This window comes from Culex quinquefasciatus, chromosome 2 (genome assembly GCF_015732765.1).
Source record: "Culex quinquefasciatus strain JHB chromosome 2, VPISU_Cqui_1.0_pri_paternal, whole genome shotgun sequence".
Lineage (NCBI taxonomy): Eukaryota > Metazoa > Arthropoda > Insecta > Diptera > Culicidae > Culex > Culex quinquefasciatus.
Genome location: NC_051862.1, coordinates 98,439,532 through 98,571,356, shown reverse-complemented (window position 1 = coordinate 98,571,356; position 131,825 = coordinate 98,439,532). Strand labels below are relative to the sequence as shown.

The window sequence follows — 131,825 nt, the reverse complement described above, 5'->3', positions numbered from 1 at the left end:
CGGCAGCGGCAAGTGAATAAATTCGCCGTCGTCGTCAATCCTCTCATCCTTCTCTGTGGGAAAACGAAGATTTTTCACGATACTGTTGACTTAGGAAAATCACGGTTTACCATGCGGTGCTGCTGAATAGCGAAAAAAAAGTCACTCAACGCCTAATTTATGGCGCATAAATTCCGCTGTCGGTTGGATTAGCGAAGGAACATCAACGGTTTTGGGTTTTGGGGTGAAATGGGGCAGGTGTTCCGGGAGGAAAATGGATTTCTATTAGGAATCTGGGAGTTTAAACTGCCAGAGGGTTGAGACCCTAGTTTTTTTCTCTGTATCCCAGAATATTTGAAATAACGAAAATAAAAAAAAATAATTTGAATAAATGTTCAAAGATACTAAAAAAAGTCATTTAATCCATAATAAGGTAGTTCAAACCCTATGAATAAAACCTATGAAGGTATTTTAACACCTAGCCAATGACAGGTTACATATATGTGGGACATAAAGTGCAACTTTGGAGTTTTTTTTTGAAAAAGTCCAATAAACCAATTTTCCAGTTTTTGCTTTTTGGGTGTTTTTAGAACCGCCTTGAGTCAGGGGTATTAAAAAACACCCAAAAAGCAAAAATTGAAAATTTGGTTTATTGGTCCTTTTTTTTTAAAAAAAAAACTCCAAAACTGTAGAAGAATGCCCTAAGTTTTGTTTTTAAATTATAACCTTTGAATAATCGGAAAATACAAAAATATTTTACCATTTTCAAAAACAAGTCTTGAGGCTAAAATTTTGATACTGTGAAATGTTTTCTAGCTATAACAACTAAAGTTTAAATTTACTTGAACACCCCTGAATCGATTCCTTTGGAAAAATAAGTAACTGTGAAAATTTTGAGCGAATTCGGTATTGATCGTTAAAGCTGGTGAAAAAAAAACTTTTCTTACAAATACGTCTTCTTTAAATCGCTGATGACTCGTCAGGGTTAAATTGAATTTTTTAACGGTATTCGACGAAGTTGTTTGTCATGCAGTGATTCGAAACATTCAACGCCATCTTTTGGTGGAATTTAGATTTTTTTCTTTTCCCCATGACACATTCTCCGGGCTAGTATACAAGTGGGAAACTTTTAAAACTTGATTTAATGGCGTAATGGATGTTTTGATTGGATTCTGTACAGTTAAAGGCGTGTAAAACCAATTTTTACTAACAATCAAACATTTATGACCTTGACTTTTGAAGCAAGTGATGTATGAACTGCAATAAACCGAAACATCGAAACACCTCAAAACTACATTCGGAATCCTGAAATCAGGTTATTTGTGATCAGGTGATCATTTTTTCAAAGCTGATTGTATCCTGAAAATAGGATAAATTTCTCATCGAATCCAACTGGGTGGATCGAAATTGGTCAATTATTCGCAAAGATACAGCATTGAGAATTTTCGTGACGTTACAACAGAAGCTTCTTGTGGAAGTCACAAAATGTAACGTCACAGCGGCCGCAAAAAAATAGCGTAACTTTTTTTTCAAAACCCAAAGATGGCATTCGATTCAGCAGCCTATTTTAGGTTTAAAACATGAAAAAGTCCAGTTTATGTAATTATTAGAGCAGAATTACAGCTTTTTTAATATTGAAGGAGCAAAATTCTCCACTGTTGTAACGTCACGCCATATATTCGCTTGTAGAACAGCAACCGAAACGTTAAATCTTATGGCAAATTTAACGTACTTTCAGAATCCGTAAAAATATTGAGGTGTTTTCTTTGAAAGTTACAGCGAGAAAAACTGAAAAAAGAAACGTCAAACCGTTGTAACGTTACGGCAGAATGTGTCCCATAGCGTGTCCCAAAAAACACGAAGTCGAGGAATTCAATGTGCTCAGTTCTCAAATGATAGAAAATCATGTTAGAAACAACTCTCTCATACATGAAAACTTTCGGAAAAATCGTTTACCACGTTCCCTGGGCATTTTTTTGAAAAAAGTCAGTTTTTTCGACCAATTTAACAAAATCTGCTTGGAAAAAATGGAAAATTTAAAAATTTCAAATAGCCTATACCATTAAATGATGGTCTGTGGTCCAATAAACAAGTTAATGTATCGATTTGGCCTTTTAAAACCTTGTTTTTACTTTCCCGGTAGCTTTTATGTCGAAAAATACGAGTTTTTGCTTTACTTTTTTTCAATCTTTTCCCTCGGTATTGAACACTAAAATTTCCTCATATGTGAGAATACATGCATCTTGTAGGAAATTTTCCGCCGAAGATTTTCGTCTAAGCAACTTTGAAGTTTCATCAACTCTGAGCTGAGATATTCCAGTTTTTGTGAAGAAAGAATATTGAATATTTGAAAATGTTGATATTAATCATAATTGGCATACAATATTAAGGATAATTTAAGCCTAATTTGAAGTGCGGCTGTATCGCATCTGTTTTTAAACATGATTGGTTCATCCTTCAATACTAAGGGCCACCTGGTTTTGTTTTCTCATGGCACACTACGTGCTAAATCAATGAATTACTTTTAGCAAATAACTCATATTTAGAGCATTTTGCATTTAAACCAATCGATGCACGTTTGCTGTGTTTCCATGGATACAAATAAACAAATAACAAATATAAGGTTCAATTGTACGCATTTCCGTGATCTGAACCACAACGTAACGTTTACACTCCCTTCTTATAACTCCTGTTGATAATTCCGATGTTCAGGTAAATTAAAAATATCACTAATATTTGGAATTTATTCTATAGGGATCCATCCATTAATCACGTAGACATTTTTTTAAATCTCAGCTCCCTCCCCTTCTCATGGTCAATTGTCCATAAAAAAAAAAACCTTTTTGGATAGAGCGTGGACAATTGCCAACCCCGTACAATCGAACCATATATTTCGATGCCTCTGTGCTCTTGTACTAAGCTTACTGGTTTTCCTATCTAGATAGCATAAGAGGGCACAGATGCATCGATTTGTTATTTGTTTATTTGTATACATGGAAACACAGCTAACGTGCATCGATTGGTTTAAATGCAAAATGCTCTAAATATGAGTTATTTGCTAAAAGTAATTCATTGATTTAGCACGTAGTGTGCCAGGAGAAAACAACACCAGGTGGCACTTAGTATTGAAGGATGAACCAATCATGTTTAAAAACAGATGCGATATAGCCGCACTTCAAATTAGGCTTAAATTATCCTTAATATTGTATGCCAATGATGATTAATATCAACATTTTCAAATATTCAATATTCTTTCTTCACAAAAACTGGAATATCTCAGCTCAGAGTTGATGAAACTTCAAAGTTGCTTAGACGAAAATCTTCGGCGGAAAATTTCCTACAAGATGCATGTATTTTCACATATGAGGAAATTTTTGTGTTCAATACCGAGGGAAAAGATTGAAAAAAAGTAAAGCAAAAACTCGTATTTTTCTACATAAAAGCTACCGGGAAAGTGAAAACAAGGTTTTAAAAGGCCAAATCGAAACATTAACTTGTTTATTGGACCACAGACCATCATTTAATGGTATAGGCTATTTGAAATTTTAAAATTTTCCATTTTTTCTAAGCAGATTTTGTGAAATTGTCGAAAAAACTGACTTTTTTCAAAAAAAATGCCCAGGGAACGTGGTAAACAATTTTTCCGAAAGTTTTTATGTATGAGAGAGTTGTTTCTAACATGATTTTCTATCATTTGAGAACTGAGCACATTGAATTCCTCGACTTCGTGTTTTTTTGGGACACGCTAGTGTCCCATTAGGGTGTAATATGGTTGTATGGAAAAAAATAAAGTTGTCCAAATTTAGTGAGCACAGCACTTTTTCAGTTTCTATTGGGGTACTCAACAACTCCTCAAAGTTTGGGACCGATTGGTTTAGTCCTCACTTTGCGCAAAGCGATTCAATTTTCCATATAAATTTGTATGGAGAAATCCATTTTTTTTGGATTTTGATATTTATTAAATCCACGTTTCATGCTGTATCAAAACCGGACTCATATTCGGATGCTCTGGAATCTTCTTACACCCTCAAGTATGTGCTTGCTCCCCTAAAAAAAGATACGGCGTGATCAAAACTCGTCTAAAACTTGTTTTTTGCTCGAAAATCACGTTTTAGACGAGTTTTGATCACGCCGTATCTTTTTTTAGGGGCAAGCTAGCACCATACTCTCTTCTGGAAAGTTGTAGAGCAGATTCCAGAGCATCCGAATATGAGTCCGGTTTTGATACAGCATGAAACGTGGATTTAATAAATATCAAAATCCAAAAAAATGGATTTCTCCATACAAATTTATATGGAAAATTGAATCGCTTTGCGCAAAGTGAGGACTAAACCAATCGGTCCCAAACTTTGGGGAGTTGTTTTGGACCCCAAAAGGAACTGAAAAAGTGTTGTGCTGGAAAATCGATTTTGATATTACACCCTAGTGTCCCATACATTTTTGAGGGTTTTACCATACAAACCACAACGATAAAAACCGACCCTTATACCTTAACCAATTTGGCCCAAAAGTTGCACAGTTACTAATTTTTGCCTAAATTATCAATCCAGGGGGTATCTCTTACGATTTTCCAAAACTTTCATTATTTTCCTTGTCACCCTAATGTATATGAAAAGAAAATCGGAAAAGAAAATATTATCATTTCTTCGCCGTCGTGCTTACTTGTCGTACGTGCTTTGGGCCAAATTGAGTTAGGACGCCATTTTGTGCAGCTCACAATGCCTCACCTTTTGACCTTCACAGATTTCAATCCTGAGATATTCAACGAAATCCGAAAAAACTGAGTGCATTTTTGTCACTTTACATATGAAAGTAGCTTTAATCTTGTCGTGCTATCTTGTCACTCCCTGAAAATTGATGTAAGTGCGACAACTGGCCAAAGGGATTTCAGGTCAGAACGCGTTTGACGCATGTACAACTTAGACTACCGTAAACATTTGTAATTATAACAATGTGCATAATGGTCAGCAAAAAAAATGTGTTTGTTATTGTTTACATTGCGTGCTTTCGTTTTTGTTTATTTAAGGTTAAACATTAAAACGCGTTTTTCTCGGAACGTGGAAATGGCGGGTCCGGCAAGATATCACGACGGCGTCGTTTTTCAAGTTCGTTCTAAACAGTAGTTTCATCCGTGCACGTTTTTTTATATCAGAAAATAGTATCTGAGTAGAGCTGGCTGAGTGTTTGAATTCTTAAAGCATTGAATCAAATTTTAATTCTCCTAAAGCTGGACTGACCTTAGGACCTCTATATTAGGCCAGAATCAACTTCCCCATCCGACAGATCAGACAAATCTCGTCTCGAAAAATGCAACCGGGGCCTACTGTGATCGAACCCAGCCCAACTGGAGTGAGAGTCAACCACGCTTACCACTACACCATCGGACTCAGTTTAATGAAACGGAAACCAAAAATATCTTCAGTTTTTTTTATAGATTTACAAGATTCTCGGAATATTTCACTCGTCATCCCCTAGCCACTTTATCTTAGATTTTAGTACTAAAAAAACTCTAACAAGTTCATAAGTATGGAAGATGTCCAAACTGGATTAATAGAACTATCTATCACACCTGACTACTTATTTTAATAATTATATTGTTTCACTTTTTACGGTCACACCCCCTAAAAAAATGTTATAAAAATTGAGAATTTGCGAGATTTCTACGCAGTGGTGACCAAGACAGGGCGATCGAACGTGTCGATAACTCTCTGAAAGCCTGACAATAATCGCCGACCGTCGCCGGCCGGGGAGAGGTCGGTCTTGTCAGCGGATTTTTGAATATTTGAAGGATGCAAATGGCGCACATTTAATTTAGTTGACAGTTTAATTTAATGATGTTTATGTTTTGGTGAAAACATCAATAGCATGGAATTAAAAATACTCTCCTCGGGTGGCCCAAGGCAGTCAACCCGAGGCGGTCTCGGCCAGTGACAAACGATCGCCGCGGTGATGAGTTTGACCGTAAGGAAATATTTCCGAGCGATTCTGAACTACTGTCGCAAATGTTGTCATATAAATTTTGCCACAATTTACAGTTAGTCTGGGCGCAAAGTTATGTAGTGATCATGATGTCATAAATTCGCAAGCCTCTTGGTGGACTGCAAAACGTCTGCCATGGAAATAAATGTAAGAAGACAGCGTTAGATATGACAGGTCACGTTAATCTTAATTGACACATAAATGCGAAAATGTTTATCACATAATAAATATAAGTAAAGGAGGCGACTTACAGACTGTAAACAAAATTAAATGAGATATCGATATTAAAAGAAATTATTTAAACCATGATATATTACTTGTATTTATGCCTTTTAAGAAAACCCCTTAAAATTTTTATACAAGCTGTCTCTTGTAGACCATGATAATATTAGAATAAATATCCAAGAAACTTCAATAAAACCATAAAGTATGTTCATGCTAACCCACAGGATTTCCAACTTGCTAAAACATGAGGCCTAATCCGCAACAGGTGAAATGATTGCGACATTTCAATGTCACTGGTCCGAGCGCCGGGAAGGCCAATAACCTCCCACCGGAAATTTGTCTAAAGTGAATGCGAAATTTGATCTGTCCACGACATCCAAATCAGCAGATGGTAAAAGCCTGGCTGATCGTAAATTCCACTGTGTGGAAATATGACAGTTTTTTACGATCTCTCGAAGGAAACAAACCCGTTACTTTTCATTTTATGATCTGATTTGGAATTGTTGTGACTGTGATTTTTTTTAAGTATTAATCTCAACAAGTATTAACATCCATCCAGTCATATGTTTAATACAAGACAGCGCTGGCGGGATTTTCTTTAACAAAAAATCGTTGATCAGTGCTTTCGTTAAAATGTATTCTATGTTGGTCTCACTTGCTATTTTGTTAGGTCGATAGTGTGGAAAAGAGACATTTCGTGCGTTCAATTTCATTAGGGCACAAAACTTTTGTAAACAAAAGTGTATCCTTCTTACACCTTATCTGGAGCAATCTTTTTAAACGATATACGACATTGCTCTTACTGTCATTACACGCGTCTAAATGGGAGGAAAGGCCTTAAGAGCAATGTCGTACCGCCCCATTCAAATGTTGCTCCAGCTATGTAAACGTTAATTTGAGTTAAAGGGATGCACTCAAATTTACGAAAGTTATGTGCCCTTGTGCAATGTTAGGATCCATTTAACGTTAAGACTTTCATCATTACCACGATTTTTCGTTCAAAGATATAAATTTTGCGTACCGTCAGTGGGGGTGACATTGGGTCTGGGGGGTGAGATTGGGTCAAAGTGATTTTTTACGGATTTAACCATTTTTCAAGTTATTCTCAATGAAACTGAATTCTGTTAAAGAGGTTGTGTAGGGGACATCTTAAGATGACTTCGCTGAAAAAATCTCGTTCCTAGAAAAAATCCTGTTATTTTGGCAGATGTCTAAAGTTGGGGTACGTTTTTGGTCAAAAACGACTCCACTTCAAACATTGTAGCGTGTCAATACGATTCCCTCGAACAAGAAACGCTGTTGGATGACTTGTTTTTATCATATCGTTGTATTTGAGCATCATTTTAGTTTGACCAAATGTCACCCCCCCTAAGGGGTGAGATTGGGTCAATTTTCAAACTATTGGCATTTAAGGTAGTGTTCATCAAAATCCACCATTTTTTTTGAAAATGTTAGTAAACTATCTAAGAACAAATCGACGTTGAAAGATTTTCGATGTTATTTAAATTGTTTTTGTTATTAAGAAATTTCGAGAGGTGTATCGTTTTTTGACTCATAGTCACCCCCACAGACGGTAGCTATCAGTATTTTGAAAAAAAATCCTTCGACATGTTGTTCAGAATAGTACCCAACACATGCTTTTTGTTAACGATTATTCCATTCCTTTTAAATAATGTTATGGAAATCGTAATTAATCAATGATTGCAAACTATTTAGGACGTCAATGATTGTACCACAAAATGAGTGATGATTGGGTCGTCCCAAAAAAAAAAAAATAAAAGTTGTCAAATCGTTGGTGCTTACCCCTAGAATGAGAGATTAGGATGTCAGGAACAATGTTTTTAAACAACAAAAAATTCCCAAAAATGGTTTACAACTCGCGCGCGGAGCATAAATGAAAAAAAGTGCATTTTTCGAGTATTTTTCTGAAATGCGCGTAACAATCATACTAAAGTCATTTAAATTTGGTCAAGGCTTCAAGTTATAGTTTAATATCTCCTGAACAAATTCCTGTACAGACATTCCAGAAAAGCGTTTGTTTGGGCATGGCAGGGCGATTAAGGGAGACAAATTTGTATTTTTTAGCTAAAAAAATCAAAAATCACTCAAAGTGAGCCAAAAAATTGTGCAGCTTATTAATTCATTCAACTTATAGGATGCATGTACGTACATGCGAATGAAACAAATTGATTTATATTTTTTTTGAGCGAGCAAAACAAAAATATTCAAAATATATAGGGGAAAGTGGGGCAAGTGTAACAAACTAAGGAAATGCTCGTTTAACAGTACACATCAACCAGAGTTTTTGCACCAAGTTTTTTGTTACAGACATTATAGTAATTTCAAAATTACGAGAACTATCGATATTATTTTTAAGTAATATCTTCAAAGTTGTTTACAACAAAGTTTGACAATTTTTACTATCAGATTGTTTTAGGATTGGGTCCGTAAGTTTGTCAATTTTGGAATAAGAAGACAACAACTTCCTTGGTTGCTGTGGACCCTTAATCCATTAAAAACGTTAAAAAATCTGTCGGATTTTTTTATAGTCATTTTATTTCAAGTCTTGACTGATATCAGATTAGAATGTATTTGAAACGTTTCTTTCATGTTTAGATTAAATAATAATATTTTACTAATAATTTGGACATTTTTACGAAAAAAATATTACTTACAGTATGTAAAAAAAGTATTTACACCCCTTGGGCACTATGCACATTTTGTGATGAAACATGTAAACAATTTAAAGTTTGACAGAAACATAGTACTACGTTTTGTTAAAAAACTCATGCCGAACATTTCGCTATAAAAAGCTCATCAAAAGATGATTTCTCTAAAAAGTGATATAACAAATACTATTACAGAAATCAAAAAAGGTGCAAAAAAAGTTTGTACACCTTTTGAAAAATTAACATAAATAATGTTATTTGTTGACAAATCACCATAAATCCAGTCTCACAACTCCAAATAGGCATCCTTGACTGATTTAAAAAATAATTTGGATTGAATATAAAGTTTACAAAATACTAAGTATAAAAGTTTATATAACTCTGGAAATTTTGTATGAAACTTATTTAAATTTTATTTTCCATACTTTCAATTTATCTAAATGTCAATATATGACAATAGAATTGCTAAATAAACATTCTGGAGTGGAAATAACACCGTTTTGGAGGTCTTTGTATCGATAGAATAGATTTTTCGTTGGATTTTTGTACCAACCCGGAATCACGTCGTCGGAAAATCCGCCGGCATCCGAGCCGGTCCACGATTCACAAGTCAACCTAAGTGGCATCGGAAAGGGCATAAAATTTCCGATCTTTTGATACCCAAACATCTACGTTTTCTGTAAAATCTATTCTATCTATACAAAGACCCTCAAAACGGTATTATACCCACTCCAGAATGATTATTAAGCAATACTATGGTAATATATTGACATTTAGTTGAATTAAAAGTTTGCAAATTAAGTTTAGACAAGTTTTAGATAGAATTTCTAGAGTTATACAAACTTTTATACTAAGTATTTAGTAAACTTTATATTCAATCCAAATTATTTTTTAAACAGTCGAGGATGCCTATTTGGAGTTGGGAGACTGGATTTATGGTGATTTGTCAACAAATAATTTTATTTATGTTAATTTTTCGAAAGGTGTACAAACTTTTTTTGCACCTTTTTTGATTTCTGTAATAGTATTTGTTATATAATTTTTTATAGAAATCATCTTTTCATGAGCTTTTTATAGCAAAATGTTCGGCATGAGTTTCTGAACAAAACGTATTACTAGGTTTCTGTCAAACTTTAAATTGTTTACATGTTTCATCACAAAATATGCATAGTGCCCAAGGGGTGTAAATACTTTTTTTTGCAATTCCGTCGTGAAACTACTCACTTTTCCTGTCATTCTTCAACGACGAAATAGCCTACTTTTCTGTACCAAAAATAACAGAATCGAATAGCAACACTTTTCAAAATAAATGCTGAAAACTTCTACTTTTCAGCACTCAAATGGGTGCTGAAAAGTTAAACTTTTCAGCACTTGTTTCGAAAAGTAACACTTTTCAACATTTTTTGATTTAAACGATTTATTGACAAAATACTTGAAAATTTGACTTAAAATTTCACTCAGTGTGCGTTTTTTGGAATTGCAAAAAATGTTGTATGGAACTCGTTGCAAAACTTGATTTTTTCAGCACTCTTCGTATTTATCCAACTCGGTGAACCTCGTTGGATAAATGTACGACTTGTGCTGAAAAAATCCTCTTTTTGCAACTTGTTGCATAAACTACTATTTACATACTGTAGATGATAAATAAAATTTCATAATGCCACTATATTTTGTATGGACAATTTTTTTAACAAATGATCATCAGTTTTTAAGTACATTTATGTATTTATTTCCCAATAAAATATGTTGTTGCAGGCATTCGTATTTTTTTCCATACTTAAAATTCATAAGGTATACTTGCTCCATCTGGACAAGATTTTTGTAAAGCTCTCTACAAAAATAACCAAAACATAAATCATACTTTATAATACGTGCAAGTCATTGGTAGGGACACTACTGATCTAGGGGAAAAAAAATTGATAAAATGAACCTTAAAACGAACCCTCAGCCTTATTTTTTACTTTCCAGATATTATAAGGAAACAAAGGTTTTGGAAAAAACTTCATTCAATCTTATGCCCCGTGGCGTTTACGTCGTTTTTGACGGTTATGTGGTAGTAGAATCAGCTAATTGCATTGTTAGCAACAATTCCTCATACTGGAAATAATCAAAATTGTAAAAATTACGACCGTACGAGCGATTGTTCCTCTTACCCCATATGGTCGTCTTGCCCCACCTTCCCCTACCTTCTCGTTTGTAGGGTAGAGTAGTCATCAATGAGACACGGGGAACAATGATAAAATGGCTCTCACAAGTCGTAGTTTCAACCAATCAGGCTCATATTTTGGGGAAAGGTGTGTCTACTGGATACACGTCTGCCATTATAGTGGCTTTGGTTATGGACGCTCCCTTGCAAATTTATTCATAAATGTTTGATTTTGGGGTGTAAAAGTAAATTATGCCTGAAAATTACATTTTCGCTCATAGGCTGCCATTAATACAAAAAATATTATTTCTCCAAATTTCTTTCGTCATTTCATAGGGCATGAGTTGGGCCACAATTGCCTTTCATTAGATTTGACCAGCATTAAGAATATACCCAGAATCCAGGGCTGTCTCATTGTTCCCCACTCTTTTCAGCCCATGGGTAACAATGAGACACTTTGATTTTTCTTCATTAAACTTTTCAAAATCTAGGGAAATCCTTCAAAACATGAATTGGAAGTGATTTTTTGCCTATTTATTGAGTTTAAACTTCATTTAACCAAAAATATAAAGTTATTTGGTATAATAAATGGATTTTACTAAATTCAAATACTTTTTAGTATAACTTTTGTTAATTAAAGTTTCAAGTTGGCAAAATTGCTTTAAAATGTTCAAGGCAAGTCACCTGCAATGGAACAATACAAAAATATGATGTTTTACTAGAAAAGTATTGATTTTCGTAGAGTGTCTCATTGTTCCCCAGCTGTCTCATTGTTCCTGCCAAGTGCGTCTACAATGAGACAGTTGAATAACTCTGACTGTAGACGTCAGATCGATCTCATATTTTGGTCAATATTAGAACACATTAAAAGAAAGAAAATGCAACAAAAAGCTAATTAAAACATGCTGATGAAAAAAATACAAAAATCATTGAAAGTTTAAAACCAAAAGTGTCTCATTGATGACTACCCTACCCTAATCATAGTAGCCCATGTTTTATGCTAAAAAACGCTTATATACTAGGAATTTTGAAAATTCGTTGCTTTATGTTTACTAAAATGTAATTATCTTGGCTTTGCGTGAATTTTTGGCTCGTTTTGGGGAGTGATTTTTTGAAACTCTTAGCTAAAAAATACAAATTTTTCTCCCTAAAACGCCCTGCCATGCCCAAACACAAGCTTTTCTGTACTATGTCTGTACATGAATTTGTTCAGGGAACATTAAAATAGAACTTGAAGACGAAGGCGACCAAATTTGAATTACTTCAGTATGTTTGTTACGCGCATTTCTGAAAAATACTCGAAAAATGCACTTGTTTCATTCAAGCTCCGCGCGCGAGTTGTAAACCTTTTTTGGGATTTTTTGGTTGTATGAAAACATTGTTCCTGACAAAGTCAAGCAATTTTAAGCATCAAATTTAGAATCCAGTATACTCATTGGGTTCATCTGTATCTGTTGTTACAAAAATCAATCAAAACATTCAAATTCTTCGCTTCGCTAGGAGACGGTGATTTTAGCGGATTGCAGACTGGATTTCGCCATTTTATGCGATGATTGTCTAAGCCCAGGTTGTCTAGGAATTGATAATTAAGAATAAAACCAACTCCATCTGAACCAGATTCTCACCACCATTGCCATTTCAGGCCGCTCCCATCATTACCGCGCACCAGGGACAAGGAAAGGGATTTGGAAGACGGGGTAGAAATTCTATGCAAAAACATGACTCTAACTTTTGTCCATATTCGTCCCATGATTCGCTCGAGATGACGATAAGTTGTTAAAGTTGAACAAAAAAAAAATATAGCTGTCCTATACGTTCAAAATTCAGTAAACTTTAATACGTCGATGCCTTGGTATTGAAAAAAGAACAAACCTTTAAAAGCGTAAATACACTCATTAAATCAAAATATTTAGCATATTTTACTCTCAGCAAATTCACTTTGATCCCACACCGGAATCGCTGCTCTATGACACAGCAAATATTTGTCCCAAGAGTGTTATAGTGTTTGGCACGGTATAAATCACATCAGATAGACCATAAAATTGCATTCCACGCAAACGATGCGGAATAGAACGTGCTCCAATTTGTTTTATGAGAAGGGAAAATCAAGTTCGCCACCCTGTAGATCGCGCTAATGCGTCACGAGAGTGCACTCATTATTATACTTAGAACTTTTGCAAGCATACGCGCAGGTTGATTAACGACCGAAGCACCCAATGAGTGGTGACACGATCTTTAACATGTGGGGCTGGTGCCCGCGTAATGATGTAAACATTGTCAACCCTGGCACGGTGCCCACCCGCTTGCGTTTTACATTTTAAACAAACCTTGTCCAATGGGTTCTTCCTTTAGCGAGTGTGTGATCAACCAATCAATCAAAGGAAGAGCACTGATGTTTATTGAATCAAATCCGTTAAATTGAACGACTAAGATGTCATAAGATTAAACCATGAATCGATGGGAAATAATGATTTGTTTTAAGAAAATCTAGATATTTTTTTCTTTGCATAGATAAAAAATGTAAAGTACAATTTTAGATTTTAAAACTAAAACTGATAATTTCATTTTTTTTGTATCCTTCCTTTGTGAAATTTACAAAACGTTAAAAACACTAAATTAAAATTACATGCAGTGAACTCTTTAACAATATATTTATTTTTTTAAAATTTAGGTAACTAATTGCTATTTCAAACATAACATTTTGAAAACATTATTGAACCGGTGAAACAAACGCACTAATACTACACTTATTGTAATTTTTTTAGCAAACTAAATGTTAAATTTCTAATTTGTATCTATTCAAACCCAAGTGCAGTTAATCTTTCGAAGGGTTCCTGGAAAAAGCCTTAGGTTAGATTACGCCTAGCTTTCTTCTTGTCAATTTTCAGCATTTTGAGTGCGCCATAGCATTAGCATGCATTAAAACATCACAGACGTTAAAGCGGCCAGGCCTACTGCTTAATGTTTTCCACAGAGATGATTCGATGAAGTGGGTTGAGTTTCTGGATCTTCAGCGTCGGTTTAAGCATAAATGGTTGTAAAAAGATATTTTTAACCGCTTTGCTATAAAATATTGTTAATAAAACATTAACTCATTAAATGAACATACACAAATTTACGATCATACAGAACCTACCACAAGCAGAACATTCCTGCTGTCAGTTCGAAAATGTCTTCCTTACATAAGCCATGACCCCCAGCGGACGTCTCATTTCCCGATGAGTAAATTACGGCATGTTAAAATCCGACGCCGCCGTCAGCCTGTCGTGTATTTATTCACCGCAATCCTTTCGTGTGTGATTCCCACGAAAACAATCCGCCCTGCCCCAGAGCCCCGGTGGAGGGGCCATTCGGGCGTCCACTTTCAAAGGGAAAAACTGTAAGCACTTAATAAAATGTATATTTTCATATAAACTGCGCGAATCACGGGCGCATCACAAGTCAACACGAATGGCCAAATAAACTTTGAGCCGGGGTAGTCTTTTTGAGAGCAATAACTGCCAACCACTAACTGCCCAATCCCGCCCGCGGAACAACGCAATGTGGCCAAGTCAAGTCAGATGCAGGGTGTTTAAAATGGCCACTTTGGCGGGGCGGGCACTCTCTTTACCGCCAGATTTACGGGATGTTTCATTGAAAACTGTTTTGCACGCTTTCATCGATAAATTACCTGCGATGCAAAAGTGCCAACATCTCTTCGGCGGTAGCGAACGAACGCTTGTTGTGAAGGTCATGTTTACGGGTTGAGAGTGAAATCGAAGACGGCGGAATTCGGAAGTGATGTTACGTCCTGAGGTACCGTAACTAGGAGTGACTTTGTCATCACCCAAAGTTAAAGAACGAGGGAATAGTCCTCACGAAAAGAAACGTGAGGAAAGTGCTTTTTTGAGAGAGTATAGTCCTCTTGCGTGTTCATTCGTTCATTGGAACAGTTCATCCTATTGAGTGGCTTATATGGACAAATGACCGCCACTTAGTCACCGAATCATGGTGGTCCATACGGCAAAGGCACGGTTCAATATCCCGAAGGTCCTGGGTTCGAGTCTCGGTACCGATACTTTTTTTTTGATAGATGAACTTTTTTTGAAGATGAACCCATGAGTAAAGTACTCTCGGTAGTTTCGGGATTTATCCTCTCAGTCCGCACACAGTACCATTTTACTACCGAATCGTGCTCTTTATCCTCTCGTATGCCGATGTTCAGTTCTGGGTGTATTGTTAAAAAATGTGGTATTAGTTCGTAGGGAAAGGTAGTCATCAATGAGACACTTTTGGTTTTTAACTTTCAGCGATTTTTGTAGTTTTTTACCAGCATGTTTTAATGATTTTTTTGAGGGGAGCGGTCGTGGCTGAATGGTTACGATGTTCGCTTTATAAGCGAATGGTTCTGGGTTCGATACCCATCTGCTCCCAATGAGAAAGTTCTGGACTCATTGAATTTGGAATTAATGAAAAAAAACTTCAGCTCTCGGCGGGGTTCGATCCCCTGTCCTTAGTATTGGCAAGCAAAAATGCTTTCCACTTAACCGTGGAGCATTGGTAGCTTGAGGAGGAATTAGACTGGTATAGTTGAATCCAAGAATCGGACAAAGAGTCAAATTGAATGCAAGTTGAACATCAGAACTCAAACAAGATTGCATGCAAGATTGCAAGCGCAGTTGAAATGGAATCTAAAAATACCTCGCTATAAATAGCCTGGGCGACTGATAGAATTCATCCAATAAGAGATGAGAAGAATTGAAAGCATTCCCATTAGAAATGAGGACACACGAAGAATTCGAACAAAAATGCCAACGGTTGTTACCACACGCCTAGGGTGGCTCCTCAGACCATTCACCTTCCCAAAAACCGTCCAACTCCAAGCGAAACTTACTTGAGGATACTGTGGAGATTTTCCCTTAATACTCTGAAAAAAGTGGAGCATCAAAACTTCCCGTCTTCCAAATCCCTTTCCTTGTCCCTGGTGCGCGGTGGAGATGGGAGCGGCCGGCAATGGACGGCTGCCATGGTGGTGAGAATCTGGTTCAGGTGGAATTGGTTCTATTCCCAATTATCGATTCCTAGGCAACTTGGGCTTAGACAATCATCACATCACATGGCGAAAATCCAGTCTGCAATCCGCTAAAATCACCGTCTCCTAGCGAAGCGAAGCGAAGCATGTTTTAATGATCTTTTTGTTGCATTTTATATATTTTTTTGTGTTCAAACATTGACCAAAATATGAGATCGATCCAACTCCTACAGCCAGAGTTATTCAACTGTCTCATTGTAGACGTACTTGGCAGGAACAATGAGACAGCTGGGGAACAATGAGACACTCTACGAAAATCAATACTTTTCTAGCAAAACATCATACTTTGTGTTGTACCATTATAGGTGACTTGCCTTGAACATATTAAAGCAATTTTGCCAACTTGAAACATTAATTAACAAAAGTTAGACTTAAAAGTATTTAAATTTTGAGGATCCTTAAAATTATGCCAAATAACATAATATTTTTGGTAAAATAGAGTTAAAACTCAATAAATATGTAAAAAATCACTTTCAATTAATGTTTTGAAAGTTTTACAAAGATTTTGAAAAGTTTAATGAAGAAAAAAAAAGTGTGATACCCATGGGCTGAAAGAAGTGGGGAACAATGAGACAGCCCTGGATTCTGGGTATATTCTCAATTTTCGTCGAACCTAATGACAGGACATTAGAGCCCAACTCAATCCCTATGGAACGTCGAAGAAATCTGAAGAAATATTAGTTTTAGTGTCAATGGCATTCTACGAGCGAAAAAGTAATTTTTGTCCATAATTTACTTTTACACCCCACAATCAAACATTTATGAATAAAAAATGTCCTCTCTGCCTCGAATTTTTCCTTGATTGGATGGTCAATTGTTTTCTTCTTAAAATTCCTTTTTTGGTCAATATAGGAGCGATTCCTTCAAATTCGCATAAAATATATATGTAGTTTTGATTTTTTTTTTTTATTTCGTTGAAACCATCGATTCTTTCCAAGTCTGCAAACAAATTTTTGGGCAAAAGCCGAAAACCTGTTTCTTAAGAAGGGCTTTTCTGAGTAATTGTGTGTCTTCGGCAAAGTTGAAGATTTAAAAAAAGTTAATTGTTGACAATTTGGAAGAGAATTTGTTTTGATGGAGACTTGAACCTACGTCCGATTTAAAAATGCACTCAAAATTTAAAAAAATACATAATTGAAAAATGCATAGCAGGATTATTAATGATTCAAAAAGTCCGTTGAATTCTTATTCTGTAGCTATAGTAGCAAAATAAAAAATTGTGTGAATTTGGCAGGTGTAAAATTGGAGGGTTTAATATTTCCTTTTCTATGATGACCTCAATTTAGACTCAAAAAGTGTTTCAACGGAAAATTCGTAATTTTACACATTTTAACGGTAAAATTTCATTTCATTCCCAGATGTAATATTACCATGATTTTTTCTACTGTATGGCAAATGTTAATGATACAGCGCTGTTAGAAAAATGAGCTTTTCATTTAAAATGTTGAGTATGTTTCCAAATCAGTTTTTTAAAGTGCTTTTAGCACCAAATTTATATCTTTTTGTTACGAGCCAGCAGCTAATAGTAAACAATGTTATACCACTGTTATTCCATTAAATACCATAGTTTAATCAGAGAGAAGTACATTACTCTTTGGTTTTATCGTGAAACATCTCCACAAAAGTCTGAACGGGAACTATTCTCGTCGCAAATGTTGTTTTTTGCCATAAGGTTCTTTTTGTAATTTCATTGGAAACGTATTAAACAATAACTTTTGGTTTGTCTGTGATAAACAAAAAGTAGAAATTTATTAAAATTATTATTGATAAAAACGTTTTGTATTTGAAGTCAAAAATTAAGAATTATCATATAATAACAATTTGAAATTAAAAAAATCATTTAACATATAGAAAAAAGAAATGAAATTATACAATAGCTTTAACTATGTTTAATTCATTTTTTTTTTTTGAATTTCGTCCTTTTAACGGTATGAAGGTTTCACGATCTTTTCCCGCCCACAAAGTGTTTTAGGATGTCTAGGTAAAAAGATTTATTTAATTTCAATACTATGTCTTGACTATCGAGGGCAAACTCACGTAAAAATCGCCCATCAACCAACTCGACCAATCCGTATCCTCTCTCTCACGATGGTGACGACGTCCAAACTCTCATCCTTTTTCCACACCACTGTTTACTCTCTCTCATCTTGTGGTAAGCTAACCGCAGCATCCCATTGGGGCGTAATCAACGGTCGGCGCGGCACCCGCCAGCAAAAAATTACGCGCGCCAGAAGCAGCAGGAGCGGATCATCACCCAGGATTGAGCGTGAGAACACTTTTGCCGAAATTATTCTTGTATAAATAGGACCCGGCCGAGCCTATCAGGACCATTTCGTTGCAGTCGGTCGGTCTCGATCACGGGTTTTCGCGGTTCGTCGGTTAGTCGGATTAGCTAGTCTCGGATACTTAGATATCCAAATCGATTTGGCTGGTGGTTCGTTGCTGCATTTGTGCGTAATAAATTATCCGGATCAACGGTGTGAGTTTCTTGAAGTGACGTGAAGGGAAAATTTTATAATAGAAATTTTATGTGAGCGATGAAATTAGTTTCAACTTTAATGGGCAATGTGTCGTGATTTACATCCAAACGTGTTAGAAGCTGTTGGAATAAAGAAGAGAGTTTGTGCATTTGGACTAATTAAAGTGAAAAGTGGCGACAAAGAAAGACCAGAAGGGCAAAAGTGATCATAAGAAAATATAAATCTGGAGTTTTTTTTTAAAGGCCCAATAAAACAAATTTTCAGTTGTTACTTTTTGTTTGTTTCTTAAAACTTCTGACTCAAGGCAGTTTCAAAAACACCCAAAAAGCAAAATCTGGAAATTTGCTCCCGAAAAATGAACAATTTGACTGACTTTGATGAATTGCAGAGGAGAGAGAAATTTGTTGAATATTTATTTGCAACGACCCATCTGCATTATGACAACAATTTTCTTCAAAATTCACCAGTCAATCGTTTTTTTAAGATTTCAGAAAAATCATCAAACACCGTTTTTACGGTCAAAACTTTGGTCAGACAGCATGAAAATTGATATTCATTAACTTATAAAAAATAAAATTTATGAAAAAAAAATCTTGCAAATATCAAACTTTTTGCGGTTATGGACATTGAAATTTCACTTAAATACAAAAAAATATTTGGATTAACTTTACCTTTACTTTTTTAACATGCTATAAATGATTCTAGACGGAGGGAATTCGTTTTACATTGATTTCAGTTGATTGCACCTAAATTTTTATATTTCTATTTCTATATATAAAAAATTCCCTCTGATTTTCGGACCGATGTTGAAACGGAGGATGAGGAGACAAAAACCTTTAAAAAAAATTGTACCAGCCTTATTACCGAAAACTAAATAAGAAATACAAATTCACCCAATCCAACCCTTCATGGGTCGAATGCAACTAAAATGATGCTTAAATACAAAAAATGGGTCAATACAAAGACCGTGTTACTTGTTCAAATTAATCGTATTGACACGCTAAACTTTTGGAAATGATGTTTTGCAGACATTCAAAAACTTTCGATCAATTGCAAAACATATTTTTAAGATCGATTTTTCGAGTGGCCAAAGCATACCACAATTTTCAAAGGCTGGATTTGTCCCCGACACAATCCTTAAATGATTTAGTTAGATTTAGGCTGAATTTAGTTTCATTGAGAAGAATATGAGAAGTTTAAAAAAAAACTATAAAAGGTCAATTTGACCAAATGTCATCAATTCAGGATAAACTTTTGGAGCAATAAACATTTTCTTTTTTTTTGGTTTTAGATTTATTGGTCAAAAGGAATAGTCATTTCAATGTAAAAAAGATGCAATTCGAAACTCAAATATATATAAAAAAAAGTGCCCGATAAATTAAATGCATCAGATTGCATTCGGAAAAGAGTACTACCTACGCTGGAAAAATCAGTCTATAACTAACTTAGATACCGTCAGTGGGGGTGACATTGGGTAAAAGTGATTTTTTACGGATTTTACCATTTCTCAGATTCTTCTCAATGAAACTGAATTCTTTTAAGAGGGTTGTGTAGGGGACATCTTAAGATGACTTCGCTGAAAAAATCTCGTTTCTAGAGCAAATCCTGTTATTTTGGCAGCTGTCTAAAGTTGGGGTACGTTTTTGGCCAAAATGACCTCTCAAAAATCATTTTTCTAATATTTTTGTTGAGATTGCTCGAACACTACCCAAATGTTTGAAAATGAAATACGATTCCCTCGGACAAGAAATCCTGTTGGATGACTTGTTTTTACCATATCGTTGTATTTGAGCATCATTTTAGTTTCTAAGGGGTGAGATTGGGTCAATTTTCAAACTATTGGCATTTAAGGTAGTGTTCATTAAAATCCACCATATTTTGGGAAAATGTTAGAAAACTATCTAAGAACAAATTTACGTTGAAAAATTTGCGACACTATTCAAATTGTTTTTGTTATTAAGAAATTACGAGAGGTGTATCGTTTTTTGACCCACAATCACCCCCACTGACGGTAATTTTTCTATTGTAGTTTACCCTGAATTGCTAAGCCCAAAAAAATTTTTTGAGCGTTTTTTCTGATGTTTCAGAAAAAAATAGTCATAGAAGCTATTCCTAACAGTAAACTTGTCGATAATTTTAAACGAAGCCACAAGTTACCTCTCTTATTTACAACAACTCTTCTGAAGACACTAAAGCGGCAAAATTGCTCCATTTCAGGGCATGAGCCCCAAGGTGTACTAGGCCCGAGTCCCAAATATGAGCTTGATTGGCTGCGACCGGACCTGGCGCTGTGACTTTAAAGTTTAAATAAGATTTAACCCGTAAAATCGGTGCCAGTTTGCCGGTTGCCATCAGTCCATGTTCCAGAGAACAACTTTGCCGAAGAGTGCGAAATGTTTCGAATGTTACAGAATTTATAACCTGTCATGCTTTTGAACGTGTTCTCCGTTCGTTCAAGTTCACACAGCAACACGAAAAATAACAGGTCTGAGAACGAACGCTCGTCTCTACGAAACGTTCGGTCAGTAGGCCTTTTTGAAACGAACGATGAATCCAGTTCAGAACTTCAACATTTTCCGTTGATAAGGCTTCAGTAGACTAGCTTAACGTCATTGACTTTTAACAATCCATGTCAGTTACTGCTAGCTTAGCGGTAACAATTAGGTTTAGTAATCAGAGGTAGTGAGTTCGAATATCTTTTTTTTTTCTTAACTTGAAAAGCTTGGAAAAGTTTTTAAATTACAATGACAATAAGATTTCGTCTCCATTTTAGTTGGAGGTGCGTTCAGAAGCATTTTTTTTCCTTTGAACCGTTTCATTTTTCCGTCAACCGTTTCAAATCGTGAACAAGCGTTCATGAAAATGGGAACCACGAACATTTTTTTTTACAGTAGCGGCAAGTACTGCCAGAAGAGAGTGAAAGAAATGAAGTTTTCAAAGGCGGTTTTAGAGATTCTATTAAACCCCATTCGCACCCCGAGCAGGGGTAAATAACACGAGAATACCAAATTTTGGTATTACTTGGGCAAATAACAGCGACCAAAATGTGCCCTTCGTTGCCCAGTAATAGATGGTAAAATACCATGAAATCATACCAAAATCTTGTATGTGGAAGGGCACAACAATACCAAACCATGTTATTCCAAGGGTAAAATAATACCTCAAAATAAAACCATTTCAATACCAAGTTGAGGTCTTCTGGATTTTTGAACATTGCTTGAATACCAAAACTTGGTTTTGCCATGGTTTAATTTTTAGGTATTCCCGCGCCCTTGGAAAATTTGATTTTGGTATTCCTGTGGTCTTCCACATACATGATTTTGGTATGATTTCATGGTATTTTACCATCCATTACTGGGCAACCAAGAGCACATTATGGTCGCTGGTATTTGAACAAGTAATACCAAAATTTGGTATTTTCATACCATTTTTAGTGCAGCTGTTGCAGTTAGTAAAAAAACGGAAACGATCCATATACAACAGCCAAATCTACTCACCTGATGATTCCATGTTGTTCTTAGTAATATTCTTCACCACATTGAATGCATTTGTCATTGATGAACGGCCTGTGCTTGAAGTTCTTGAAGCTTCTGAAAAATAACAAGATTGAAAAATAAGTATTATTAAAATGAAACTGAATTGAAATTCACCAAAATTCATTAATCTGTCGATTGACTCGTTTTTCAAAGTATTTGGTTATCCCGACTTAGAGATATTTCAACGTTTTTGAAAAAAATATAATCACACTAATTTTTTAAAATCATCTTTAACATTTTTGGGTTTCAAGTCATTTTAGCGCAAAATTAATTAACTCGTAAAAATTTTTTAACAAATTTCCCATAGTTTCAGAGAAAATTGATGAAACCTTTCAATATTCAAATAATACCAAAATGTGCCATCCTGACTTAGAAAATTTTCCACAATTTCAAGTCATTTCTATAGGGGGTATATCAAAAATGTTTAAAATCAAGTTTGAAATTTCCGGTTTTGAATGAAAGCATTCGCCTTGAGACATGATTTTAGCACAAAATTAATTATTTTGTCAAAATTGGTCAAAATTTTTCCATAATTCAGAGGAATTTGATAAAACACTTAAATACCAAAATAATACCAAAATGTGCCATCCTGACTTAGAAAATTTTCACAATTTCAAGTCATTTCTATAGGGGGTATATCAAAAATGTTTAAAATCAAGTTTGAAATTTCCGGTTTTGAATGAAAGCATTCGCCTTGAGACATGATTTTAGCACAAAATTAATTATTTTGTCAAAACTGGTCAAAATTTTCCCATAGTTTCAGAGGAATTTGATAAAACACTTAAATACCAAAATAATACCAAAATGTGCCATCCTGACTTAGAAAATTTTCCACAATTTCAAGTCATTTCTATAGGGGGTATATCAAAAATGTTTAAAATCAAGTTTGAAATTTCCGGTTTTGAATGAAAGCATTCGCCTTGAGACATGATTTTAGCACAAAATTAATTATTTTGTCAAAATTGGTCAAAATTTTTCCATAATTCAGAGGAATTTGATAAAACACTTAAATACCAAAATTATACCAAAATGTGCCATCCTGACTTAGAAAATTTTCCACAATTTCAAGTCATTTCTATAGGGGGTATATCAAAAATGTTTAAAATCAAGTTTGAAATTTCCGGTTTTGAATGAAAGCATTCGCCTTGAGACATCATTTTAGCGCTAAATTAATTATTTTGTCAAAATTGGTCAAAATTTTCCCATAGTTTCAGAGGAATTTGATAAAACACTTAAATACCAAAATAATACCAAAATGTGCCATCCTGACTTAGAAAATTTTCCACAATTTCAAGTCATTTCTATAGGGGGTATATCAAAAATGTTTAAAATCAAGTTTGAAATTTCCGGTTTTGAATGAAAGCATTCGCCTTGAGACATGATTTTAGCACAAAATTAATTATTTTGTCAAAACTGGTCAAAATTTTCCCATAGTTTCAGAGGAATTTGATAAAACACTTAAATACCAAAATAATACCAAAATGTGCCATCCTGACTTAGAAAATTTTCACAATTTCAAGTCATTTCTATAGGGGGTATATCAAAAATGTTTAAAATCAAGTTTGAAATTTCCGGTTTTGAATGAAAGCATTCGCTTTGAGACATGATTTTAGCACAAAATTAATTATTTTGTCAAAATTGGTCAAAATTTTCCCATAGTTGCAGAGGAATTTGATAAAATACTGTAATACCAAAAGAATACCAAAATGTGGTGTTCGATCATTGACAAATTCTGAAATTTTGCAATATCAAAACAATACCTTAAATTGGTATGATACCACATTTTGCTCTTGCATAATCCTTAAGACAAATTTTAAAGGGTCCAGGAATACCAAAATTTGGTATTAATACCAGAGAAAGGTATTATTACGCATTTCCCTTGTTATTTACCCATGCTCGGGACGGGCTACTTATAGCCGGTTTTAAGTTGCAAACATGGTTTTAACTCATACAACTTTGACAGATAAAGTTTTGAAAATGGCTATAACTCGCCCGTGCGAATGGGTTTAACACCCTTAATACGTCAGCTGTGTGCTATCATGTGACCATTTAGTACTATTCGAGAAAATCGATTTTTAAAGTTTGATGATAAATATTTTCAAAATTTTGAATGGTAGAGCCAAACTTTTTGAAGTAATCGGTTCGTATACTATCGCTTAACAAACGCTCCGAGTTTCAACTAATTTGGTTACACCAGTTAAAAGATACAGTAAATTATGTAAACAAAAATCTGAAAAGCACGTGTCACAAGTGTGTCTTGAAAGTAAATTTGTACTACGTGTCACAAGTGTGCACAGAATTCCCACACAAACTAAAATAAGCTCAAATCAATGGTTTCATCAACTTAATCAGTATATTTTTATAAACAAAAGGTTGCATTTTCTTTAGAAAGTATGTGTGTACATAAATTTGTGAAAAACAATAAATTTTTTCCACATTTTCCAACAACATGTATGACGTGTCACAAGTGTGCACAAACATTTTGAAGATAAATTGGTCTATGTCACAAGTGTGTATTGCGATATCCGGGAAACGGAAGCGAGTTTCCAAAATCGGGTTAAAGCAACTTGTAGTGTTTGTTAAGTATAGCAAAACGTCATCATCAGCTCATTTTCGACCAAAATGGTCTATGTCACAAGATAGCACACAGCTGACGAATAGTTGACGAAAATTTTCGCACTCTTGGACAAAGTTGTTCCCTAGAACACAAACTATGAGCTCGTGAGATTTTTGAAAAATGCAAAAATCACGAAAGGGCTCAAAAATGGCAAAATCCAAAAAAACACAGATTTATAGGGTTAAATCCCATTTAAACATCGAAGCCAAAGCACCAGGTCCTGTCGCACTTAATAAAACTCATATTTGGGATTCAGGCTCAGTACACCTAGGGGATCATGCCTTGAAATGCAAGATCAAAAAGTCCCGTTTTGTTACATCCATAAAATCAACTACAGCTTTTCCATTAGGCCAGCAAAGATGAGCATCAGCGACCGAATGAAGCGATGGGAAGGCAAGGTGGCCGTCGTGACCGGAGCCAGTGGGGCCATCGGTGGAGCCATCGCAAGGGAACTGGTTAAAGCCGGGATGATCGTTTGCGCACTGGCCAGGAGACGCGATAAGGTGGAGAAGCTGCGTGCCAGTTTGTTTGACGTGGCTGGAAATTTGAATTGCGTCGAGTGTGATATAACTCAGGAAGAGGATGTTAAGCATGCTTTTGGATGGATTGAAGGGGCTTACGGTGGGGTTGATTTGCTGGTCAATAATGCTGGCGTGATCACAAAGTGCCTGCTGACGGAGAAGAACAACACTAAAGATCTGTACACGACAATGGAGACCAACATCATTGGACTTTGTTTGTGCACTCGGGAAGCGGTGAAATCGATGAAGGCTCGAGACGTCCACGGTCACATCATCAATGTCAACAGCATATTCGGTCACAAGGTTCATCAAGCCGTACCGGGAACGAGGCCACTCAACGGAATGTACCCGGCGTCCAAGTACGCTGTCACTGCAATTACCGAATGCATTCGACAGGAGCTGGTATATCTGGATAGTCAAGTTAAAGTATCGGTAAGAAAACGACGTTCGCCATCGGTCACATTCGATAAGTGTACTAATTCGCTGCCCAAAATCTATCTCTTTCCCCTCTACACGTTACAGAGCATCAGCCCAGGACTGGTGGAGGGTGACATCGTCGCTAATCACACCGTCAACGAGAACGACCTCGTTAAGTACATGCCAAAATTGAAACCCGAGGATGTCGCCGAAGCGGTTCTTTACGCCATCACCACGCCGGATCACGTTCAAGTAAGTACCCCTTCGGAGACGCCGGCGCCGCGTCGAAACGCCAGATCAATTAATCCACTGATGTTACATGTTACAGGTCCACGAACTTGTCATCAAACCCATGGGAGAGTTTTTATAATCAATGGTGTGAAAAGAAACCGCATTCATTACGCTATAACAAATCCATTTAGAACAAGATTTAAACATTCAAATTTTAAGCATCAGCATCAGCCAAAGAAAAAGAACAAAATACAAAAGTATGCTTTCTAGCGCCATTTTATTTACTTTATAATTTATTTTTATACAGCAATAAAAACGAAGGAATCTCACCACTCTAGCTCTAAGCTCTAATGGTCAATATCATTTGCGATGAAAGAAATGCCCGGGTTACAACAGAAGCCAACACAGAACAGGTTAATTGGTCCGAGTTCTTAACGGTGTGCACCAAGGGAATTGGGATGATCGTCCGTCGTCGCACTTTATTCTTGTCTCTCACTTAGCCATTGGGTGGCCTGGTTGGGCGGTGTTCAACTCGAAATCAAGGTTTTCTGTAACGACTGAATGTTACAAAATCGTTTTCTCTAGAAGTCTGTCAAATCCGAATCAATTTTAGAGTTTATCTAAAACAAATTTCAAAATATGAGCGAATATGATTTTTTCTTAAATTTTAGTTTATGATGAAACACATTGAACAGCATCGTAGCATCGTTAATTGAGGTGAAAAGTCATCGATTGTGATTGGACACTCAATAATATTTTTTAACTGAATGAAACTGGAAAAGAAAACTGAATAAATATAAATTAAAAAAAAGCATCGTAGCATCGTTGTGATTTGAAATTACATGAAAGTTTGAAAAACGTTGTATCTAATTATTGCTCATGCTTTTGCAACCATCAACCCCTCGGTCATTTCGGTGTGTTTTTGTTTTTTGACGCTTGTCTGTTTTTTAACTGGGATACGGCCCAGTTATCGGGCGCCCAGTTGAAAAGCAGCCCAGTAAAACAACGCCCAGTTACCGAACAACTACTGTATATGAAAGTTGCTCTAACTGCTGCAGTGCGACAAGTTTGCTAATTGAAGCAATGTTAAGAAGTTTTCAGACAAAAAAAAAACACATTAAATCAATTTATTATATTTTTGACTTTAAAGCTTTAGCTGAGCGATGAATTCTCAAAAAACGTTGGTGCCTACCTCTCATTTTTAGAGTGATTTCAACCCTAATAAAATAAGTTATGAATAAAAAATCAAACCACATACAGACTTCTTGTCAATAATATACTGACACCGCCTTTGAAGCAAATGACATCCCTCTTCAAGGCTTTTTCGTGGCGATCAGACCCGGCAATTTGAGGTTATGTTGAAAATCACACTTTTTTGTAGTCGTCAAATAGCTTTTTATCATAACTTTTAAACGACTTTAAGAAAATGTACAATTTTCAATACCAAGCTGTAGGCCCTGAAAGTAAAACGAGTGGACCACATCCGGACAAAATTAGTTCGGCCATAGCCGAGTGCATATTCTCGATCAACATCCCCACACACCGACAGACATTTGGTTTGAAATTGATTCTGAGTCGATAAGAGGTCAAATCAAAAAGTTCATTTTCCGAGAGATTTTATAGCCTCGCCTCAGTGAGGAAGAAAAAAAATATATATTCAACAAGTTTTTTTTAACATTAGGAGTTCGTTAAAAAATTACGTCCATGAATAGGGGGAGGGAGGGGTCTGAAAGTGCGTGACAGGGGAGAGGGGGGTCCCGAAAATTTCTGGACGTAATATTTGACACTGGCCTAGCGTTTGTGACAGAGTTGGAATTAGGGGGAGAGGGGGTAATATGCACCCCCTAAGGGAAAACTGTGATTTCTCAACCTGTAATGGTTTACTGTGAAAGAATTTTGTTCGATGTTCTAAAACAACTATTATTCTTCATCATCCATGTGGAAAAAGTCTTAAAAAACCTCAAAATTGTTCAAAAATATCAAATTTCTAAACACATTTTTGATTCATTTCAAACAACAATGCGGGGCAATATGCACCGCAACATTGGGGCAAAATGCACTACAACAACGGGGCAAAATGCACCACAACATGGGGCAAAATGCACCGGGTAAAATCAGTTTTCACTAGTCACCACTAGATGACACCGCTGTTTTTTACTAAGGAGCTTCACAGCGGTGCATTTTGCCCCGACCACGCTTTTGCTAAAAATTTAATTAAAAATGCATTTTTGATGTTTTTGGACTCATCTATCATCAGAATAATGAAGATTATGGCAAAACTATTAACCTCAACACTTACAATATCAATAAATGCTTTTATAATGTCCAAAATCATAATGAAAGTGCAAAGAAAATTAGATGAAAACACAACATTTTAAAGTTTTGCAAATAACTTGAGTTGTTTTAATACTGCGATGCTCAAATTTTTCCAGCATGATTTAGTAATGTCATGCTTCCAATTTCTATGATTTTTCCCCGGAAAATTCTTCCAAATACCGAGAAAAGCTGGGGGTGCGTTTTGCCCCGGGGGTGCATATTACCCCCTCTCCCCCTAGTGTGAAAAGAAGGAAAACTTTTCTCACTCGCGATCGCCTTTTTTTCTCGCTCTCGCCGCGAACGCTTCGTGCTAGCCTGGGATGTGCCATTCGTTCCAAGATAACAATTTGTTTATCAGGTTTATGAATGTGAACAACACGATGGTATTTTTTTTTTTTTTTTTTCATAAAATTATTTTTATTAGGTCCTTTTCGGTACTGGGACCTGGTTAGGACCGAGTCGGCTTTTGTAATTACAAAAAACTTAATCATTACAGAGGATCTTGTGTGTAAATGTTAGTGGGAGGGGAGCCGATTACCCGCGGCCTACTCGGGGTTAGTAGGGAAGGGATTGATGTTAAAGACAAGGCGTGGGATGGGAAGGGGATTGTGTAGGGGTCTTGGTTGGCTCTGCTGGCCTTTGCTTGTGTCCTCAGCCGCAACTCGGTGTCCAGCTGCTGGGGCGTTCTTGCTTTGCTTCCGGTGCAATCCAGAAACGACGGCTTTGTGCGAAGGCGAGTTATACTAACAAAAGGAAAACTAACTGAAGGAAAACTAACTGGAAGATAACTAAATGGATATTTTGGAATCTACGAGGAACTGATAGATCGGATAGAGAACATCAAGGTCTAGTTGAGATAACGCGTCTCGCATCGGGATTTCTGGTGGTCTTCCTCGGGCCCTGAGGGTATCTTTCAACTTAATTCTGTGAGCCTGGTGATCTGGACACGCCCATACGAGATGGTTGATGTCCTGATAACCCTGCCCACAGTCGCATAAGTTTGTATCACTCATGTTGATACGGTACAGATGAGCCTTGGATGAGTAATGGTTCGACATAAGGCGGGACATCGTTCTGATGAATCCACGCGTCAAGTCCATTCCCTTGAACCAGGCTTTTCTTTGCACCTTAGGTCGTATGGAATACATCCAACGTCCCTTGGTGTCGTCGTCCCATTGTTTTTGCCAATCCAGAAGCGCACGCTGCCTCGGCAAACCGTAGCATTCTTGTAGGCTAATTGGCCTTTCAAAAATGTCTCCACTCTCAGCACCCTTCTTGGCGAGCAAGTCCGCTTTCTCATTACCCGGAATCGAGCAATGAGCGCGGACCCACACCACCGTGATGCTGAAGGACTGAGCCGCCAGGTTGTTTAAAGTCTTGCGTATCTCCGTGAGGAAAAACGCAGACTCCCTGGTCGGCTTCAGAGACCGGATAGCCTCAACAGAGCTAAAGCTATCGGTGAAGATGAAGTAGTGGTCAGGTGGCATGGTCTCGATGATTCGCAGTGCGCAGTAAACCGCGGCTAACTCTGCGACGTAAACCGAACTCGGGTCCTTCAGTTTAAAGAACAGCTGATAAGATTCATGATAAACACCGAAGCCCGTACAGCCGTCGAGCTTGGAGCCATCGGTGAAGAATCTGTTGTTTGGAGGAACATGGTTGTACTTTGATGCGAAGATCGACGGTACAACCCCCCGCAGAAGATGGTTTGGGATACCGCGAGTATCGGCTTTCATGGACGTGTCGAAACCAATCAGGGTGCTGCTGGTTAACGGAGGCGTGCGCTGTACCGTTGTGCTCGGGCTCCACTCCCACGATGACATAAAGTCATAATATAGAAGCATGCGCCGAGACTCAACGTGAAGGTTCAGCAACGTTTCAAAGTTGTCAATTACCAGTTTATTCCTGTAATCACACCGGATCAGGAACCGGTAAGACAGTTCGTAGTAACGAGTTCGCAGAGGCAACACTCCCGCCAAGACCTCGAGGGTCATGTTGTGAGTTGAGTGCATGCATCCCAAGACAATGCGAAGAATTCGGTACTGTATCCGCTGGAGAACCAACAAGCGTGATTTCGCAGCTGACTGGAAGCAGAGACTGCCATATTCCAGCACCGAGAGTATCGTTGTCTTGTACAGTCGAAGCAGGTCAGAAGGATGAGCACCCCACCGGTTGCCAGAGACACTGCGCAGAAAATTAGTTCGTTGCAGGCACTTTTGCTTCAGGTAGTTAATGTGCTTCCCCCATGTTCCCTTTTGATCAAAGATGGTACCCATGTACATGAAGTGGTCCGACTGCTCGATAGTCTTTCCCGAGAGAGAAAGATTGAGCTGCGGCGGTTCATGCTTCCCCGTAAAAACGACCAGTTCCGTCTTCTCCGGAGAGAATTCAATACCCTTTCCAACTGCCCAATGGGCCAAGTTGTTCAGAGTATCTTGCAAGGGTTCTAGCAGATCGACTTCCTTCTTGGCAGCAATTGAAACCACTGCGTCATCTGCGTACTGTATAAGGGAGCAGTCTCCGGTCAAGCAATCATCGATATCGCTGACGTAGAAGTTATACATGGATGGACTAAGCCGTGAGCCTTGTGCCAAACCCATGTAACTTATCCGGGTGATTGCCAGATCACCTTGCACAAAGTGCATGTGTTTTTCTGACAACAGGTTGATGAGGAAGTTGCACATCGTCGGATTGAGACCGCTCCGCCGCAGCTTTACTCCCAACACATCGATGGAGACTGAATCGAATGCACCCTTGATGTCTAGAAAGACAGAAGCCATTTGCTGTTTCTTACCACGGGCTATGTCGATCCCTGTGGCCAGCAAGGCTAGACAGTCGCTTGTTCCCTTGCCTCTCCGGAAGCCGTACTGCGTGTCAGACAGCAAGTGCTCTCGTTCCATCCATGGTTCGAGGCGGTCGAGGATCATCTTCTCCAGCAACTTGCGTAGACACGACAGCAAGCTGATTGGACGATACGAGTTGTGGTCGGACGCCGGCTTACCGGGCTTTTGAATGGCAACCACCCGTACCTGTCGCCATTCGTGTGGAATTACGTTCTGCTCCACCAACGTGTTGAACAGTTTCAACAGACGCTGCTTGGCGACGTCCGGAAGATTCTTCAGCAAGCTGAACTTGATCTTGTCCGGACCAGGAGCAGTGTTGTTGCCCGTCAATAGTGCTATGGAGAGCTCTACCATCGAGAAGGGAGGATTAGAATCGCTCCCATCAACAACGTCGAATGATGGTTGTGTCGGCACCGAGTCCGGGCACACCTTCTTGGCGAAATCCAATATCCACTTGTCCGATTGTTCCACACTCTCGTTCGGAACGGAACCTCTACGCATGGCCCTCGCAACGCGCCACAGAGTGCTCATGGACGTATCTGCTGGTAGTCCTTCAACGAACTCCCGCCAGTACATTCGCTTCTTCCGCTTCAGAGTATTACTGTACCTGCGATCAAGAGCTCTATACCTTTGGAAGTTCGCTGGGGATCCACACTTGCAGAAGTCCACATAAGCTACAGACCTGGCCGCCGAGAGATCCGTACACTCCTTGTCCCACCAGGGAAGTGGAGGGCGCGTTCGGATGTATGGTCCCGGGACGGGTTTCGTCTGAGCTTGTACCGCACTGTCATAGATCATATTAGCCAGAAACGCATATTCTTCAAGCGGTGCCAACCCAGCTCGCAACTCAACTCCAATGGAGACTGCCTCCGCGTACTGTTTCCAGTCGATATTTCGCGTCAGATCGTAAGGCATCTCCACCGTTGTCGATTGCTGTGGGCCATGGCTAACCAGAATGGCGATCGGCAAATGATCACTGCCACGAGGATCTTGAAGCACGTTCCAGTCACAAAGAACTGCCAGACTGTTGGAACAGAGCGACAAGTCGATGGCACTCGCCTTCGTACCGGACGTAGTTGGCGTTGGTGGTGTTGCAATCCGCGTAACTTGCTTGTCCCTGTTTAGGAGGGTCATCTGGAAGTCGTCGCACAGTTCATGAATCAGATATGCTTGAGGGTCTGTCTTGTGACTTCCCCACTCGGTGCTGTGAAGATTAAAGTCACCCAGAACCAGTCGCGGTGCCTGCAACAGCTCAAGCATACCCCACAACTTTTGTCGAGTTAACGACACCTGTGGGGAACATAGACGGACACAATGCAAATGTCCAGTCCTCTGATCCTGGCCTGTACTGCGACTGCTTCGATTCCTCCTAGCTTCGGGAGCGTGACCTTTCTAAAAGTGTGGCATTTCCTGACCCCAATCAGTACGCCTCCACCTCTATTTGGCCCTGCCCTGCTCTCTGTGATGATGTTGTACCCCCGGAAAGCTGGCGTCTCATCTCCGATAAGAAACGTTTCGCTCAGCGCAAACACATCACAGTCCCGTTCGAATGCGAATTGTTGAAAATCGTTTAACTTGGGGGTTAAACTTCTACAATTCCATTGTAGAATGGAGATGCCATTTCAACACGATGGTAAAGAGGTGTAACTTCAATAGTGTTGATTTTTCTTCGTTGCCAACTCGTTAGCGAGGGGGCATTTTTTTTCTCGCGAGCTAGCCCGTTCGCGAGCGGGGGAGAGAACGGGCTATCGGCGAGTTGCTCTTGGCAGCTCGGGACTCGCGGCGAGAACTCTAGAGAGATGTTTTTTCCCGCGAGGGTGCGAGCATGCCAACACTGGTTTATGAGAAGAAAAATTGCGATAAATTCTTCTTGAAGGTAGACAAGAAGTTACAAACAAAAATTAGGTGGAGAGTGAATTTAAAACCGGCACACAGAAAAATAAGATGGTACTGGAGCCAGATCTTGTGTCAAAATAAATGTGTGATACCTGATACATATTACATCAGGAACTAGTGATTTTTCATCAGTTTTTGGTGAATTTTCATCAGGTTCACATTTCTACACTTTTTTGCCTTTCTTACTAATTTTTAGGTAATATTACTAAAAAAGAGGTAATATTCAATCAACCAAATTTTCAACCTTCCAAAATACAACTTTTTTTCTGTATACACACCTGGACACCTGATAATAAAAGAGGCCGATTGTTGCCGTCAGAGTCGGAAGTAAATAAAACTCCCGTTTAATTTAGGAGGAAAACATTTAGGCTGAACAAGTATTAAATGGTAAAATTATTTCTTTTTTTTAGTAATATTATATAAAAAATGTGTAAAAATGTGACCCTGATAAAAAATCACAAAAAACTGATGAAAATTGATCCTGATGCAATATAACCCTTTTTAAAGGAATATTCCTATCATTTTTTTCTGTGTGAAAATGTAACATTAATCAAATCACTCTATTCGATGACGGACGACAGATGGCAGCAGAACAGATGTTAAGTGACCATTTGAATAAGTATAGCACTAAACCAAAAGTAAACATGCATGTATTACTCATTCAACGGCGCGAGTCCATTCAAATAGGCAGACAAACGAGTGGCTTCCGAAAACCTGATGGATTTAGTTTATTTTCATGTAGCGATTTTATGCTGAAACACCTTAACCAGCAGCACACACACATACACACACCGCGACACATGTCGTTTCAATCAGAATTAAGCCGAGACCATTGTAATTAAACGAAATGTTCCCGCATAAATCATCTCAGCCCATTAGGAGTGGATTTACAACATGCTAAAACAGTGATTCTCACATCATCGCGTCAGAGGAGCAGATGAAAATAACTAAAGTTGACAAATTCCGCACATTTGCGCTTTTTATTGTAAAGTTTTCAGTATAAAACGGAACAAAACAAAATTAAAAAATAAGCGCAAGTGAGCAAAGCTATCGATTCTTGTTAACTCTCTTGATTCGTCAATTTTTCATTCAATTAAACAGCTTTACGATGCAAGCTCAAAAGAGATTAAAATTAACATAAAAATAATATTCTTCGAAACTGGTTCTGTAATTGAGCTGCATCTCGATGAACGTTCGTGTATATCTTGGAGTCTATAGATTCTCAACGATTACATCCATGCATGCATGCATTAACGATTAATCTTCGATGTTGATGATTATGATTATTTTTAGGAATTTGCGAATATACTCGGCTATTGTGGTGAGTGAATTAAACCATGTCATCACTTCCCCTAATAAGCCAATGATAATTACACAAAATCACGCCTCGTAAAAACGAATCCAGCCAACAAGGGGAAGAAGCCGCAAACGTGAATCTAAATGATGTTCAGGTTTGATTTGTGGGTATAAAAATGATACCTTTTGCAATCAATTAGGCCGCCGCCAATTTGAGAAACAATAAAATGTATTCAATCTGCTGGAGTGCTTCTTGTTTCGGGTGAACTTCATCCATTTGTGGCAATTTTGTGGGGCGTTCCATTTTATTTTGAGTAGAGTTTCCCTGGCCTGATGTGCGAGATGACTTCATAAATACGAACTGTTGTCTATCCACCTTATAGTGTTTATTTTTTTAAATTAAACATCGCTTTAGTAAATTTTTAGTTCGCGGACATCGCGTTTTAAAGCAGTTTAAGCTACAAATTTGGAAATTGAAGTAATCATTATGTTGCTTTGAATGTGTTTCTAACCGGAACTTTTAAAAACATTTAAATTTTAGTCTGCAACATTGCATAAAAACTTGTCCCGATTCTACAAGGTAATAAAATAGACGTTTTTTATTGCAAGTTTCAGCAAAATTAATCACGGTTTTGCCTTCCTCACCTCACTGAGGCTCAAGAAATAATCTTCTCAATTTCGTCGCCGTCGTGCTGACTTGTCGTACGTGCATTTTGTACCAAATTGAGTTAAGTACGCCATTTTGTGCAGCTCACAATGCCTCACCTTCTGACCTTCACAGATCCCCAAAATTCGATTTCAATCCTGAGACATTCATTAAAAAAAATTCCGCGGATCGTTGTCACTTTTTCATATGAAAGAAGTTTCAATCTTGTCGTGCTATCTTGACACAGCCTAAAATTCCGTAGTAACAGTTCAATAGAGCGAATCTGCGTTTCTGAACAAGCAGTCTATCCCCCTCTTACTTTACATCAGCAAAAATACTGCTTGTTTACAAATGCAGATTCACCCTATTGAACTGTTACTACGGAATTGATGTAAGTGCGACAATTGGCCGAAGGGATTTCAGGTCAGAACGCGTTTGACGCACGTACAAGTTAGACTACCGCTAGGACTAGCCTTATCACTTAAATTGCCGTTTTCATTTTATATCCGAAGAAAAGATGATTTTTAAAGGGCGTGTTCGGACGGAAAGTTTTTTTCGCTGGCGTTTTTTTTTTCTCTTTTTAAAGAAGTGGATTATCCTCAAGATTTTTTTAAAGTTTTCCGTTGGAGTAAAGTTCCGGTGTAGTTCATTTACGAGTGGAGTTCAGTTCTGGTGGATCGCTTTCAATGTGGATTGGTTCCTGGTTCCTGCTGTTCCGGTGCAGTTGCTTTTACGATGGACTTCTGCTGCAGTGAAACTTTTCTGGCGGTTTTTCGGTTCCGGTCGAGTTGGACCCAGGAGTTTGTGAGATCTATCCATTTTATCTATCATTATTTGATAGAAGTTTTTTTTCCCTTATTTTATATAATATTCTATTGACCAAATGATATATCCATATTATCCCTTTCCCACCTTCCCTTTCTCCTATCCTCATTTCCACCCCCTCCCAACTCCCCCCCCCCGCCTCTAAATATTATTATCTGCCAAATTTACACTAACACACCACACCACAACTGATTCGGAGCGTTTGGTACGGTATGTCCACGCATCCTTCCTCCCTGATGATTCTGTGAAATGTGATCCGTTCACAGAATCTGTCTCTGCGGTTAATGCAACGCAGTAGGCCTGGCCGCTTTAATTTTTGCTATACATTTTCGGGGTAACTCGGATGTACTGTAATCATTAATATTGACAAGAAAGGACTTGAGGCGTAATCTTACCACAAGTTCTTCCAGGATGCTTTCTTAGGACTGGCTGCGTTTGTGTTCGATTAGATTAGATTAGATTAGATTAGAAGAAAAGATGATTTTTAAAGGAGAGTCCAAATTACCCCCACTGTCCATATTACCCCAAACTCCCCTACAAGTTTGCATGGAAAAAAGCAACTGTTCATTTTTTTTAACCTGTGGAAGACGCAATAACTATCTAATTCTTACCAATTCTCGGAACTAAGATCTTCATTGAATTTGGCACTACTTTTCCGAAGACACCATATTTTTAGGAGTTTTTGCTGAAATGTTATTAGCTTCCGAAAATGGACATTTCCGCGCGGACGGATTAATCAGGGCCATAGTTTGAACACAATAAAAGTCTACTTTGATTGAAGTCTCAGACCAAGATTTTTTATTCTTTTTCAATTTTATAATTTTAATTAGGTCGGCCTATTTTGTATGAAAACCCGATTGAGATCAATATGAGAAACCTCGAAAATTGAGAAGTAAACAAAATTAAAAAAATTCAAACTTCTTTTTTTATTTTGTTAAGTTTGGAGTATTTACCTGTGCGTTGAAGATTTAATATAAAATAAATGTGATTTTTTTAAAGAATATTGTAAACTCCAATACTTTTCTCAATCGTGTCCAACTCAACTCGTTCTTTGGGTTCATCAAGATTTGAAATTTAAAAAACGCTTTTATAAATTTACTTCTGCCATTCTTGATTACCGCCCTGCCTGGAAGAATGAGTAAATTTCAGCAAGTTTCCGACTATGTATATCATCTCATTTTTGTTGTCTTTTTTGTTGTTTAATGCTTGGGCCCAAGTTCTCATCGGCTCTGGCGTCCTCACCGTCATCATCAACATGATCATCATGTTTCGCGAATATTTTTATTGCCCACCGGACCACCGGTGGTTTGGCTGTGGTGGTAAATTGGACCGACTCTGCCCATGCCCAACCACCGGGGTGATGTAGGTAAATATGTTTCGGAAGGTGTGTTGTGTTTGGCGTGTGAAGCCACCACTGACCGACCGCCACCGCTCAATCCATTCCTCGACTGACCGCGGCGGTTGATTCTGGTGGCGTCCGTCGTCCGGTGCGGAGTTCTTTTTGCGCGCGCACGCTCACGGGTCTTACTTTTTAACTTCGTCGTGTGGAGAACTTACGCCGCAGGTTCAGCGCGTTCAGGTAGACCGATCTTCTTCGGCGTAGAACCCGGCGTGAGGAGGAAACCCAACAGAGCGCGGTCATTATCAGCGTTCTTCTTCGGCTGAGGCTGCTGTTGCTGCTGCTGCCATTTCTTCATCATTATGCTGGGAAAGAACGAGACATCGGGCAGAACCGATATGTGTACTATATAAAACTAAAATGTCAAGAAGAGCTTTAATTCATTACGGTTTTGTGTATCGAGGTGGTAACACATGCGCGCGTGGCATTGAAATTAAGCAAATCTGAGACAAGTACCCGGCGTGTCGAGATCGATGGACACTGTTCAGCTATTAGGAGTGGATGGGCTTGAATAATGATTTCGAGCCAAGTGATTGAGCAGGACTGAGCCAAGACGAAAAAGCCCGGGCTTATAGTTTGGAAAAGTGGACCGATTACGGCGCGTGTTTGTGCACGATCCTTGAGAGTGTCTTCAAGTTAATTTGTGAAGGAGTTTTTTTTTCTACTAAATCGAAACCGGAATATCGACGAGACGAGCAAAATGCTGTACTTGAAGTGAGTGTGGTGTGGTTTGGTGAAACAAAAGATTGCTAATTTATGCCTTGGTTAATGCTGATCAATTGAATGGACGTTGTGTTGTGTGAAGAAGAGGAAAGGATTAGGCCTTAAAGATCAACAACAGCATTCTGTGAGTTTTGATTTAGTGAATCAAGCGAAAACTTCACAGGATATTCGGATAGATAAACGAGTTCTCAAATAGAGCGCATGAGCCATTCCATGTTACTGAGTTCACTGTCGGACTTGGCCTTCACAGATTTTTGGCTCTTCCCCATTTTTTGAGGATCTTCTATTTTTTTTTTTTTTTTACTCATAACTTTACAACTACACCTTCATTCGGTAACAATTTATAGGAAATCATCCAAGAAATCCGATAGAAACAAAATATTAACCCCCAAATTCTCTCCAAAATCACTGGAACACCCAAAGCATTCCAAACACGGACGACCAAGCCTCCCAAAATGTTGGAACGGTAACTTCAACTCGTTGGTTCTCGAGCATACTTTAACTAATTGGGACGACTTTTTTCCACTGATTTGTAAGGATGTCTAGATGATCTCAGAACTTTGCAGAACTCGATTTGATCAAATCTGTAATTTTTGCAATCAAAAACATCGTTCCATTTTTTTATCGCGATTGTTTCCGTGTTAACACGCGCCGTTCAGGTTTATAATGCTAATCACATCTGGAAAGGATCTGTTAAGCCGCAAGTTCAAACCATTAAAATCAGGGGTTACCAAGTTTTTTGATTTGCGGTTACAGTTTAAAGCTTTCCGGGCCAAATTTTAGAAAGCTTTTTTTTTACAAAATAGATAGTTTTTCTATCGATTTGATAAATTTAGAAAAAACCAAAATTATATGGATATTGAACATTTATGTCAAACAAATTTAGAGCAATTCCAGCTCAAATCAGGAATTTTTATGGTACTTTTGTACCCGACCCTCTCCGATTTTAAAATTACTGTATCTCGAAGCCGTTGCGTCGTATCAAAAAGTGGTCAAAGACGAACTTATAGGAAATTGGATGGGCTTTCTAAAAAAATATACTGAAACAAAAATACATGGCACTTCTATGAGATTTTTTGATTTTTATGTTTAGAAGTTAAATTTCAAGGTGATGTTACGATTTTTTTCCGTTCAAAATTTTTGAGGAAATAGCCTAAGATGTTACAAAAAGACTGACGAAAAATGCAGAATGGTATGTCTCTCCTAAAAAAATACAAAAATCAATTACTCAGACTGTTTTTTTGAAAAGTGGTCTTAACGTCAGAATTTTTAAAAATTGATAGTGGGAATCGTTTTCCCGGACAATTTCACATGAAAGTCTCCATATTGACCACTGTCCAATCCATGGGAAGATACAGCGGTTTAAAAAATAAAAATGTAGAAAAAATAGGTTTTTTGGTGGTTTTTGGCAATTTATTGTGGCATGTATTTTTGTTTCAGTGCATTTTTTTCAGAAAGCCCGTCCAATTTCCTATAAGTTGGTCTTTGACCACTTTTTGATACGATGCAACGGCTTCGAGATACAGTAATTTTTAAATTGCAAAATACAAAAATATTTAAATAACTTACGCCCTTCTCAAATATTATTTTCGAGTACTATCAGCTCCAAATACACAAAAATGGCTTATATAGGCCTAACATGTCTACAAAGTTTCATAGAAATCGGAGAGGGTCGAGTACAAAAGTACCAGAAAAATTCCTGATTTGAGCTGGAATTGCACTTTAATGAAAAGCCCAGCTTTAAAATAATGTTAAAATTCATTAACCATTAGATCATGTAAATCTTGTTCAGCTTCAACCCTCAACCTTTCAAAAAATTTCTTATGTATAAAAAAACTGCAGTTGAAATTCATGTGTTTTAATTTCAAACAAATGAATTTTCATGTATTTTCAAAGCATTTTCAATGTCGGTTAATTGATAAAAAAATCAATATAAATAATAATCAATCAAATTCGAATGATATCATGGATTGATATAATTTCTAAAATATATTCTTCAAATATGGCTAAATATCGAAAATATAAAACCTCATCATCCCGGTATGAGAATCAAACTCACGACCTCTAGATTGGAAATCCAGCACGCCGCTAGTCTAAACCCATCCCCTACCGGTCTGTATTCCCAGTGAGCAGATTTACTCTTTGAAGGGATCTGACTTTGCCGAGCCAGACAGGAATCGAACCCATCACCTTCCGCTTACAAGGCGAAATCCGAAACGAAAATAATTGTATTTTCATGCAGATTTTACTAAAAAAGTGTTTTAATTTTAGCAGAATTATTCACTAAAGGAGGTATTAGACTATGACAAACAAGCAAACAAACTCCCTCATTTTGACAGTTTGTTTGTTTGCTTGATTTTTTCGTAGAAAACGTCAACCTGCGTACATTCCGCTTTGTTTGTGAGGTTGACAAACTGTCTAATACGAAAAATTGCGAGCTTGTTTGTTTGTTTGTTTGTCATAGTCTAGTACCTCCTGAAGCATACTTGAATTTTGTAACATTCAATCTTTTTTCGACTATGCAAAACGCTGGTGAGTAATTCTTTACCAACTCACACGATATCGGGAAAACTTGCCCCGACCCCTCTTCGATTTGCGTAAAACTTTGTCCTAAGGGGTAAATTTTGTACCGGATCACGAATTCGATGTCCATTTTTCGATGTCTCGTGATGGAGGTGCGGTACGACTACTTCCATTTTTGAACATGCGAAATAGACATGTTTTTCATTAATTAGCAACCTTAAAAGGTGATGCGATGGAATTTTGTGTCAAGCGGACTTTTATGTAAAATTGAACGCCCGATTTACGCCATGTACTCAAAATTTCGAAAAAATAAAAAACAAATTTAACCTTAACATTTTTTGAGTTTCATACTTAGAATTTTTCGAAATTTTTGCTATATCAAAATTCCAGTGAATAAATTTCATTAGGATCAAAATAAAAAAAAATCGACATCAGGGATACCCTCTGATTCGATTTCTCAGGCAAAATAAGTATTTGTGCAAATTTTGAGCCAAATCGGTTAAGGTTTAGGGGTCGCAAAAATACCGTTGAAGTTTATATGTGGCAAATCGAAAAAAAAGTATACAGAAAAACATCGTTTCAGTATTTTGCTGCCAGGTGGCAGAACTTCTACTTTCTACTTTCTATATACCCGTTACATTCTTTCAAGTATATAAGCCGATTTCTTTTCTTCGCATTGCTAATAACTCATTAGGATCAACTCGGATCTTCTTGCACCCTTCGACAAAGTGGTAGGAAATCAAATTTCCTAGCAGAATCTCACACTTGAACAATTTTGGACGAGACATGCGCCACCTGCTGCCAAAATTCTGAAGCGATGTTTTTCCCCATACATTTTAGCATTTTTTCCCATGTAAACTTCAACGATAAAAAGCGACCCCTTAACCTTAACCAATTTGGCTCAAAATTGGCACAGTTACTTATTATTGCGAAAAAAATCAAACCAGGGGGTATCTCTTCAGATTTTTCAACATTTTGAATTATAATAAATAAATAAATCGGCAAGTCTGATATTTGGTACCACGAAAAAAGGGCTCTTTTCTCACGAGGTGCATTGAAATATTTCGTAGGGGGTGCGAACTTTGGCAAATGAAGAATTTAAATAAAATTTGATTAAAATGCCTGAAAAAATATTACAGCTAATCAAAGTAACAGCATTTCAACATTTCGCCTTTTTTGAGACGGGTTTTCCTGGGCTTTTTAATGCAACCGAGTGTATGAATAAAGTGGTACGTTCATAAAGCGATTTGAGTACATGGCCAATTTAAAATCTTATCAAAATGAGGCAAATCCTGGAACGTACGAAGCACAGAGGGTATAAGGTAGGACAAAAAATATACATTTTATTCTAATTTTCGATTCTCCTTGGGGTTAGGAATCTTCAATATAATTAAGTAACACAATTACGATAAAAAAAGAGTGTGCGATACTTAAAATTTTATCTATTCTACGAAAGTGTATCAAATCTCTTTTAACCTGCACATTCGCTATAAACCTTACAATCCCATTGTGAGAGTTCGTGGCTGCTGGGCCATTTTAATAGCGACCCGGCCCCCGGGAACCGATAATTGTGGTAATTATTAATGTCATGATGATGAAGATGGGTCTAGTCTCTTGCGCGGGTAAATATAGAACAAGAACCAGAACCATCTCACGCATCAACCAACAACAACAACCCAGAAGATACACGCGAACGTTGCCAATCGTGCGCCAGGGCCAGATTGACGAGTCGTGACCGCGAGCTTACATGCATCACCGGTGTGACCGTCACCAACCCCAGTGGTCAGCTTAGGCTAAGAATGTCTTAACTAGGTACGCTAGGACAGCCATCATCAACGAAGCAACTGTAAATGAATCTTGGGAATGGATGGCGCGCAAAAGTGCCGGAGCTCAGACACTTTCTTCCAATGGCAAAGAGATAATTTGACGGCTCAAGTTCATTGAACTGGTCCACTTCTAGCGATGGCAGGTATTACGATGGATTGCCAAATTATTCCACTGAATTAATTTTGCCCGGAGTGCCTAACGTTGAATTAAACATCTGCAGTTTAGAATCAACTTTTCTTCTCTTTTTTCATATCAATAAATCTATTTTCTTGTTACTCATTAACAATCTCATCCGTTAATTATGAATGATTAAGCCATATATGTTTTACAGTTTCTGTTTTTTACCATAATTGTGCTGAGGTGGAGCAAAACTAATAAAAAATGATGTAAATATTATATATAGTGATCAAATATTCTATCAAAATAACAAGTAAAACATTAACAACAAAAAATCGGAAGCATTTAAAAACCAAAATAATTTATTTTGCTATTTTTACTTTGGGACAGAAAAAAAGGAAAATTATCGCATCACCTTAAGATATATGAGATATATGAGAATTGCATTTTAACTTGACACCAAATGTCACTCAAATATAACTCATCGAAAATGTTTAACAAATGTTGTCTACGTTCATTGTCAATTAGTACAACTGAATGAAACAGCTCAACGACAAACAACAATCGTACGATTTGTTTTGAGATGTACGTACAAGTCAGGCTCAGCCCGTACTTACTTTTGCAGAACCGTTTGGTGTGATGTGGTTTGTTTTGACGCGAGATTTACGGATTTTCTTGCGTGTGTGAGAGGGGAGGTTATGTCGTTGTTGTTTTCCCTCATTCGAATGAAAAATAATTTCGGGAATGTGCACTTTTTTATGACAATTGTGTGCGCCCATTTCTATAACTTTCACTTCCTTGTGGTTGAAATCGTAAATAAAAATGTACTCAGCGGTGGTACAGATAAAAACGAAATTACAATCATGGCCATGATGTAGCAAAATTGCTTCTAAAAATAAACAAGAGATGCTTCATTGAAAATTTTAATTTACGAATAACGATAGAATGGTTCAAATTAGGTTTACAAAAGAAAACCACTTTACACCAATTTTTGCCAGTTTAAAATTGAAATAAAAACGGAAATAGAAATTACTACCATGCATTTAAATAACATCTCAATAAAAAAAAAGTGTTGTAAAATGCAATATTTACTAGTGCACGGTGTATTTTTCCGAGAACATTAAGATAAAAAATTCGGCAAATCTGATATTTGGCACCATGAAAGATGGGCTCTTACCCGACATTTTGCGGGGGGTCCGGCGAAATATTTCGTCGGGGGGTCTAGAGCAACTTTTTTTGGAGATTTTTTTTCGATTTTATAGGATTTTTCTTCAGAAAAGTTGATGGGTTCATGTTCATATCCATCAAATTTCCTATGAATTTGCATCAAAAACGGAATCGACGTAACACCTTATAATGTGGCCCTCTTAAACCTTGCGGTTTTGTCAACGGACCCACAGGCGTGTATCGTTCTTTTTGCGACAAGACTCCGCCTCCCGGGTCTCCTAAGTGTGAAGGTATGGCACGGGGAGAGGGCGCTGAATACCTATATTAACACTTAGAATTTTTGCGTCTGCCTCGGGATTCGAACCGGCGACCTCTGGATTGTGAATCCAGTGCGCGGTCCGATTTATCCTCACAGGCAGGCATGAATTTGCCTCAAGCGACTCTAAATTACATATATGACCTCATTTCAAAATTTTCCAACCCATATTTACCAGATTTCTAGCTTTCTCTGAAATAACCCCAACATCCAAGCTGAAAACCTCAAAACGGCAGAATAAAAATCTTTTCTTTGTACAATTTGTCATAAAAATACAGCAACAGATTGCCCGGATAGAAATTCGAGCTTAAACCATTGCTAAACTTAGAGTATTTCATTTAAAAGCTATTTATTACCCAAAAGGTTCCCAACATTATTTTGTTCTGCCATACAACACTTAAATATTTCATAACATTTTCAAATCAATCACATTGTAGAGAACAATTGTCTGAACAATTTCCATCGAAAAGTATCCATTTTGGCTCTTATAAGCAGAGATATAGGGTAGGGTAGTCATCAATGAGACACTTTTGGTTTTCAACTTTCAACGATTTTTCTATTTTTTTCATCAGCATGTTTTAATGAGCTTTTTGTTGCATTTTATTTCTTTTAGTGTGTTCTAACATTGACCAAAATATGAGATCGATCCGACATCTACAGCCAGAGTTATTCAACTGTCTCATTGTAGACGCACTTGGCAGGAACAATGAGACAGCTGGGGAACAATGAGACACTCTACAAAAATCAATACTTTTCTAGTAAAACATCATGTTTTTGTATTTTTCCATAACAGGTGACTTGCCTTGAACATTTTAGAACAATTTTGCCAACATGAAACTTTAATTAACAAAAGTTAGACTAAAAAGTATTTAAATTTTGTGAAATCCATATATTTATACCAAATAACTTTGTATGTGTGGTTAAATGAAGTTGAAACTCTATAAATATGCCAAAAATCACTTTCAATTCATGTTTTGAAAAATTTACATGAATTTTGAAATGTTTAATGAAGAAAAATCAAAGTGTCTCATTGTTACCCATGGGCTAAAATGAGTGGGGAACAATGAGACAGTCCTGGATACTAGGTATATTCTAAATTTTGGTCAAACCCAATGAAAGGACATTGTAGCCTAACTCAATCCCTATGGAACGTCGAAATAAATTTGAAGAAATATTAGTTTTGTTGTAAATGGCAGGCTACGAGCGAAAAAGTATTTTTTGTCCATAATTTACTTTTACACCCCAGAATCAAACATTTATGAATAACTTTTCAAGGGAGCGTCCATAACCAAAGCCACTATAATGACAGACGTGTATCCAGTAGACACACCTTTCCCTCAAATATGAGCCTGATTGGTTGAATCTACGACTTGTGAGAGCCATTTTATCATTGTTCCCCGTGTCTCATTGATGACTACTCTACCCTACCCAATTTCGTAAAACAAAAAGTGACTTTTTCCAAAATTTGTGGATTTAATTCTTATTCAAACGATGAACACCGCCTACTATGATATTTTTAAAGATTAAAACATTTTGCTGAAACATTAAACTTTTATAAAATTTTGGCGCAATTTATTGAAATTATTTTATTAGAATCATAAAAAAACTGAGCTTCATCGTTTGAATGGGAATTAAATCCACAAATTCACTTTTATATCACGAAATTGGGTATATCTCTGCTTACATTGAGTCAAAATTGATACTTTTTTAATGGAAATTGTTCAGCAAACTGTTCTCTACAATGTGATTGATTCGAGTTTTTGAATATTTCGCACATTCTTGGCAGTAACATGAGTGGAATAATCTATAAGCATTTTAAGATACTTTTTGCTTTTAAATTTGTAGAATAATGCATGTAATTTGAATTTTAGTTTACTTTTTTTGAACGCTATTGTATTGGTTTACAAAAAAATGGAAGATAAAAATTAAAAAATTAATTTAAATTGTTGGTTTCTAGAATTTCCTTATGAAATTGAAGTGCTACAACATTCTAACAATTTGGAATCAGCCAATCGATCCCTAATTTTGGGAGGTTGTTTTGAGGTCGAAAACTAATTGAAATTTGTTCTGCTAAATTTCTTACCAATTTTAAACCCAAAAGACGCCTTTCCTAAATTGAAAATAAAACGCACAAAATTCAATGTCAGTGAAAATGAGCTACTCATGAAATCAATTATCTTCGGCAGGCATGCCAGATTTTGAAGATTTTCGGGCACATCACAAAAACGCAAATGAGTTTAACTTGATGGCAAAATAATATTTTACAAATCTGTTTTTGGCAAAACAAGCATAACATTGTTATCTTTTTCGTGAGTAATTCATTTAATTAAAAATCATCGAATAACATGGCAAAACAATACGTTTGAGCATTGAGCCTGTGCTCGAAAATCTTCAAATGTGGCATCCCTGATCTTCGGAGAAGACTGTTGTTCAGGCTTCTGGCCGATTTTTGAAGATACTAACTACGCCTGCTTAGTGAAAATCGCGTGGCGTTACATTGCAAACTTGATTGTCTGAATTCCTCTGAAAAATCTCACTTCAGACTATCGAATCACGAAACATTTCTTTTCTCTTCTTCAGGGTCCTTAAGCTCAAATAAGTCCCCAAAAATGTTCTTATGTGATTTGATTTTTTAACCTAAGATGGCAGCAAGAATGGTGGTGATTAAATATTTATAAAAAGCATTTTGTATTCAAACATGCAACTAAGCACTAAAAATTTACTATAACGAGCCCCAAGTAACATTTTTTTCCAGAATTTCTACAAGAGCTCTTCAAGATAGCTACAGCATAGCAGTTTGGACCGCGGTAGAATAAAATTCTCTTCAAAACTTCTTCAGGAGTTTGGAAGAGTACTTGAAGAGAGTTTTATCCTACCGCGGTCCAAACTACTATGCTGTAGCTATCTTGAAGAGCTCTTGTAGAACTCCTGGAAAAAAATGTTACTTGGGGAGTTCACATAACTCTAATTTGATGTTATAGACGAGAAAATATAAAAAAAATGGAAAAATGTGTATCCGTGATCCAGTTAATCGAACTTCGGATAGGTGAAATCTAGACTTTACCAACATTACAAAAAAAGTTTGTTTTTCTGATGTTGGTACCTATTACCAAAATTATTCATTAAACCAGCTCCGAGACTTTTGTGAGCAAGGCTAATTACGACTGCCGGGTAAAATAAACATCTAGCCCATCGAAGTGTTCCACCGTGAAGCAGTACTTCTCTAGATGCATCACAATTTACCCTAGAAGCTTTCACAATTTACCCCGATTTACGGTGCGAAATTCATTCAAAGAAAACACTTTACTCACTCTCCGTGCGATCGTTTTCAATCGCTTCGCCGTTTCGTTCATTGGCAATAGTGCTGCTGAGAATGAAAATACACAAACCCTTTCCATCGCTGAATGAAGTGCAAACCGGCACTTGCTACCGCAACCGATAACTTTTGTTCGTTTTTGCCCCCAAAGAAATCACTCAACGCGCAGGCAAACAAAGATCGCGATCATCGATACCTGCTTGCCGTGTGATTAATTGAGCTGTCCTGATTTGATTTCGCGTTCCAGTGGGCAGGTGCGTTTTATATTACGGTGGAATAAAACAATAAAATCAAGCCGAAATCGATGTTAACGACGTTCTAACTGTTTTCATTTTCTGAATGAGGATAATATTTCAATTTTATGGAACACTTTTTAAGTCCAGCGAAAATCCGTTTGTGTCTTTATGCATGACATAATTTTCACACCAATAGTTATTATTTTGATTCTAAATTCACCCTTATAGCCATGGGAATATTCTAGCCTTGAACTTCAACAGTGTTTTGCGCTATTTTTATTAAAGCACTAACCACAATCGGCTGCTGTGCCGCAGATTGAGCGCAATAAACGAGTCTAATTAAAAATTCGTCTGTCACTTCTTTTTTTCTTCACCCGAGAGTAACGACTTGGGACTTGGGCGGCCCCGGCGACCAAAGCGGACTGACCACGGACCAAGACCAGAACAATTCCGAACGGCAAGGTGGTATTGGCGGCGGTTGGCCGCCATCGGGAACGGTTTGGCCGAGATTGCAGGAATTCTTTTGATGTAATAAAAATATTTTTTCGCTTCTGAAGGGGTGAAATATAAAGAGCATTGATGGATATCCCGGGATTAAAACAGGCGCGAATTATGCGACAGATGATATGCGTGGCAAAGCATAAATTAATCCACTTTGAATCGGTTATCTTGATTTGAGAGTGTCGACAAGGCCCTCGTGAAGCGTTTCTTCTTGTTTTGTTTTCTGTGAAATATAATATTGTATGATCATCAAAGGGACCATCCATAAACCACGTGGACACTTTTTTGTTAATCTGTTCCCCCCCCCCCTTCGTGGACAATTGTCCATACTAAGGCTACCAACTGTACGGATTTTTTCCTTACCATACGGATTTTCGAACCTCTTCGCGGATTTTTAACAGGCCGGAAGTTTTGTAGGGAATTTTACGCATAATACGGATTTGTACGGAATTTTAACAACTTTTTAAATCATTGAATTGCTTTTTGATTTGGTCAAAGCTTTTGTTAACTAGATTTTTTTTATTTTTCTGTGAGTTTGATTTAAAAAGAGAGAGTTTTCCGGGGTTTCCTCAATTCAAACTTGATTATCAATAATTCTAGAGTTTTTGAACTATTGTCTTTCATATGTTGATAGGACCTTTAAAAAAAACCATAGAATTGTTTTTTTAGAAATTCCTTACTAAATATATTTATCCATTTCCAAAGGCTTTCTAAAACTTGTGAAAACATTCGAACATTCGAAATAACAAATCTAGAGTTTTGTTAAAGGTCCTATAAACTGTTGTGTTTCACATGTTATAGGACCTTTTCAATAAAACAATCTCTGGAAAAGTGTTCGTGAAAACACTAAGAACGATATTATTCGTAAAAGCAAACTTGGCATTTCGTAAACTTTTAAAAGTTTAACAAAAAAAAAATGAAATACATATTGATTTGATTCAAATCTCAGTTTATTTTATGAATACTTTTAAACGAGCAAGTCATAAGCACTCTGATAGCATTTTGTGAAATTTGTTAGCTGTATAAAGACACAGTTTTATATTTTTAATTCTCATATTTATTACATTTAATTTATCTAAATAATTCCCCCCCCCTAAAGTGTCCACGTGGTTTATGGGTGGTCCCAAATGAAAAAAAAAAAATTAAAAAATAACTAACATTTGTTAATCTTCTAAGAAATTAATTCAGTTTTAAGAAATATGTCAGTGTTTTAGTGCAAATTCTTTATTTGAAAGCAACCTGATGCATATAAATTGGCCTGAGCGTTTTTGATGGAGGCCGTGCGAATGGAGTATAAAATTACTGTAACTTTATAACAATGTAACCAAAACAAATTTTATTAGAAGTTAGACTACCCATTCCTCTAATTTTTTTTTTTTTTTCAAATAAGGCCGATGCAAATATTTAAAAAAAGTTTTTGTCCCTCGGCCCTGGCCGAGGTCAAGGGGGGGGGGGCAAAAAAAAATTAAATAACAAGTCATAGTCTTCACATTTAAATGAAAAAAGTGTTTTAAAATGCATATTTAGAGGGTGACGATTCTCGAGATTTTCAATTTCCCGGGAATCGAGAGTTGAGTTTTGCAATTTCCCGGGAATTCCCGGGACCCGGGATTTTTTTTTTCTAAAAAAGTGACAATAACTTAAAAAGGAAGTTAAAAAAAGTGTCTTTTTAATGAATTCTGATAAAATTAATTCATATTAATCCAATGAAACGTAAATTTAAGTAACCTCATTATTTTGAGGAACTATTTCTACATTTTGATTTTTCCCTCAATCTACAAATACAAAATCGTTTCTTTAGCCTTTTGGGACTCGAAATTACAGTTTAAAATGTTTACGATTCTTCATTCGCACTGAGTGATTTTTCAAAAGTTGCACAAACTTGTTGTTAAACTTCACAGCAAAAAAAAGTGTAAATTTGGAAGGTGTAATTTTAGAAGGTTGAATATTACCTTTTTATTATGTATTTTTTTCAATTTAGACTGAAAATGCGACATTACACCAGAATAGTGGTATAATTACATATTTTCAGAAGTAAAATTACTCATTTTTTCTGACACATAAGATGTAACCTTTCCAGATGTAATATTACCATGAATTTTTTTTCTGTATTGTTATTAGATTTTTTGAAAGTAAAAAAAAAACTTATATATAATTTTCCATTTTTGCAATATGATAAATAACGACTCAAAACAAAAACTTTAAGTTGTTTTTTTCCTTCTTAAGGTCAACTGTAAATGTTCACAATTAGTGGACCCTAACTTTACAAATAAAGCCTGATTTTTATTCTCAAAATATAATTCAATATGCAAAATACAAAATGACTTATTGACATAAAAAAAAAGAAATTACATCGATACGATAGCGAAATTGACTTATTTAGAATTAGAAAAAAAAACAAGATTCTTAGTTTTGTTAAGCTCGAGCGAGGATATTATTACTATCTGGGACATCGTACCCTTTTGGACCTGAAGGGCCCTGACAACGCCCCTGCCGGTTGGTCTTGGAGCCACGGCCGACAGGGGTGTGCACAGGGCCTCTTTTCTCGCGATGGCTAGATCAGCAAACAAGAGCTCGTAGTTCAAGGTCGGCTCGATTTCTCAGTAACCAAAGTAACAAGACACTAGATCACTTTTTAAACTACTTTTTATTCACTTACTGTGTGTGTGTGTGTGGGGGGGGGATCTTGCTGGGCTGGCGTTTACTGTTGATCCTCGTCAGCGTCTCCACCACGTGACTCGTCCTCCGGATTCAGCGTACTTCCGGGCCTCACGGTCGTCGTTGGCCACCGCGGAAGGGACGCCCGTTGCTCGCGCTGGAAACCTCGGCGATGCGCTCGTGCTCGGGGCCAAGCGTGGCCCCAGGTTCTCGTGCAGTTCATCTTGGTCTTCAAGCTTGAATCGTATAGACAGCGTGGGGGGGGGGGGGTCTTAGACGCTCCCGCGGACCACGTGGTACAAATAACCTTCGAGTGCTGGTGTACAGTTCACAGGGCTGGACCGTGCAGGTGACTTGATGAGTCGGTGGGCTCCGGGGTCACTGGAGCGGCCACTAGAACACAGGTTGACCTTTGATGGTGTGGTCTGGTTCTGCGAGGCAGAACCACAAACCGCGTAACTTTTAGTTCACAATTACGGGTCCTGATTCGATCTTGTTCCCTAGTAGTAGATTCTCTTTTCAGCCATGCCCTAACCGGGCAGAATAGTGCAATCTGCACACTTTACTTAAAACGCTTGTTGGTCGACTTTCTGACCTTGTCGATCGCTGGCTGAAGTGGAAGAGAACACTCAAGATCAAGGGCATCAGAGAAGACCCCTCAATCTCTCCCAGATCATCTTTTATTCCCTTTTTCCTCTTGACCAGTGTCCACTCTCTTTCGGCTAACCCGCAGCATCTGAGACTTGAGTGTGTTAACAAACGGTTGGCTACGGTTTGCAGATACAGTGTGTGCTTGATTTTACTCCCTGACCTTGCTCTGATTTTAATCTGTTTATGTTGTATTATTTATTATTTTAATATTCACAATTAACATTAAGAAAAACATGCAAAACACAAACATCCCTACACAACAATTTCCCTACTTTAAAATACATTTCCCTACTCCTACCGGTTCTTAAGCGAACAGGAAAGATGATCAATCGCAACGGTAACAATATGAAAATTAAACTTATCTTGAAAAGGCTTTTCCCTCTTAGAAATAATAAATATTTCATTTCTGGTGTATAAGTGCTTAGAATGCTTCAAGGTTAATTTTGGGGTCCAAATTCACTCTCAATTATAGTTATTGGAAGTTTTGAAAAGTTAAACTTTTATAATAAGAAGATTAGAGAAGCATTGGTTTATTCAAGCTTGAAAATCGAACATTGAACATCCAATGTTCTAAACTATTTCGAATTTTTGAAATGTTTTTCTGATTAGTTTATTAATTTTGGTTCGATATTTATAAGTATAAAATTTCCCGGGAGTCTCGACCAAATTTCCCGGGAATCGAGAGGTCCAAAAATGGCAAATTTCCCGGGAAATTTTTCCCGGGAATTCCCGCTCGTCACCCTCTATGCATATTACACTAGTTCAGTTGTTTTGCAATCATCAGTTTTCAAAAAATCTAAGATCTGTCAAAAACAAAAATTGTATCGAAAAAAAAGATTTTGCATAGAAAATTTTCAAAGAATCTTAAGATTTTTTAATAAACCCAAACATGCTAAAAATGATTTTAAACGCAGGAGAATGTATTTTAATTTGATTTCAGCGGGTTGCACTTGAATTTTCATTGAAATTTTGAAGTTTATTGTAAAAACTATTTTTTTTGCCCCCTGATTTTTCGGGCCGATTTTGAAGGGGGGGGGGACAAAAACTTTTAAAAATATTTGTACCAGCCTAATCAGGGGGTAGAAGGATTATTTCTAAATAGAAATTTTCAAGGAAAAAAAATTACAGCCGATAAGTGAACTATTCAGAATACATTGTAAAACTTGTTTTGCATTTTTTAAATCAGGTAACCACAGTAAACTTTGGAAAAATGTATCCTTTCTTAGCACATTTCTATCATCGGCTTTTCAGAACTTTGATAATGATTTACAGCTTTCATGACATTTTGACTATTTCTGGATTACGTTTTCAAAACATCCAATGCGCCATGGGTTTCCTATGTATTTTTTTTAATAGCTCAAATAAAAACGAGCAAGCAACTCTCAATTGTTGATGATTCTGAAAATGTTATTTGAATAGCGATAAACTGCAAAAGTTACGAGAATTTCCCGTACTGTCCAATTTCTCTATTTTTTTTTATAATTTTGTGATGTGTAATTTTAGTTCTACCAAAATTCTTTGATTCACTTGTTTATGTTTTTCTTATACCATTTTTATATTTTATGTGTTTTGAATGATTAAATAAGGCGTGCTCTACCACCTCCAATCACCTTTTGCCAAATATGGTGTTTTTCTTATTGTCATGGTCACACATTTTAATTTTGCTAGTTTTACATTTTTCCATAAGATCCTCAAAAATAATTTTCAATGTTTATGTAAAAAAACGAAATGTCTGTTTCCCCCGAGCAATGTCGGAAGAGTTCTTCTTCCATGGTGATTTCCACAAGCTCGTTTTGTTAAAAATCTGTAAACATTTTAATTACAAAATGAGAACGAAGAATCAATACAAGTAAATAAACATTTTTTCTCTTGTTTTCCCTTATTTTCTATAACTTTTCAGATATTTAACAGTGCTGAAAATAATACTGCTGCTCATGCTGCAACAGACTCAGGCACAATTCAAAATATTAGGAATCACTTCCGGCCGGTCAAACAACGGCGATGTCGCACTTGTGCAAATCAAACCATTGCAACCAAACGTGTCTGAACCAGTCCAGTCTAGATCGTTTGGAGACGAGCCGATAATGATGGTGGAGAGCAGCATGACTCCAAATACCACAGTGAGAATAATATCGATGCCAACCGAAGCACCCGTCGAGTCCCAAACGAGCAAAATCATCAAACTTCAAATCATGGACTCGTTGCCGGCTCGGAATATCTCAACCCGGGAGGGCAAACTACAAAATTCCGGAAACCATCGAACGGACAACGACATCATCAACATCGCTCCTCTGCAGAGACCCACGATCGCAACGTCCACGCTGGCCAGTCCCACGTCCTCACACCGCCGGAGGGCCACCGGTTCCGTCAAACTGACAGGCGATTCGGAGATGTTCTTCATCCACAAACCCTCGTCACCGGCGCCCTTCAAAAAGCAGCACCAAAGCAAGGAAAACGACGTGATTGCCGACTACGTGATCCAACGGTACAAACGCCGGAAGTACAAGTCCAAGTGTCGCTGCGAGCGAATCTGGAACTGTCCGCGGATTCAGATCTCGATCGCGAGGTGCGCCCCCGACTATTTTATGTGCTGCTTCTAGGCTCATAACGGAGTGCGCCAATGAGTGGAGGGCAGAATTTTAACAGTGATAAATTAGACCTAGCCTCGTATTTATAACTATTTATGAAATAAAAGAAGATGAACAAGAAACATTCCAACTGTACCGCAAGCTGAACCCGTTTCTCATTCGCAAGAAAGAACGCCCAAAATTGGAGGTAGAATTTGGGGCCAATAAAGTTTGTTCGCTTCTAACCCTTTCAGGAATGGCTTTTCTTAAAACTTAGAGATTATGCTTTGATAAATCTGCATTTCATTTGAATTGATTTACAAAATAAAAAGCGCACAATAAAAGAGTAAGTAAATGGCTAATAAGAATTCATAAGCAAGCAGCCTATCCTACTTACGTCAGTGAGTAGGTACAAATCCACATTGGCACATTTACATTGTTTTTGTTCTTCTTATATGTAATGTTATCTGACATTGGAGACTCAAAGTGGATTTATCGTTGAAAATTTTATTTCCCAAACAGAAATCTAAATAAGGCACTTGATTAATTTTGGCTAAAGATGTGTTTGAAACAAACCACTAAAAAGTACAATTGAACCACCAACTAAAATAACCTTGCGTCTCCACACTACACAATCTGAATACGCGTAAATATAATAAGTAATCTTTACCTTGGTTAATTGTAGCTAAATTTAGCAAAATGTGTCAAGAAATCAGCATTGCATTCGTCTTACAGAGTAGCACATGTATCTTCACAACATAAAATTAATTTAATCAGCTTCCAACTAACCGTACAATGATCTGAAACCCAGAGCGCACCTCTGAAAAATAAAGGAAAGTGCTATGAAACTGTTAGGAGCTACAGCATCTATCTACAGGCGTATTCTCAAAAGCTCTTTCAACTCTTCGTCTCTCTAGAGCTTATGCAAGAAATAAGGTAGTTTTATCAGCTGTAAAACACTAACGCCCAAAAACAATTTGCTGCTTCGAATTACTCTATGATTAAATTATTCATTCACCGTCTCCATCTAAAATGGTCAGGCTGCATAAACTTTACATAATAGATATGGTGGTGTAATAAATTCTTTGAAAATTCTGCGGAATGTACTCTTTGACAATGTTGTTTCTTCAAACACAGTCTACATCTGCATGAATTTAATAAAATAAGCAATCGACATTAACTAGAGAAGTAATTGTAAAAATTTCACTTCCGATATTGTTACATTTATGGTAAAAAAAGGTCTTACTTTGTTGTAAATCATTTTGTAGCCAAAAAAAAGCTAAGTATATGACCGCACAATATTTCGAAACACATGATTCAATAATACGAACAGAATGGAATGGAATCATACTGAGCTTTTACAGAAGTGTTCACTTAAAGCACCATGCGTCTTCAGCAAAATATACTGAGCACTCATTTCTATGAAGAAGCATGATTCGATTGATGTACTGAAATCTGATCTGTTTTTTTTTTTTTTTCAAAGAATCATATCATAAAAAAAAATCAGCAAATTGTCACTGTCGTGCATTTTGGCCAAAGTTGAGTTAAAAACGCCATTTTGTTCAGCTGACAATGGCTGGCATTTTGTTCAGCTGCGAAAATTTTGGTACCCTTACATGTAAAGGTAATTGCTGTAATTTTCAAGTTATCGCAGTTTTAGTAGAAAAAATCGATGTTTTCCCGTTTTCGTCATTTTCCCATTTTTGCGCGGGGTGCGTCGAAAACCCAGTTTTTATTTAAAAAAATCGTATCTCAGAATATTGAAAACATAACTTTACAATTTTTTAATAAATTATGTAAAATTTTCCGAGGAATCAGGTAAAAATATTTTCAGACATAGGCTCTTTCGGCCCGAGACCTTCAAAACAGCATTTTAAGTTTCCACCGTCTTACTATTTTTCACACCTTCTATCGGATGTGGAAGTAAAACGTCGGTCCCGGTCTTGGTTGTTGTTAGGCCGTTAAATCATTCCAGGTGGAGGAGTCAAATCCATGCCATAAGTGCAAACAACACAACACACGGTGGAATCGCTGGTGGTGGTTGGACTTGCAATCCAAAGGTCACCAGTTCGAACCCTGGGATAGAAGGTTCCTTGGAGTAGAAAGAGTTTTGGGTGCTCTCCCCACTCAAGCCTTCGGACTCCAAGATTCTAATCTAATCTAATCTAATCTAACACAAACGCAGCCAGTCCGATGAAAGCATGCTGGAAAGTCTTGTGATTAGGTTACGCCCAAGCACTTTTCTTGTCAATATTAATAATTGCAATACATCCGAGATCACCCGAAAATGTAATACAAAAATTAAAGCGGCCAGCCCTACTGCGTTGTGTTTACCGCAGAGAGGATTCTGTGAACGGATCACATTCCACAGAATCTACAGGGGAGGAAGGATGCGTGGACATACCGTACCAAACGCTCCGGATCAGTTAGGTGTGGTGTGTTAGTGTAAATTTGGCAGATAATTATATTTTTAGGGGGAAGTGGAACTGGGCAAAATGGGATTAAGGAATGGGAAAGTGAGGAAGGGGTAGGAGGGCTATTGAATTTATAGTATAATAATATAAGGGAATATAATTATTTAGCAAATAATGATGGAAAACTCTCACCAAGAATCAGCAAATCCAGCCAGATTGTGTCCCAACCTGCAGCTTCTAAGTTCTTAGGAGCCGCTAATCCGACCGCATCAAATCAGCCAAGATTTCCTCGTCATCTGCGCGATTGAGGCTCTATTCCAGGTCAGCGACGTCTTCCCGGACATGCAGAAACGCATCGCGAATCCCGGATATCTCCACCATCTCCACCTTGTCCACTGCCACTCACAAGTTCGTCTAGAATTAGCCGATAAGAATTTGACGGAAAGCCTTAGAAGACGAAAACACGCGGAGCGAAAACTGTTAAGAGTGGAGAAACAGATTTAAATATTTAAAATTTGATTAATTTTATGAATTTTTGTGCCCATTGTCATCCATAAAGTATGTCACGCAAAAATCGGCCAAAATTAACCCCCCCTCCCCCCTATGTCACACTTTGTCACACAAAGTTGAACCCACCCTCAAAAAGTACGTCACATTTTGCCAGACCCCCTTGTTTTCGATGGGATTTTTTTTATAGTTTTTATATCTTTAAACTCTCATAATTTTGGTATTTTTTCCAATTTTAATATGAAAAAAATGTCTAATTATTTATTTTTTAGAATAAACATTACGAAACAAAAAACAGTTTTGTATCTTTTAAAAATTATAAGACCTGGTATAACATTCAAGTATTAAAAAATCTTGAAAACTGTTTTTCACAGCTTTGTATCTAATAAGTTCAAACCATTTATAGCAGTTTTCTTATGAACACCCTGCTTTCAAAGCATTTATTTTTATCAAGCAAGAATTTGCAAAATATTGAAGCTCCAGCTGCAAAAAAATGTGACTATATAATAAATTATAATGTGATACCGTCATCAGGGGTAACATTGGGTCTGGGGGTGAGTTTTGGGTCATACAAAAATGCAGAAATTTGTATGATCCAATCTCACCCCTCAGACCCAATGTCACCCCTGATGACGGTTCTTCTAAATAATAGTAAGCAAACAATTTTAGAAACGAGGATTTAACTTAATTGTGTACATTTCGAATTAATATTATGCAATCATAAAAAACAACCTAGCGTGACGTCACAGTCTCGCAAACCCCCCCTCCCCCCTTGGTCACATCTTGTCACACCTACGGTAACCCCCTAAGAGCGTACGTACTTTATGGATAACGCCTAGATTGAAAGAATTGAAGGAACAAAGATTTGAATGTGTGTTAAAAAATTTAGTTGAGGTACTCGTGTTTATTATTGTTTAAATTGCGTGCTCTAGTTTATGTCAAACAAAAAAACGATTTTTTTTCCCTACAAAAATAAAGTTACTTACGGCAAGATCACGTTTAATTGAATAATTTGGAAACTAATTATTTCAGAATTCGACGATGGAAGATTTGTAGACTTGATAATTAGAAGAATTGATTTTTTAAAATATTTTTTCAATTTTATTGTTTGAAAAGCCTTCGGACTCCAAGATTCGAGCAGAAACTTGCAATAGAGACCACAAAAGACCTGGGGGTCGTTAAAGTGGATGGTTTGATTTTTTTTTTTTTTGATATTTTTTTCTCAAATAATCACCTTTCTTTTGCGTCTAAGACAGCCAAAATCGGATGAAATGACGCGGAGATATGAATTTTTGAAAAATGAGGTTTTTTTACGAAAATTGACATTTTTCGGACCACCCTAACACGGCGAAGGTCACCCTAATGGCCAAACAAAAAAATACGGGTGTAATTATTTCGGCCAAGGAACTCCCAGAAAAATTTTGAGCCCGATCAGAGAACATTTTTTAGAATCATGCTGTTTTCGTGGGGAATTGATGTACAGTCATCCCACATATTCGGAACACCCACAAATTTGGAACACTTTTGTGATAATTTGTCAATAGCATGCCAAATCCAGCTTTTCACTCGACCCTTCTATTTTTAGGACCTTAGGCTGGTACAAATGTTATTTAAAGTTTTTGTCCACCACCCTCCCTTCAAAGTTGGCCCGAAAAATCAGGGGGCAAAAAAATATGTTTTCAAAAAACTTCAATATTTTTATGCAAATTTAAGTGCAATTAGTTAAAATCAATTTAAAATGAATTCCCCTGCGTTTAGAATCATTTTTAGCATGTTTGGGTTGATTTATAAATCTTTTGAATTTTTGAAAATTTTCGATGTCTACTATCGCTAAAGTTTTTGTTTTCGTCAAATTTTAAATTTTTTGAAAACTTTTATTGCAAATCAACTGAACTAGTGTAAAATACATTTTAAAACGCTTTTGCATGCAAATGTTGAAACTATCGCATGTTATTTTAATATTTATATTTTTTTATTTTTTTGCCCCCCCCCCTCGGCTCCGTCCAGAGCCGAGGGACAAAAAGTTTTAAAAATATTTGCATCGGCCTTTTTTGGACATTTTCTTGCTATTTCACTAGTAAAAGTAGTACTTTTTGAACAAAAAACTTCACTTCAAGACTTTTTTATCCAGAGCAGCAAAACACTGCCTCAAAATTGCCTGTTCCATGATTGTGGAATGTTATTGTACCTCCCACAATTGTGGAACACCTGAATTTAACTGATATTTTCACAAAAAAAGTTATCAGACCATGAATAAAACATCACTAAGCTTTAGTGAAACTGGTTGCAGTGTGCGAAGTCATTATTTTGTTACAAATATGTATTCCAGGAATGATCCAAAGTTTGTTTACATCCGTAAAAAAAAGTGTTCCGAATTTGTGGATTTCAAGGGTCAAAGTTTTCTTGATGTAAAAGTAAAAATTTGCAGTTGTTCGATACAGCATTCAAAAGATCGCATGAAAAGCTTCCAAATGATGGTAAAAGCGAATTATTAAGTTCAATTACTGATTTGCTATGATTTTGTGAACATTGGCCGATCTGTAAACTGTTCCGAACATAGGGGATGACTGTATAACGTTCTAAAAAATTTTACAGTTTAGTTACGAAAAAGGCGGAGTACTTAAGAGCGAGTTTTTCACCAGTGTGTAACAGGTCGTATCGAGGTGCTCTGATTTGGATGAAACTTTCAGCGTTTTAGCGTTTCAGCATTAAAGTTTGAGGACCAAAAAACATGAAAAATAAAAAAAAAATTGCTCTCATTCGCGTAAAACTTCTCCAATTCCAACTCTCGTAGATGCCTTCAAATGGTCTCTTGAAGCACTTCAAAATGTGCTATATACATCTAAGATTGGTTTGACTTTTTCTCATTGCTTTTGCAAATTACTGTTAAAAATTGATATTTTTAAAACCTTAATATCTTTTTGCAACAGCCTCCAACACCTATGGCTGCATCCATAAAGTACGTCACGCAAAAATCAGCCAAAATTTACCCCCCCCCCCTCAGCCCCTTTTCCACGCTTTTCCTATACTTATTACATGCAATGTCACACTAACTCAGACCCCCCTCCCCCCTAGAGCGAGACATACTTTATGGATGACGCATATACTCCTATAACAACTATAACAAACATTTTACAACGTTAACTTTTGCCCTTTAGCCCAAGAAGACGGCACTTTCTGGGCTCAATTTTTGCATAATAATAATCCTTGGAAAATATCACGTCGCTGGTAGGCAGTTGGACTCACCATCCAAAGGTCCTCGGTTCGAATCCCGGGGTGGATGGAAGCTAAGGTGTAAAAAGAGGTTTGCAATTGACTCAACAATCAAGCCTTCGGACACCACGTTTCGAGTAGGAATCTCGCAATCGAGAACGCCAAGGCAATGCTGTAGAGCAAGTGATTTGATTTTGTGTTTTTTTAATTGAAGCTCAAAAAAAATCGTTTGAAAAAAATATTAAATCTTACCAATCAAAATCAATTTCTGTGCCAACACAGACCAGCTGTTATCGCGTTCGTTCGCGTGAGCTCGTGCAGAAAGAAGACCACTCAGTAGACACACAACTACCAACATCGCAGCAAGCCGGCTGGTTTTTTGGCGTCGCGTAAACAAAATACATCGATCGATAAAAGCTCCGACGCGGGGACGCACGGTGAAGACCGCCAAATCGAAATCGCGACGCCACCGGCGACAAACACAACCACGCCGTCACGTTTTGAGTGTGATTGTGAACAGCAGGCGGAATCGGAGCACATGCCGGCAAATTGCACACAGTGGGAGATTGGTATGAAAAATTTTGATTTATTGATTATTTTTTTTACCTAATTACCTACCTCCAAAAGGAGCTGCATGACGGGCAACAATAATAACTGGAGTTTTTTTTCCAGTTTTTGCTTTCTGGGTGTTTTTGAAACCGCCTTGAGACAGGGGTATCAAAAAACACCCAAAAAGCATCGGACTGAAAATTTGGTTTATTGGACCTTTTCAATAAAAAAAACTCCAGATAAGTACCATGCGTTTCCATTCAACTAAAAATGTTTTAAAATATAAAAAGGATGCAGTTTTGTTTAGTCAAACTTTTATCAACTTAGAGTGATTTTGGGTTATTTATAAAAGAAAAAATAAGTGTTATTTTTCAAGTTATTTTTTCCAATGCCAAACCAACAGTGTCGACTCTTCGTTGTCGTTGTCCTCAGTCAGTCAACAGCCCCAACTAAGGTGGTGTTAGGGAAGCTCTGTAATGTCTGGCAAGCGAGACACTGCTGCTGGTTAGTAAGAGCAGCACGACTGAGGGGAACTTCAGTTGCTGGTAGAACGTGTCGGCGTAAGGTTCAACGCTGGTTCAAGTGACGTGTGCTTGTAACATACGGATTTTCTTTTGCAAACAGAAGTTTTTTTTGTGTGTGGTGCTCCTCAACCCATCGCCGTGCACCACCTCCCGCCCCTTCAGTGTCACCAGCCGGTAAAAATCGTTTCCTGTGCAGGTTTCTTTGCAGTTCCTTAGAGTGGTATTTTAATTAGTGGCGCACTTTATGAGAAGAATAAGAGGGGAGGAAATATACACATATCCCAAGGACATTCCAAATGCGCAAATCACCACGATGTATGATGGTGGCTGCTGCTGAATAATGGTGCCACACACTGATAACACGCAACGGGTAGATTTATCGATTCAGCACAAGTGCCCTCCACATTGATTTGTCCTTCCCCTCCCCACCAGAACCGACCGCCCTGTCTGCTCATCAGCTGTGAAAAGAAGGTTGCGAATACGCAAAAATCAGCTAATGGCGATCGTGAAGTGTGCTTGAACATGTGCAAAAAAAAAAGTGTTGTTGCGTAATGTGTGTTTGATCAGTGAGTTGGGTTTCCCTCTAAGTTCTAGCAAGTGTGAAAGATTTTTTCAACAAATCTACAAACTAAGTAAAACCAGCAATCATAGCCTAGACAGTTTAACATTGTTTTCAGCAACCATCATGGAGATACGATCTGGACTTTGGATTGCCTTTTTAGAACAACAAAAACACTCAACTTACAACTAGCATGCATAGTAATGATTAGATTGCCGAAGGTTGTGCTATTATAACATTCTGACAACGGCAATCTCCAGTCTGTATAAACAGCTGCTCGCGAGTCGAAATCGCACAGGTCGTCGTTAAATTCTTATCAGCACTCGTTCCGCGAGTGAATCGTCTGTTTCGCTCCCAAAACCTGCTCAAACGCTGTCGAATAATGTGATTAACGATTCCGCATTTTGCTAAGTCGTACCCAGAAAATGTAATCCTCAAAAACCGGATTCTCAATCTTCACCAAAAAATCTGGTTTCAACCAGTTTTTTCGACTCAAAAAATGCAAATAACGTTCTTATATAACCAGTATCGGTTCGTCGACTCCAAAAAAAACACAACAGCCCGTCGATCAACAGACCACTTTTTGGCACAGTTACAAGTGGACGTCCTAATGTCGAACCGTATTTTTCCGTTTCCCCACCGCTCATGCATAAATGGAGAACGCGTTTGAAGTTCACGCCACCCTTTGGTGGTGGTGTTGGTTCGGTACTTTACCGCAAAACTGCTCCACCTTAGCGCCATCACTGTGACCCAGTATCGCTACCACAGACAAACAGAGTTCTAAGCTTCAAGCAAATTTACATTTAAAGCGTCACGTCCACTTGTCTGTGGCGGTACGATGCACAAGATGACGACTTTGTAACAGACGGTAGAACAGATCGCGTGAGTAATGTCACATGCAGCGAATCAGTTATCGAAGACTGACTGGCTAAAGAGTGGTGGCGATGGAGGAGGTGGCAAAGGCGTCACACGTTCTCGTCGTGTAGATGTAGACGACGACGCCAGGTTTACCTTGGGAAGGGTCAACGAGTTTATGCGTCTCGGCGTGTGACGATGTTAGTGTTGTTGTTGCAGCATGTTTAGTCTGGAATCGTTTCGATTTACGTGAGCTGTTCTTAGTCACTTGATCTGAATTTTTAATAACACAGGTTGACAAAATGCAACTAGTGGTTATGGAGTTTTACAATATTGTTATTGCCTGGTCGTACTTGATTCTATTATCTTGTCATGCCCGGGGGTGCGAAAAATCTGTTCTAATTCCGAATTCACACAACCAAAACATCGATAAATCTTCATGTTTCGATTTATTAACAAAATTCCAAAAAAATTAACACAAAAAAATCTAGAGATTTAAGAAATATGTATATTCAACAATTCCCCACGAAAATAGAATGATTTAAAAAAAAGTTCTCCGATCACGCTCAAAATTTTATTAAGGGTTCCTTGTTTTATTTTGGAGTTTTTTTTTTAAAAAAAAAGGTCCAATAAACCAAATTTTCCAGTTTTTACTTTTTGGGTGTTTTTGAAACCGCCTAGTGTCAGGGGTTTTAAAAAACACCCAAAAAGCAAAAAATGAAAATTTGGTTTATTGGACCTTTTCAAGAAAAAACTCCAGTATTCTACCATTTGATTTTTAGTAGAGTAATTCTCCCAGCTTTCTATTGTGGGTGTAGTGAATGTTGTGGTTTGGTTGGTAGTGAATGTTTTTACTAAGTAATTCTCTAGGTTTTCGCTATTCGTGTATTCTTTGTATTTTTTGATTTGAATCATACTTAGTCCATGAATTCTCTACGTAAAATTTTGCGAACTGGTCATACAAAATAGACATGCGACTATTCGAAAATCTGTATCTTGAGAAGAGATTTTCTTCTTGATTTGCTGTCTTGGGCTAATTAGTAGGTTATGATTATGATTATGATTTGCAAAAATAGGTACGGGACCATCCAAAAACCACGTGGATACTTTTTTGGAAATCTCAAACCCCCCGTGGAAAATTTCCATACAAATAAAATATTTTTTTTTTGTTATGGATCATGGACAATCGCAAACTCATTTTTTAGTATCAAGATCATCTTTTTGAATTTGAATATTTTAGACATATTTTCAAATGTCGAAATAGATTTTTAAATTTCTGAATTATTTTTATTAAAAAGAGCAAAAATAACAGAAATATATATATAAATAGAACAGAATATATATACAGCAATTCCCCACGAAAACAGCATGGAAAAAAACAAAAGTCCTCGGATCGGGCTCAAAATTTTCTGTGGGTTCCCTGGCCGAAATAAGTAGACCCGTATTTTTTTGTTTGGCCATTAGGGTGACCTACGCCGTGTTAGGGTGGTCTGAAAAATGGCCATTTTCGTCGATTTTCGCAAAAACCACTTTTTTCGAAAAATCATAACTCCTCGCCATTTTAACCGATTTCAATTGTCTTATACGCGAATGAAAGGTGACACCATCAAAACGGCATTTTAAAGTTTCATACGCTCTTTTCATATGTTAGGCTAGATTTTTGAAACTTCCTACTAGTTTTCTTTGAAAGCCCAACTTATCACCTTTCATTTGCGTATAAGACAATTGAAATCAGTTAAAATGGAGAGGAGTTATGATTTTCCGAAAAAAGTGGTTTTTGCGAAAATCGACGAAAATGGCAATTTTTTAGACCACCCTAACACGGCGTAGGTCACCCTAATGGCCAAACAAAAAAATACGGGTCTAATTATTTCGGCCAGGGAACCCCCAGAAAAAATTTGAGCCCGATCCGAGGACTTTTGTTTTTTTCCATGCTGTTTTCGTGGGGAATTGCTGTATATAAAAAAACGAATTATTGAAAATCGGTTTATTGACAGAGGGAACTCAAATTAAAAAAAAAATAAAATAAGTCTAACAGCAAAAAAGCGCAGAACTACTCTTTACTTAAAAAAAAACTACATAATTGAGTTTAAGAGTTTTAAAACACATCGTTCCTTAAACAATGGATACCGGCTTTAAATTAGCGAATAGTCTAATAATATTTTACGCCATAAATTTTAACACTTTTGTTATAATAATTTCATACCCACAAGCTCGTACTAAAGTGTTTCACTCAACCGAGATTTATAGATATTTCGCGCATCACGAGAGTGTTCTCCCGACCTTGAACCGGGTTATTAGCAGCAACTGTATAACAATACCAAAATGAAATGCCGGCAAGCTTCAATGAAATGTTTTCACATTTACGTTTTTCAATCCCCACGCGCTAGTTCATGCGGTTCTATTTTAAATCCGCAGATCATTAGCGTCTCCGCTGAATAATGATAAAAGCGTGTGCGAAACTACAGGGAATGACGGACATTAAAAAAATCCAACAACATTTAAAAAATGCAATAGAAATTACCAAAGGTTTTTGTTCGAGTATCAACTAAAATGGGGTGTTCAGCATATAGAAAAAACAATTTGCTCATATTTGATACAGAGGATTAAAAAGCATTTTTGAGAAACATTTGAAACATTGCTCCATATACTGAACACTCTAATCAATATATCGACACATGAAGAGTTGGATGTTCTTCTAAATTTTCCCAGCGCCTGCCTTGATTACCTTAATTGGGTTTTACGATATAACTAAATTTTGGTATCAATTTAAAAAGCGAGAAAGAGGGCAAAGTTGAATTCCGCATGGTGATAAATATTCGCCAAGAAATATTTATGACGCGTCCAAATATTCGCGACTGATAACGCCACCAGAAGGGGCTTGGCTACAAGATAGCGAGAACCATCGACCTGTCCGATGTTCTCGCCTGATACGATAAACGTGTAGGCAAACAGACGAAAGAAAAAGTTCAGTGTCATAAGCGGCCGCGGTTAATTTGCAGCCGATACGAGTAGTATTGGGAGCGTTCTTTCATTACGTAACGCAGTTGAGGGAGAGAGGGGGGTCCATACAACAATTTTAAAATTTGTATGGAAATTTTGTTACGAGGGAGGGGGACGGGGTCCAATTTTTTCGTTGCGTTATGTATTAAATGAACGCTCCCATAGAGGTTTCTACCCGAGTTTGGTCCGATAAAAGCGCGCAAAACTTGCGGTGTAACTCTATTAAAATTGGCAAAGGCATCGCAGTAGCCGGTGTGCCGGCTGCTCGAGGAGACCAACAAAATATGATTGCCTTGACACGCCACCGTTGGCCTGGTGATACGCGTTGGGCCAATTGAGGAAATGTATGTAGTTCAGCGTAGTTGACATTGAACTTTCCAAGCACGTGTTGAGCTTAGAAGCTATTTTTAATTCAATTTAAAGGAAAAAATGCAAAATCAACGCAAATGTCACGAAAAGTTGGCGCTGTCAAAGAAAAAACAAACATAAATAACTACTTACAGTGTCATAGCATGCTAGGCATTCTAGGTCAGCATTTTTTTTACTATGGGGAGTACATAATCAGTAGTACGATGACTTGCAAATTTAAAATCTTTCTTCGAAATAAGCACTTAAAAATACACTAAAACTTTATGGAATCGATATTTCACAAACACAGAACTAGACCAAAGCAGCCGTCACAAATTTTGAGCTCGTGATTTTCTTATTTTTGCAAAGAAGATATTAAGGTTCGCACAGGTAGATTAACCCTCTACTAATAGGAGGTTTATATGGATAGCAGTTCTACAAAACAACTGCTTTTATTATCTAGTTTGCAATGCCTTTTAATGTTAGAGTTTTTATTTACCGTCAACAGGGGTGACATTGGGTTTGGGAGGTGAAATTGAGTCATACAACAATGCTGAAATTTTTCTAGCAAAAGATGTATCAATTTCCATATGCAATAATACCATGATTTTATATAGTGTGTACATCATAATTGTCATGAAGGTCCTAAGCTAACTGATTCAACAGTTTTGATCTAATTTGAATTTTGCTATTGTTTTTTGTAAGGGTTTGGTTACTTTTTTAATGTTAAGGTCATTTAAGTGGATAATTTCATTTGTTTAACCCGAATCACAGCTGTTGGATTTGTGGGACCTCTCGACAGAAACGCACGATTTCGTATTGCGCTTACGCTCTTCAAGCTGTAAATTTATTGTTCGATTAGTGATCAGTTCAATATAGTTCAACAACTCCACTTACAATTGGTCTCCCCTGGTCACAAATGTAATCCAACTAACTAATTATTTCTTCGTCGATCAACCTTTGTGGGCCTGTCTGTGGCAGGGATTAGTGCATGTGCTGATAGAAAATAAGTATTTAATTACTGCTTATTCGCGTGGAAAAAATAAACTTACGATGGGATAGAATTTAGTTCAAGACTTGTGCCGCTTGCCCAGCACTCCACCGAATAATGCCTGATCTAACCTAGATATAAGTGATCGATTATTTTTATCAGTAACTTAGGGAAATTGTGCGCTTCAAATTCAGACTTACAATCGTATAATCGAGCTCGCGCTTTAAGCGTACAGGTGCCCGATATAGTTTAGATAAATTCGGCTACAACTAAATAATCTACTACTTTTCGTACTACCCGACGTCGGCGTGACTTGCTAGCGGGATGACTTTCAAGTTTTTCTAAATTTTCCCCTGCTTTGCCAATCGGCTCGATCGTCGTTGACACTTCTCTTCGGCACTGGTAGGGGTGATGCGACGGTTATCCGACGAGGGGTTTCCGACAACCTCTTTAATATCAGGGCTGGCAGTTTCGCCAACATCCCCCGACCCGTAGCGCACTTCCGGCTCATTGTGCGGCGTCGCGGTACCATCACCTTTAATGTCCAGCACTGCCAGTTTTGATACAGGTCTCCGTAGTACTCCCGTAGTAGTCTGGACTGTGACCTGGCGTACACGTCCATCTCGCCCTGGAATCACCGACAGAACTCGTCCTCTGGTCCAGCCGTTCCGCTCACCATCGTTGACGACAAGCACTTGATCGTCTACCTTGATTGCTTTTGCTTCGCTGTGCCACTTCGTCCGGTTGGCGATCGTAGGAAGGTACTCGCTGATCCATCGACGCCAGAAGTTGTCCACCAGTTGGCGGGCCAGGTTCCAATTCGAACGCGTTGTCTTCGTTGGCTCCGAGAGTACACGGGGGGGTTGAGCCACTCCACTTGAGCTGAGCAGCAAAAAATGGTTCGGAGAAGTTAGAGGTCTAGAATTAACTATTGATTCTGCTTCAGCCACGACGGTCAGCAGCGTCTCGTCGTTCGGGTTACGGTCGCTACATAAGGAACGAAGCGCGACTTTAACTGATCTCACTAATCGCTCCCACGAGCCACCAAAGTGTGGCGCGGACGGCGGGATGAAAATCCATTTGGTGTTTGAGTTGGTGAAGGTTGCCGCTAGTCCCTGGCCGATAGTTGCGATTTCTTCCTTCAGCTCCCTGCTAGCTCCCTGGAAATTTGTCCCGTTGTCCGAATGTATTTCCACCGGTGATCCGCGGCGCCCAACAAATCGTCGCACGGCCATCTTACACGATTCCGTGGAAAGAGAATGTACGACTTCCAGGTGTACTGCTCTCACTGTGAGGCAGGTAAAGAGTGCGACCCACCGTTTGACGCAGCATCTGCCAACCCGGACGGAAATGGGACCGAAATAGTCTAGGCCGACGTACGAGAAAGGGCGCACCATTGCGGCGAGACGTGACTCTGGTAGGGGGCCATGCGGGAGTGGCCGGTGTCACCGTGTTGTTCTTACAGGTCTGGCAAGCTTTTGCGACTTGAAGAATCGTGGTGTACAGTTTGGCGATATGAAACCGTTGGCGCACCTCGTTATGTACAGTCTTGTGATTCGCATGTAGGTATCGACGATGGTACCAGTCGATGACCAGCTTGGTGAGGGGGTGGTGTCGCGGTAGAATAACTGGAAATTTCAAGTCGAAGGTGACGAACGGGACTATTCCGATCCGACTGTCAACGCGCATTAAATCGTTTTCGTCCAGGAAAGGTGTTAGCTTGTAGACCGGACTAGTTTTCTCGATGGCCTTCTTCGGTCGCGCGTTGCCTTGTTTCAAAATAACTATTTCGTCCGGGTAGGTCGACTCTTGAGCGATGCGCCAGAGACTGTTCTCTGCTTTCTGTAGCTCTTCCCTTTTGAGCCATCCCGTCACCAGGCGTTGTTGATGTTTCTTGCGGATGCAGTTCCCTATGAAACGGTGGACGTAAGCGGCAGTCCTTTGCAAGGATTCCCACTGAGAGAAGTTGTTGATCTCGAAGATGTCTTCCGCTTGTTGTTTTTTATGAACCAGACAAGGTCATAGTTCTTCTTCCGTCTCTAACAGCTGCGATGTTGCCTGCGCCGGCCATTCTGCCTCTGGCAGGTACAGGAAGTCGGGTCCCTGGAACCAGCGAGATTGGACATCGGTGCTAGGTCCTTTTCCCCATTTGGTTGCTTCGTCGGCCGGGTTGTGCAGCGTGGGAACGTACCGCCACTCAATTGAGTCGGTCTTACTCAGTATCTCTCCTACCCTGAAGGCTACGAACTGGCGGTATCGTCGATGGTGGGAATTGATCCAGGCTAGCGTGGTTTTGGAATCGGTCCAGAAGACGCGGCGGCAGATCGGATAGGTGTGGTATTCCATGACTGCCTTGGCCAACCGAGCTCCTAACAGTGCACCCATTAGTTCCAGCCGAGGCACTGACAACACCTTGAGGGGGGCAACCTTCGCTTTGGCCATAGCCAGTGTAATGTAAACTTTGCCATTGATGACCACCCGGAAGTAGGCCGTACAGGCGTACGCCTCTTCACTCGCGTCTGTGAAGACGTGCAATTCGACTGAGCCGACTTCTGCAGCGGAGAATCCGGGAAAGTATGCACGGTGTAGCTTCATTTCGCCGACCCTTTTAAACAACTTAGTCCATCTAAGCCAGCGTATACGGATGGCTTCGATAACTTCGTCGTCCCACTTCGTTTTGTTGCGCCACGTGTCCTGGATAATCATCCGACCTTGTATGGTGATGTGGGACAATATTCCTTGGGAGTCGAACAGGCTCATGACGCAGCGGAGGATGTTCCGCTTCGTAGGTGGGATTCCGTCCAGCTGCAACTGCGTAGCGAAGGCGAGGACATCTTCTTCTGGCAGCCACAAGAGTCCCAGAACCCGTTCGGCTTCGCTCTCCGCGTCGATACTGATGACCGTGGATTGTGCCTGCTTCGGCTCCCCGACCCGTTCGAGAAGCGCGTTCGAGTTCGAGTGCCAGTTTCTAATCTCAAACCCGCCCCGAGTGTGTACTTCCTTCACCTCCAGTGCTACCTTGATCGCCTCGGCTTCGGAGTCAAAGCTGTCGAGGTAATCGTCCACATAATGCTTGTCCACGATTGCTTTGGCCGCTTCCGGGAACTCCGCGGCGTGCTCCGTAGCATTGAGGTTTTTGATGTACTGAGCTTGGCAGGAGAGCAGGTGGCCCCGAAGCTGCCCACATCCATTGCGAACGTCTTGACCTCTCCCGAGGGATTATCGCGGTAGAGGAACCGTTGGCTTTGTACATCGTCTTGGCGAATTCTGAACTGATGGAACATTTGTTTAAGGTCGCCGCACACGGCCACCGGACGCTCACGAAGCACGGAAGCAAGAGGCTTCAGTTGATCTGGTCCCTTGAGGAGCATTGAGTTAAGCGAAACGTTCCCCACTTTCGCAGCGGCGTCCCACACAAGTCTGATTTTCCCGGGCTTCTTTGGGTTCCGAACGGCACCCAACGGTAAATGCCACACTTTATTGGGGTCGGCTGACTTCATCTCATCCGGCGTCACCTCGTGGATGTACTTGTTGTCCAGGTATTCTCTGATTTGTCGTTCCACGCTTGACTTAAGTTCAGGATCTTTTGCCAACCTCCGTTCAAAGCATTCCAGACGGCGCATTGCCATGGGAAAACTGTTGGGGAACTTGACGTCATCGTGTCGCCACAACAGCCCAGTTTCAAACCTGTTGGATACGCGCTTAGTTGTCGCCTCCAGGATGTTCCGAGCACGCTTGTCTTCCTCTGATTCTGGTCCCTTCTCTGCCGATACACCGATGCTCTCGATCGCGAAGTGTCGTTTTACAAGTTCGTGTAGGTCTTGGTCTGCTTGGCCATCGCTCTGGCACTTGCAGACATGCAGAGTGTAGTTCGTCGTCTTTAGTCCTGCGGCACTGCATCCGTATACGGTCCAGCCTAGCCGTGTTTTGCTGGCTAGAGGTTCGCCGAGTTGTCCTTCGCGCAAGCTCAGTGTGGCGATTAGTCCAGCGTTGTTTGAGCCGATCAGGATGCCAGGTGAGGCCGCTTCGTAACTGCTAACCGGGAGACCTCGCAAGTACGGGTACTGCCGCGCCAGATCTGCATACCTCAAAGTCTGTTTCGGCAAGTCCAAACTAGCAACTGTTCTTGTATCGCTCAACGTAAACTGTCCCTTCTTGTCCTTGCCCGATACCTCCAGGCAGATGCGCAGGGACTGTGGTTCCTGCCTCGTCACGTTGCTGGTCCAGGATAAACACAACGGGATCTGCTCACCATCGTCAATACCGAGTTGTTCTGCAATTGAGTGCTCCACCAGCGTCAAATCGGACCCGTCATCTAGAAACGCGAACGTGTCAATCGACTTTCCTTGCCAGGACAGCGTTACCGGAAGGATCCGGAATAGGGTGGACTTCTTGGTTGCATGGTGCGCGCTCAGCCCATCTTCCTGCCGTTCGTTGTCTTGAGGAGGTTTGTGGATTTCCTTCGGTGATGTTTGGTGCTTCGATTGTGCAGCTGTTGGTGTACGTGTATGCAACAGCTGATGGTGACGTTCTTGGCAACCGTCCACCCCACATCGTGACTGCTTCCTGCAAGGGCGGCGACCATGTTTGCCCAGGCATGTCCGGCACAGGTGGTTATCCTTAACCAGTTCCCACCGAGCATTAGAATCCCACTTCTTGAACGAAATGCAGTCTTTCACCTTGTGACAACTTCCATTACAGGCTAAGCAGACTATGTCACGAACCTCGTTTTTTGTCTGCTCTACTTCGAGATTGTCGGTCGCCGTTGCTTGATCGCTAACCGAATGTGCATTGAGGTAGCTCTTATCACTGTTGCGATCTCGACGTTTTGATTCTGAGACGACTGTGACCTCAGATGCCGCTGCTACGAGCACTGACATATAGGCCGCGAAGGCGCGTAGGTCCACTTCCGCAAACTGCTGCTTGAAGAAAGCCCAATTAAGACGTTGTTGTGTAGGGAGTTTCTCGACCAGTTCCCGCAACAGGACGGGGTTGTAAAGATGAGCCAATTGACCAGATGCCTCAATATGATCGCAAAGGTTCTGTACGGCCATACCGAAGTTGATCAGCGTTTCCAATCTGTCTGCCTTTGGGGACGGCGTTTCGCGCAGCTTGTCCAATAGCGTCTGAATGAGAACCTCGGGCCTTCCGTAGAACATGTATAGTGTAGACATCACCTGGGGGACGCAGGCAGGGAAAACCAGGCGGTTTTTCACCCTGTCGAGAGCTTTTCCCTGTACCGCTTTCTGAAGCCGCGCTAGATTTTCCACGTTGGTATACCCGCAGGCGTTAGTGGAGTTATTATACGCCGAGAGAAAGAGTGGCCAGTCGTCCGGATCTCCGCGGAAGATAGGCAGGTCTTTGGGCATCACCTGTCGGGCTAACAATTGTTGTGGCGAAGGTCCTTGTGGCTGTCCTTGGGGCTGTCCTTGAGGCGGCCAACCCTGTGGTTGTCCTTGTGGTGGCCAACCTCGTGGCGGCCACTGTTGTGGTTGATCTCGCTGCGGTTCTCCTAGTGGCGGCCACCCCTGCGGCTGTCCTTGAGGCGGCCAACCTTGTGGTGGTAAACCCTGCCCAAGCGATGGTCCACCCATTGATGATCCTTGTTGTGGCCACTGTTGTGGCTGATCTTGTCTTTGTGGCCCACCCTGTAGTTGTCCTTGAGGCGCACCCTGTGGTAGTGCATCAGGCGGCCCACCTTGCGGTAGTCCTTGCAGCGGTGCACCCTGTGGCAGTATTTGTGGCCACTGTTGAAACTGATCTTGCGGCAAACCCTGTGGATGCCCTTGCGGCAGTCCTTGAGACGGCGCACCCTGTGACTGTGCTTCTAGCGACCAGCCCTGCCACTGTCCTTGAGACGACCCCCTCAGTGACAATCCTTGTTGCAACTGATCTCCCTGCACCTGCAACTGCTCTGCCTGTGGTAGCCAACCCTGTCCTTGTGGCGCACCCTGTGGCAGTGCACCAGGCAGCCAGCCTTGTGGCTGTCCTTGTTGTAGGGCCCCTTGGGGCAGTCCTTGCGTCTGCGTTGAAGCCGGTACGGAGTAGAAGATGTTTGGAGCAAGTGAGGGGAGCGCACCATGCTGGTTGTCCTCCTGCAGAGACGTTACCACCAGTAGGTGCAGCTTGGGATTGTGGTACGCCTATCGATGAAATTGAGGGGCGGTTTAGAACGGAGAATGTACCAACGTTCAGTTGGGAGATATTTGCTGCGGATGTGTATGTTGGCGTAGAGCTGCGGGCGCGATTCTGATCGAAACATCTCTAAACTCATCTAACATTCTCTGCATCCAATCTACGGCGTTGCTTTCGCCCGAATCCATTTGTTGTAGACTGTTAGTAATCACACCACGAGATGCTTCTCTGCTAACCCTCTCCAGTTTCTCCTTTTTGCGCTCCAACTCCAGCTGTTGTCGTTCAACATCACGTAAGAGTAATTCTCGTTGATTTGCAATCCAGTGAAGATCTGCCTTTGCTTGTTCCGTTAGAATGGAGCCACCTGAGGAAGTAGCGGTGGTTGAAGTCGTTGTCGCGTTTGGAGCGATTGTTGTGGACTCGCTCGCAGGAGGGCCTGCTGCGGCTAAACATGTTAAGCAACGCCACCCTGGTTTGAAGATATTCTCGTGAACCCCCAGGCAATGCACGTGGAACCAGCATGAGCAACCCGGACAGTGAGCCATGTTCTGCGGTTCGCTAAACTGGTTGCAGTTGTTGCATGCTCTTCTTATTCTTCCAATTGGAGTGAACATCGTCCTGTGCCACAGAAATGCGGGATCAAACGAAATACGATGGGTCAATTCTTGAAGCTTGTTGGATTTGTGGGACCTCTCGACAGAAACGCACGATTTCGTATTGCGCTTACGCTCTTCAAGCTGTAAATTTATTGTTCGATTAGTGATCAGTTCAATATAGTTCAACAACTCCACTTACAATTGGTCTCCCCTGGTCACAAATGTAATCCAACTAACTAATTATTTCTTCGTCGATCAACCTTTGTGGGCCTGTCTGTGGCAGGGATTAGTGCATGTGCTGATAGAAAATAAGTATTTAATTACTGCTTATTCGCGTGGAAAAAATAAACTTACGATGGGATAGAATTTAGTTCAAGACTTGTGCCGCTTGCCCAGCACTCCACCGAATAATGCCTGATCTAACCTAGATATAAGTGATCGATTATTTTTATCAGTAACTTAGGGAAATTGTGCGCTTCAAATTCAGACTTACAATCGTATAATCGAGCTCGCGCTTTAAGCGTACAGGTGCCCGATATAGTTTAGATAAATTCGGCTACAACTAAATAATCTACTACTTTTCGTACTACCCGACGTCGGCGTGACTTGCTAGCGGGATGACTTTCAAGTTTTTCTAAATTTTCCCCTGCTTTGCCAATCGGCTCGATCGTCGTTGACACTTCTCTTCGGCACTGGTAGGGGTGATGCGACGGTTATCCGACGAGGGGTTTCCGACAACCTCTTTAATATCAGGGCTGGCAGTTTCGCCAACAACAGCTAACTTGATGAAAATGATGACTAGATCCATTATCTTACGCACCATCAGTTAGATATTCATAGTAAAATACTGTTCCGGTCATTCTATCTATTGTTGAAGGTCACACGAAACAAGTTATATTTTTATTATTCCAAAATTAGGAAAAAAATATAGATAATAATAATATTTTTGGCTGAAGTTCACTCTATCACTTTTGTTATTCACGCCACAGCAGATGACCTTTCGCAGTTCGCACTGTTCTATTTCCATCTGAGGAAAAAAACAGCAAGGTCACATTAGATTACAAGCCTTACGTAACCAAGATGGTCAGCTTCACTTTCCGCTGCTGACGATCATGCTTCGATTAAAGCTTATAACGGCTCATTTATTATCAGCAGACTACATGCCCATTGAGAGTGCTCCGATGTTATATATTTTTATGTCGCTGATGCGTGAAAAATTGCGCGTGCTGGCGGTATGAACTGGTGGTCCGAGGGGCGTGCCACTGCTTCCCAGTGTCGACAAGGTTTAAATTTTGAAGTTTAAAAAGTATATTCGAGAAGATTATTGTTTGTCATGCTTACAGTAAAATTTCAAACAGTACCTTTTTTAAAAAAAAAAGCATCAACTTTCAAGCCCCTCGGTTATCTCTGCCACGTTCAACAAAGTACATCTTTCAATGATTTTAGTATACACCTTTCATGAACAACCGTTGCCCACAGTGAAGCAGGAGGACGGATCCACCGGCATTGGACGGATGGCGAAAGTTGGTTAGTCTTGTGTTTGCCTAGGAACAGTGCACATCTCAAACGGCACTGAGTGGACGAGAAACGGTTTTTGGTTACATGGCCGGTCAATAACGCAAGTAAATAATTTGGTCGCGATAATTGCAAAGATCAACCGTGTGCCGTCAGGCGTAAACGAGTGAAGAATTAATATATCGAAGGACTGGTGCACTGTGAAAATAGGTTCTTCAAGTTACCGTGATTTACGTTAGTGAATTTTACTTCAATCGTAAAGTTGTTAATTTATTTCAAACTGCTAAACAATTTAAAGTTTAGCATGTTCAATTAACACAAAATGGTTCGTTATCAACTTCTGTAACGACAATCACGATCAAAGTGGTTCACGTTCCATTTTTTTTTTCGAAGGTGATTCGAGTGAAACCGATAAGAAATGGTTTATTGTGATCAAAACATTTCTGTTATTTTTTACAACCTACTATCTAAAGAGAAGAATTACTTTTAGCTGTGATAAGACTGTACTCTGTGTTTCCGTACACAATGAGTGACTTGAATGGAAACGTTACCAAGCAAAAAAATCGTAGCTTGTGGCTGAACGTTATCTAAATTAAACTGCAATCAATCAACGTAATCCTAATCTAAACTTTAAGAATTATATTAACAAAGTAATGGATAAAAATAAGAGAGTTTGAAAATTCTATCATTTTTTTCCACGTTTCATTTGACCTTACGCAAAACAGGTTGTAGGAAAATGAAGCAGTAAAAGCAAACAAAATCAGCTGATTCGTAGTCTGAGAGGTACTGCTGATAGCTATTACTTGACCCGGTGACCGAATGTTTGCGATGATTGATAATGTGCTGTGCATAAATCAACGCAACTTTACTCTCTATTGCCTTGGAAAATAATTTAAAAGCAAATAACATGTTTTTAGCTTAATTTGCTTTAAAATGTTCTTCTTTTTGCAACTTGTTACGAAATAGATTTATTTTTTAAATATTAAAAAAAACCTGGCTAAATATTAATTGGTTGAGGACAATTTCAGTGGATTCCGTTAAAATCACAACTAATTAGTACTTTTGGTTGGGTTCAACTTGTTCAATGATTGAAATATCACGCTTCTCCATTTGTGCAATTGACTGACGGAGGCGCAATGTACACAAACTGCAGAACAAGTAGGGTAGAGTAGTCATCAATGAGACACTTTTGGTTTTTAACTTTTAACGATTTTTCTATTTTTTTCATCAGCATGTTTTAATGAGCTTTTTGTTGCATTTTCTTTCTTTTAATGTGTTCTAACATTGACCAAAATATGAGATCGATCCGAACTCTATAGCCAGAGTTATTCAACTGTCTCATTGTAGACGCACTTGGCAGGAACAATGAGACACTGTACGAAAATCAATACTTTTCTATTAAAACATCATGTTTTTGTATTGTTGCATTGCAGGTAACTTGCCTTGAACATTTTAAAGCAATTTTGCCAACATGAAACTTTAATTAACAAAAGTTATACTAAAAAGTATTTAAATTTTGTAAAATCCCTATATTTATACCAAATAACTTTGTATTTTTGGTTAAATGAAGTTAAAACTCTATAAATATGCCAAAAATCACTTTCAATTCATGTTTTGAAAGATTTCCATAGATTTTGAAAAGTTTAATGAAGAAAAATTGAAGTGTCTCATTGTTACCCATGGGCTGAAATGAGTGGGGAACAACGAGACAGCCCTGGATTCTGGGTATATTCTAAATTTTTGCCAAACCAAATGAAAGGACATTGTAGCCCAACTCAATCCCTATGGAACGTCGAAAGAAATTTGAAGAAATATTGGTTTTGGTGTAAATGAAAGCCTACGAGCGAAAAAGTATTTTTTGTCCATAATTTACTTTTACATCTATGAATAACTTTTCAAGGGATCGATCATAACCAAAGCCACTTTCATGACAGACGTGTATCCAATAGACACACCTTTCCCCAAATATGAGCCTGATTGGTTGAAACCACAACTTTTGAGAGCCATTTTATCATGGTTCCCCGTGTCTCATTGATGACTACTCTACCCTAATGTATTTTCGGCTCAAGAAATCTTTTTCATAAACACTCTAGTTGACGTTAACCATTTGCCAAATATTAATGTTTTCTTAGCAGGTCAATACGCTGCGTCATCCCGCAATTGATGTTCGTCAAACTTTATTGGGTTTATTGATCACTGCAAATTATTTATCAAAACTCACAAACAGTATGAAAAGATTCGACCTCCCAACAATCATCGGCTGTTGGTCGTTGAGCGCGGTGGAGTCTAGACATCGGTCTATAAAAGTTTGCCTGTCGTTCGGTGCGCCACTTGATTACTTTTAATTTCTAGGTGATAGATAGTGAGTGACGCCAGGTTATAATCCTTATCTCATTTGTTTTTGTTTTTCCTCTTTTTATTACTCCTCAGGTACCACAACACATCCTCTAAGCCGGCAAAACAGCACTACCAGACACTGTAGCCGACCAGGGTGAAACCCTGGCCCCTCTTCAAACTCTACCACATCGGAACCGTGACTGTGAATCTGTACCTCCAATTTAGTGAATTGCGTCCTGCACAAAGTACTTTAGAATCCCGCATAGGCTAATACCCAACGTGTACCTCCCACGAGGCGTTTAATTTTGAGCGCATTCATTTTTTTTAGTTAGAAATAAGTTTTTGGCTTCTCCGAATCGTCTCAACCCCAGCTGCCCAGTGTTAGTTTTTTAAGGTTTTATTTTTGGAAAGCGCGCGCGTTTTCCACCACAACCACCAGCTAGTGCAAAGAAACAGCGGCTGCAACGTCGCTAGAGTTGAGTGAAAATCCATCACTGCAACCAACAACCACATCACCAGCACCATGTCGATGTGTGGAGCTCAAATTGCCTTGACGGCCCTTAAGAAGGTGCCACGTGTCCGGGTCTGGTCGCTGTCCAAGAATGCCTACTCAACTCAGGTGAGTAACGATTGTTTAAAAGGTTTCAATCAACATAATCAATACATTTTTTAAAAAACTTAAGATTCCAAATCATTTTTTTTATTTATTTGATTCAATTTCGCACTCAAATTTGCAATAAATCTTGCATACATGATCTCATTCGGGTGTATGCTTCTAAAATTGTTGGATACACCAGCAGCCCGCTAACGTATTGGCGATACGCCAATTTTTAGCTCTGGAATACTCTTTTACTGAAAATGTGCCAGGGACAGACACGCGGTCAAACTCAAATTGTAAATTAAGATGACGTACGTCGCTTCGCTACTCAGAAAAACTTGGCTGAAATTGTATTTCTGGATCATAAATATTGATGTGCAAAATTTAATTTCTTGTGAACTCATATTTTTGTTACTGGAGAAGATAAGATGCAAAAATTAATTCAAAATTTTAGATCTGTGCTAAACTCCGAGAAAACGAAGTCTTGTTGAAAAGCTTAACTTCAGCGAATTCTCCGATCCCGATTTCATTTAACAATATATTTGTTTTGGGACCATCCATAAACCACGTGGACACTTTTGGGGGTTGTCCACGCTTCCAGGGGGGGGGGGGGTGAGGGGGGGTGGTTTAGATTACCGCAAAAAGTGTCTATAAGTGGATGGTCCCTTTAGTTTAGCATAACATCAAGTATAACATTTTTAAGTAGCTAAAACACTTATTTTTGAAATTTTCAAATGATGATGATAGACCTGATTTTAAAATTATTTTCATTTTTAGAGAGCAGAAATTTTCAAAAAAATATAATGTTCTAACATTCGAACACAATCGAACCAAAAGTTTGCAAGATATCTATCGTCTTTGGAAAATTTAATTTTTAGTGATGATCAAAAATCGGAATTTTTTTTTCGTGTACCTTTTTTAAGTCCTCATAATTGTATGCAAACGTCTTGAGAAATCTAACTATGCAGAACGGCGGCTTTTGACATAGGGAATTCCCGGACAAACAATCACCCCTAATCCATAAAAAAACACAAGATTTTAAATCTCCAAATAACAGTTAAAGAAAAGGTCAAAGAAATTTTCCGGAAAAGTTTTTTTTGCAATTCCGTCGTGAAATTTCTTATTTTTCCTACAATTCTTGAATGACGGAACGGCCTACTTTTCTTTACCAAAAATAACAGAATCGAAAAGTAACACATTTCTCTACAATGCTACAAAGTTCTTCTTTTCAGCACTGAAATGAGTACCAACTTTTTAATATTTTTTTTTTGATCGGTGAATTTACTCAACATTTGGACATTGACTTAAAATTACATTGGATAAATGTACGACTCGTGCTGAAAAAATCCTCTTTTTGCAACTTGTTGCATAAGCTACTATTACTTAAGCGGTATGGGACAGAAACGATAAGCGACGTTTGATGTCACACACACTAGCACATTAATCTTTAAAAAATTAATTAATTTAACCTCACTTTTTTCGTGTAAGTACACGCAATACATGCGCACGTACACGGAGAAAAAAGAATTCCCAAAATCGTGAACAAGTGTTCATGAAAATGGGAACCTCGAACAAAGTGTTTAAATCCCATGGTACGATTTTGAAAAACGTACCACGAAATTTGAACACTTTGTTCGTGGTTCCCATTTTCATGAACGCTTGTTCACGATTTTAGGAACTCTTTTTTCTCCGTGTAGATAACTCTATCCAGGTTTTCAAGCGAAGATGGCGTTCGAATGGTGAACGTCCGAAATGTCAAAATCGCGCAGTGGTATCAACATTAGAAAAAAATGTGGCTGTCATGCCATGGCACACTTTTTTCGTAATGTTGGTACCACTGCGTGATTTTGACATTTCGGGCGTTCACCTTTCGAACGCCATTTTCGCTTAAAAACCTGGATAGGCTGCATTTAGCTTTTCACACATAATTGGATAATCCAGATAAAACCATTTAAATTTTTGACAAACAATCAAAAAATCAAAAAAATTTTTTTTGCAACATTCTGATATTTCAATATAAAAAATAAGTAAAATCATAAACTTCACTTAAAAAAATCCTTTCAAGGTAACTTTTATGATTGATCAGAAGATTACTTGCTTTACTTGAACGTAATAAAACTGATATTGATTCGGATTTTGCCTGTTGGCGAAATTATAGAACATGTTCATGTCATGGAGACGCATGGCGAATTACCTATCCTAATAAATTTCACATTGTGTCGATCAAATTTCCACAAAATATATTCAGCGAATCTTACTTATTCCCTACCCCAAAACCAGGTCGAGTACAAGCCCATCCGGTCCGTGCTGGTTGCGAACCGCGGCGAAATCGCCATCCGTGTCTTCCGGGCGTGTAACGAGCTGGGCATCCGGTCGGTGGCCATCTACTCCGAGCAGGACCGGCAGCACATGCACCGACAGAAAGCCGACGAGTCGTACATCGTTGGCAAGGGCTTGGCCCCGGTCGAGGCCTACCTAAACATTCCAGAAATCATCCGGGTGTGCAAGGAGAACGACGTGGACGCCGTGCATCCCGGGTAAGAGGTTACGATCTGTCGTTTTGTGTAACTCTTTGTAACAAGGATCGTTCGTTTCAGATATGGTTTCCTTTCCGAGCGTTCGGACTTTGCGCAGGCCGTCATCGATGCAGGTCTCCGCTTTATCGGTCCATCGCCGAAGGTGGTCCAGCAGATGGGTGATAAAGTGGCCGCCCGTAAGGCTGCCATCGAAGCGGGCGTTCCGATCGTACCGGGAACGGACGGTCCCGTTACGACCAAGGAGGAAGCGTTGGACTTTTGTAAGAAGCACGGATTGCCCGTGATCTTCAAGGCAGCTTACGGAGGAGGTGGTCGCGGAATGCGAGTCGTGCGAAAGATGGAAGAGGTCGAGGATAACTTCCAGCGAGCGAGTTCCGAGGCGAAGGCTGCCTTTGGTAATGGTGCCATGTTTATTGAAAGGTTCATCGAACGGCCTAGGCATATTGAGGTGCAACTGCTGGGTGACAAAGCTGGCAATGTGGTTCATCTGTACGAACGTGATTGCTCGGTTCAGCGGCGGCACCAGAAGGTGGTGGAGATCGCTCCGGCACCAAGACTGGCCCGTGAAGTCCGTGACAAGATGACCGAGTACGCTGTCAAGTTGGCCAGACACGTCGGATACGAAAACGCCGGTACCGTGGAGTTCCTCTGTGACGAGACCGGCAACTTCTTCTTCATCGAAGTGAACGCCCGTCTGCAGGTCGAGCACACCGTGACGGAAGAAATCACCGGAATCGATCTCGTTCAGTCCCAGATCCGTGTCGCTGAGGGAATGACGCTGCCAGAGTTGGGATACACCCAGGATAAAATTAAAACTCAGGGCTATGCCATTCAGTGCCGTGTGACCACCGAGGATCCCGCCAACGACTTCCAACCCAACACGGGTCGTCTGGAGGTGTTCCGATCGGGCGAGGGTATGGGCATCCGTCTGGACAGTGCCTCCGCTTACGCCGGTGCCATTATCTCGCCGTACTACGACTCACTGCTGGTCAAGATCATCTCGCACGCTTCCGACCTGCAGTCGTCCGCTGCCAAAATGAACCGTGCCCTGCGTGAGTTCCGTATCCGCGGTGTCAAGACCAACATTCCGTTCCTGTTGAACGTGCTGGAGAACCAAAAGTTCCTCAACGGTGTCCTGGACACTTACTTCATCGACGAGCATCCGCAGCTGTTCCGCTTTGCCAAGACCAAGAATCGTGCCCAAAAACTGCTGAACTACCTCGGAGAGGTGCTGGTCAACGGACCCACCACTCCACTGGCCACGAAGCTGAAGCCGGCGGAAGTGAAACCGCACGTACCTCAACTACCTCTGGGTGAGTTTTGCAGGGTCCGGGACCCGATGGTGACTGTACGTGTTGGTTTGGTTTTACAATAACAGATTTTAAGTGCTGCATTTTTTATCTATTCTTTGGTTGTTTCGTTTGTGTGATGTTGATTGTTTAAATGTTTGCCAAGTAGAGCTTCCGATCTTTCAAAATATTAGTAAATTTGTAGCATTTAAACAAAAAGCTACAGTGCGTCTCCATCAATTTTTTTTTTTTCATGTGATGAAGACACACTTGAAATTGGTTAAATTATTCAATCTCAAAATTTTACGTTAATTTTCGTGATGTCCATGTCCGTGTGCGCTTTCAATTTTATGTTATCACTAATCTTTCGTGTTACGCAACGCCGTTTGAATGTGTTTATTCACAGATCTTTCGCCAGAAGCACTTGCTGATGAAGAGGAAGGCAGAAAAGGTACTTTTATTTATAAGGCTTAGCTGTAAATGCACTCGAATACAAAGGGCAATCGAAGGATCATTTTTTGAACAAAATTTTTGAGGCAATTATTTTGGACCGCTTTCTGAAATGATGTTTAGTTGCCACACACACAAACACACGCACAAAGTTTTAAGCAAGTAGTTGCACGCAAATAACATTTGACTACCTTTCAAACGCATGGTGATAATGATTGTGATTAACATGTTTGAAGATGCAAGACGGTACAAGCTGCGATTAATAGTCCAAACGACCTACTCTCAAACAGTGACCGACCCGCCCCGTGGATTCAAGGACATCCTGCGCGAGCAAGGTCCCGAGGGCTTCGCCAAGGCCGTCCGGTCCCAGAAGAACCTGCTGCTGATGGACACCACGTTCCGCGATGCGCACCAGTCGCTGCTGGCCACGCGAGTCCGTTCGCACGATCTGCTGAAGATTTCGCCGTACGCGTCGCACAAGTTCCACAACCTGTACGCCCTGGAGAACTGGGGCGGTGCGACCTTCGACGTGGCGCTGCGCTTCCTGCACGAGTGCCCGTGGGAACGGCTGGAGGACATGCGCAAGCAGATTCCGAACATTCCCTTCCAGATGTTGCTGCGCGGTGCCAACGCCGTCGGTTACACCAACTACCCGGACAACGTGGTGCACAAATTCTGTGAACTTTCGGTAAGAATTGGGCGATCCGGATGCTGCTGATCATTAACCTCCCAACCACCCATTGACCTCATGTCCGTTCCCGTCATGAAGAGCACAGATACGAACTTCGACAACGTCGACAACTGACTACTTTCACCCCAATCGTTCCACTCTAGCTGTTTTTAACGTCAACGTAAACAAACATTCTTATCCGCTGACGTTGCAATGTCATTGACATACACGTTCATTACAGAAAACTAATTTTGGATATAGTTACACGATTAACAGAAATCTAACCCACTGCCAACCCTCTCCCACAGGTCCAATGCGGCATGGATATTTTCCGAGTTTTCGACTCGCTGAACTATCTGCCGAACCTGCTGCTGGGCATGGAGGCCGCCGGTAACGCCGGAGGTGTGGTCGAAGCTGCGATCTCCTACACCGGAGATGTGAGCGATCGTACCAAGACCAAGTACGACCTCAAGTACTACACGAACCTGGCCGACGAGCTGGTGAAGGCTGGCACCCACGTACTGTGCATCAAGGACATGGCCGGTCTACTTAAGCCCCAGGCGGCCAAGTGAGTATTGCCCGTTAGAAAGCTAGAGTTGAACATTGACCAACAACGTAATCTTACGCTTTTCACAGACTGCTAATCTCGGCGATCCGCGAGAGACACCCAGACGTCCCGATCCACATCCATACGCACGATACTTCCGGAGCTGGAGTCGCCTCGATGTTGGCCTGTGCCGAAGCCGGAGCCGATGTGGTGGACGTGGCCGTTGACTCGATGTCCGGCATGACTTCGCAGCCCAGCATGGGAGCGGTGGTTGCCTCGCTGCAGGGAACTCCTCTGGACACCGGCTTGAACCTGGCCGATGTTAGCGAGTACTCGGCCTACTGGGAACAGACCCGTACCCTGTACGCTCCCTTCGAGGTTTGCGATCCTGAGTTGGTTAATTTGGATTCCTACTAAAACAAATTTAACTTTTTTCAGTGTACGACTACGATGAAGTCCGGAAACGCCGACGTGTACCTGAACGAAATTCCCGGAGGTCAATACACAAACCTGCAGTTCCAGGCCTACTCGCTGGGTCTGGGAGACTTCTTCGAGGATGTCAAGAAGGCGTACCGGGAGGCTAACCTGCTGCTCGGAGACATCATCAAGGTCACCCCGTCGTCCAAGGTCGTGGGAGATTTGGCTCAGTTCATGGTGCAGAACCATCTGACCGCCGAACAAGTGATGGAACGCGCCGAAGAGCTGTCCTTCCCCAAGTCGGTCATCGAGTTCCTGCAGGGCGCCATCGGTACTCCTCACGGTGGATTCCCGGAACCGTTCCGTTCGCGCGTTCTCAAGGACATGCCACGTATCGAGGGCCGTCCCGGCGCCTCGCTGGCTCCGCTCGACTTTGACAAGCTGAAGAAGGACCTGCAAGAATCTCACCCAGACGTGTCGGAGCGTGACGTCATGTCCGCTGCCCTGTACCCTCAGGTCACGAATGACTACCTCAACTTCAGGGACAGCTTCGGACCCGTCGACAAGCTGGACACCCGCGTGTTCCTCACCGGACCCAAGGTCGGTGAAGAGTTCGAAGTCACCATCGAAAAGGGCAAAACGCTCGGCATCAAAACCCTGGCCATGGCTGAGGATCTCACTGCCAACGGTGAACGGGAGGTGTTCTTCGAACTGAACGGTCAGCTGCGATCGGTGCTCATCCGGGACAAGGAGGCCGTCAAGGTAGGTTCTCGATCTTCTGTAACCGAAATCTGCTAACACCTCCCAACCTTACAGGAACTCCACATCCACCCCAAGGCCACCAAGGGAAACAAGGACCAGGTTGGTGCTCCGATGCCGGGATCCGTAATTGGTAAGTGACCCACTTCCCCAACCCCAAACAACCAATTAATCTAAATTCTTCAACCTACAGAAATCAAGGTCAAGGTCGGCGATCGGGTCGAAAAGGGTCAACCGCTGGTGGTTCTGTCCGCGATGAAGATGGAAATGGTGGTCCAATCGCCCCGTGCCGGTGTCGTCAAGTCGCTCGACATCAGCTCCGGCATGAAGCTGGAGGGTGAGGATCTGCTGCTGACGCTGGAGTAAGTCGCGCGGTATGATGTGCGAGGAGAGAATCAACAAAAAGACATTCGGTGTATATTCGCGCTTCGTTTGGAAGTGTTTTAGCATGTGGAATCACAATCATTTAATGTTAGTGCCGAAGGGATCCGCTTACAAGTGAGACATACTTAAGAAATTTCGTCATTTTGTGTCTTGTTACAGTTCTGTTTTTGTCATAGGCAACTTTTTTGTTACGATTTTAGATTTTATGTTTGTTAGAAATCACAAAATACATTTGATAAATACTCAGGCTATATTAGTTTGCTATCTTTGCTCGATATCACCCAACTCTCCGTTTCAAATCACATGCTTTTATTGCCTCACTCTCCAGTTAATGCTACATCTCGTCCGAATCTGGCCGTCTTAGCATAGACGACTGTCCTAAAAGTTAGCTCGTGGTATCTTTTTGCAGATGATCGAGTCGTACGCGACATTGAAATAGTAATGAGAGTTGAGAATAGTGATAGCTTCTCACATTTCAACTTTTTCACCTACTTGTAGATCCGTCATATTACTCCTTCTTTGCACTCTTTAAGTAGCTGTGCTTTGTCCCAGATCATGACTATCAACTGGTGTTGATAGGTCGCCAATGAAGCCGTTCGAGAGATTTGCTAATTTCCTTCGTCCTTTTGCCACAGCGTCAAAGTCTCGTAGGCTTCAAGGGTACCGGTGTAATCAGTGAAGAGTGAATACAATTCTGGATCTCTTGGCTGTTGTTGTTGTCGCTCGTTACAAGTGATCCCAAGCACACGAACTTGCGCACCTTCGCCAGCACATCATCATCCATAGCTAAAGCTGTGCCATTGCTATTCGCGGTCGATTATATCGTAAGCTGCCTTGAAATCGACGAATATGTGATGTGTGGACACGTTGTACTTACGTGTACTCAAACGGCAGTTGATTTTAGAGGATGCATTGATGAGGGTGATGCCACGGTAGTTTCAGCAATCCAGCTTATCGCCTTTTTGTAGATGGGGCATACGTCGTGCCTGTGCCACTCTCAAAGGTTCTACAAGCTGCGGCCCAGACGGCATCCCCGAACTGTCCTGCCGTTTTGCAAATGGTCAACATAAACACTCGCCCTCGCGTACTGCGCAAATTTCTGACTTGCGGCGCATAGCCCTTGCGGGACCGTTTAATCTTCTCGTAGAACTTTTGCGTACCGTTCTGCTGAAACATCTGCTCCATTTCAGCGCGATCTCGATCTTCCAACCAACGTTGCCAGATTATTTTGTGAGAGATCTGTATTTTCTTGAAAAAAATCTTTATTTTATCTGTACCTTGTCGAATTCGAAGCCATAGAAGACATTTTAAAAAATTTAACAACAGATTTAAGCTTTTTAATCATGCTAAAGCATAAATTATTTTCAAAATTGTTGAAACTTTCAAATATAACCATTTAAAAAAAAATCTGTACATACTGATTTTTGGTTTCGGCGCTTGTTTTTATCATGCCACGTTGTCATCGGTTGCGGATTTCTGCTTCACCGCATAAACATATGCCACCGATTTTCTAGATTATAGACGATTATTCAGGAGAAATGTCATTCAACCAGAAAAAAACAGCAAATTAGATTTCAGATTATACTTTTTTGGATTATTCATGTTAAACGTTGAAACACATAATAAGTTGCGGTTATAATTTGTATTATAGCATTTCGAACAAAATCAACGCCAAACCTTACTGTTTGGCCTTCTTAAAGTCAACCTCACTCGAGCCGCCCGCCCCCTCCTTGGCCTTACGTTTGTGAATAATGTTCTGAATCTGCTGCCACTCCCGGTCGAGCTCGGCCTTTTCGTTCTTTTCGGTCTTGTGCTTGCGCGTCTTGCGCCCATCCTGCATCTTCACTCCGTACTGGAAGGCCGCCTTCGGAAGTGCTTCCTTGCTGCTCATGTAATCTATTCGGGAAAGAAAGTGTATTGAATTGATGTTTAAACATTCTTACGAGTCAATCTTACCCGAATACTCCTCCTGTGTGTCGAAATCCCACCGTCCAATTGGGCCCTTCTTGTTGCCCAGATCCATCTTGGTGTAATCTACCTCATCGTCCGAGTCGTCGATAGCATCGTTCATTTCCTGCAAACCTGGATAACATTCGGCGTATCCTTCCGGCTCTGCTGTGAGCTTCGTTATCAGTTGCGCTGATAACTTTGGTGGCGCTGGAACTGTGTAACAAAAAAAAAAAGATCAATAAAGATGATAACTCACTCTTTCTTTCATTCTCTTGTTTCATAACCAAAAACTTCCGTAACTTACTCTGAATGGCACCAATTGCTTCGCGTTCCTCTTGCTCGCTCGGCTTATCAAAGTATCTGTGCTTGTTCTGGCCGTCGTCCGCCTTGGACGAAGAAGCACCCTGATCATAACGACGAGTCGGTTTGTACTCGCCAATGTCTCCGTAGATGGAATCGTCCATGTTTTTATCCTCCGGAAGTTTGAACAGCGGCTTGTCCTTGTCCTAAAGATACAAAAGAGATCATATCATCTGAAGAAAAAGCCATTAATCAGCACAACCCTACCCTGCGCTTGTTCTTCTTGCCGCGGCCACCCTGCCGCAGATAGGACAGAATCTGCGCCAGCTTGTTGATGACGATGTCGTTGGTCGTGAGCGTCTGGGTATCCCCAGCGACCAGCGGAACCTCCGCCTTGGACCGGATCACCGTCGTCGGGATGTCCGTTTCGGCGTTCTCATCCTCCAGCTCGATGTGGTACGCCATCCGGCCGGGGGCGAACATTTCGTTGCGCTCGACATGGCGGGACCTGCAAAGGAGTCACACCTTAGTCACGAGGGAAATTCCAAAGTCGAGGTGTGACGCCAGAGCGCACGGTAATAGTGCTGAGCTCACCCCCTAAAAAGCGGCAGCAGGACCCGATTAAATGATTGATTATCTTGCACAACCAAAACCAATCGCGAACCCCCTCCCACAATCCAATCACAGCACCAGCTGTCCCAGAGATTAGGATTACATTTATGACGGGAAGCCGACTCTTATCGGGATCCAGCTAGCAAACAGGTACCGTAACATGGGGTGTGTGCACGGGCGCAAAGATAGTACAATCATCAATCAATCGTTGTGTTAGGTAATACACACATACTGTTAAAAAGTAAGTGGGTTCGTTCAATTTTCGTAAACATGGAAAACCATGTAACTCAAAGTTGCAGTTCACATTAGCAAATACGACGGTGAATCCCGTAAATTACACCATCCAACACATTTTCTGCACATTCTCAATTAACGGGGAAGCATAAACTAAAACAGTTTTAAACAGTTACACGTTTCGTCTCTCAACGAATCATGTATGTGGTAAACTTCAAGCAATAGGCCTGACCACATTTATGTTTGAAAAGTTAGGCTGGTACAAATTTTATTTAAAGTTTTGTCCCCCCTTCAATGTTGGGCCGAAAAATCAGGGGGCAAAAAAATATTTTTTCAAAAAACTTCAATATTTTTATGAAAATTTAAGTGCAATTAGTTAAAATCAATTTAAAATGAATTCCAATGCGTTTAGAATAATTTTTAGCATTTTTGGGTTGATTTAAAAATGTTTTGATTTTTTGAAAATTTTCGATGTCTACTATCGCTAAAGTTTTTTTTCGCTAAAATTTTTGTTTTCGTCAAATTTTACATTTTTTGAAAACTTTTATTGCAAAACAACTGACCTAGTGTAAAATACATTTTAAAACACTTTTTCCATGCAAATGTTGAAACTATGGCAAGTTATTTTAATATTTTTATATACTCCGGCCAGAGCCGAGGGACAAAAACTTTTAAAAATATTTGCATCGGCCTTATAGGACATTTTCAAAAAAAAAAAAAACCCTAGAACTGTTCTTATCGAATTCCAAATTTACCCAATAGAGAAAGATATGAATGGGTCAAACAAGGCAAGAACTTTAGACCAGTTACAGAAACCCAAAAAAACAGTGAATTGTTTTCCAGATCCTAAAATTAAGAGCGAGTTCTTCACCTATGTGTAACAGGTCGTATCGAGGTGCTCCGATTTGCATGAAACTTTCAGCGTTTGTTTGTCTATCCAGCTTTTTAAGCGAAAATGGCGTTCGAATTGTGAACGCCAGAAATGTCAAAATCACGCAGTGGTACCAACATTACGGTAAAAGTGTGCAATGACATGACAGCCACATTTTTTTCTAATGTTGGTTCTACTGCGCGATTTTGACATTTCGGACGTTCAACATTCGAAAGCCATCTTCGCTTAAAAACCTGGATACATGAGATGAACTCATGCCAAATATGAGCCCTCTACGACAAAGGGAAGTGGGGTAAAACGGGCTTCGAAGTCCTCAAGTCCAAAAAACCTAAAAAATCTAAAAAAATGCTCGCATTTCCGTAAAACTTCATCAATTCCAACTCTCGTAGATGCATATGAAAGGTCTTTTGAAGCACTTCAAAATGGACAATAGACATCCAGGATAGCTTTTACTTTTTTCTTATAGCTTTTGCAAATTACCGTTAAAAATTGATTTTTTTAAAACCTTAATATCTTTTTGCACCAGCCTCCAACACCCATACTCCTTTAGGTCAAAAGATAGGTGATTTCATGGACTATAAACCTACGGTATTAACTTTTTGGCCAATCGCAGTTTTTCTCATAGTTTTTCGATTTTTTATAACAGTTTAAGAGTTTTACGGAAATGCAAGCAATTTTTAACATTTTTTTATGTTTTTTTGACCTTAAACTTCGAAGCCCGTTTTACCCCACTTCCCTTTGTCGTAGAGGGCTCATACTTGGCATGAGTTCATATCATGTATCGAGAAATTAAAAGTGAGAGTGTGTGCAACATGGAGTTAAACTTTCTGTGAAGTTGCTGTGAAGATTACCACGGCACTTTGAAAAGTTTAACTCCATGTTGCACGCACACACTCTCACTTTTAATTTCTCGATAGACAAAAAAAACGCTGAAAGTTTCATCCAAATCGGAGCACCTCGATACGACCTCTAGAACAAACCGAGCAGAATTTACAAATACTGCCTCTTAAGTGTAATTATGAATTCCCATAAAATTGTGGATAAGTTTTGGTGTTCAGAAGAGTTGCTGCGTATGTAAGGAGCAACTTTTGCCTTGGGTTTTAAAAGTAGTTGGGCATGCCAATCCAAACAATTTTGCCGTACACATTAAATTTTATCTCGCAACCTTCTACGACTAATTTTATCCATTTTATCAATATCATAAATTTCCCATATGCATCCATTCCCCCCCCCCCCTTTGTCACGCTTTTATAAAAGGAGAAAAGCTCGGAACTTAACCTCAAATGTAAATAAACCAAATGAACTTTTTAGACAGGTGTCAGGCCGAGACTAAGAATTTTGTTCCGGTTGTTCCGTTTCGCATGGACACATACACGGCCACGGGAATAGAGGAGAAAAGCAACTCGCGACAAAATTTTGAGGCTAGGAATTTTGACAGGTATGGTTTTCATAAAGTATTCGCCTCCTTTTCTCTCCCACAGCAAACTGGGGACAATGTAACTGTCAAACTAGCAAAAATTGTTAAAGTCACTCACAAAATGAACTTTGAGTGATTTGAGTTCATTTCTGACGTCACGATTTTTTCCTCTTATAGAGGAGAAAAGCAACTCGCGACATTTTGACAGGTATATTTTTAAAAAGTATTCGCCTTCTTTTCTCTCCCACAGAAAACTGGGGACAATGTAGCTTTCAAACTAGGCCAAACTAGTTCACCTATAAAAGTGATTTGAGTTCATTCCTGACGTCATGAATTTCTCCTCTACAGGGGAGAGTGACTTTAACATGTTGGCCTAGTTTGACAGCTGCATTGTCCCCAGTTTTCTGTGGGAGAGAAAAGGAGGCGAATACTTTATGAAAATCATACCTGTCAAAATTCCTAGCCTCAAAATTATGTCGCGAGTTGCTTGTTTTACCGCAATTATCCCAAAAAAACTGTTATTACATTTTCTTACTCATTCTATCGCCGTTGCAAATATTTTTCAAAGTTAATGGTTACAAGCGTCACAAGATGTCGCGGTTCATAAAAAAGATGTTTTGAAAGAGTTCGTACCGGCCCTCCACTAGCAGAAATCAAAAATGGACCCCGGATTCGTTATCAGGGACCAACATTACACCTTAGCACAAAGTTTGCGGAAAATGACCCAACAGCTTATCTGGATATATCAATAACATGTTGTTGACCTTGGTATCGACAAGTTTTGATCTTCTCGTGTTGTTGTGAGTTATGGAATAATATCAAAAAAAATTATTTTCGAGTTATTACCAGCAGCTCGGGTAACGGAAGTTAAATTCTGACCCGTTTCAAACCTTCTGGTTCGACGACTGAACATAGACTGCAAAACTGCATCGGCGGTGTTAACCATCAAATTGAGACGATATTGATGACAACGTTAATGTCCCAAAAATAGAATAAAAGTTTGTTTTGCCACCAATAATGGTTCCAGGAATCCAACCCGGTGTTGAACAGTGTAATCCATCTTTGTTGTGCCACCCCCAAAACAATACTGCGCGTTCGAGAAAATACGAAGGATTTCCTGCAACTTGATTCATAAAAAAATGGGCAATCGCAAATCGATGTATTTGCAAATTTAGCAGTTACACAAACGCGTAGTTGTGTATGTACGGCAGACGACATTCCGTATGTACCGACACCGAGAGTTCGATGTAAAGCAATATGTCCCGTAATCTTGATTGCGTGATTTTTTCGGTGGCCGTTTATCGCAAAACAACGTTTGTCTCAGCTTTTCCTGATAACGACTCGGGAATTCGGCCAAAAGTGACGAAGGCCGAGCTATAAAAGTGAACTCCGCACAATCATCGGACATCAGTAGTAATCCAGCAACCGAGAAGACAATGAAGATATTTGCATTGCTCGCAGTTTTGTGCATTGTGGGCGCTCAGGCCGTGCCCGATCGCTCCAGCCGGATCATCAACGGACACAGCGCGCCGCACCAGCCGTACAACGCCTATGTGCTGTACCTGAACAACGCCAACGCCGGATTCTTTGGCGGTGGTTCGCTGATCTCCGACCGTCATGTTGTCACCTCTGCCCAGAACATTCAAGGGTTAGTAGTTTAGCGGAACGGTCGGCTTTAAGATCGGGATTAATTCGAGATTCTTCCAGATTTGTCCGGTGGGACGTTGGACTGGGAAGCAACATCTTCACCCAGCTGACGACGATCAGCTCCAACCAGGCCATCGCTCATCCCAACTTTGCGGCCGCAACCCGCGCCAACGACATCGGTATCATCACCCTGCCGGCGTCCATCGTCTTCACCTCGACCGTGTCTCCGATTGCGCTACCCGCTGCCAACTACCCGGTCACGCTGCCCCTGGAGAACGAGCAAGGCAACGTTGTTGGATTCGGATTCACCACCGGAGCTTGTAAGTGGTTGTTTAGACCACCGTTCAACCTTGCCATTCAACGAATGCTTCCGTAATCTTTCCAGCGACCACTCGTGCCGATTTCGCCCACCGTGCCTTCCAGCGAGTTACGATCAACACCCGCTGTCAGCAGTTCTTCCAGATCACCATCCCGAACCACTTCTGCGCCGAGGATAGCATCGACCGGTCGAACGTTTGCAACGGAGACATCGGAGCTGGCTTCGTGACCAACATCCGGGGCATTCCGACCCTCACTGGAGTGGCCTCGCTGATCACGCACAGCTGCGACTCGCAGAGCCCGACCGGTTTCACCCGTGTCATGACCTACCGAGCATGGATCCAGCAGGTGACCCAGGTTTAAGACTCGACAGATGAATGCATTTGCTAGTGCAAACATTATTTTTTAACCATGAATAAATTGTGATGCCCATGAATCAACTATGTTTTGTTGCGCTGATAAGTTTTCGAAATCGACTAAATATGTGAGCAGATTACGATCAAATGTAATGGGATCGTTCCTATATCCGTGTAACTTTAAGCCATATCAATTGACTGCTGTGTTGATACGGAATTATCAGCTCTTCTACTCCCTTAATGAAATTAAAAAAGTGTTTTTTGTAAGCCTAATCTTCCAAGTCAAGAAGGATTTTTAGTTTACAAGTTTTTCAAGTTAATATACGGATTTTTTAAGTTTAGGTTGCTCTATAAAATCAGATGTCTTCAACATTTGTATTGACATCTCAGATCATTAGGACAAAGTTCTTAGTCAAAACATTTGCAGAAATAAAAAGACATCTTTACAAACCTCTGCATCTCCAACGTGCGAAAGATGTTTTTTCCCATCGCGGTGCGGAACTCGATTTCATCCTTGACCGGTTCCTTCTCGCTGACGGCCGGCTGCTTGGACGCAGTCGCTTGCGGAACCGGCGGAGCTTCCGGCGCCGGCATGTCGACCAGCTTTTCCATCTCATCTTCCTGCTCGTGCTCTTTGGCGACGATTTCGCAGCGAACCTTCTGCAGCAGCGCATAATCGAGACCCTTGACCAAATGGGTGTGCTCCATGTCACCTCCCAAAAACTTGGACTCTTGAATCTGCTGGCGGCGCCGTTCGGCCGCGTCCAGTCCGGATTTGACGTCCGGCGCCACAGCTCGGTAGCCACTGGTCGAGCTGGACGGATCCAGATTCGTGTAGTCGGGATTGGCACCGTCTCGTCGCTCCCGAGCACGGTCGCGGTACTTTTCGGCCAGTTCCTGCAGCTTATTGTCCTCCTGCTTCTTCAATTGGGCGTAAAAGTTTTTCTTCTTCCGGCGGGCTTCGTGCCGCTCCGAAGAGGGTGGCTTCATCACCGAGCTGGAAGTGCTCGATGCTGACGCTTTGGCCATCGCATCGCGAACCGACCCCGCAGCATGAGATCCGCCGGGGGCTCGTGGTGTCATCAGCAGCTTCCGGAAGTCATCGTTTGTCAGCCGCTGCGTTGCCGGGGTTTCCGGCTCATGCATGTCGTCCCCAGGCATGTTGGCTGAACGGTCTAGTTAATTGCACTATTTCTAGCTACGAGAATGATCACTTTTTTGAAAAGTTCACCAAATTAATCAATTTCACATCCAACTTTCAACTTTTTCACATAAACATAAACAAACATCGAATCGATGACAGTTCTGCTCAAAGCAAGTGAAAAACTCCTCCAACTACTACAGCAATGTCGATGCTTTGCAGACCTTCTTGCGTAGAGCAAATGTCTGTACAAACCTGGAGTTTTTTTTTTTTTTTTTTTTGAAGATTTGTAATTTGTAATTTATTGGAAACGATAGCCTGTTAGTTTAACACTTTGTATCAGGTTAAGGAAGGACGTTGTGATGATTACTTTAGATCCAAAAGGTCCAATCGAGAAATTAAAAGTGAGAGTGTGTGCAACATGGAGTTAAACTTTCTATGAAGTTGCTGTGAAGGTTACCATAGCACTTTGAAAAGTTTAACTCCATGTTGCACGCACACACTCTCACTTTTAATTTCTCGATAAACCAAATTTTCAGTTTTTGCTTTTTGGGTGGTCCAGAAATCTATTGTTGAACCTTCAACCATCAGGGTTTTTAGTTCGTTTAGTCGTTTAGTATACTGTGTATACACTATTTAAAAGAAAGTCTAGCCAAATATTAAGCCGAAAGAATTTTCAAAGGATCACAACGTTGTTTTCTTTTAAGAACGGGTTAATAAAAATCGCTGACATAAAATTTTTCAGCACAATCTCGATCTCATCCACGTTCCACGTTGAGTCATATGTGAATGATTCAAAACGAAAAGAAAACAATCGCGAAACCGTTATAGTTTTTGTTCGCATTAAACTTGAATGGAATCTTTGTTGGTGCGAGTGTTTTCGTTCGGTGAACGCCGGATTTTTCTACCAGGAGGTGCATCTGAATTAACATAATAGAAAAATTCCGTTGGTTTATCGCGATTCCCTAAGATACCGCCATTATAGAGAAACATGTCTGAAGCCAATCCTTGATTTCTTAGCAGAGTGCGGACATTTTTCTGTGAATCGGCTAGGGGAAATTCTCGTATGTTTGGCAGGTTAGGCATTCGTTCCTAACTCGATCCAATTTGCTGATTTTCACTATTTAAACAACTAATTTTGCAAAACTTTTGATAGAAACTTGCTTAATCACTTCATATTGAGCTATTTATCACTCGATTTCAGTTGAAAACGCTTTTAACTAGCTTTAATTGAATATCAAAGTTCTGACGTGCCAACATTAGAGGCACGCTGGAATTAAATGCTGTTCTCCTATATCACGCCAGAATGATTGTGTCGGATACAAACAGTAACCAAAGTCACGTACTTGTATTTTGTACACACTTTGTAATGACACATGTAAGAACGCCAAAACACGCGACTTCCAAACGGTTATATGACCTTTTTGCCTTCCTCACCTTACTGAGGAAAGGCTATAAAATCACTCGAAAACTGAACTTCTCAATTAGACCTCCTAGACCCACCTTCATGTATACCTATCGACTCAGAATCGAATTCTGAGCAAATGTCTGTGTGTGTGTGTGTGTGTGTGTGTGTGTGTGTGTGTGTGTGTGTGTGTGTGTGTGTGTGTGTGTGTAGGGATGTGGGTCTGTGCACCAAAAAATATGCACTCGATTATCTCAGCACTGGCTTAACCGATTTGGACCGTTTTAGTCTCATTCGATTCGTCTTGGGGTCCCATAAGTCCCTATTGAAAATTATTAAGTTTAGTAAAGTACTTCAAAAGTTATGCTAAAAAAACGATTTTGACTAAAGTCCGGAAGATTGTAAAAAGGGTTTTTTTTTGTAAGAAACCCCAGCATGTTATACATTTTTAGAAAGGTATTTAAAAGACCTTTCAACGCGACCAATACATTGAAGATCTGACAACCCTATCAAAAGTTATTAGCAATTAAGTGTTATTTATGCACTTTTTGGAAGCCGGATCTCAGATATCACGATGAAAACGTTGTCCGGATCTATTATGCAACCCGTCGTTGAAAAGGTAATCAAAAGACCTTTCCAACGCGTCCAAAACATTGAAGATCTGACAACCCTATCAAAAGTTATAAGCACTTAAGAGTTATTTATACACTTTTTGGAGGCTAGTTCTCAGATATTTAGATGAAAACGTATTCCAAATATATCATGCGACCTATCTTTGGATAGGTAATTTAAAGACCTTCCCACGAGCGTGTCTATTTTGGATAGCATTACCCTTTGAATGAGAGGAAGGCACCAACCACCTAAGGGTGGATTAAGTAACGTTTTTTAAAAAAAGATCGCTAGATATCCTATTTGGAGTTTTTTTTTTGAAAACGCCTTGAGTCAGGGGTATTAAAAAACACCCAAAAAGCAAAAACTTAAAATTTGGTTTATTGGACCCAGCGCCGTACCTAGGGGTTGGCGCAGTTGGCGACCGCCAAGGGCGCCAGCCCTTGGGGGGCGCCGAAAACGATGATTGTACAAATTTGTCATGTTATTATAAAATCCTAGAAAGGTATTCAGAACAAAAGGGGCGCCAAATTTTAAAGTAGGACTACAAAATAACTCGATAATCTTGGTCGGAATATTACAAATATTACTTATAACACTTGGGGCGCCAAAATCAACTATTTCAATAATTGTACCAGAATTAAATTTAAAATTAAATTCTCTCAATTCATTTATCAAAGGGGGCGCTCAAGTGGCAAAAATTTCAGGGTTTTATAAGAATTCTTTGAAATAGCTAGAGATTTTATATTCCAACTACAGTATATAAAATTCAATTTAATTTCACCATTTTTTCCAGCATCAGGAACCATCAAGCTTTTTTGTGTTTTGAAGTATTTTTTATATAATCAGCTATTTATTTGAAATTTACACATTTCTATTGAAAATCTGAAATAAAAAGAATAAGATATTTCAAGTTTAAAGAAAATGGCATTTGAGATATTTTTAATGCAAACTTGTGCGTTGAGATTGGCCTACGTTTTCGAAATACTGAAGTGTTTAAATTGAATATTTCTAACACAAAAAATGCTTTGACTTTTGTTAACTTTCTAGCAAAATATTTTTTTTTTTTCAACATAAAAATGTTGGTTTTTTAAGAGCACATAAATTGCTCTAAATATATTATATTCTGCTGCTTGTTTTCAAATGCTTGTAGCAAGAGTGAAAAAGTAAAATTTGGGTGTCTTCGACAAAGTTGCATAGATTGGCATGCCCACCAATTTTTTAGTCGTAAAAGTAAAATATTATACAATTTCTTGTATAATTTTGATTTGCAGAAACACCATTATCGCGGACCCATTAGAATTTAAACCAAAGCAAAATTCCAACTCCAAAAACAGCAATATTTTTTGGGAAAACACAAAGTTCCACTTAATTTTGCTTCTAGGGTCAATAATTTGAAGAATGTTAGTAATATTTTCCTTGAAAATTTTTGTTTTGTTATGTTTTAATGGAATGGATAAAGTTGCTTATCTTTCACATACATTTTTTTTATTTCATGGATTCCATGTGTTGGGCTATCCAGTGTAATTTCGCCTAAGTTTTCCCATTTACACAAACGGTTCTAAAAGCTTTGTGTGTAGAGGGTGACTATTCTCGAGATTTTTAATTTCCCGGGAATCGAGAGTTGAATTTGGAAATTTCCCGGGAATTCCCGGGACCTGGTAGTGTTTATAACTATGCCAATAGTGCCAGTAATGTATAAAGAAAAGTTATAAATGTGTTTCTTTTCAATGAATTCAGTTACGATTTATTCATGCTTATTTAATGAAACGTTAATTAGTAGTCTCATTATTTTAGGGAACTATGATCTACTTCTTGATTTTTTTCTGAATCTGCAATACAACTTGTTGTGAAATAACAAAATAGCTAATATATAATTTCCCAGCATCGGGATTTTTACAATATAATAAATAGCGACTCAAAACAACAATTTTAATATTTTTTTTTCTTTTTTAAAACTGTAAATATGCATTGAAGAAATAGTGATCCGGAAAACCCGAATGTTCACATTTGGCGGACTTTACAAAGATTTCCAGAGTTTTTTTTTCTTAGATATAATTTAATATTGAGGTTTAAGCGAAACACAAAATTACTCCATGACATCAAAAAAGGAAATTACCTTGATACAGCGAAATTAAAATAATAAGAATAAAAAAAATGGATTATAAAAATTGCTATGCTTGAAAGAGGATATGAAAATTATACTCTTAGAAATAATAAACAAAAATATAAAAAAAATTAGACTTTCTTCTTGTGGCTAACTGCTAAGTATGCTTTAAGGGTAATTTTGGGGTCCACATTATTTTAAGTTTTCCCAATTATAGTTATTGGAATTTTAAATAAGTTAAAATTTACACTTTCTGAATTAGAAGATAAGAGAAGCATTGGTTCATTCGAACTTGAACATCTTACATTGAACACCCAATGTTCTAAACAATTCCGAATTTTCATTTTTTTTATTTGTTTATATAATTTTGCTTCGACCAAATTTCCCGGGAATCGAGAGGTCCTAAAATGGTCGATTTCCCTGGAATTCCCGCTCATCACCCTCTATTTGAGTGTAATGGTTTTTATACAAAATTTTAAGAAACTTTAGATGTCGAAAAATAAACACAAAAAATTTCAATGTGTTAAAAAGGTAAAAACTAATTGCCTTTGTTTGAAGCTATGAATTTTCAAAAAACAAATTTTAGGAATTTTATATCAATCAAAAAACACAGTCACAGAGAAGAGAAATATTGTTTTCAAAAATAAATTTAAAAAAAAAAATAGTTTCAAAAGGAATCCATCAAAAAACAAGTTTGAAAAGGAGTCCATTTTCTAATCAGTTAAACTATTTTTTCAGGGATGCAGGAAAATGCTGATACAATGAAATTTAAGCTAGGTCAGATCAAATTCTGTTTAAAACGATAAAACAACACTCTGCTTTTTTCAGTCAACATTAATCCTAAAGCACCTTTTCGTTACAACCTATCTGTATTGGAAAGATATAAATCGATTGAAATGGTTTAAAAATAATAAAACATTAATTTGAATATTCTTCAAAGAATTAAATTGTGGTTGGATTTTTTAGCTGTTATATTTATTCAATCAATTACCATTATATTATTAAAACTCTTTGAAGCAATCGCTGGAAATTTAAGTAAACCTATCAAAATGATGAAAAATTTGGAGGGGCGCCAAATTGATGCTTCGCCAAGGGCGCCGTGGACCCTAGGTACGGCTCTGATTGGACCTTTTCAAAAAAAAAAACTCCAGAAACGATTTTGAACCAAACTGCATCAAAACTCCAAAATGATTAAAATGCATATGGGAAATTTATGCCAACAGTTTTTAATTTCCTTCGCGAGTGCTGGAATAACTCACTAGAAAATTTTAGAATATCTTCAAAAAGTAAAACTCTGGTCAAAAAGATAGTAGGTATGTACACGTATGAAACATACAATTTTCATTGGTTGTGGTAGAGATTGTATTTTTGATTGATAAAAAAATCAAAGGAACACCATAACGATAGCAGATTGGGGCGTCATAATTGGTAAGTAAACTAAGTATTTTGTTTATAATGTTTATTGAAATGCTTTTGAAATCTATACTTAACTGATTCCTTAGAAAATAATGAAACACCTCTTCACTTTTGGTCTTCATAATTTATAAGTTTTGCGATAGACAGCGTTTTGTTTTCAGATTATAAATATGTTTTCTCTCAGTCACAATTATTGAAGTTTATTCTAAGTAGATTTTTATAAAAAGTAGCAACGCTCAATACTTGAAGTATGTGTCTTACAGTGATAAAAGTAATGTTCAAGCTTAAAATTATGGACATAAAGGCACTTGAACTGTTACAGTAGTGTATAAAAGTGCCACCTAAATTACCTTTGCATAAACTTTTGTACGCTCCTAGCCCTATCTATTGTGCCAGCAATTTGTAGATCATATCTAACGCTCTTAAGCAAAAACGGGATAAAAGTGATCGGGATTGAAGATGTGGTACAGCACGCCTGCGCCCATGAGCATAAAGTAGATTGTCACCGCACACCACCACAGGTATCTCTCCCAACGGTTAACCTTCAGGTTCCGAAGCACTCCGATGCCAACCAAAAATCCGGCCAACGCTCCGCTGGCATGCGCGATGTAGCCGACCTTATCGAACGGATCGTAAATGCTGTTGTAGATCGAAACGCTCAGATCCGTTACGCAAAACACGAGAAACACAAACAGCTGCACGATGGCGTACTCCATTTGGCCCCAGTTCTGGAATGATTTGATTTCTTATTTTGGAGAATAACAAAACATTTGAAATACTCACCATAATAATTGTGGCTATGTGGGCAGTTATGAGGGCGTAAACTCCACCGGAAGCACCGGCCAGAAATACTCTCGGCGAGAAGATGGACGTTCCCATAGAGCCGGCAAGCACTCCCGCCAGATAGACTAAGGCCACGCGCCACCAACAGTGGACGAGCTCGAGGGCAACTCCGAGGAATATCTGCACCAGTAAATTCATTACTATGTGCATGAAACTAGAAAAAAAAGGTTTAAGTAAACATATTAAATTTACGTTAAAATAGGAATTCGTTAAATATTTACCCAATGTGGACAAACATGTAAGTCACAAATCGCCAAGCTTGCTCTCGGAGCTGTGGGCTATAGATGAAGAGAGTCGCCATCGGTCCGGAGGTGCTGGTTCCTTGTTGGCTGCAGATTATGAAGAAATCATCAGTCAATACTTTTAGCAAAACAATGCCAAAGGGCCGTTGTGGGTTTGTAAACAAAGAGTGTATCCCTTTCATGCCAGATGTAAACATCCTCTAGCGTGAGCAGGATACACTCTTTGTTTACAAACCCACAACGGCCCTTTGGCATTGTTTTGCTTGACTTCCATAACGACTAAACATGTTACAGCAAACTAAAAATCTATTTAATTTTTTTTTGTTTGAACTAAATTATAGAATGAAAACTATTTAAATACAAACATTCTGGGATAAACCACTATTGAACTTAAACCACACGAAATTTCTATTAAAATACTTACTTGTTAGTTTCGATGATATCGATCACGAAGAAAATAATCTCCACTATCGAGAACACTATCATGGTCAATGGGGGAGGCCAAAATGTCATGCTACGTTCGTACTCGCCATCTGAAAGAAGATAATTTGGATTACATTATTTGAATGTCTGTCAATGCAACTGAGTGTAACTTATATGTTTGATGGATTATTTTCCAATGATAATGAGTCCAAAGCATAACAAAATTATGTTAAAACATATAGAAAAAATGTAAATTTTGAAGGTGTGAAATTTTAGAAGGAATGAATGAGTGTATCTTGTACGATGTGATATTACCATAATTACCTCATTGTCATCAGATAGAAAATGGAAAAAATAAACTTTTTGCTGGAAAATACAAAAATTGTCGTACATAAAATACGTTCTAATTCTCAGATGTAATAAAACCAATTTTTACTGTGTAATTAATTATAAAAATATTAGGGCGTCCAATTTTCCCGGGTTTTGAATTCCCCGGGAAACGGGAAAAATATTTTTAAAATCCCGGGATCCCGGGAAATTTTTATATCTGTAATTAAATCTATGTTTTCATTATATTTGTTATGTTTTCAAGTTTAAAATCATAGAAAAAGCTTAATAATATTAAATGGTAATAATCTACATTTAATCTAAACAATGACGATAGTTTTTAAATAGCCTATAAGAAATTAAAAATTGATAAAAATCAATTGTGTTCTTTGTGGTGTTTGGATTTTAAATCAAGTGCAATTTTCAATTCCAATTTCAATAACTTTTTTTTGATTTGCGGTTAAAATTACATAAGTCTTTATTAAAATATTTCCTAATATTTTTTTTTATATGACATGAGTAAAACAGCTTTAAAAGATTCTTTTATATGTTTTAAAAAACAAAAAACGACAACAAATAAAATTATACCAGTCAATGTTAAATTTTTGAATAGTTTTGAATTCATTGTTTTATATCAAACATATTTAACAAATTAACTTCAAGTTACAACCGTCAACCGGAGGAAAATTAGGTCTAAAGTATTAATAGGTACAGGAGATTTTAGAGCAATACATTTAGAAATCGGTGTACTAATTGTTTTGTTCTGTTCCTGTTTTAACCAAAGTCATCCCAAATGTTTTTCTTTGCTTAAAGTTGCCCGATCCCTCTTCGATTTTCGTGAAACTTTGTTCTAAGGGGCAATTTTGGTCGATATCTTTCGATGTCTTGTGACGGTGGGGCGGTAGGGGTTTAAATTTCGAAAAACTGGTCAAAAATGGTCAAAATCATAACTTCTTCAAAAAAACTTTTTTGGAATATTCTGATAACTCGTGAAGAATAAATGCAAACCCCTTATGTCTATAAATCAACATTTTTGTTGTTGTCTGCTCTACAACTTTGTAGAACATTGTTACACTCTAAAATGTAACCCTGCAAAGTTAGAAAAAACACGTAATTTTAAAATGAAAATTTTTGTTCTAAATGAAAAAATGACCCTTCTGGGTTATTTCAGATTCGAAAAATACATTAAATTTCCCATAAAATGACATGTCTCGCGATTTTTGACAATTGAGTAACGGGAAATTGCAGCGATTTTAAAACTATTTTTAAAGTTGTTTTGATGAAAAATACGTTTTTTCGGAATTTTGAGTACGCCATCAAACCGGGCGTCGTATTTTATACAAAAGTCCCCTTGACACCAAATTTTTATCTCTTCACGGTTGCGAGCTACAAATCACTGAAAAACGTGTCTTAGTAAAAAACCAAAAAAAAAAGGAAAGGGGTCGTACCGCCCCACCGACACGAGATATCGAAAAATGGACTTCGGATTCGTGATCAGGGACCAAAATTACCCCTTAGGGCAAAGTTTCACGAAATTCGAAGAGGGGTCGGGGCAACTGCTGTGTTACTTGGCGGAGAATGACCCATTTAAAAAATAAAAGAGAATAACATTAAAGCGCTAGGCATTTTGTGGACCTGGTAACTAAAATTATAAGAAAATAAATGCTGATATTTGCCGAATACAAATTTAAATTAATTTTATCGATTAGGGTAGAGTAGTCATCAATGAGACACGGGGAACAAAGATAAAATGGCTCTCACAAGACGTAGTTTCAATCAATCAGGCTCATATTTGGGGGAAAGGTGTGTCTACTAGATACACGTCTGCCCTAATTGTGGCTTTGGTTATGGATGCTCCCTTGTAAAGTTATTCATACATGTTTGATTCTGGGGTGTAAAAGTAAATTATGACTAAAAATTACTTTTCGCTCATAGGCTGCCATTAACACAAAAACTAATATTTCTCCAAATTTCTTTTGTCATTTTACAGGGCATGAGTTGGGCTACAATGTCCTTTTATTGGGTTTGACCAACATTTAGAATATACCCAGAATCCAGGGCTGTCTCATTGTTCCCCACTCTCTTCTACCCATGAGTAACAATGAGACACTCTGATTTTTCTTGATTAAACTTTTCAAAATTTGTAGAAATCTTTCAAAACATGAATTGGAAGTGAATTTTGGCATATTTATTGAGTTTGAACTTCATTTAACCAAAAATATAAAGTTTTATGATAAAATATATGGATTTAAACACTTTTTAGTATAACTTTTGTAAATTGAAGTTTCATGTTGACAAAATTGCTTGAAAATATTCAAAGCAAGTCACCTGCAATGGAACAATATAAAAGCATGATGTTTTACTAGAAAAGTATTGATTTTTGTAGAGTGTCTCATTGTTCCCCAGCTGTCTCATTGTTCCTGCCAAGTGCGTTTACAATGAGACAGTTGAATAACCTTGACTGTAGACGTCAGATCGATCTCATATTTTGGATAATGTTAGAACAAACTAAAAGAAAGAAAATGCAACAAAAAGCTCATTAAAACATGCTGATGAAAAAATTTGAAAAATCTTTGAAAGTTGAAAACCAAAAGTGTCTCATTGATGACTACCTTACCCTTCTTAGTATTCAACTGTTCTTATATGTTATTGCTTCTTATCGATTGCTTAGTATTCTGATATTTCCACAACATAATCTGAATTTCTAGAACAAAATATGATTATTTTTTTCAATTTTGGAAATTCCCGGGACAAATTATGAAAAATCCCGGGATTCGGGAATTCGCGGTTTTGGAAAATCCCGGGATTTTTGTCCCGGGAATTCCCGGGATGGACGCTACTAATTATTGTAGCTTATTCTGAAAGAAATCTTTAAAAGTTAGGGAAAATATATTAATGAGTCATTTCGCGCCAACTGGCACACCACTCGAAATGGACTTTCTCTGGTCAAGCTCAAATTTGGTGGAGCTGTTAATACTACTAGGGCCGACTGGTTTTTATCAAAACCAAACTTGATTATCCGAAATCCTCGAAAAAAAAACCATTTTAAAAATGTGACTTTGGCCGTTGCAAATATTTTTTTTTGAAGATTTTGTCCCTTGGCTGAAAAAAATAAATCTAAAATTAAAGTTTCAAAAAATTTACCTATTTTTTGAAAAACAAATATAAAAATGTTTGCGAAAAAATCATTTTGCGGCACTGCCATCTAAAATTCCCAAAAATTTACTGGTTTTTATCAAAACCAAACTTGATTATCCGAAATCCTAAAAAAAAACATTTTAAAAATGCGACTTAGGCCGTTGCAAATATTTTTTTTGAAGATTTTGTCCCTTGGCTGAAAAAAATAAATCTAAAATTAAAGTTTAAAAAAATTTACCTATTTTTTGAAAAACAAATATAAAAATGTTTGCGAAAAAATCATTTTACGGCACTGCCATCTAAAATTCCCAAAAAATTAAATAATTTTTAAGTGGTACTTTATTTGGGGAAAACGTTTTTTATATTAGGCTGGTACAAATATTTTTAAAAGTTTTTGTCACCCCCCCCCCCCTTTTCGAAATTGGCCCGAAAACTCAGGGGGCAAAAAAAATATTTTTACAATAAACTTCAAAATTTCAATGAAAATTCAAGTGCAACCAGCTGAAATCAAATTAAAATACATTCTCCTGCGTTTAAAATCATTTTAGCATGTTTGGGTTTGTTAAAAAATCTTAAGATTTTTTGAAAATTTTCGATGCAAAATCTTTTTTTTCGATACAATTTTTGTTTTTGTCAGATCTTAGATTTTTTTAAAACTAATGATTGCAAAACAACTGAACTAGTGTAAAATGCATTTTAAAACACTTTTTTCATTGAAATGTGAAGACTATGGCTTGTTATTTAAATTTTTATATTTTTTTATTTTTTTGCCCCCTTGACCTTGGCCAGGGCCGAGGGACAAAAACTTTTTTAAATATTTGCATCGGCCTTACAAGATTTCAATAACAATTAAACTCTCTATTTTCTCAAGCTTTGATTGATAGCCAATAAATTTTATAATTGAATCATATTTGTAACAAGGATTTTTTCGGTTCATATCTATCTAAGAAACTAGTGACATTGATTATAAATTTCCTCTGAAATGAGGTTTTTAGCTTTTAAGCAATCTGTATCTATTTGAAAACTTTTGATTTAATTGTATAGAACAGCGATTCTCAACGGGGGTACCGGGCCTACTTGATTTACATGGCAGGGGGTACCGGCCTAGAAGAAGGTTGAGAATCGCTGGTATAGAAAATAAATGCACAATGCTCTGAATTCATAACGAGTAAATTCCAGCGGCAATCATAAAACCACCATAAAATTGTTCACCAGGTGCCAACTTGTTGCAACCTCTATTACAAGATGATGTCACTTGTTCAGAGTCGCCGTGTGATTCACGCTTCCCAATGTCTAAACTGATAATACTGTCTCAAATGAAATACCATCGCTAAGATTGCGCTATTCAAAGCATTCGCACATTTCGCAACGAACCAAATCGTGTTCTAGACAAGAAAATGGTACCGTTTCTTATCAAGCCCCAAGTTAATTGATAAGCCATATTCGTGATATAACGCGTAAAGGTCAGTGTTCAAAAGAAAGGTTCAGATAATGATTCGGCAAGCAAAAATGTGTACAGCAGTTAGATAATGAAGTTTGGTGGGAGCACGAGACGTTTCTAAATCTACCAACCTCGTTCGGAAATTACAGTTCCAGTGGAAAACTGTCGCTGGAACATCGAAGCCGAGCCTTTGGTTGCATTTGTTGGGAGAAATTTAGTTAGCACGTTCTAGATTTCTACATTCTGGGAAGTAGGCACATACCTGGTTCATCGGCTGCGACCGGATTCCGGCTGGGCACCACAAGTCGACAATACCGAACGCACATATCCCGGAAGAGATAGTTGTGCTCGCGGGACATTTGATAAAATTCTTCAAAGTCAAGATATCCATCGTTGTTATGGTCTGCAGCCTTCATCAGCTTTTTCGCGAACCCTTTGGGCAGATCCGGGCATCGTCGGCTGTTGATCATCCGCTTGAGCTCTTGAACCGATAAGTTGCCGGTGTGATCCCGGTCATACTGGAATAGAACGGTTATTTATTGGTTGATGATGGATTGGATGACGCGTTTGAAATACCTTATCGAAAATGTCCCTGATGCGTTGCCGTTCGTCGAGTTCCTCCCGGGTGGTCATTCGCTGGAGGGGAATGATTTCGTGGGGAGGAAGCTGAACCTGTTGCTGGTTGTTCAAGTATGCCGCCATGGCGAGGCAATGCTCTCAACTTCTTGGAAGTTACGTATCGATAAGATATTAGTCGCTTATCGCTTAGATAGCTCGTTCTGTTTAAATTACACACTAAAAAGGCACTATTCTGCAGATTTTTAAACTTTCTCTTTATGCCATCACTCGGCAGCTCTGACCCACTTTTCACACTTTACAGTAATGTTAAAAGGCAATATCGCACACAGATCAGAAAGAAACAAAAAATCACGGACAGATCCAAGAATCGACCGTCCCCGGCTAGGCTCAAATGATTAGTGACTCATTATCAGTATCACACCCGTCTACAGGCAGCCAGTTCCAATTATTTTTTTCGCTGTTGTGTATCTCTTTGATCAATTCACATTCACGACAAACGCGATTTGTATGTGTACACACGGATAAACGGAACGTCACCAAAAACAAACGTTGTTCCAAACGGGGATTCAAATGTGAAAGAAAGCCATCCACAAAATCGTCTTTATTACGATACTCCCATCTTCAAAACATTAAATTACATGAATAACATTATTTTTTCATGCAACTCTCTAAATCCTTTCATTAACAATTCAGGAATGACAATTCCAAATTATCCTCACTCAACAGAAATCCCACCCAATCCCAGCAAAACTACTCACTCGAGTGCCGTGCGCTCTATGCGCTCTCATTCATGAATCCTGGCCGCAAAGCAAAATAAGAGCCATCCGCTCGTAGTAGTGTGTAAAAAGTGTACACATTCCGCTTTGCCCGATTCAACAATGTAAACAATTTATAACGGTATTTGTGAGGCAACTCGTGAGCCGCCGCCACCGCTCTGTGCCTTTCTGGAAATGTTTCAATGGTTTGTGAAAGCTTTCGTTGCGAAACGAACGGGTTGCCATGGTTGCCGGGTGCGGAAACAAATGGTGGTGGAATAGGAAGTTGATGTTTGGAAAATGTCAGTAAAGTGAAGAAATATCATGTTTTCCACTCAAAAAAGTTTTAAAACGGGAGTTTACAGATCGAATGGGGCTGTTGCAAACTGGAAGTTTAGGTAAAAAGTGGAATTAATAAAAAAGCCACGATAAATTAGTCCCAACAAAATTAAAAGGTGATAAAATGTAACTCTCTATGTCGTCAGTTGTGTGCTATCTTGCGACAACGACCATTTAGTACTTTTCGAGAAAATCGGTTTTTAAAGTTTGTTGGTAAATAATTTCAAAACTATGAATGATAGAGCCAAACTTTTTGAAGCAATCGGTTCGTATACTATCGCTTAACAATTGCTCCAAGTTTCAACTAATTTGGTTACACCAGTTAAGAGATACAGTAAATAATGTAAACAAAAATCTGAAAAGCACGTGTGCTATTCTGTCCATGTTCGCATAAATGTACCATACGCAAAAACAGAAAGCTGAGAAAAACGCATGGCAAGTTTGTCCCACACATAAGGCTACGTGTTGGATGCCCGCAAAAAATAGATTCTTCCAGTTTTGTGGAACTATTGGTTGCACATTAGCCGAACATGTCTTTACATTTATTCTGGATGAGGTTTTTTTTTGTCAAAAACATAAAATATTGCTTTATTTCAAAAACAAAAAAATGATTTTTTCTCGGAAAAATGATTGTAAAAAACTAGTTTATTACATAATATATAAAAAATAAACAGGTAGAACAACTATGCTTTTCTAGGCAGCCCAGGCTTCTGAAATTAAATAATTTTAAAATCAGGTTTTTAAAATAATATAAACAGGCTAATCAAAAAATAATCACACCGTCTCTTCAGACTGAATGAGGGAATCATTCGTAAAACAGAAGTAGGGGAAATATAACCATTTGAATCACTCTAAGCCGTTTGACCTCATCACTTTTGCAGTTTTCCGCTACAAAATCAACATTTTTAAGTACATAAACAATGGAGAGTTGCTTGCTTACTTTTATTTGAGCTATTTGTTACATTGGAACAGTCAACAGCACTTTATGAAAGCTGTAATTCATGATCAAAGTGATAATTGAAATATGCTGAGATTTCCCCTATCATTTAAATAAAAAAATAGAGCAAAGAGGCACTTCCATCCGAGCCGAACTGATTCCGTTAGATCGTGGTAGATTTTCTTGAAATAAGTCGTTGGCGTCGAACTGTCAAAACTTGATCGCAGTAAATACTTTTTTACCACGGTTTTTTGTTTGATCAATGTGGTGAATTAATTGGTAGATTTTCGACAGTTTGCTGCTAGCGAATTATCCAAAAAAATTACCACGGTCTAACAAACAGCTCCGGTTTTATGAGAACTTTCTGTTGCAACAACTATGCAATTTATTACGTTACAGAACATATTGTATACCTATCGAAAAAAATCCATTTAATTCATCGTTAAATCCACAAATATTTGATAAATACTTTTCGTTTAAATCATTCTTGACCATTTTATTCACTCCATTTCCATTTTGAAAGGCTTAATAAACCCGTTTTGATACATGTGATTATTTATACCGTAACTATTAATTTTACAGAATTTCACTCAAAAAGATCCATTCACTTATCGAAATACCACGATTTGATCAAACACTTGAGCCCAACATCCTTGAAGAACAAACCGAAAATGAGGAAGTGCAGTTGAACATAAGCTGGCAGGAAAAGGTGTTTAGCCAGTACGAGATTGACTATTATGGTGTGAAAAATAACTGTATCACGGATCTGCAGAAGAACTATCACCATATTATTAAATCAACGGGACTCTCTGAGCAGAGAAAAAATGATAAAATTTTCACGTACACAACCGCCGATAACTACTCACCGGATGAGGAAATCTTCGATATGGCCAAACAGGCAACCAGGCAAAGGATCGATCAGGATGAAAACGCTTTCGAAAGCATGTACATTATGGCTGACCTGGATTCGGAAGTATTACTGTTTTCTTTGAGATGGGACCCAACGGAAAAGTTGCTGCTCATTTATCCGGATTTTAACTGTATGAAAATTAATCCTTACTACAAAGAAATTCAAGGGGACAGTCGTCAGATGTATCACTTTGGCATAAAAAATCTTAGTCGAAAAGGGCAATTCACCGGATCCAAAGAAACTGTTCAAATTCAGGACAATCTGATCAATAAAGTAGGGGACATTTCAAAGTTTCAGCTGGTCTGAAGTTTAACGTTATCGTTTTTTTTTTATTTTAGCTTATGCGCTTAACTCTTCGGGAGGAACTGTCCAAGGATCACTTTTCGTATCCCAACAATCATCAGCTGCACTTTTTAGTTCTTTTGGAGATCAAATCTGGGGTAGGATTTTCCTACGATCATACCCACGTTCGGTTTAAGGTTAATCTACCGATCGAAGCGAAAATAACTGACGGATTCATCGACGGGTCGACGCACAGCAGCAAGCAAACCAACGGAACCTGGCAGTACGCACATTGTCACGAAATTTGCTTTGAAATTCCGGAAAATCATGATATTGATGGTGAGACTAACAATCGTAAATTACGAATATATTGATAGTCTTGTCAATTTTCAGAAAATGTCAGAGTATATTTTGAAGTTATTTCAATTGATAGTTGGAAACGGGAACGTTTGCTTGGGTATTTAAACAAAATCAGTTTCCCTAAATTTATTTTTAACAAGGATATTATTTTAGAAACGCTTGTCTTGACATTAAACTGATGTCACAAGTTGTAGAAACAACGCTAACATGCCTCAAAATCGCCAACAATAACAACTTTTACGACAAACTGGAGGCATTTCTTGTTGGTGGCAGGAGAGAAATCAATCTGGAGGAATTCTTTGGCTCGGTAAGGCAAAGAACACAAAAAGCGAATCCATAAAAAATCATTCAAAATTACAGAAGGAAAACAGTCTTCTCAACCGTTACGGAAGCAGCACGGAGCGGTCCGGTGAGCTGGACATCAAATGCCAAGTTGTGCAGCAACATCGGCCACAAATCATCCAGCTGGCGGGTGGTCCCAATGCGAAAAAGCACGGCAAGTTCCGAGCGAACGTTATAACCATTGAGGAGCTGCTTTCGTCGTATCAACGAGCCCGAGAACGGCTGGAAGATATTGTCAATTTAAAGTACTAGCAATGTGATACGTATAAACAAACAAATAAACATTAGATTTCTTCATGAACATAGGATTTTATAGATTTTTGCGTAGAAGTGTCCCCATTTAACATTTCCTCATGAAATGCAATATTCACATTAAATCTTCGGTATATATCAATGGCACTGTCCAGAAAAAAATGTAAAATTTAATTTTCATTAATCTATTAATCCATTTCATAAGAAGAAGCGAATAAAAAACCGGTTGCTACACGCAAAACAAGTCCGTTGAAAGGTAGATGGAGAGCATGAAGTGTGTGAAATGCGGTGATAACCGCACTGCTAATTGCCGCGGTTGCGAAGGAGCAATTCTCTACGAAATCGGTCTTTTTTCTTCAATTTTAATTTTTGTATTTTTTAATCCGACTGAAACTTTTTTGGTGCCTTCGGTATGCCCAAAGAAGCCATTTTGCATCATTAGTTTGTCCATATAATTTTCCATACAAATTTGGCAGCTGTCCATACAAAAATGATGTATGAAAATTCAAAAATCTGTATCATTTGAAGGAATTTTTGATCGATTTGGTGTTTCGGCAAAGTTGTAGGTATGGATACGGACTACACTGGAAAAAATAATACACGGTAAAAAAATTTGGTGATTTTTTATTTAACTTTTATCACTAAAACTTGATTTACAAAAAAACACTATTTTTAATTTTTTTATTTTTGATATGTTTTAGAGGACATAAAATGCCAACTTTTCAGAAATTTCAGGTTGTGCAAAAATCATTGACCGAGTTATGAATTTTTTAATCAATACTGATTTTTCAAAAATTTTTCAACTTCATTTTTCGATGTAAAATCAAATTTGCAATCAAAAGTACTTTAGTGAAATTTTGATAAAGTGCACCGTTTTCAAGTTATAGCCATATTTAAGTGACTTTTTTGAAAATAGTCGCAGTTTTTATTTTTAAAATTAGTGCACATGTTTGCCCAGTTTTGAAAAAATATTTTGAAAAGCTGAGAAAATTCTCTATATTTTGCTTATTCGGACTTTGTTGATACGACCTTTAGTTGCTGAGATATTGCAATGCAAAGGTTTAAAAACAGGAAAATTGATGTTTTCTAAGTTTCACCCAAACAACCCACCATTTTCTATCGTCAATATCTCAGCAACTAATGGTCCGATTTTCAATGTTAATATATGAAACAATTGTGAAATTTTCCGATCTTTTCGAAAAAAATATTTTCAAAATTTTCAAATCAAGACTAACATTTTAAAAGGGCGTAATATTGAATGTTTGGCCTTTTTGAAATGTTAGTCTTGATTTGAAAATTTTGAAAATATTTTTTTCGAAAAGATCGGAAAATTTCACAAATGTTTCATATATTAACATTGAAAATCGGACCATTAGTTGCTAAGATATTGACGATAGAAAATGGTGGGTTGTTTGGGTGAGACTTAGAAATCATCAATTTTCCTGTTTTTAAACCTTTGCATTGCAATATCTCAGCAACTAAAGGTCGTATCAACAAAGTCCGAATAAGCAAAATATAGAGAATTTTCTCAGCTTTTCAAAAATATTTTTTCAAAACTGGGCAAACATGTGCACTAATTTTAAAATGAAAACTGCGACTATTTTCAAAAAGTCACTTAAATATGGCTATAACTTGAAAACGGTGCACTTTATCAAAATTTCACTAAAGTACTTTTTGATTGCAAATTTAATTTTACATCGAAAATGAAGTTGAAAATTTTACGACCAAAATTTCGATTTTTGAAAAATCAGTATTGATTAAAAATTCATAACTCGGTCAATGATTTTTGCACAACCTGAAATTTCTGAAAAGTTGGCATTTTATGTCCTCTAAAACATATCAAAAATAAAAAAATTAAAAATAGTGTTTTTGTAAATCAAGTTTTAGTGACAAAAGTTAAATAAAAAATCACCAAATTTTTTTACCGTGTATTATTTTTTCTAGTGTAGTCCGTATCCATACCTACAACTTTGCCGAAGACACCAAATCGATCAAAAAAATCCTTCAAAAGATACAGATTTTTGAATTTTCATACATCATTTTTGTATGGACAGCTGCCAAATTTGTATGGAAAATTATATGGACAAACTAATGATGCAAAATGGCTTCTTTGTGCATACCGAAGGCACCAAAAAGTTTCAGTCGGATTAAAAAATACAAAAAAAATCGAATGACCGAAATCCTAGAGAACTGCTCGAAGGTTCCATGAAACTACGGAATTTGCTTGCAATCCGTATTTTGAAACAGCGTTTGATGTTGCTGGTTTATTTTCCTTTAAGTAAGAATAATCTTGTTAAAGGCATCCAAAAAGTACAAATTTGCCCACTGTCCATTGAGTGGAATTTCAGAGCCACCCTGATGCACGCCACGCAGGTATATAATGCGCTGTTGCCACGACGTTCCGCAGACTCGGTCCATGTACTTAAATCCATCTCACAACACAGCAAGAGCGCTGACACAGTGAGACCGGGCTGATGCTAATATGACGGTTGTTCAACACACACAAACACACGGCGAGGAAAAAAAAAGAAAAAAGAAATCGAGATTGTACTTTGTATAGATTCATCAATTTTTTTTTCTGTATGAACGATATTAACAGATGAATAATTTGATTGTATTTCTTTGTAGGGGAGGAGGAGGGACCCCACCTCCCTCTTGTACCGGCTTTGCCGTTCATTTGTAGACGGTTATTTATTTCCTCGAAACTTGTAGCGCCGTTTTGATAAATAAAATAAGAAAGTTGCCCGCTCTGTAATTGGATGTCAAAACACGGCGTCGATCTGTAATTAAACTTTGTGTATGATTTTCTTGCATTTTTAGCTTTAACTCAAGGTCGATTTAAATTTGTGGGGTTTGTTTTTTAGTTCTTTGAGTTGAGATTTTTTTGCTTGAGTTTGATTAACTTTGACATCAATTCTGTCCACGTGATGGTTGATGTTGATCCATAGTTTGGAAACAATGTTTTTCAAAAGTGATTTTAAAAAATTGCCTTCGAATTTAAAAATTTTGAACTCTTTGATGATTTTGAAAATCATAATGATTTTTGCTTATTTAATATTAAAGGAGAGCAAATTGAATTATTTGCATTGAATGGACCAGAAGCAGAAGGCTGATCCTAATGTTTCACAGGAGTAATTCCTATGAAATTTGTTCTACTAAAAATGCCCACCGTCATCAGGAGTGACATTGGGTCTGGGGGTGAGATTGGGTCATACAAAAATGCTGAAATTTGTATGACCTAATCTCATCCCCAGACCCAGACGGTGGAATTCGAAAATTTAGTCCGTTTTCCAATGTGTCATTAATCCTCAATAGTGTTGAAATAATCATATTTAACTAAAGATGATTAGAGTTAACTAAAGTCTGTACGGCTGTCAATGTCACCCCGGTTTACGGTATCGCTTTAAGTTCATTTGACTACCGATGATAACAAGCCAAATTGTAATTTCATGATGTATTAATTAAGCAGTCTGTATAAAAACGAATGATTTTCATTTATCAATGGTTTTTTTGTTTGACAGGGAATATCAAAATATTTCTCTTACATTTCTGGAGTTTTTTTTTTTAAAAAAAAAGGTCCAATAAACCAAATTTTCAATTTTTGCTTTCTAGGTGTTTTTGAAACCGCCTTGAGTTAGGGGTATTAAAAACACCCAAAGCAAAAACTGAAAATTTGGTTTATTAAACCTTTTTTAAAAAAACTCCAGATTTTAATTTTGTGTCTTTACGACTTTATCAAACTGTGTCAAATGAGAAATTGATTTTGGATTTAAAAAACAAAAACAAATTAGTGGAACGAGTTTACCTCACATTAAATTTTCAGACATTTTCTTAATTGTTAAGATTGTTAAGTTAAGAAAAATCTCGACTCTTTTGCCTTCCTCACTGAGGTAAGGCTATAATCCTGCTCTAAAAATGAACTTTTTATTAAAAGCTCGAAGACCCTTCATGTATACATATCGACTCAGAATCGAAAACTGAACAAATGTCTCTCTGTGTGTTTGTGTGTGTGTGTGTGTGTGTGTGTGTGTGTGTGTTGTGTGTGTGTGTGTGTGTGTGTGTGTGTGTGTGTGTGTGTGTGTGTGTGTGTGTGTGTGTGTGTGTGTGTGTGTTTTTTTTTTTTTTTTTTTTTACAAGGTCGGAATCTGCTACCAGACACCTGAGAATTCATTCCTCAGGTAGTGTGGGGTTGGGAAAACAAAAAAAGAGTTTTCCGACCCACTAAACCAGTCCTTGAACGCCGTGCCCTTGTCCCCCCGGGACCACCTTTCGGTATAACTTCGGGGGGAGGCGTTGCATTTTCTGCACTAGTCTACTTACAGGATCCATGCCGGGTGCTAGAACCATTTCCTGTCCTACATACATATGAGTCCATGCGAGGGTTTAACCGCGCCCAAGAATCGCGTTGCTTTTGATCGGCTAGTCATATGCAGCCCTCTCCTTGGACCATCGAGACGTGTACCGATTTGGTAGAGCCAACCGTCATAACGTGCTCTCCTTCACAGCCACACTCGTGGGTTCTCGACTCCTGTGACCATCGAGACGTGTACCGATTTGGTAGAGCCGACCATCATAACGTGCTCTCCTTCACAGCCACACTCGTGGGTTTTCGACTAGGCTCCTAGTCGTTCCTCCTCTGATCGTCTCTCCATTTCCGCTGGAGAGCCGAAGTGATCTGCGTCACCGCTCCGACGACCGCATTCCACTTGGCGATGTCGCTGCACATTCTTCGCACCACATTATCCGGGCTGGTGTCCGCTCCGATAATGGCCAGCATTTCGCTTCGCGCTGCCTCGAAGCGAGGGCAGGCGAACACCACGTGCTCCGGTGTTTCCTCGCAATCGACGCAGTCCGGACAGAGAGGAGACTCTGCATGTCCAAACCTGTGCAGGTACTTCCTGAAGCAGCCATGGCCCGACAGGAACTGTGTGAGGTGGAAGGTGACCTCTCCATGCCTTCTGCTCACCCACGTGGATACGGACGGGATAAGCCGATGCGTCCATCTGCCTTTCTCCGTGGTGTCCCACTCACGTTGCCACCTTGCCAGCGATTCGGCTCTCGCAGCTTCCCGGATACCTCTCGTGCCTCTCCGGGTGTAGCGCACGGTGTCCTCCTCCAGTGTGATGCCGATGGGGATCATTCCGGCTATGACGCCAACTGCTTCCGACGAAATGGTCCTGTACGCGCTTGCAACCCGCATGGCCATCAGTCTCTGCGTTCTGTCGAGCAGCGCTCGATTTCGCTTCGTCCCCAGCGCCGTCCACCATACCGGTCCGCCGTACCTAAGTATGGACGTCGCGACACTTGCCAAGAGGCGGCGCCTACTGCTCCTGGGTCCAGCGTTGTTCGGCATCATCCTCGACAGTGCCATGATCGCCTTAGCCGCCTTCTCGCAGGCGTAATCGACGTGGCTGTTGAAGTTCAGCCGGTCATCCACCATCACCCCGAGGTACTTGAGCGCTCTCTTCGAGTGCACGACGTGTTCTCCAACGTGAATTTGGGCCTGCTGCACCTTCTTGTGGTTACTAACCAGCACCATCTCCGTCTTGTGGTGAGCGATCCGCAGCTTCACCTCGAGCATCCAGTTCTCGATCATTGCGATTGCCTCCATAGCCAGCACTTCGACCTCCTCGACATTTTCGCCGGTTACCGTCAGCACTATGTCGTCTGCAAAGCCCACAATCTCTACGCCGTTGGGTAGTCCCAGTGTCAACACTCCGTCATACATTCCATTCCACAGTGCTGAACCCAGAATGGATCCCTGTGGAACTCCCGCGGTAACAACAACGGTTTTTTGTCCATCGGCAGTGTCGTAGACCAGCACGCGGTTCTCGAAGTAGCTCTTCAAGTTCCTGCACAAATAGTCAGGCACCTTCATTTTGTGCAGCGCTGCTGCTATGGCCGCCCAGCTCGCACTGTTGAACGCGTTCTTGACGTCAATCGTGACTATTGCGCAGCAACGGTTCCCCTGCGTTTTTCCTCCGCGCTTCGTCGGCTTTCTCGACCACTTTCCGGATGGCGTCCACCGTGGATCTCCCTTTACGGAAGCCGAACTGCCTCGCTGCTAAGCCATGCTCGCTCTCCGTGTACTTGGTCAGCCGGTTAAGGATGATCCGTTCCAGAAGCTTTCCGAGGGTGTCCAGCAAACATATAGGCCTATACGATGATGGGTCCCCCGGTGGTTTGCCTGGCTTCGGCAGCAACACGAGCTTTTGAATCTTCCACGGGTCGGGGAAGTGTCCTTCGTCCAGGCATTCCTGCAGGACTGTTCGAAACCTGTCCGGGAATGCTAGAACCGCCGATTTCAGGGCGAAATTCGGGATTCCATCCGGACCGGGAGCTTTCTTCACCTTCAATCTCTTCGCTACTGCCACAAGTTCCTCGTTGGTGATCAGATGACCTTCGGCGTTGCTACCCCTTCGTCGTTGTACGGTGTAGGAGGCCATGTCGTTGGGTCATGTCTTGGGAAGAGCCCTTCCACAATGACCTTCAGCTTGTCGGGACACGTTTCAGCCACCATCGATGGGCCTCTGATCTTCGCCATCGCTACACGATATGCGCTCCCCAAGGGTTTGCATCAGCGTCTTGGCATAACTCCTTGAAGCAGTTTGTCTTGCTGCATTTGATCGCTTTCTTGAGCGCGGCCTTTGCAGACCGGTACTCCTCTCTGCACTCCTCTCTAGTTGCTTCGGATCTTGCTCTCTGGACTCGTCTTCTGGCGCTGAGGCAACTTGCCCGAAGGGTACCGAGTTCTTCATTCCACCAGTAGGCTGGACGACGACAGTTCCTTGGCTCCAGTCTCCGCGGCATGGTTGTGTCGCATGCTGTCACCAGTTGTGCTGTTAGCACGTCGGCACTCAAGTCTTGGGGACCATCACACCAATGGAGCGCTTCCACGAAGAGACCCTCGTCGAAGTACTGCAGCTTCCATTTCCTTCCGTAGGACCGGCTGCTCCTATCTGGTACAGGGCTCGTCTCCCGATGCTGTACCGGATCGCTTGGTGATCGCTATGGGTATAGTCCTCACTCACCCTCCAGTTCATGTCGGCCGCCAGTCGCGGGCTACAGAACGTAACGTCGATAATGGACTCACGACCGTCTTTGCGGAAGGTACTGCTGGTTCCGCGATTCGCCAGCCTAACGTCTAGCTTTGCCAGAGCTTCCATTAGGCTATGCCCCTAGCATTGGTGCATCTGCTACCCCACTCGACCGCCCACGCGTTGAAGTCACCTCCGATAACGATCGGGCTTCGTCCGATCAGTTCATCGGTCAGACTATCCAGCATCTGCTGAAACTGCTCCAAGGTCCATCTTGGGGAGCATAGCAGCTACAGAAGAAGGTTCCGTTTACTTTGGCGATCACGAATCCTTCAAACGCCCTCGAGACCACTTCCTGTATGGGGTACCGCCCCATCACGTGTATCGCCGCCATTCTTGCTGTATCCGCGGCCCAGTTTCCGTTGTCGTGTGGAACTCGGTACGGTTCTGCAATAATTGCCACGTCACACCCCGTCTCCGCGGTCGACTGCCACAGCAGTTGCTGTGCAGTGTCGCAGTGGTTGAGGTTCACCTGGGACACCTCCATTACTTTTTGCCCGAGGCCAGCTTCTTGTACACCGGGCAATTAAAGCCACCCGTCGCATGGCTATTGCCGTCGCCTTCTTTACAGAGCACGCACTTCGGCTGATTTTTGCAGTCTCTTGCCATGTGGCCTTCTCTACCACACCTTCTGCAACTGTTGGTTCGATCGGGACCGTCGCAATTTCTCGCCTGGTGGCCGAAGCCCATACAGCGGAAACACCTCGTCATCTGCTGGGTCACTCGAGGAACAGGCCTCAGTGGGCACACCGACCACCCTACTTTGACCTTGCCGGTTTCCAGCAGCTTAGACGCCGAAGGCGTCGATAGTCGGATCGACGCAATTTGCGTGCCGCCGTAGGCTTTCCTCAACCGGATTGCCATCGGTGTCGTACGGTCATCCAGAAGAACGATCAGCGCATCTTCTAGCTCTTCCTCCGTCGTGATCTCGTCCAAGTTCCTGCACTCGATCGTTGTCTCCGGTGATAGCGCTCTTACCTTCGACTCGTAGCCTACGGCTTTCTCGACGAGGGACTTAAAAGCTGAGCTCTTGACCGCGGGATCCTTCTTCAGCTCAAAAGCATCGCTCCGGTTTGGGTGCGCCTGGTTTTAACCACGTTCTCGCCAAGCTCCTTGAGTTCCGGATCGGTTCGTACTTTCCGGAGGAGGTCTGCGTACGAAACACCTTCCTTCACCTCGACCACCAAAGCCTCGCCTTTGTTACGCCCTGCGAAACTTGGGTTTTGGGTGTCCTCGTTCTGCTTCCCTTTTTCTTCCGCTTCTTCTTCTTGACCTTCTCCCATTCCTTCTCCTTCCCTGGGGTTGGTTCTGGTTCCTTCGCCGGGTCCGGACTGTCTCCATTCCCCTGCTTCTGCTTCTTTGCGTCCTCCTCCTCTCCAGGCGTTTCCCTGTCCCTTTTAGAGCTTGGGCCGGGCGGCGTTTTCGGTTCTTTCTCCCGTAGCGCTTCCTCCTCCAGTTTTGCATTCAGCGTTTCTTCGGCTCTTTCAGCTCTGAGCTTCAGTGAATTCCGCGTCACCACCAGCGAGTTGTTTTCGCGCTCTGCGGCATTCATGGCTGCCTTGACTCCATTCACCATCTGCTTGATTCTGGTGTGGACGTTGTTTTTGTCCTTGATGAAATCAAAGAGTTCGTTGACCCTCCTCCTGACCTCCTGTAACGCGGTCCTTCCAAGCAGGACTCCGTCCTGAGGGGTACTGCCAGCGAAGTTCAACAAGGATGACTTGGGAGTCTCCTCTCCAATTACTCCTATCTGCTGACTCGAAGCAGCCGCCTGGTTCAACACTGGGGATCTCAACACCTTCCCGCTTCCACGGAACGCGCTCGCCACTCCGCCTGCTGTGTCGCCGCCGTTTGACTCGCCTCCTGCCATTTCGACGTTTGCGTCCTCTTCTACCTCCGTGTTTTCCGATGCTTGGGGCGCATCGGGACCCTTTTGTTGGTTTGTTTCACTTGTCTTCATTTTGAATCCCACGAGTCGCTAGGGAAATACGGTCCGCTGCGCCAGTGCCCTGCCGTGACGCAGTAAGGGCAAATTACGGGGTTCGCCCCTGTGCCCCACAGGCTCCGTTATCGACTGGGAATTTGTTGAACCCCCCCAGCCATGCATCCCTCGACACGGGTCGCATCACATCTTGGATTCGGGGTTTGGTGAGGTTTTGGGCTAAAACACTTATAGCGGCGTTCGATCGCTTGACAGAGGTGTTTACGGACCCATGTGGTTTTTTCGAAGAAATTAAACAGTGCCCTTGTTCAATTCCGCCACGTCCTAGACATCCTCCCGCTGCTGGTCCGGGGGCGATGCAATGAATGTATGCAATCGCCGACAGCTATCCGCCTACTGCAACCCGCCCGGTAGCTGGCAGCTAAGCTCCGCAGGGACCCTCACCTGTCCCCACGGTTCACGGGTGTGTGTGTGTGTGTGTGTGTGTGTGTGTGTGTGTGTGTATGTGTGTGTATGTGTGTGTATGTGTGTGTGTATGTATGTATGTGACCAAAATTCTCACTGAGTTTTCTCAGCACTGACTGAACCGATTTTGACCAAATCAGTTGCAATCGACTTGGTATAGGGTCCCATACATCGCTATTGAATTTTTTGAAGTTTCGATAACTAGTTCAAAAGTTTTGTATAAAAATGTGTTTTCACATATATCCGGATCTCATTTATATGTATGTAAACGATGTCCGGATCAATCACCCGACCCATCGTTGATTAGGTAATCGAGAGACCTTTCCAAAGAGTCCATAACATTGAAGATCTGGCAACCCTGTTTCGAGTTATGACCACTTAAGTGATATTTATGTACTTTTTGAAGCCGGATCTCAATTAAATGTATGCAAACGATGTCCGGATCCATCACCCGACCCATCGTTGGTTAGGTAATCGAGAGACCTTTCCAACGAGCTCCAACATTGAAGATCTGGCAACCCTGTCTCGAGTTATGACCACTTAAGTGATATTTATGTACTTTTTTGAAGCCGGATCTCAATTAAATGTATGCAAACGATGGTCGGATCCATCACCCGACCCATCGTTGGTTAGGTAATTGAAAACCCTTTCCAGCGAGTCCACAACATTGATAATCTGGCAACCCTGTCTCGAGTTATGACCACTTAAGTTATATCTGTGTACTTATTTTTCTGGATCTAAAAAAAATAGCTGAAATATGTGTCCAAACCACTCATATTACCCATTGTTGGTAAAAAATAAGGAAGGCATCAACCACATAAGTGGATTAAGTAGTTTTTTTTATTAGGTCCTATGACCGGGACCGTGGTGTAGGGGTAAGCGTGATTGCCTCTCACCCAGTCGGCCTGGGTTCGATCCCAGAAGGTCCCGGTGGCAAATTCTGAGACGAGATTTGTCTGATCACGCCTTCCGTCGGATGGGGAAGTAAATGTTGGCCCCGGTCTAACCTAAAAGGTTAGGTCGATAGCTCAGTCCAGGTGTAGGAGTCGTCTTCCTGGGTCCTGCCTCGGTGGAGTCGCTGGTAGGCAGTTGGACTCACAATCCAAAGGTCGTCAGTTCGAATCCCGGGGTGGATGGAAGCTTAGGTGTAAAAAGAGGTTTGCAATTGCCTCAACAATCAAGCCTTCGGACATCAAGTTTCGAGTAGGAATCCCGTAATCGGGAACGCGAAGGCAATGCTGTAGAGCGAATAATTTGATTTGATTTTGATTTGAAATATATGAAAGACAATAGCTTGTAGGACCTTTTTTTAAAAAATACTCTGGAATCAAACACGACTAAGTATAACTATCCTTCTCTTATTTTTTGTAAAAGGATCAGCCACATAGTTCCGGTATTGAAAAAAATATTTTCCAAAAAAATACCATACAAGTTTAACAAATCAACTTAGTAAGTTCTCGATAATACGAAGTTTCGATTATACAAAGGTTTCATAGTTACATTACCAAATTATTTTCTTCTCAATATTTCATCTCCACCATTTTGACCGCCATCTTGAATTTAAAATTTCAAAATTACTTTGGAGCAATTTTGAAGTCATATTTGAGTTTAACGATCCAAAACCAAGACAAAGAAAATAGTATTTTATGCAACCAGTTGCAAAAAGACGATTTTTTCAGCACGAGTCGTCCTTTCATAAATTCGACAAATGCTGAAAAAATGAAGTTTTGCAACGAGTTGCTTACAACATTTTTGCAATCCCGAAAAACACCTCTTGAATGGAATTTTATGTCAAACATGTGATTAGTAAATTCACCGTACAAAACAAAAAAAAAATATTGAAAAGTGATACTATTCGATACTAGTGTTGAAAAGTTCAACTTTTCAGCCCATTTCAGTGGTATTAGGTATTAATTTTCCATTCTGTCACTTTTGGTAGGGAAAAGTAGGGGTTGTTCCAGAAGGGCAGGCAATCGGAAATGTTACATCACATTCCTGTAAGAATTTGCTCCTCCTCCATAGGCCAGCTGATGGTGTGTGGCATGACTACTGGCATGGTTCGATGCAACGGGGTAAATTACAGGAAGTTTGATGATTATCAATTTTGCACAATAGTCCATCCAGGTAATTACGCCTAATCCGCGTAACGTTTCTTGCCACGTGCTCGACCCGGTTTCGGGCGAGGCTCTCCGCCTCGGAAATAACATCTTTATTTTTCGAGATTGTGTGTGGAGTGTGGGGCGGAGTGGACAAAAGTGATGGGCGGTGGTGGTGGTGGGGCAGACAGCGAAATGTTATTTACAGTGTAGATATACGGTTTCTTTGTGGCTTTTTTTTTCGAGTGGTACGACCGTGGTGAACGTGAACGTACACGTACCTACAGTCAGTGTACAAGTACATACACTACACAATTGTAACAGGCGAGCTCCTCTGCAAAAGTGCGGGTAAGCGCATTTGAGCCAAAATCGACGTCAGCGTTTGGAAAATTTCCGCCATTTGATGCCTGAAACAGTGCCTGGCTCTGAAAATAACGCAAAAATAATCAGCAAGAATTCAAACTAATTTCAGGCGGCTATTTCAAGGGTGATTTGATCAAAAGAAAATTTATGGAGTTTCAATTTGGGACCATCCATAAACCACGTGGACACTTTAGGGGAGGGGGGTGTCGGCGATTGTCTACGCTACATACAAAAAAGATTTCATTTGTATGGCCAATAGAGTTATCTAAGCCCGACCTCACGCACACTAGCTTACCATTTGTTTTTGCTGGCGGGTACAAATTTTAACCTAAAAACCCTTCGTGTACGCACACGAAATACATGCGCACGTAGATAACTCTATTGTCCACGATGGGGGGCGGTTAAGATTTTCAAAAAAGTGTCCACGTGGTTTGTGGAGGGTCCCTTTAGGTGATTGACAGATTGCTTGCTATCGACCTATTGAACGTCTGCAAAAACCTGAACTTCTTAAGGTAAGACATTTTCCTTAACACATTCAGGCTTGAATTTTCAAAAAAATGTTTTTTCAGTTAATGATGGGAAAATAATCCTTTTTTGGGACGACAGTTTTTATACAACTCCTGTGAATCTGAAATCAATTTCTGATTTCAACAGATTGCTTGCTATATTCACAGTCTGCAACGGACAGAACTAGTTTAAGTTAGAGGTGCTCCCAAAAACTCGTGCATTCAATATGACGCAGTCTTCCTGTTTCACCTGAACTCATTACGTATCACGATATCAAATCGAGATGACCCACAGAAGATTTCTGGAGCTTATACATTTTTTTTAAGGTCCAATAAATTGAATTTCCAGTTTTTGCTTTTTGGGTGTTTTTGAAACCGCCTTGAGTCAGGGGTATTAGAAAACACCCAAAAAGCAAAAACTGAAAATTTGGTTTATTGGACCTTTTCAAAAAAAAAAAAACTCCAGATTTATACGTAGTAAGTTGTGGTTTACCTTCTCGACTAAGAATTTGTATTACAGTCTAGACTCGATTATCCGAAGAGTTGTATGGGACTCGGGATAATTGAATCATCATCGAGTTTGAATGTTTGATTGTCTTAAAAATTAGTATTTAAATGCATTTTTCAACATATCATCACCGCTGTTTTGGCTGCAAAACGGCCTTAATTTTGAACTGTCAAAGTGGAACCAATTTACTGTTCACAAAAAGTAGAGAGTATTGTTATCGTTTTTATTTGCAAGAATGAAAAATGTGAGGCTTTTGAGAACCTGGAGTTGAAGTCTAGAAAATTGAAGGCGAGATCGTCATTTTTTATAAATATGAATGAAAGGTGTTTATGGAGTCGATGCGGTTGTATCCATCCGGAAGCTGTCTTTATTATTTGATTCTGTTTAAAAACCTACTGGTTTAGTGAAAATCCTGTTTGTTGGAGCAATTAGCATAATGTTTTTTCGCTGGACCAGGAAGAGCTGCAGGATTCCAAAATCAGCCAGGGAATTTATCTGCAACATCGCAGAATGACACTCTCGCCGCAGTTCTGTAACAACTTTTCAATAGGGCGAAACCCTCAGATGTAAACAAACTGAGTTTTTGTCAGAATCATATAAAGCGAACAAAACTGATTCTAAAACACCCTCCATCATCACAAAATTCCGAAAATACGTAGTTTTACAAGCAAAAAACAAAAGGGCTAATCAACAACATCAATCAAAACAAACCAAATTGAGTTTCCGCCCTTGTGTTTTCATCCAATCACGAGGGGCGAATGTAGTGTTTTCTGCAAGTTCAGACGTATATTCAGAAACACTAATTTTTCGTTATAATTTAGTTAATTTTAACCTGACAATCCTCAAAATGGATCAAAATGTATGTTTTTGATGTCTCTGACCACAATTCCACAAAAAAACACAGATTTGTATGATCCTAAAAACATAACTTTTTAATTTCAATTATTGTAGTATCGGATCTGGTCTGGATTCACAATCTAGATGTGAAGGTCCATAATTTACCGGTTCTTGGGACATCCGGGGATTCTAGGTCGAGCAGTTGCAGGACAAAAAGTTAGTGTAGGGAGGTTAAGGAGGAATGCCGTACAAAATCATCGCCTCCGTAACCATCGAAGCTATGCAAAGATTGAGAAGGCCGGATGGTGTCTCCCACTTCCGGCGGGGACACCCCAAGGAACGTCACTTCAATATAGACCACATCGTCAAACCAACTTGCTACTTACGGTGTATCCTAGCTCAACGAGTTTTGGCCTGAATCGGACTCCTTATGAAGGCTTTCTAGACCAATTTTTTATCATTGAGGTTGCAAATATCACTGTATTATCACTGACTGTAACGTTTCACAATAATAAAATAGTTGTTTCACCACTTTTTTCTTTAAAAACCCGAAAAATGAACAAAAAACAAAAGGGAGAATCTGTTGTTTACTTTTGCTTTGTGGCGTAACCTGACGGGCTAAACCGTTGTTTTGGTTGAGTGGGTGGCGAATACGGTGGGGCGAAAATGGAGGCACGCTCTTCAAAAGGCGTTTTGTTTTTCTCAATTTTTAATAGCAAAAACACCTTAATTAATTTCAAATTGCTCTCTGTGATGAAATTATTGCTATTTTCTATTACGTTTTGAAAAAATGATGGTTTACATGCTTTTTTGTGAAAATAGGAATTGATCGGAGTTGCAAAATTTTGAATGTTGATTTTCTCGAAACGGCAGGATCGTAGGTTTCGCCCTTTTGAAATGTTGTTACTGAGTTCTTCGTTACCCGCGAAAGGTGATAAGTTGATCTTTTACATCAAAATAGTTAAAAGTTTTAAAAAAATTAAAAAGTTAGACATAAAAATTTGATATATTGGACCAATTAAAACATAATAATGCATATTTAAAAGCAATTCCTGTTGACTTGAGTTATTATGGTGCTTTTTATGGAATAACGTTGTTGACATATTCAAAAAAAAAATATCCATGTTGTATATTGATCCCTAGTTAAGTTATCAGAGTTCTACGACACAATGTTTTCCAAATGTTTTCTGAGTGCAATGACAGTTTGTGTACAAACGACATTCTTTTTTTAATTCATTCTGTGTTTGCAAAAAATATTTTCTTCGATGGCTCGTTCAAGGAGGCCATGAGGATTTATCATAAAATATTTTTTTTATTTCTCACCAAATTTAAAAACAAAAGTTTTCCATCTGCATTTTATTCAAAGAATTAAATAAGTTACCCAAGTTCATAATATTATTTCTTTGCCTTTTTCCTGTAAAAGTGTGAAGGAGCTTGACAGTTAGCAAAAGAGCAACTCTCGTTTCTCACGATTCGTCCTGTTTTTCTCTGCTCGACTGCCCATGGTTTCATAGTTTAATTAAACTGGAGCAAACGGTAGCAAAGCAGAGCGAAAAGGTGAGGATTTGTGAGACTCTCGAGAGATACTGCCTTGCTCACTGTCATGCCCCAGAGGGAACACACTTAAATGTTTTTTGTAAACCTTCGGAAAACTCCATGTTATTTTTTTAATGTCAACTCTGATTAAAATAGATAAAGCAGTATGTCATCGTTGAATCTGAGACAAAAGGGGGATATTGATTCTTCTACGACTTCGAACGAATTGTCAAAATATTTCTTGATTCGTTGTATCCTTATTGAATCAGTTGCCTAGGAATGGATTGGATCTGCTTCGTCATTTCTATTTGTACTGTATATTTGATTGTTTATTCGTTTTTTAGGCTGTCTCAGTTGTCTGAGTTGCTAAAATGTGCCAAGTCTAAAATCAATAAAGCAAATTTTCTGTTTCAAACATAGTTACTTCTCACACCACCGGCCAAGTACACTGACATGGACGTGTAATTGATATTCACTGCGTGGAAAATATTACCTTTCATTCAGATTCCTTTGTGGACCATCATTCAGTGAGGTACTCCTGGATTTAAGCTCCTGAAAAGTGCTTAAAAAGTGCAAAAAATGCCTCAAGGCAAGAAAAAGAGGCGGTCCTCACCAGCAGGATCGGCAGATTTGAAGAAGCTAAAGAATGCCGAAGCGCTACCTGCAAAGCCAGGCAGTTTGAGCAAGGACGCTCATAAATTGTCTGAAACCAGTTCGCTACCCTCCCTGTGGACGTGAGTGAGAAGGAAGAATTTGAACGACGGGAAAAGTTGCCACCCATTTTGTGAAAACATCGTCATCGGATTCGGTGCGAAAGTGGCTGACCGGGTTTATCAAATCTGGTGCTTTGCGAGCTTCCATTCGCTTGTGTGCTGATGGACTCAAAATTCTGTTACCTACCAGAAAGGATTACAACTACGTTCGGGATTTCTGAACAACACAAAGATTGAATACTACAGCCATGACGATCCAGGTAAACGCCCCATGAAACAGGTCCTCCGTGGCTTGTACGACATGGATGTGAGTGTGCTGAAAGAAGAGCTCAAAACTCTTAAGTTGAACGTGATCGAAGTCTTCAAGATGACGAGACACAACAAGGACATCAAGTACCGTGATCAACTGTACCTGGTTCATCTCGAGAAAGGATCGACAACGCCGTCTGAGCTGAAAGCAGTTCGGGCTATTTTCAACATCATCGTGACTTGGGAACGTTATCGTCCAGTGCACCGTGACGTGACGCAATGTTCGAACTGCTTGCAGTTTGACATGGTGGAAGGAACTGTTTCATCAAGAGTCGTTGTGCAACCTGCGGAGGTGAGCACAAAACACAAGCTTGCGAAACAATCAACGAGAACATCGAAGCCAAATGCTTCAATTGCGGCGGCGACCATTCTACCAAGAATCGTAGCTGCCCAAAACGTGCTGAGTTTGTAAAAATTCGGCAGCAAGCGACGACGATGCACCAACCAAATCGTCGCAAAACACCACCAGCATACACGGACGTGGATTTTCCTACTTTGGCGTCACCAGGAGCAGGATCTGTTCGAGTGGTTCCAAATCTGCAGCCATTGCCGTTGAATCAGCGGCAAAGAGTTGCAGAGCATACAACACCTCCAGGCTTCAGTCAGCAACCGAGGGAAACCAACCAGCACCAACGAGTGAAGACAGCAGTGACCTGTTTTCACCACAAGAACTTGAACATTTTCATCGAGATGACAACAACTCTGCGTGGGTGCAAAACTCGCCAGGAACAAGTAAAAACTCTTGGAGCGTTCATCTTAAAATACAGTTCGTAGTTAACTCGTTCTAGTGATTTTGAATATTTCAATGGATTTATTTTTTTTTTAGTTTTAGGTTAGGATTAGCTGTTAAAGTGATTTTTTTCTTTTCTTTTCTTTTTTTACCCAAATGTATTCAATTCAATGCAATAATGTAAAACAATTTGAAGCAAATAAATAAATGTGATCAGTTAATAATAAAACGCAAAATACAACAAAGATGAAGAGCATTAGGCCATACCACTTATCATGTAAAAGAAATGTAATTATTATAAAAATGTTCAATAAAGACATATTTAATTAAAATTAAAAAACCTTTCATTCATATGAAGGGTATAAGAAACAACAAACCTCTGCCTCTTCTGTTGGCTTCAGCTTCGTCTCATGGAAGGCTAAAAAAGAAACAAAAGAAAAGAGAGAAAAAAAATGTAAAACACCTCACCTTTTCTGCGACGTTGCCGCATTTTGCCGTTTTGCTGGTTGCCGCTCTTTGCTGGCCTGGCCCGGACTTATGTATGTACTTATACACGTTTTTATGAGGTCTATGTATCCCTGTCTCTCTCTCTCTCTCTCTCGTTCCCTGCCCCTCGTACTCTGCCCCTCAGACCGGCTCGGAGCATAAGGTAGGCAACAGCAACACAAACAACAACAACAACAAGCACCACCACTATAAGCAGGCTATGATGATGGCGGCGCAATAAAATCGACCGAAGAAACGAGGAAAAAGTCACTTGCCGGCTAAGACTGGTTTCTTATACGACGAACGGACGGGGCTTCTTTTTCCATCTTCCCATCTGGATAAATTATGAAGCTACATGGGGTCTTGAGAGTGGAGTAGAGAGAGACAGAAATGGAGAAGCCATGAGGGGGGACAGGAAACGCGGAGGCGAAGCATTTTGCGTGCAAATCATTTGCGAATACTGATGAAGAATCTTGTTTGGTTATGTGCCGTATAACTTTGGCCATGGGCAGGGCATTGATTACAGAAAAAAAAACTAGAAACCCATTCGATTAAAGAGGATGGAATGATTGCTGGAACAGCAAATCTGAGCATTTGGGCTAGATAAATTTATAGCAAAAATAAATCCTTACTCATGAACGATAGAAATATATCTGCAAAATTCTAGTTTAGAAGCATTTTGAATGATAATCTTGATGAAAATCCTTCATACCGATGTACCCAAAAACTTCTATCAATTCTGAATGTTTCATCAAGATGGATTCATTGTTTGAGTGAGTAACAGACGATTCAAGTTCGGGTTTTTGTCACACGCAATCGGCCTGGCAAACTAGCAAAGCGCTTTTCGTGAAACACAAGATGATTTTCGGGTGCCACGATATCTCTAGACGAGATGGACTAAATTGGAATATTGTTGGAGTGAATACATTCAACATAATATCTATTTGTAATGTGTTACTTACTCTAATTCGTGGTCCATTTTACATTTTTTCGATATCTTGTGAGGGTGGGGGACGGTTTGATCCCTTCATTATTTTGGAATTTTACTAAGACACGTTTTTTCAGTGTTCGAAACCGTGAAGAAATTTAAATTTGGTGTCAAAAGAGCAGTTGAGTTAAATTAAACAAACGGTTTGATCGACGTCGTCGAATTCCGAAAACAAAAACGTATTTTCAATCAAAAAAAGTTTTAAAAATAGTTTTAAATTGCTGCCATTTCCCGTAACTCAACTGAAAAAACGAGAGACTTGCCACTGTTTGAGAAATTCAGTGTACTTTTCGAATCTGCAATAACCCAGAGGTAATCGGCCCATCAAGTTGGACGTCCAATTTTACACTAGTCCCTTTGACACCAAATGTTTATTTCTTCACGGTTCAGAGCTACAAATCACTGAAAAACTAATCTTAGTAAAAATCCAGAAAAATTAAGGGTTTGTTCTAACTTACCGTCTCAAGATATCGAAAAAATAACCACGGTGTTGGTGTTTTAGGAGAAGCAAATTTCAACTAAAAGCTACAAGGTATTTTTTTCGAGCAAATTTAACATGGTTGAAAGACAAGGTGTGACATCATGTCTCGGATTTGTTTTCAAAAAGACATAAGAGCCAATGGTTATTAAAGCCTTTTTTGCATCGGTATTCGACCACCTTACGAAAACTAATTTCAAAATGCTAAAGATTGTTCATCTACACGTTTTTCATGTGCCCACAACTAAAAAAAAAATGAAATTTTGTTACAATTTGAAGAAAAACGAAAATAATTGTCGGAGGTCACGGTGGCTCTTACGGCTTTTTGAAAACTCACCAGAGATGTATTTGTGAAAGACCACTGAATAAATCTAGAGCAGGAGTTACCAAAACATGGACCGCGAGGTGATTTTTTGACATAGGACTATGTCTCTACTACTATATTGGGGGGCCAGTTCAGAAATTCGATCCAAAGCGTCACTTTTAAGCGTTAAAAAAGGGGACATTTTGAACGCTTATATCTTTTTTCCCTGTGAATCAATACAGACGGTTGGACCACCAATCGAAAGAGGAAGACTTCAGCTATTGTTTAACTACATAGATAGTCTGACTAAACATAGTTAAAGCACTTAAAACATGCAATCAAAATGAGTAATTTTTCAGTACAAATCGGACAGATGACCAATCAGAGCGAGCGTATGCATTCGAGACCGCACCCCTTTTGTGCCGTTCTCCGGCTCTGCCGCTATTTAAGCAGAAAATTTCGCAAAAGCAAGTCACTTTGGAACGAGCACTCGAACTGTGCACGTCGGGCCGGCGCGGAGCAGCAGCAGCAGCAGCGGCCAATAGAAGAAGAGGACCGGCAACCAGAAGGAAGAATGCTGGAATGCAGAAGGAGGAAATTCGAGCGAAGCGGACCGTGTTGAAGCCACTATGATGCGGCGGTTCTCATGTAAAATGTCGAATTGGTGGTGGAACAAACCTGGAGTGGCCGGTGCCCTCAAAGAAGGTTCCCCCGGGGCCTGGGGGGACTTTTACAGAACCATACGAGTTGTGGCAATATGGGTATCAAAACTCATGCTTTTTGATACTGAACATAATAATGGCCATTTCGACAGTAGTGGCCACAACCTGGAGTGGCCGGTGATCTCAAAGAAGGTTCCCTCGGGGCCCGGGGGAACTTTTACAGAACCATACGCGTTGTGGCAATATGGGTGTCAAAATTCATCGTTTTTGATACTGAACATAATAATGGCCATTTCGACAGTAGTAGCCACAACCTGGAGTGGCCGGTGCCCTCGAAGCAGGTTCCCCGAGGCCCGGGGGGATTTTTAAAGAACCATATGAGTTGTGGCAATATTGGTATCAAAATTCGAGGTTTCTGATACTGAACATGAAAATGATCATTCCGACAGTAGTGGCCACAACCTGGAGTGGCCGGTGATCTCAAAGAAGGTTCCCTCGGGGCCCGGGGGAACTTTTACAGAACCATACGCGTTGTGGCAATATGGGTGTCAAAATTCATCGTTTTTGATACTGAACATAATAATGGCCATTTCGACAGTAGTAGCCACAACCTGGAGTGGCCGGTGCCCTCGAAGCAGGTTCCCCGAGGCCCGGGGGGATTTTTAAAGAACCATATGAGTTGTGGCAATATTGGTATCAAAATTCGAGGTTTCTGATACTGAACATGAAAATGAGCATTCCGACAGTGGTGTCCAAAAACTGGAGTGGCCAAAGCCCTCGAAGCAGGTTCCCCCGGGGCCCAGAGGGCCTTTTACAGACCCATATTTGTTTTGGCAATATGGGTATCAAAATTCGAGGATTTTGATACTGAACATGAAAATGGCCATTTCGACAGTGGTGGCCAAAAACTGGAGTGGCCGGTGCCCTCGAAGCAGGTTCCCCAGGGCCTGGGGGACTTTAAAGAACCTTACGAGTTGTGGCAATATGGGTATCAAAATTCATGGTTCTTGATACTGAACATGAAAATGGCCATTTCGACAGCAGTGGCCACAACCTGGAGTGGCCGGTGATCTCAAAGCAGGTTCCCCGGAGGGCCTTTACAGAACCATATTTGTTTTGGCAATATGGGTATCAAAATTCGTGGTTTTTGATACTGAACATGAAAATGGCAATTTCGACAGTAGTGGCCACAACCTGGAGTAGCCGGTGCCCTCATGGAAGGTTCACCTTGGGGAACATTTATGACAATTTTGCCGACAAATCTATGAAACAAAATAAAATAATCTTATTCTAAATTTCACTAGCAATCCAAAAACATCAACAATCTCATTAAAATTGTT

At 39.6% G+C, this 131,825-nt stretch overlaps 9 protein-coding genes and 2 long non-coding RNA genes across 19 annotated transcripts; 5 read left to right on the top strand and 6 right to left on the bottom strand.

Moving 5' to 3' along the window:
• The first annotated feature begins 18,384 nt into the window (after positions 1 to 18,384).
• LOC6033781 (farnesol dehydrogenase) lies at positions 18,385 to 26,215 on the top strand. Of its 3 annotated transcripts, none has more exons than XM_001844134.2 (4): positions 18,385 to 18,546; positions 25,052 to 25,655; positions 25,746 to 25,892; positions 25,969 to 26,215. In XM_001844134.2, exons 2-4 carry the CDS (start codon positions 25,062 to 25,064, stop codon positions 26,008 to 26,010), a joined length of 783 nt encoding a protein of 260 aa, XP_001844186.2. In that variant the 5' UTR covers positions 18,385 to 18,546; positions 25,052 to 25,061; the 3' UTR covers positions 26,011 to 26,215. The 3 variants fall into 3 exon arrangements, with proteins under 3 accessions (XP_001844186.2, XP_038113964.1, XP_038113963.1); XM_038258036.1 differs by having other exon boundaries at positions 18,385 to 18,548; positions 25,040 to 25,655; XM_038258035.1 differs by having other exon boundaries at positions 18,385 to 18,599.
• An 11,109-nt stretch (positions 26,216 to 37,324) lies between these two features.
• LOC6033780 lies at positions 37,325 to 53,727 on the top strand. The gene is made up of 2 exons (XM_038258037.1): positions 37,325 to 37,806; positions 53,028 to 53,727. The coding sequence occupies exons 1-2, from the start codon at positions 37,793 to 37,795 to the stop codon at positions 53,725 to 53,727; spliced, it is 714 nt and encodes a 237-aa protein (XP_038113965.1). The 5' UTR covers positions 37,325 to 37,792.
• A 7,177-nt stretch (positions 53,728 to 60,904) lies between these two features.
• Positions 60,905 to 85,140, top strand: LOC6033778 (pyruvate carboxylase, mitochondrial). 4 transcript variants are annotated; one of them, XM_038258031.1, is made up of 11 exons: positions 60,905 to 61,075; positions 77,334 to 77,859; positions 80,119 to 80,375; positions 80,436 to 81,688; positions 82,071 to 82,115; positions 82,405 to 82,802; positions 83,093 to 83,352; positions 83,421 to 83,709; positions 83,770 to 84,510; positions 84,565 to 84,640; positions 84,701 to 85,140. In XM_038258031.1, exons 2-11 carry the CDS (start codon positions 77,764 to 77,766, stop codon positions 84,871 to 84,873), a joined length of 3,588 nt encoding a protein of 1,195 aa, XP_038113959.1. In that variant the 5' UTR covers positions 60,905 to 61,075; positions 77,334 to 77,763; the 3' UTR covers positions 84,874 to 85,140. The 4 variants fall into 4 exon arrangements, with proteins under 4 accessions (XP_038113959.1, XP_038113962.1, XP_038113961.1 ...); XM_038258033.1 differs by lacking the exon at positions 60,905 to 61,075 and adding an exon at positions 61,336 to 61,467 and having other exon boundaries at positions 84,701 to 85,138; XM_038258032.1 differs by lacking the exon at positions 60,905 to 61,075 and adding an exon at positions 74,887 to 75,010 and having other exon boundaries at positions 84,701 to 85,138.
• LOC119767958 lies at positions 66,446 to 66,901 on the bottom strand. Of its 2 annotated transcripts, XR_005277815.1 has the most exons (4): positions 66,858 to 66,901; positions 66,719 to 66,788; positions 66,564 to 66,662; positions 66,446 to 66,505 (listed from the first exon to the last, which is right to left on the bottom strand). It is a non-coding gene; the product is annotated as an uncharacterized LOC119767958 (long non-coding RNA). The 2 variants fall into 2 exon arrangements; XR_005277814.1 differs by having other exon boundaries at positions 66,564 to 66,788.
• LOC119766117 lies at positions 66,999 to 67,892 on the bottom strand. Its single transcript, XM_038250516.1, has one exon. The coding sequence runs from the start codon at positions 67,890 to 67,892 to the stop codon at positions 66,999 to 67,001; it is 894 nt and encodes a 297-aa protein (XP_038106444.1).
• LOC119766116 lies at positions 68,677 to 73,406 on the bottom strand. Its single transcript, XM_038250515.1, has 3 exons — positions 73,029 to 73,406; positions 69,843 to 72,800; positions 68,677 to 69,801 (listed from the first exon to the last, which is right to left on the bottom strand). Exons 1-3 carry the CDS (start codon positions 73,404 to 73,406, stop codon positions 68,677 to 68,679), a joined length of 4,461 nt encoding a protein of 1,486 aa, XP_038106443.1.
• LOC119767957 lies at positions 73,414 to 73,925 on the bottom strand. Of its 2 annotated transcripts, XR_005277813.1 has the most exons (4): positions 73,882 to 73,925; positions 73,743 to 73,812; positions 73,588 to 73,686; positions 73,414 to 73,529 (listed from the first exon to the last, which is right to left on the bottom strand). It is a non-coding gene; the product is annotated as an uncharacterized LOC119767957 (long non-coding RNA). The 2 variants fall into 2 exon arrangements; XR_005277812.1 differs by having other exon boundaries at positions 73,588 to 73,812.
• Positions 85,141 to 86,461: 1,321 nt separating the features above from the next.
• On the bottom strand, positions 86,462 to 93,916 carry LOC6033774 (protein Red). Its single transcript, XM_001844128.2, has 5 exons — positions 93,069 to 93,916; positions 87,409 to 87,649; positions 87,146 to 87,347; positions 86,848 to 87,054; positions 86,462 to 86,787 (listed from the first exon to the last, which is right to left on the bottom strand). Exons 1-5 carry the CDS (start codon positions 93,776 to 93,778, stop codon positions 86,570 to 86,572), a joined length of 1,578 nt encoding a protein of 525 aa, XP_001844180.1. The 5' UTR covers positions 93,779 to 93,916; the 3' UTR covers positions 86,462 to 86,569.
• Positions 91,688 to 92,697, top strand: LOC6033775 (collagenase). Its single transcript, XM_001844129.2, has 3 exons — positions 91,688 to 91,944; positions 92,004 to 92,263; positions 92,329 to 92,697. The coding sequence occupies exons 1-3, from the start codon at positions 91,733 to 91,735 to the stop codon at positions 92,622 to 92,624; spliced, it is 768 nt and encodes a 255-aa protein (XP_001844181.2). The 5' UTR covers positions 91,688 to 91,732; the 3' UTR covers positions 92,625 to 92,697.
• Positions 93,917 to 99,323: 5,407 nt separating the features above from the next.
• LOC6033773 (rhomboid-related protein 2) lies at positions 99,324 to 107,057 on the bottom strand. 2 transcript variants are annotated; one of them, XM_038255272.1, is made up of 7 exons: positions 106,286 to 106,411; positions 105,972 to 106,227; positions 105,841 to 105,897; positions 100,805 to 100,913; positions 100,360 to 100,467; positions 100,079 to 100,292; positions 99,324 to 100,023 (listed from the first exon to the last, which is right to left on the bottom strand). In XM_038255272.1, exons 1-7 carry the CDS (start codon positions 106,409 to 106,411, stop codon positions 99,718 to 99,720), a joined length of 1,176 nt encoding a protein of 391 aa, XP_038111200.1. In that variant the 3' UTR covers positions 99,324 to 99,717. The 2 variants fall into 2 exon arrangements, with proteins under 2 accessions (XP_038111200.1, XP_001844179.1); XM_001844127.2 differs by lacking the exon at positions 105,841 to 105,897 and having other exon boundaries at positions 106,286 to 107,057.
• Positions 107,058 to 107,312: 255 nt separating this feature from the next.
• On the top strand, positions 107,313 to 110,519 carry LOC6033772 (Meckel syndrome type 1 protein homolog). Its single transcript, XM_038255271.1, has 6 exons — positions 107,313 to 107,441; positions 108,902 to 109,502; positions 109,568 to 109,850; positions 109,905 to 109,968; positions 110,025 to 110,178; positions 110,232 to 110,519. Exons 1-6 carry the CDS (start codon positions 107,368 to 107,370, stop codon positions 110,463 to 110,465), a joined length of 1,410 nt encoding a protein of 469 aa, XP_038111199.1. The 5' UTR covers positions 107,313 to 107,367; the 3' UTR covers positions 110,466 to 110,519.
• Positions 110,520 to 131,825: the final 21,306 nt, after the last annotated feature.

Coding starts and splice junctions, on each gene's coding strand:
- LOC6033781 (XM_038258035.1), top strand. Junction 25,656..25,745: donor ATAGTCAAGTTAAAGTATCG/GTAAGAAAACGA, acceptor TACACGTTACAG/AGCATCAGCCCAGGACTGGT. Junction 25,893..25,968: donor CCACGCCGGATCACGTTCAA/GTAAGTACCCCT, acceptor TACATGTTACAG/GTCCACGAACTTGTCATCAA.
- LOC119766117 (XM_038250516.1), bottom strand. CDS start 67,892: ATGGCCGTGCGACGATTTGTTGGGCGCCGCGGATCACCGGTGGAAATA.
- LOC119766116 (XM_038250515.1), bottom strand. CDS start 73,406: ATGTTCACTCCAATTGGAAGAATAAGAAGAGCATGCAACAACTGCAAC. Junction 72,801..73,028: donor AAAAGGAGAAACTGGAGAGG/GTTAGCAGAGAA, acceptor TTTCATCGATAG/GCGTACCACAATCCCAAGCT. Junction 69,802..69,842: donor TCAAGACGTTCGCAATGGAT/GTGGGCAGCTTC, acceptor TGCCAAGCTCAG/TACATCAAAAACCTCAATGC.
- LOC6033778 (XM_038258031.1), top strand. CDS start 77,764: ATGTCGATGTGTGGAGCTCAAATTGCCTTGACGGCCCTTAAGAAGGTG. Junction 77,860..80,118: donor AGAATGCCTACTCAACTCAG/GTGAGTAACGAT, acceptor CCCCAAAACCAG/GTCGAGTACAAGCCCATCCG. Junction 82,116..82,404: donor TGAAGAGGAAGGCAGAAAAG/GTACTTTTATTT, acceptor ACTCTCAAACAG/TGACCGACCCGCCCCGTGGA.
- LOC6033775 (XM_001844129.2), top strand. CDS start 91,733: ATGAAGATATTTGCATTGCTCGCAGTTTTGTGCATTGTGGGCGCTCAG. Junction 91,945..92,003: donor TCTGCCCAGAACATTCAAGG/GTTAGTAGTTTA, acceptor AGATTCTTCCAG/ATTTGTCCGGTGGGACGTTG. Junction 92,264..92,328: donor CGGATTCACCACCGGAGCTT/GTAAGTGGTTGT, acceptor TAATCTTTCCAG/CGACCACTCGTGCCGATTTC.
- LOC6033774 (XM_001844128.2), bottom strand. CDS start 93,778: ATGCCTGGGGACGACATGCATGAGCCGGAAACCCCGGCAACGCAGCGG. Junction 87,055..87,145: donor AGCAATTGGTGCCATTCAGA/GTAAGTTACGGA, acceptor TTTGTTACACAG/TTCCAGCGCCACCAAAGTTA. Junction 86,788..86,847: donor CACACAGGAGGAGTATTCGG/GTAAGATTGACT, acceptor TTTCCCGAATAG/ATTACATGAGCAGCAAGGAA.
- LOC6033773 (XM_038255272.1), bottom strand. CDS start 106,411: ATGGCGGCATACTTGAACAACCAGCAACAGGTTCAGCTTCCTCCCCAC. Junction 100,914..105,840: donor AACTGTAATTTCCGAACGAG/GTTGGTAGATTT, acceptor ATCTTCTTTCAG/ATGGCGAGTACGAACGTAGC. Junction 100,468..100,804: donor GATATCATCGAAACTAACAA/GTAAGTATTTTA, acceptor CATAATCTGCAG/CCAACAAGGAACCAGCACCT.
- LOC6033772 (XM_038255271.1), top strand. CDS start 107,368: ATGTTTTCCACTCAAAAAAGTTTTAAAACGGGAGTTTACAGATCGAAT. Junction 109,503..109,567: donor AGGACAATCTGATCAATAAA/GTAGGGGACATT, acceptor TTTTTATTTTAG/CTTATGCGCTTAACTCTTCG. Junction 109,969..110,024: donor AAACGGGAACGTTTGCTTGG/GTATTTAAACAA, acceptor ATATTATTTTAG/AAACGCTTGTCTTGACATTA.